The sequence below is a fragment of the Styela clava genome, chromosome 9 (genome assembly GCF_964204865.1).
Source record: "Styela clava chromosome 9, kaStyClav1.hap1.2, whole genome shotgun sequence".
Taxonomy (NCBI): Eukaryota; Metazoa; Chordata; class Ascidiacea; order Stolidobranchia; family Styelidae; genus Styela; species Styela clava.
In genome coordinates this window covers 22,733,372-22,877,550 of record NC_135258.1, presented here as the reverse complement: position 1 = coordinate 22,877,550, position 144,179 = coordinate 22,733,372, and positions in this window count along the sequence as shown.

Here is a 144,179-nt window from a genome sequence, read left to right as displayed (position 1 = left end):
TTATCGGTTTATCGGAGACATTTGACAACGCGTTCAATATGCAAGGGCTACTAAACTAAACGATTTATTATTATTAATTACAAGCAAAATGGCCCGGCTTCTTGTCTGTGTCTCAGCTCGGATGTCCCAATACAATTCAACATAGGACCGTTGAAATTTTTTGAAAATACGACAACAAGATGATACATCAAATTGAATCTGGAGAGTTATCTGCTAAAACAATAAACATAATAAGCAACATATTGGCATAAAATCATTTACAGATTGAAATCATACAATATATACAGTATATAGATACCGCATATGTTCTGAGTCTTCAGCGAAGTATATTCCAAAGTAACTTTAATTCAGTTTGTATGACTAAATTGGCAAACCTGCAGTGTTAGCCTACTATGCTAATTTGCTTATTATACAGTCTCAACCTGCAGCCAAAACTTGTTTTTCATTCGCAATTGAGAACGTTTATGTTGACCTCAAGTTAGATTTTTAATACATACTGTTATTTCTTTCTGCTAACTCACGAATACTACAATCATTGAACACAAAAACACTGATTTACAACAAATACTAAGCCAGACTGAACCAAGTCGTCTGATCAGCGCGCTTCCAATTTAGCAATTATCGAGATTGATTGCAAAACTATGGACATACCACTTTGTTCCGTCAGATACGACCACATTGGCTGCCTAACACGTCAAATATCTTCATAAATAATATATGTCAGCGATTGTTAAGCGATGTTCCGCGGAGCACTGGTGTTCCGTGATAGGCATTCAGGTGTTTCTTGGGCTTTATGCCTTTCTATTTGCCAGACCAGTAAATTTCCGTTCAGGTAGATGCAACCATGAGAGTCTCACAAGAATACTTTCCTTCTTGCGCTTCTCCAAGATTTGCTAGATACGCCCACATTGTCTGCGTGAAAACGTCAAACGTCATCGCAAATAACATATTATGTCAGTGATTATCAACCGATATTTCGCGTAACACTGATGTTCCGCGCAATGCGTTCGTATATTTCGTGGGGTTAACGCTTTCCTATTTACATGACCGTTAATTGCCGTTAAAGCATATATGTAGTCATGAGAGGCCCACCAGGGTGCTTTCGTTTTGCGCAATATATAAAAGATATCTCCGTGGTTTCCACTAAAAATTTTTTTGAATCGTCTTAGCGATTACGTACTGGCCGGCAGTGACCGTTTTGATGTAATGTACCATAACTAAAATAAGTCCGTGGGCATCACAAAGTTGCGTGCAACACGAGAGGATGCTTTCCCTGTATTTGCATTGCGGGTCCGCGTTAATATCCGTTCATTACCGGTGCTCCGTCAGCGCCTATGGCAACCGCCGGGGTTTCGGCGATGGAATTTTGACAATGAAATTTGACTTTGAAAAAATATATTTGAATGGTTAATAAAATCGACTAATCTTCCCTCTCATTTATCATCGTTTTCAATCAACTGAATTTGCTATACTATTGGTTCTGTATGGCGACATAATGAACAAAACAGAACGAATAAATTTTGTTATTTTCATTCAAGATAACAAGCAATATCCAAACTAGCGACCGCTCGTTTACCGCATCACGTCACAAGTGTGAAGTCCAATAACCTAAATTCCTACAAGGAGGAGAAGGAGGCCAGCAAGATATACACTATGCAGAGAACAAACTTACAAGAAAAGATGTGAGTTTAGCTTTTTTATTTAGACCGTAACTTCCTGTACGCTGATGAGGGAGAAATTTAATGCTTCCACACAACGATAGTAAAGTTTCGTTTGTTTTAGAATCACTCAATACTCGATCACAAGGTCATATCTGTAGGTTAGTATATATATCTTTCAAGTGCAATATCTTAGATATATTTTGTTTCAGACTATTTTGAAATCAGGAATTTTCATTCGTATTTTATTGCAAATTGTCACCATTGATTTTCATATAATTATATTATTTTACGACTTAGCGACGAACTTATGTACGAAGTTATTAATTCGTTTAAACTAGTGCATATTTGAATTATTGTGATTTATTCCAAACACATTACGGTTATATGATAGTATATACTCAATCGCGTTACTGTGCGAAAATAATTTAATCCTGCGAAGTTGTTTTTGTTCGAACCAAAGGCTACGCGGCCAGCCTACATTAAACTCTAACAAAAACAGTAGTCGAGGCTTCTATCGCAAACTTGAAAATATATTTCTCTCCCAAAACCTATCCGTTCCTCAACGTACTTCGAGTTTGTAGACAGCAAATAATGTGCCAAGCCTATAACAAAATAGAAAATAATGAATAGATTTGATAAAAAAAAAATGTTTGCCAAAAATGATAAGAAAATTCAATAAATAATATTTCAGATCACCGCTAACCCAGTAAAAGTATATTATGAACATCGTAGAACAACTTTATTAAGATAAGAATTCAATATAGCATTTTATTATATCTCATTATATCTTATTATTTTGTTAAACTTATCTTGGTAAATAAATATGATTTGGTTTTTAATTGCATCAGTTTCTATGCCTCACAGAGATTAGATTATATTCTTGAATTATCTTTTTGTGTCAATTTACGTTGTTTCAATTTTTAATTGATATCGAACTGTGAAGTTTTGCATTTCCAATAAAGTATTAAAATGTCTTTAATGCATCCTATTATCTTAAATATTCAGCAAATGTCTTCAATTGGACTTCTGTGGTAAGGATGATCGACTTGAACAACTTGTTAGATCACCTAATGGCACCTTCTTCAAATAGATACTTTTTGTTATATTCTTTATACAAACTCGCCACAAGCTGGCGAACATTGAGATTTTCGTGGTAAATTATCACTAGCTATTTGGTCTTGCTGCAGATATTTTGCGAGCGTGAAAATTTCCGATTCTACAGGCACGTATATAACGCGAGTAATCGTACCATCGATATCTCTCTGCTTAGATTATTTTTAATTCTTCATCTTCTTGTGAATATATGCTTTATGACATCATAATGAGTGAGACAAAACATAATATAACATGTGTTCTTTTTATTCCAGAATCTGGAAAACAAGCGATACACTGAAAGGACAGCTCCATCTACCCTATTTTTCGACGAATGTGGAGTCTGAACAAGATATAAAACTCTTATGATAGAGAAGATCAACAATATAAACAGAGAGGAAAAGGATAATAAAATATGTGAGTTCAGCTTTCTAATTAGTCTTCTTTGAACCTTTCGGGAAGCTGATAAAGAAAGCTTTTCATCCGTTTCATCGGTTTATCGGACACTTTTGACAACCCGCCTAATAGTCAAGGAATAATAAACTAAACGATTTATTATTAATAATCACAAACAAAATGACCCGGCTTCTTGTCTGTGCCTCAGCTTGATGTGACATAGAATTCGCCTTAGAACTGGTTCATTGGGAAGGTTATCTGCTAAAACAATAAACATAATCAGCACATAACATATTGGCATAAAAGTATATACCGGTTGAAATCATACATAATATAAGTATATCCACTTAACGACGACGGGGTCGTTTTCGGGACATTGACTTTATTGCACCCCATAGTACGAACCAGGATAGCTAGAGAGAAAGCGGCGATTGTCCCGAAATCGTCTGTACCCACTCTCTCGTTTGAGCCTATTTAGCGCCACCAAATGTTTCATATTTTGTGGTCAGCCATCTTTGTTTACATTGATGTCGGTTGAAATGTGATGTCGGTAGCAGTCGGATTTCGTCGTCTTTTTTGGGGTATAAAGCTTTACCCCAGAGAGTCGAAAAAAATCACAGTAAGAGGCCGTTATGTGTACTTTCATTTGGTAAAAAGAGTTTTGCCTAACAATTAGTTGTTTACTGCTGACGCCAGTTTTCCCAACTGTCACTAAATCGTCCCATCCGTCCATGTTTTGCAGTTTAAGTTGTCTTTCATAAACCAAGACACTTGAAATTGAAGAGCAGAAATATAATATGTTTTAAGTATGTGTAACTCTGTTATCGAAATTTATATATAGTGATGTTTAATTAGTTAAAATATGTCTTTCCCTCTAAACCTGATAATATTTTGATCAAGTTTTGCTTCTGATATTGACTGGCTAAAGCCTAAAGTAATGATAATATTTTGATCAAGATTTGCTTCTGATATTGACTGGCTAAAGTAATATGCAGGAATTTCTTCAAATTGTTTAGTGGTAGAAGTAATTTATTCAAATAATGAAAAATGGATGAGAAGGAGAATTGGAGAATCCGCTTTCCACCTAGTGGGGATGTTAGCGAAGACAGTGACTGCAGCAGTAGCGAAGATGAATATGTACCACCGAAAAAGATTAGAGACTATGCCTTGTTGTCAGAAAGTTCAGATGACGAAGCTGCTAGTCAGTATATATCCATTGACCAGGGAGGAGAAAGTGATCAGGAAGCAAGAGGGTCAGGCGAGATGTCAGTTTCTTCCGTGGTTGAAGTCGAGGTGTGTATTGGAATCAATATCCCACGTAGGAAGCCCGTATGGAGGATTGTACAGGAAAGTGACCCAGAATCAGCACGAGAGCTGCCTGCATGGAAAGGCCGTGAGTATGAATCGGAAACAGTGCGACTGTGCGAGCACCAATTGAATATTTCAAATATTTTTTTAGACTCGGATGTAATGCACCAAATAGTTGCGGAAACCAATATTTATGCGAGCCAAAGCGATCCCTCCAAACAACTAAACCTTACAATTCCAGAAATGGAGAAGTTTCTTGGTTGTGTCGTTTACATGTCTATTTTTCGTCTACCGAGAACACGTATGTTTTGGGCTGTGGAAACAAAGTTAACTGCGTTGCCGATGTAATGACCCGTGATCGATGGGAAAGAATAAAAAAGAAGCTCCATTTCAATAACAACGATTTACTTCATGGCGATTCTGATGTTCGACAAGATCGATTGTTTAAAATCAGACCCCCGTTAGAAATGCTTAAAAGCAAAATTCAAATCACTGCATCAAGAGCAAGTTTTATGTATCGACGAGCAGATGGTTCCGTTTACTGGGAGGTCAGGGCTGAAACAATATCTTCCCAAAAAGCCCCACAAATGGGGGTATAAAATCTTTATGTTGTGTGGAACAGATGGTTTGGTACACAACTTTGAAATATATACAGGAAAGATACATCCTGTTTCTGGTTACCCTGATCTCGGAGCTAGTGCTAACATAGTCATCAAACTGACCGATAATGTGGAGAATGATGTGAATCACATACTCTGTTTTGACAATTGGTTTACGTCCATACCTTTGATGTCCGTTCTCGCCAAAAGGAAGATCTATTGTATAGGGACGGCGAGACAAAATCGGTTATTGGGATGCGAGCTGGAATCTGACAAAGATTTGAAAAATAGAGGACGGGGATGTTATCAGGAAAAGACGTCATGTGTTGAGGACACTGAAATAAGAGCTGTGAAGTGGTATGATAAACGAAGTGTAACTATTGCCAGTTCTTTTGCCAGCGCCATGCCCACATCAGAAGTCCGAAGATGGGACAACGTCACGAAACAGCACATAATGGTGACTCGTTCTTTTATGGTAGATTTTTATAACCGTAGCATGGGAGGCGTAGACTTGTTAGATGCGCTTATAGCCTACTATAGAATACGCATTCGGTCAAAAAAGTACTACCTGAGGATATTCTTCCACCTGGTTGATTTGGCTATTGTAAACAGCTGGATCCTATACAGAAGAGATTGTGAGTCCCTGGGAGTTGCGAGTAACAAGCAGCGAGATCTTTTATCGTTCCGAAGTTCGGTGGCAGAATCTCTTTGCAAGCTTGGGAAAATATCGACTCTGCTTAAGCGAGGCAGGCCATTGTCTACTACCCCACCACGAATCAGAAGAATAGCTACTCCACATCCCAACAATGAGGTTAGAACCGACGCCACTGGCCATTGGCCTGTGGTAGAAGCTAAGAGACAGCGATGTCGTTTCCCTGGGTGTGATAGCAAGCCGGTAATCAGATGTACCAAATGTGGAGTATATTTATGCTTAAACAAAGCCAAAAATTGCTTTGCGTGGTACCATGGCGAATATTAATGACCAACAGTACGGTCCACTGAACATTTTCTGTTGTCCGATTTCGTTTATTTTGAATTGAATTTGTTATATTTCCATTCGTATCAGTCGCAATACGTGTGAGTATTGACACAATAAATTCATCACGTGGACGAGTGTATCGATTTCGTGACAAAATTTTTTCTCCCAAATGGGGGGTAAAATAAAAAAAATAAGTTTGAATTCGTATTCTACGGCCTTGAATTAGCAAATAACCGAAGCGGCGATTTTTTTCTCTCAGCGGATCATAATTCCGGCATTAAGTGGATAAACATACCGTATGTTCTGAATCTTCACGCAATACAGCCATGCGAAGTATACTTCAAAGTAACTTTAATTCAGCTTGTATGACTAAAGTAGCAAATCTGCAGTGTTAGCCTACTATGCTAATTTGCTTATTATACAGTCCCAACCTGCAGTCGAGAATTGTGTTTTATTCGCAATTGAGAATAAGTTATAACATTATACATACATATTGTATACTTTCCTCTCACTCAAGAATACTACAACCAATAATGAACACCAAAACACTGACTTACACCGAATACTAAGCCAGACTGAACCAAATAGTCTGATCCGCGCGCTTTCAATTTTGCAATTATCGAGATTGATTGCTAAACTATCAAAATACCACTTTGTTCCGTCAGATACGCCCACATTGGCTGCGTAATACGTCAAACGTCTTCATCGATAACATACCTCAGCCATTATCAAGCGATGTTCCGCGGAACACTGGTGTTTCGCGAGGGGCATTCAGGTGTTTCTTGGTCCTGGCACCTTTCTATTTGCAAGACCGTTAATTCCTGCCTGTTTTGAGAAACAATTGAAACGAGGTTCTGCCGCTGTCTATTTTCGCTTTTAATTAAAGTCACAGCAGAGTGCCCATGTCATTGTGCACAGAGCCATGGAGATGCAAATGACAAGATAATTTTTGATGGATTTTGCACCGATGATGGAATTGAGTTATAGAGATATATGATTGTATAGAGTTATGATTGAGTTATAAGCAGACAGCCAAAACTCGTCCAAACTTGTTTTTCTGTTAGCCTAAATTATTGCGCACTTCAACATGGTGGAAGTTGGACAGCTTGTTTACAAATACATTATGACATAACAGTGCAATTACGACGTGACAATCGCCCTTATTCAATCATATGCAAATGCAGTAATATTACCAGTCTAATACTCAAGTTTTACAGGATTGCTCGTTGTATGCATGCTTTGGTGTATAACCAATAGCTCTTTTTCTAAAATTTGAAAAAGATCCGCGGCAGAACTGATAATATCTTGCGCCACACTAGTGTGCCCCGGCATACAGTTTGAGAAACGCTGCTGTATTTGCACCGCAGGTGCGCGATAATTTCCGCTCATCACGGATGCTCAGTCAGCGCCTATGGCAATCGCCCTGGTTTCGACGATGGATGCAATAGCTGCAATTGTAGATGCATCCCCACTCTCCTTGAGGCGCAAGAGCTCGTTGAAATGTTCCAGCGACTTCCCATCATGATCCACCGTCCGAAGACAAATCGCCCAGCATTGACTAGGATTTGTCGATCGTGATCGATTGCAACCTGACACTGGACGCAAATTCCAATCTGTTCCTGAACTTCTTCAGCCATAGCTCAGACTCTTTCCTTGCGCGATTTTTCGGCATTATCGGACTCTTCGATCTCATCATGACCCCTGACCTATACGCCATTGTATGCGTACAAAATAATCGGTGAAATTTTAGAAGCATTTTTGAATATTCTCTGTTTAGGGAGACAACGGAAAATTGTTCAGCATGTTTTATACGCCTTTAACTTGCACTTCCTATAGTCTCCATAGTTTTATCTAGAGGTAGCCAACAGCATATGATCTGCACTGCTATCGTGCTTCCCCAGTCCACGGTTAGTTTCCACAGGCTTCGATCACGTAAACAATCCGCCAAATGCAAATGCAGGCTCCGATTTTCCCGTAGAAGTACTGAAATTTTGGTAAGGGTAGAATATACTATCTGCGAGTACAATTATATTCCCTCTCTCTCTGTTTTTTTTTTTTATATTTTATATATCAAACTGCAACTGCTAATATAACGGCATTGGAGTGAAATAAAATATATAATCTGTGTTTTATTCCATTCCAAATACCTAGCGATACACACGAAAGAGCCACCGTTTAGCTAGATTCTCGGATACGTATATGAAGTCGAAGAAAGCTGTACCATTTTTTAAGTATGAGGCTTGGCGGGCGCGGGCCGTAATTTGCCATGTGAGATCTAGATTTTAGATTCCAAATTTTACTAGATTGTGGACAAAATATCTAGATCTAGCTACAATACACCTCCAGCGACAGCCCCAATGTAGGGTAGTAAGCTGTGAATATTAGACTTTGAAAAAATATATTTGAATGGTTAGTAAAATCGACTAATCTTCCCTCTCATTTATTATCGTTTTCAATCACCTGAATTCGCTACACTATCGGTTCTGTATGACGACATAATGAACAAGTCGGAACGAATAAATTTTATTTTCATTCAAGATAAACAGCGATATCCAAACTAGCGACCGCTCGTCGCCGAATATCCAAGAATATATTACACTACAGAGAACAAACTTACAATAAAAGATGTGAGTTTAGCTTTTTATTTAGGCCGTAACTCCCTGTACGCTGATAAGGGAGAAATTTATTGCTTTCACACAACGATAGTAATGTTTCGTTTGTTTTAGAATCACTCAATACTTGAATACAAACTCATATCTGCAGGTTAGCATATATATCCTTCAAGTGCAATATCTTAGATATGTTTTATTTCAGACTATTTTGAAATCAGGAATTTTTATTCGTATTTATTGCAAATCTTGTCACCATTGATTTCCTTTATTATATATTATGTTACGACTTAGCGACGAACTTATGTACGGAGTTATTATTTCGTTTAAACGAGTGCATATTTGAATTATTTTGATTGATTCCAAACACATTACGGTTACATGGTAGTATCCAATCAATCGCGTTACTGTGCGAAAATAATTTAATCCTGGGAAGTTGTTTCTGTTCGAACCAAAGGCTACGAGGCCAGCCTACATTAAACGCTAACAAAAACAGTAGTCGAGGCTTCTATCGCAAACTTGAAAATATATTTCTCTCCCAAAACCTATCCGTTACTCAACGTACTTCGAGTTTGTAGACAGCAAATAATGTGCCAAGCTTATAAGAAAATAGAAAAAAAATGAACAGATTTAATAAGATTTTTTTTTCCAAAAATGATAAGAAAACATATTCTTTATTATTTCAGATCACGACTAACCCAATATAAGTATACTATGAACATCGTAGAACAATTGTATTAAGATAAGAATTCAATATAGCATTATATTATATAAAAGTTAGATACATTACAAAAAAAATATTTGACAATGGCTAAATGCTATAGCCATTCATAGAAATCCTATTTGAGCTGTGCCATTCCACTACCCAATACGAAATTCTTCTCACCAACTCACAGCAAATGTATGATAAAGTTTCATATTGGATTACGTTTCTGGATTAAAATCAAAATTATTCCAGGTCTTAGTGATAGACTATTGCACCTGGAACAACATCACACTATTAGTCCAACGTATTTTGTTTTCATTCAATTTCACTAAAATGATTAACAGTATTAGGGAACGAGTGGCGTTAGTCAGATTCATAGAATCCATGTCGAAGAAAGCAGTCAAATCATCAGAGGCAGTGACTGTTGTTGCCTAATGTAATGGCTGATCAACTCAATCGCAAATCAGTGGTTGTAGACCTTTGAAAACACGTCCACGAAATAAGTCATGTCCCAAATCAAAACGATTTATTCCCAGAATTTTGTACCACGAGTTTCTGTCCCAATAGCATTAAAATTAGAATCGGTATAATTTCTTGATAAACAGTCAACACGATGATACTTGAATAGGAATCGAGAGGGTTATCTCCTGAAACAATAAACTTAATCATTTATATATCCTTTTTCATTTATATATTTCCGTTCAATCATTTTTAAGTACACATTACGGAACTTCGGTTCTGATTTTCACAATATCTTCGATAGTCATAGGATCAAGTATAGGGCAGCCTATAATTTGAGAATTTTGTAACACAAATCATGTCATTTCGAAGTTATGGTGAGTTTCAAAAATTGGTATTCAAGTCACTTCTCGATTTACTACAAGAACTTTGTACGCTCTTCGTGTTTTGGTAAGTCCTACAGACTCAAGAACTAAAAATTAGGATATTTTCAAACACTGATCAGTTAACTCCCGCCAATTGATGTAGATTATTCATGAATTATGGGCTGTAGGCTTATAAAAGCTTTTTTAATATTCGTTATAAAGTTAGCACACAGTACACAGAAGGTCATCAAACTTATCTTGTTATTTAAATATTTAAATTATATTCTTGAATACCTTCTTGTGTCAATTTACGCTGTCTCAATTTATAATTGATATTTTGCATTTGTTATAAAGTACTAGAACGTTGTTAATACATCCCACTATAATAAATATTCAGCAAATTTCTTTGCTTAGACTTCTTTCGTACGAATTATCGACTTGAACTATTTGCTAGCTACTCTTGAAGAAAGCGAACACAAAAGTTTTTCGAGGTAAATTATCATAAGCTATTTGGTCTTGCTGCAGATATTTTGCGAGCGTGAAAATTCTGATTATGCGGTCATTTATCAAACGAGTAATCCTACTATCGCTATCTCTCTGTTTCAATTTTTTTTAAATTTTTTATCTATCTTCACCTGTTTGTGAATTTATTCTTTATGACATCATAACGAGAATATCGGTCAGAGACCGAAGAGTTATCGATCGAAAGTTAGGGGATCCCCCAAAGCAGCGCTCTTACTCCATAGTGACACCTTGTGTCCCATCACTAATTAATTCTGATTAATAACTCGCTAATTATACGACATAATTCGCCCAAAATCAATAGGCTTCTGGTCCGAGATATGATGAATGCACATGCAAAATCTGGAGCAGATTTATTCTCGCTTTCGTGAGATATCGCGTGCATCTAACAGACAGACAAATACCTATCAACATACTTACCGATTAAAATCGATAAGTAATAAGTGGAACAAACATAATATAACCTTTTTTTTATTCTAGAATCTAAAAACAAGTGATACACTGAAAGCACAGCTCACCTACCCGCATTTCCGACAAATGTGGAGTCTGAAAAAGACACCAAATCTCTTATGATGAAGAAGATCAACAAGATAAACAGAGAGAAAAAGTATAATAAAAGATGTGAGTTCAGCATTCTAATTAGTCTATTTAGTAACTTTCGGGAAGCCGATAAAGAAAGTTTTTTATCGGTTTATCGGAGACATTTGACAACGCGTTCAATATGCAAGGGCTACTAAACTAAACATTTTTTTATTATTATTTACAAGCAAAATGGCCCGGCTTCTTGTCTGTGTCTCAGTTCGGATGTCCCAATACAATTCAACATAGAACCGTTGCAATTTTTTGAAAATAGGACAACAAGATGATACACCAAATTGAATCTGGAGAGTTATCTGCTAAAACAATAAACATAATAAGCAACATATTGGCATAAAATCATATACAGATTAGAATCATACAATGTATAAAGTATATAGATACCGTATATGTTCTGAGTCTTCACGCACTACAATTAGCGAAGTATACTCCAAAGTAACTTTAATTCAGCTTGTATGACTGAATTAGCAAACCTGCAGTGTTAGCCTACTGTGCTAATTTGCTTATTATACAGTCTCAACCTGCAGCCAAAACTTGTTTTTCATTCGCAATTAAGAACGTTTATGTTGACCTCAAGTTAGATTTTTAATACATACTGTTATTTCTTTCTGCTAACTCACGAATACTACGATCATTGGACACAAAAACACTGATTTACAACAAATACTAAGCCAGACTGAACCAAGTCGCCTGATCAGCGCGCTTCCAATTTAGCAATTATCGAGATTGATTGCAAAACTATGGACATACCACTTTGTTCCGTCAGATACGACCACATTGGCTGCCTAACACGTCAAATATCTTCATAAATAATATATGTCAGCGATTGTTAAGCGATGTTCCGCGGAGCACTGGTGTTCCGTGATGGGCATTCATGTGTTTCTTGGTCTTGATGCCTTTCTATTTGCCAGACCAGTAACTTTCCGTTCAGGTAGATGCAACCATGAGAGTCTCACAAGAATACTTTCCTTCTTGCGCTTCTCCAAGATTCGCTAGATACGCCCACATTGTCTGCGTGAAAACGTCAAGCCTATAACAAAATAGAAAATAATGAATAGATTTCATAAAAAAAAAATGTTTGCCAAAAATGATAAGAAAACTCAATAAATAATATTTCAGATCACCGCTAACCCAATATAAGTATATTATGAACATCGTAGAACAACTTTATTAAGATAAGGATTCAATATAGCATTTTATTATATAAAAGTTCAAAAGATTTCTAAAAAAACATTTGACAATTCATAGAAATCCTATTTAGCTGGGCCATTCCACTACCCAATACGAAGTTATTCTCGCCAACTCACAGTAAATGTATGGTAAACTTTCGTATTGGATTGCGTTTCTACATTAAAATCAATATCATTCCAGGCAACCTTGCAAGGTCTCAGTGATAGACTATTGCACCTCGAACAACATCCCAGTATTATTAGTCAAAGGTATTTTTTTAAATTCAATTCCATTAAAAATGCGTCACTAAGCAGGGATAACAGTATTATTGAACGAGTGGCGTTAGTCAAATTCAGAGAATCCATGTCGAAGAGAGCAGTCAAATCATCAGAGTCAGTCAGTGACTGTTGCTACCTAATGTAATGGCTGATCAACTCAAACCCAAATCAGTGGTTGTAGACCTTAGAAAACAAGCCCAAGAAATAAATTATGTGCCAAACCTAAACGATTTATTCCCATAATCTCGTACCTTGAGATTCTGTCCAAATGGCATTAAAATTAGAATCCTACCTAGATCCTAGAAGTAAGTCCTACAGACTCAAGAACTAAAAATTTGGATATTTTCAAACACTGATCAGTTGACTCCCGCCAATTGATGTAGATTATTCTTGAATTATGGGCCATAGGCTTATAAAAGTTTTTTTTGAATATTTGTTATAAGGTTATCCCAATACAATTCAACATAGAACCGTTGCAATTTTTTGAAAATAGGACAACAAGATGATACACCAAATTGAATCTGGAGAGTTATCTGCTAAAACAATAAACATAATAAGCAACATATTGGCATAAAATCATATACAGATTAAAATCATGCAATATATAAAGTATATATATACCGTATATGTTCTGAGTCTTCACGCACTACAATTAGCGAAGTATACTCCAAAGTAACTTTAATTCAGCTTGTATGACTAAATTAGCAAACCTGCAGTGTTAGCCTACTATGCTAATTTGCTTATTATACAGTCTCAACCTGCAGCCAAAACTTGTTTTTCATTCGCAATTGAGAACGTTTATGTTGACCTCAAGTTATATTTTTAATACATACTGTTATTTCTTTCTGCTAACTCACGTATACTACGATCATTGGACACAAAAACACTGATTTACAACAAATACTAAGCCAGACTGAACCAAGTCGTCTGATCAGCGCGCTTCCAATTTAGCAATTATCGAGATTGATTGCAAAACTATGGACATACCACTTTGTTCCGTCAGATACGACCACATTGGCTGCCTAACACGTCAAATATCTTCATAAATAATATATGTCAGCGATTGTTAAGCGATGTTCCGCGGAGCACTGGTGTTCCGTGATGGGCATTCAGGTGTTTCTTGGTCTTGATGCCTTTCTATTTGCCAGACCAGTAAATTTACGTTCAGGTAGATGCAACCATGAGAGTCTCACAAGAATACTTTCCTTCTTGCGCTTCTCCAAGATTCGCTTGATACGCCCACATTGTCTGCGTGAAAACGTCAAGCCTATAACAAAAAAGAAAATAATGAATAGATTTGATAAAAAAAAAATGTTTGCCAAAAATGATAAGAAAACTCAATAAATAATATTTCAGATCACCGCTAACCCAATATAAGTATATTATGAACATCGTAGAACAACTTTATTAAGATAAGGATTCAATATAGCATTTTATTATATAAAAGTTCAAAAGATTTCTAAAAAAACATTTGACAATTCATAGAAATCCTATTTGAGCTGGGCCATTCCACTACCCAATACGAAGTTATTCTCGCCAACTCACAATAAATGTACGGTAAACTTTCGTATTGGATTGCGTTTCTACATTAAAATCAATATCATTCCAGGCAACCTTGCAAGGTCTCAGTGATAGACTATTGCACCTCGAACAACATCCCAGTATTATTAGTCAAAGGTATTTTTTTAAATTCAATTCCATTAAAAATGCGTCACTAAGCAGGGATAACAGTATTATTGAACGAGTGGCGTTAGTCAGATTCAGAGAATCCATGTCGAAGAGAGCAGTCAAATCATCAGAATCACTCAGTGACTGTTGCTGCCTAATGTAATGGCTGATCAACTCAAACCCTAATCAGTGGTTGTAGACCTTAGAAAACAAGCCCAAGAAATAAATTATGTGCCAAACCTAAACGATTTATTCCCATAATCTCGTACCTTGAGATTCTGTCCCAATGGCATTAAAATTAGAATCGGTGTAATTTGTTGATAAACAGTCAACAAGATGATACTTGAATAGGAATCGGGAGAGTTATCTCCTGAAACTATAAACTTAATCATTTATATATCATTTTTCATTTACATATTTCCATTCAATCATATTTAAGTACACATCACGAAACTGCGGTTCTGTTTTTTCCCAATGTCTTCAACAGTCATAGGATCAAGTATAGGGCAACCTATAATTTAATAAGTTTGTAACACAAATCATGTCATTTCGAAGTTATGGTGACTTTCAATAAGGGTATCACACAGTACACAGAAGGTTAAATTTATCTTGGTAAATAAATATGATTTGCTTTCATATTGCATCAGTTTCTATGCCTCACAGAGATTATATTATATTCTTGAATTATCTTTTTGTGTCAATTTACGTTGTCTCAATTTTTAATTGATATTGAACTGTGGAGTTTTGCATTTCCAATAAAGTATTAGAATGTCCTTAATGCATTCTATTATCTTTAATATTCAGCAAAAGTCTTCAATTAGACTTCTGTGGTAAGGATGATCGACTTGAACAACTTGTTAGATCACCCTTCTTCAAATAGATACTTTTTGTTATATTCTTTATACAAACTCGCCACAAGCTGGCGAACATTGAGATTTTCGTGGTAAATTATCACTAGCTATTTGGTCTTGCTGCAGATATTTTGCGAGCGTGAAAATTTCCGATTCTGCAGGCACATATATAACGCGAGTAATCGTACCATCGATATCTCTCTGCTTAGATTATTTTTAATTCTTCATCTTCTTGTGAATATATGCTTTATGACATCATAATGAGTGAGACAAAACATAATATAACATGTGTTCTTTTTATTCTAGAATCTAGAAAACAAGCGATACACTGAAAGGACAGCTCCATCTACCCTATTTCGACGAATGTGGAGTCTGAACAAGATATAAAACTCTTATGATAGAGAAGATCAACAAGATAAACAGAGAGGAAAAGGATAATAAAATATCTGAGTTCAGCTTTCTAATTAGTCTTTATTGAACCTTTCGGGAAGCTGATAAAGGAAGCTTTTCATCCGTTTCATCGGTTTATCGGAGACTTTTGACAACCCGCCTAATATGCAAGGAATAATAAACTAAACGATTTATTATTGTTAATCACAAACAAAAAGACCCGGCTTCTTGTCTGTGCCTCAGCTTGATGTGACATAGAATTCGCCTTAGAACTGGTTCATTGGGAAGGTTATCTGCTAAAACAATAAACATAATCAGCACATAACATATTGGCATAAAAGTATGTACAGGTTGAAATCATACATAATATAAGTATATACATACCCTATGTTCTGATTCTTCACGCAATACAGCCATGCGAAGTATACTCCAAAGTAACTTTAATTCAGCTTGTATGACTAAAGTAGCAAATCTGCAGTGTTAGCCCACTATGCTAATTTGCTTATTATACAGTCCCAACCTGCAGTCGAGAATTGTGTTTTATTCGCAATTGAGAATAAGTTATAACTTTTATACATACATATTGTATACTTTACTCTCACTCAAGAATACTACAACCAATACTGAACACCAAAACACCGACTTCCACCAAATACTAAGCCAGACTGAACCAAATAGTCTGATCCGCGCGCTTTCAATTTTGCAATTATCGAGATTGATTGCTAAACTATCAAAATACCACTTTCTTCCGTCAGATACGCCCACATTGGCTGCGTAATACGTCAAACGTCTTCATCGATAACATACCTCAGCCATTGTCAAGCGATGTTCCGCGGAACACTGGTGTTTCGTAAGGGGCATTCAGGTGTTTCTTGGTCCTGGCACTTTTCTATTTGCAAGACCGTTAATTCCTGCCTGTTTTGAGAAACAATTGAAACGAGGTTCTGCCGCTGTCTATTTTTGCTTTCAATTAAAGTCACAGCAGAGTGCCCATGTCACTGTGCACAGAGCCATGGAGATGCAAATGACAAGATAATTTTTGATGGATTTTGCACCGATGATGGAATTGAGTTATAGAGAATAGAGATATATGATTGTATGTAGTTATGATTGAGTTATAAGCAGATAGCCAAAACTCGTCCAAACTTGATTTTCTGTTAGCCTAACTTATTGCGCACGTCAACATGGTGGAAGTTGGACAGCTTGTTTACAAATACATTATGACAAAACAGTGCAATTACGACGTGACAATCGCCCTTATTCAATCGTATGCAAATGCAGTAATATTACCAGTCTAATACTCAAGTTTTACAGGATTGCCCGTTGTATGCATGCCTTGGTGTATAACCAATAGCTCTTTTTCTAAAATTTGAAAAAGATCCGCGGCAGAACTGTTAATATCTTGCGCCACACTAGTGTGCCCCGGCATACAGTTTGAGAAACGCTGCTGTATTTGCACCGCAGGTGCGCGATAATTTCCGCTCATCAAGGATGCTCAGTCAGCGCCTATGGCAATCGCCGTGGTTTCGACGATGGATGCAATAGCTGCAATTGTAGATGCATCCCCACCCTCCTTGAGGCGCACGAGCTCGTTGAAATGTTCCAGCGACTTCCCATCATGATCCACCGTCCGAAGACAAATCGCCCAGCATTGACTAGGATTTGTCGATCGTGATTAATTGCAACCTGACACTGGACGCAAATTCCAATCTGTTCCTGAACTTCTTCAGCCTTGCGCGATTTTTCAGCATTATCGGACTCTTCGATCTCATCATGGCCCCTGACCTATACGCCATTGTATGCGTACAAAATAATCGGTGAAATTTTAGAAGCATTTTTGAATATTCTCTGTTTAGGGAGACAACGGAAAATTGTTCAGCATCTTTTATACGCCTTTAACTTCCACTTCCTATAGTCTCCATAGTTTTATCTAGAGGTAGCCAACAGCAAGCATATGATCTGCACTGCTATCGTGCTTCTCCAGTCCACGGTTAGTTTCCACAGGCTTCGATCACGAAGACAATCCGCCAAATGCAAATGCAGACTCCGGTTTTTCCGTAGAAGTACTGACATTTTTGTAAGGGTAGAATATACTATCTGCGAGTACAATTATATTCCCTTTCTCTCTGTTTAGTTTTTTTAAATTTTATATATGCAACTGCTAATATATTGGCATTGGAGTGAAATAAAACATATAATCTGTGTTTTATTCCATTCCAAATACCTAGCGATACACACGAAAGAGCCACCGTTTAGCTAGATTCTCGGATACGTATATGAAGTCGAAGAAAGCTGTACCATTTTTAAGTACTTGGCTCCGTTTTAGCCTGACTATATAATCTATTCACGTATTTTCCCAATTTTTGACTTTACAAGATGAATGCTTCGTAACTCACTTTTTGTCCTGCCAATAACGCTTCTTTGGTTAGTGGTGTTGTATGACAGCTGACAGAATGTATGTCGTATGTTGCTATGGCGCGCGGGCCGTAATTTGCCATGTGAGATCTAGATTTTAGATTCCAAATTTTACTAGATTGTGAACAAAATATCTAGATCTAGCTACAGTACACCTCCAGCGACAGCCCCAATGTAGGGTAGTAAGCTGTGAATATTAGACTTTGAAAAAATATATTTGAATGGTTAGTAAAATCGACTAACTTCCCTCTCATTTATTATCGTTTTCAATCACCTGAATTCGCTACACTATCGGTTCTGTATGACGACATAATGAACAAGTCGGAACGAATAAATTTTAGTTTCATTCAAGATAAACAGCGATATCCAAACTAGCGACCGCTCGTCTACGCATTACCTCACAAGTGTGAAGTCCAAAAACATGGATTCCTACAAGGAGGAGAAGAAGTCCAAGAAGATATACACTACAGAGAACAAACTTACAATAAAAGATGTGAGTTTAGCTTTTTTATTTAGGCCGTAACTTCCTGTACGCTGATAAGGGAGAAATTTATTGCTTTCACACAACGATAAAAATGTTTCGTTTGTTTTAGAATCGCTCAATACTTGAATACAAACTCATATCTGCAGGTTAGCATATATATCCTTCAAGTGCAATATCTTAGATATGTTTTATTTCAGACTATTTTGAAATCAGGAATTTTTATTCGTATTTTATTGCAAATTGTCACCATTGATTTCCTTTATCATATAATTATATTATGTTACGACTTAGCGACGAAATTATTAATTCGTTTAAACTAGTGCATATTTGAATTATTTTGATTTATTCCAAACACCTTACGGTTATATGGTACTATCCACTCAATCGCATTACTGTGCAGAGATAATTTAATCCTGGGAAGTTGTTTTCGTTCGAACCAAAGGCTACGAGGCCAGCCTACATTGAACGCTGACAAAAACAGTAGTCGAGGCTTCTATCGCAAACTTGAAAATATATTTCTCTCCCAAAACCTATCCGTTTCTCAACGTACTTCGAGTTTGTAGACAGCAAATAATGTGCTAATCTTATAACAAAACAGAAAAAAAATGAACGGATTTTTAATAAGATTTTTTTTTCTCCAAAAATGATAAGAAAACATATTATTTATTATTTCAGATCACGACTAACCCAATATAAGTATACTATGAACATCGTAGAACAATTGTATTAAGATAAGAATTCAATATAGCATTATATTATAAAAAAGTTCGATACATTACCAAAAAAATATTTCACAATGGCTAACTGCTATAACCATTCATAGAAATCCTATTGAGCTGGGCCATTCCACTACCAATACGAAATTATTCTCACCAATTTACAGCAAATGTATGATAAAGTTTCATATTGGATTGCGTTTCTAGATTAAAATCAAAGTCATTCCAAGCAACCTTGCAAGGTCTTAGTGATAGACTATTGCACCTGGAACAACATCCCACTATTAGTCAAACGTATTTTTTTAAATTCAATTCCACTAAAAGGAATAACAGTATTATGGAACGAGTGGCGTTAGTCAGATTCAGAGAATCCATGTCGAAGAGAGCAGTTAAATCATCAGAGTCAGTGACTGTTATTGCCTAATGTAATGGCTGATCAACTCAATCGCAAATCAGTGGTTGTAGACCTTTGAAAACACGTCCACGAAATAAGTCATGTCCCAAATCAAAACGATTTATTCCCAGAATTTTGTACCATGAGTTTCTGTCCCAATAGCATTAAAATTAGAATCGGTATAATTTCTTGATAAACAGTCAACACGATGATACTTGAATAGGAATCGAGAGGGTTATCTCCTGAAACAATAAACTTAATCATTTATATATCAATTTTCATTTATATATTTCCGTTCAATCATTTTTAAGTACACATTACTGAACTTCGATTCTGATTTTCACAATGTCTTCGATAGTCATAGGATCAAGTATAGGGCAGCCTATAATTTGAGAGTTTTGTAACACAAATCATGTCATTTCGAAGTTATGGTGAGTTTCAAAAATTGGTATTCAAGTCACTTCTCGATTTACTACAAGAACTTTGTACGCTCTTCTTGTTTTGGTAAGTCCTACAGACTCAAGAACTAAAACTTAGGATATTTTCAAACACTGATCAGTTAACTCCGGTCAATTGATGTAGATTATTCATAAATTATGGGCCATAGGCTTATAAAAGCTTTTTTAATATTCGTTATAAGGTTAGCACACAATACTGAGAAGGTCATCAAACTTATCTTGTTATTTAAATATTTAAATTATATTCTTGAATACCTTATTTAAATTATATTCTTGTATCAATTTACGCTGTCTCAATTTATAATTGATATTGATATTTTGCATTTGTTATAAAGTACTAGAACGTTGTTAATACATCCCATTATAATAAATATTCAGCAAATTTCTTTGCCTAGACTTCTTTCGTACGAAATATCGACTTGAACTATTTGCTAGCTCACCTAATGACCCTCTCTTTAAATAGATACTTTCTGGATATTGTTTATACAAACTCTTTTGAAGCAAGCGAACACAAAAGTTTTTTGAGGTAAATTATCATAAGCTATTTGGTCTTGCTGCAGATATTTTGCGAGCGTGAAAATTCTGATTATACGGTCATTTATCAAACGAGTAATCCTACTATCGCTATCTCTCTGTTTCAATTTTTTTTCATTTTTTACCTATCTTCACCTGCTTGTGAATTTATTCTTTATGACATCATAACGAGAATATCGGTCAGAGACCGAAGACTTATCGATCGAAAGTTAGGGAATCCCCCAAAACAGCGCTCTTACTTCATAGTGACACCTTGTGTCCCATCACTAATTAATTCTGATTAATAACTCGCTAATTATACGACATAATTCGCCCAAAATCAATAGGCTTCTGGTCCGAGATATGATGAATGCACATGCAAAATCTGGAGCAGATTTAATCTCGCTTTCGTGAGATATCGCGTGCATCTAACAGACAGACAGACAGACAGACAGACAGACAAATACCTATCAACATACTTACCGATTAAAATCGATAAGTAATGAGTGGAACAAACATAATATAACCTTTTTTTTTATTCTAGAATCTAAAAACAAGCGATACACTGAAAGCACAGCTCACCTACCCGCATTTCCGACAAATGTGGAGTCTGAAAAAGACACCAAATTTCTTATGACGAAGAAGATCAACAAGTTAAACAGAGAGAAAAAGTATAATAAAAGATGTGAGTTCAGCATTCTAATTAGTCTATTTTGTAACTTTCGGGAAGCCGATAAAGAAAGTTTTTTATCGATTTATCGGAGACATTTGACAACGCGTTCAATATGCAAGGGCTACTAAACTAAACGATTTTTTATTATTAATTACAAGCAAAATGGCCCGGCTTCTTGTCTGTGTCTCAGCTCGGATGTCCCAATACAATTCAACATAGAACCATTGCAATTTTTTGAAAATACGACAACAAGATGATACACCAAATTGAATCTGGAGAGTTATCTGCTAAAACAATAAACATAATAAGCAACATATTGGCATATAATCATATACAGATTAAAATCATACAATGTATAAAGTATATAGATACCGTATATGTTCTGAGTCTTCACGCACTACAATTAGCGAAGTATACTCCAAAGTAACTTTAATTCAGCTTGTATGACTAAATTAGCAAACCTGCAGTGTTAGCCTACTATGCTAATTTGCTTATTATACAGTCTCAACCTGCAGCCAAAACTTGTTTTTCATTCGCAATTGAGAACGTTTATGTTGTTATTTTTAATACATACTGTTATTTCTTTCTGCTAACTCACGAATACTACGATCATTGGACACAAAAACACTGATTTACAACAAATACTAAGCCAGACTGAACCAAGTCGTCTGATCAGCGCGCTTCCAATTTAGCAATTATCGAGATTGATTGCAAAACTATGGACATACCACTTTGTTCCGTCAGATACGACCACATTGGCTGCCTAACACGTCAAATATCTTCATAAATAATATATGTCAGCGATTGTTAAGCGATGTTCCGCGGAGCACTGGTGTTCCGTGATAGGCATTCAGGTGTTTCTTGGTCTTGATGCCTATTTGCCAGACCAGTAAATTTCCGTTCAGGTAGATGCAACCATGAGAGTCTCACAGGAATACTTTCTTTCTTGCGCTTCTCCAAGATTCGCCAGATACGCCCACATTGTCTGCGTGAAAACGTCAAACGTCATCGCAAATAACATATGTCAGTGATTATCAACCGATATTTCGCGTAACACTGATGTTCCGCGCCATGCGTTCGTGTATTTCGTGGGGTTAACGCTTTCCTATTTGCATGACCGTTAATTTCCGTTAAAGCATATATATATGTAGTCATGAGAGGCCCACCAGGGTACTTTCGTTTTGCGCAATATATAAAAGATATCTCCGTGGTTTCCACTAAAAATTTGTTTGAAGCGTCTTAGCGATTACGTACTGGCCGGCAGTGACCGTTTTGATGTAATGTACCATAACTAAAATAAGTCCGTGGGCATCACAAAGTTGCGTGCAACACGAGAGGATGCTTTCCCTGTATTTGCATTGCGGGTCCGCGTTAATATCCGTTCATTACCGGTGCTCCGTCAGCGCCTATGGCAACCGCCGGGGTTTCGGCGATGGAATTTTGATAATGAAATTTGACTTTGAAAAAATATATTTGAATGGTTAATAAAATCGACTAATCTTCACTCTCATTTATCATCGTTTTCAATCAACTGAATTTGCTATACTATTGGTTCTGTATGGCGACATAATGAACAGAACGGAACGAATAAATTTTGTTATTTTCATTCAAGATAACAAGCAATATCCAAACTAGCGACCACTCGTTTACCGCATCACGTCACAAGTGTGAAGTCCAATAACCTAAATTCCTACAAGGAGGAGAAGGAGGCCAGCAGGATATACACTATGTAGAGAACAAACTTACAAGAAAAGATGTGAGTTTAGATTTTTTATTTAGACCGTAACTTCATGTACGCTGATGAGGGAAAAATTTAATGCTTCCACACAACGATAGTAAAGTTTCGTTTGTTTTAGAATCACTCAATACTTGATCACAAGGTCCTATCTGTAGGTTAGTATATATATCTTTCAAGTGCAATATCTTAGATATGTTTTGTTTCAGACTATTTTGAAATCAGGAATTTTCATTCGTATTTTATTGCAAATTGTCACCCTTGATTTTCTTTCTCATATATTTATATCATGTTACGACTTAGCGACGAACTTATGTACGAAGTTATTAATTCGTTTAAACTAGTGCATATTTGAATTATTTTGATTTATTCCAAACGGTTCCATTACATTTGAACCCACGTACATTTGAACCCATGACAATTGCACCTGTATGCTATTGCACCTATGGAATTTTTTTTGTTTCACGGATAGTTAAACCCATACTAACCCTAACCCATGGGTATTAGCACCCGCATATAGATTGAACCCGTGGATATACGCATGGGTTCAAATGTACATGGGTTCAAATGTACGGTCACCATTACAAACACATTACGGTTATATGGTAGTATCCACTCAAATGCGTTACTGTGCGAAAATAATTTAATCCTGGGAAGTTGTTTTTGTTCGAACCAAGGGCTACGAGGCCAGCCTACATTAAACTCTAACAAAAACAGTAGTCGAGGCTTCTATCGCAAACTTGAAAATATATTTCTCTACCAAAACCTATCCGTTCCTCAACGTACTTCGAGTTTGTAGACAGCAAATATTGTGCCAAGCCTATAACAGAATAGAAATAAATGAATAGATTTGATAAAAAAAAATGTTTGCCAAAAATGATAAGAAAACTCAATAAATAATATTTCAGATCACCGCTAACCCAATATAAGTATATTATGAACATCGTAGAACAACTTTATTAAGATAAGAATTCAATATAGCATTTTATTATATAAAAGTTCAAAAGATTTCTAAAAAAACATTTGACAATTCATAGAAATCCTATTTGAGCTGGGCCATTCCACTACCCAATACGAAGTTATTCTCGCCAACTCACAGTAAATGTATGGTAAACTTTCGTATTGGATTGCGTTTCTACATTAAAATCAATATCATTCCAGGCAACCTTGCAAGGTCTCAGTGATAGACTATTGCACCTCGAACAACATCCCAGTATTATTAGTCAAAGGTATTTTTTAAAATTCAATTCCATTAATCCCATAATCTCGTACTTTGAGATTCTGTCCCAATGGCATTAAAATTAGAATCGGTGTAATTTGTTGATAAACAGTTTTGATAAAAGTTTTTTTAATTATTTGTTATAAGGTTATCACACAGTACACAGAAGGTTAAACTTTTCTTGGTAAATAATTATGATTTGTTTTTTAATTGCATCAGTTTCTATCCTCACAGAGATTAGATTATATTCTTGAATTATCTTTTTGTGTCAATTTACGTTGTCTCAATTTTTAATTGATATTGAACTGTGGAGTTTTGCATTTCCAATAAAGTATTAGAATGTCCTTAATGCATTCTATTATCTTAAATATTCAGCAAATGTCTTCAATTAGACTTCTGTGGTAAGGATGATCGACTTGAACAACTTGTTAGATCACCTAATGGCCCCTTCTTCAAATAGATACTTTTTGTTATATTCTTTATACAAACTCGCCACAAGCTGGCGAACATTGAGATTTTCGTGGTAAATTATCACTAGCTATTTGGTCTTGCTGCAGATATTTTGCGAGCGTGAAAATTTCCGATTCTACAGGCACATATATAACGCGAGTAATCGTACCATCGATATCTCTCTGCTTAGATTATTTTTAATTCTTCATCTTCTTGTGAATATATGCTTTATGACATCATATTGAGTGAGACAAAACATAATATAACATAATATAACATTCCAGAATCTAGAAAACAAGCGATACACTGAAAGGACAGCTCCATCCACCCTATTTCGACGAATGTGAGGTCTGAACAAGATATAAAACTCTTATCATAGAGAAGATCAACAAGATAAACAGAGAGGTAAAGGATAATAAGATATGTGAGTTCAGCTTTCTAATTAGTCTTCTTTGAACCTTTCGGGAAGCTGATAAAGAAAGCTTTTCATCCGTTTCATCGGTTTATCGGAGACTTTTGACAACCCGCCTAATATGCAAGGAATGATAAACTAAACGATTTATTATTGTTAATCACAAACAAAATGACCCGACTTCTTGTCTGTGCCTCAGCTTGATGTGACATAGAATTCGCCTTAGAACTTGTTCATTGGGAAGGTTATCTGCTAAAACAATAAACATAATCAGCACATAACATATTGGCATAAAAGTATATACAGGTTGAAATCATACATAATATAAGTATATACATACCCTATGTTCTGATTCTTCACGCAATACAGCCATGCGAAGTATACTCCAAAGTAACTTTAATTCAGCTTGTATGACTAAAGTAGCAAATCTGCAGTGTTAGCCTACTATGCTAATTTGCTTATTATACAGTCCCAACCTGTCGAGAGTCGAGTCGAGAATTGTGTTTTATTCGCAATTTAGAATAAGTTATAATTTTTATACATACATATTGTATACTTTCCTCTCACTCAAGAATACTACAACCAATACTGAACAACAAAACACTGACTTACACCAAATACTAAGCCAGACTGAACCAAATAGTCTGATCCGCGCGCTTTCAATTTTGCAATTATCGAGATTGATTGCTAAACTATCAAAATACCACTTTGTTCCGTCAGATACGCCCACGTTGGCAGCGTAATACGTCAAACGTCTTCATCGATAACATACCTCGGCCATTGTCAAGCGATGTTCCGCGGAACACTGGTGTTTCGTGAGGGGCATTCAGGTGTTTCTTGGTCTTGGCACCTTTCTATTTGCAAGACCGTGAATTCCTGCCTGTTTTGAGAAACAATTGAAACGAGGTTCTGCCGCTGTCTATTTTTGCTTTTAATTAAAGTCACAGCAGAGTGCCCATGTCACTGTGCACAGAACCATGGAGATGCAAATGACAAGATAATTTTTGATGGATTTTGCACCGATGATGGAATTGAGTTATAGAGATATATGATTGTATAGAGTTATGATTGAGTTATAAGCAGATAGCCAAAACTCGTCCAAACTTGTTTTTCTGTTAGCCTAAATTACTGCGCACGTCAACATGGTGGAAGTTGGACAGCTTGTTTACAAATACATTATGACATAACAGTGCAATTACGACGTGACAATCGTCCTTATTCAATCATATGCAAATGCATTAATATTACCAGTCTTATACTCAAGTTTTACAGGATTGCCCGTTGTATGCATGCCTTGGTGTATAACCAATAGCTCTTTTTCTAAAATTGGGAAAAGATCCGCGGCAGAACTGATAATATCTTGCGCCACACTAGTGTGCCCCGGCATACAGTTTGAGAAACGCTGCTGTATTTGCACCGCAGGTGCGCGATAATTTCCGCTCATCACGGATGCTCAGTCAGCGCCAGGGATGGCCAATACCGAATAGTTCACTATTTCGAATACATTCGAAATTATTATTTTCGAATATGAAATTTCGAATACTTCGAAATTAAAATCCAGTAATAGAATCTAAGTGTATGAAGGAATTTTCATACAATAAACAATGGGAAAACTTCTATTTACAACCTGGCTATATAACCAGGCATTTCATGTTTGCAGATTATTGCGATATATATTTTAAATAACATGAGTTGTGTTGATTAACAGAATTAAAATAATACGACAAGGCATTTTAAATAGTGGTATCGGTGATGGATTTGAATGCTTGCGCAACACAAAATCATCCTAGTAAAACGCCCATACTTCTAAATACCAACCATTATCCAAATTATTTGTCAAAAAGCGGGATAAAGTATGAGTTCTTTTTCAGACTTGTGACAATTTTTTCGTGAGTACGAAAAAATTGTCACAAGTCGGAAAAATAATTTATACTTTGTTACACATTCAAGTCCACAAATCGCCGTTGTGTTTTTGAGTTATAATAGTTTTAATATTTTGTAAATACGAATCCGAAATTAATTATAATTGGGCAGTTTACCACACATTTCATGCCCACAAATACCCGTGGTATTTGGTATTAATACTTTCATTATCGATACTTTTGACCATCATTATCAAAATTATTTGCAAGAAAGCGGGTGAAAGTATTTTTCTAATAAATCAACTTGTTTCCAAACTTGTGACAATTTATTGGATATCGTAACAATTACGGCTATAAATACCGTATTTCCCGGCTAATAAGTCTACATGGCAAATAGGACGATGTATATTTTTAGCACTCAAAAAAAGGGGGTTTTCCATATAGGTCTCCAAGAAGACGGGTAGAAAAATTGTTCCCTGTTGTTCAGTTATGCTAATATGCGCTAATAATAATGTTTAGAACCAGATCACGTTTGTTTAGTAGAATCATACTCACAGAATTAACTATTTTTAACAATAAAGCGGTAATTTTAAGTTAAAAATCACAATCATTTTGAACAATCTATAATTTTATAGGGTCAGAACAGAACCAGATCATGTTTGTTTGGTAGAACCATACTCACGGAATTAACTATTCTCAACAACGAAGCGGTAAATTTAAATTATAAAGCGGCAATCATTTTGGACAACCTATCAACCCGAATGTTGAAATAATTTTGGAATGTGATAAGTTCCACACGGTACGTCCACGGGTTATTTCACAGCTGTGTTTCATGTCCCTGTCATTTTCTGCTGAATCGGCAAAACCAAAGGGTCATAAATCACTTACTTTATCTCGGTGGCGGTGGCCGTATTTTCTCTTTTAAGTAACGATAACCGGCCTACGATTAAATATCATGATTGGCAGACCCATAAGAACCAAATATAAGGTTAACACAAATTATGCTTGAGAAGACTAATGCGAAAAATAAGCAGGCCACATAGAAATAAAATAAACATGCTTTCTCAATAAGGCGCCCCACCCCCCAAAAAATCAAGCCAAAATTGGGTCTAGAAAAGCAAAAGCGACTTATTAGCCGGGAAATACGGTGATTGTCGATTTTTCGACTAATGGAAATGATTTTGTGAATTAAAAGACGAATGTCGGCAATGTCCACCAACGCAAACGTGCAAATGTGTCGCAACACTATGCGACGTACATTCGCGCTGAATATGAACAATCAAAATGCCGACTCTATTTCATCGTCATTACAATACGCGAGAAAGCGTAAAAAGTCGTTTGAAGATTCCGGTAAAACGAAACACCGTGTTTACGGCGAAAAGTGACTACTATTCGCAATTATTCGGAAATGAGCCGAAAAGGTATTCGAATACTTTGATATTCGAATAATTTCGAATATTCGATTCGTTTTGGACAACCCTGGTCAGCGCCTATGGAAATCGCCGTGGTTTCGACGATGGATGCAATAGCTGCAATTGTAGATGCATCCCCACTCTCCTTGAGGCGCACAAGCTCGTTGAAATGTTCCAGCGACTTCCCATCATGATCCACCGTCCGAAGACAAATCGCCCAGCATTGACTAGGATTTGTCGATCGTGATCGATTGCAACCTGACACTGGTCGCAAATTCCAATCTGTTCCTGAACTTCTTCAGCCATAGCTCAGACTCTTTCCTTGCGCGATTTTTCAGCATTATCGGACTCTTCGATCTCATCATGGCCCCTGACCTATACGCCATTGTATGCGTACAAAATAATCGGTGAAATTTTAGAAGCATTTTTGAATATTCTCTGTTTAGGGAGACAACGGAAAATTGTTCAGCATGTTTTATACGCCTTTAACTTTCACTTCCTATAGTCTCCATAGTTTTATCTAGAGGTAGCCAACAGCATATGATCTGCACTGCTATCGTGCTTCCCCAGTCCACGGTTAGTTTCCACAGGCTTCGATCACGAAGACAATCCGCCAAATGCAAATGCAGACTCCGATTTTTCCGTAGAAGTACTGACATTTTGGTAAGGGTAGAATATACTATCTGCGAGTACAAATATATTCCCTTTCTCTCTGTTTAGGTTTTTTTATTTTATATATCAAACTGCAACTGCTAATATATTGGCATTGGAGTGAAATAAAACATATAATCTGTGTTTTATTCCATTCAAAATACCTAGCGATACACACGAAAGAGCCACCGTTTAGCTAGATTCTCGGATACGTATATGAAGTCGAAGAAAGCTGTACCATTTTTCAAGTATGAGGCTTGGCTCCGTTTTAGCCTGACTATATAATCTATTCACGTATTTTCCCAATTTTTGACTTAACAAGATGAATGCTTCGTAACTCACTTTTTGTCCTGCCAATAACGCTTCCTTGGTTAGTGGTGTTATATGACAGCTGACAGAATGAATGTCGTATGCTGCTATGGCGCGCGGGCCGTAATTTGCCATGTGAGATCTAGATTTTAGATTCCAAATTTTACTAGATTGTGAACAAAATATCTAGATCTAGCTACAATACACCTCCAGCGACAGCCCCAATGTAGGGTAGTAAGCTGTGAATATTAGACTTTGAAAAAATATATTTGAATGGTTAGTAAAATCGACTAATCTTCCCTCTCATTTATTATCGTTTTCAATCACCTGAATTCGCTACACTATCGGTTCTGTATGACGACATAATGAACAAGTCGGAACGAATAAATTTTATTTTCATTCAAGATAATAAGCGATATCCAAACTAGCGACCGCTCGTCTACGCATTACCTCACAAGTGTGAAGTCCAAGAACCTGGATTCTTACAAGGAGGAGAAGAAGTCCAAGAAGATATACACTACAGAGAACAAACTTACAATAAAAGATGTGAGTTTAGCTTTTTTATTTAGGCCGTAACTTCCTGTACGCTGATAAGGGAGAAATTTATTGCTTTCACACAACGATAGTAATGTTTCGTTTGTTTTAGAATCACTCAATACTTGAATACAAACTCATATCTGCAGGTTAGCATATATATCCTTCAAGTGCAATATCTTAGATATGTTTTATTTCAGACTATTTTGAAATCAGGAATTTTTATTCGTATTTTATTGCAAATGTCACCATTGATTTCCTTTATCATATATTTATATTATGTTACGACTTAGCGACGAAGTTATTAATTCGTTTAAACTAATGCATATTTGAATTATTTTGATTTATTCCAAACACATTACGGTTATATGGTAGTATATACTCAATCGCGTTACTGTGCGAAAATAATTCGATCCTGGGAAGTTGTTTTTGTTCGAACCAAAGGCTACGAGGCCATGCAGCCTACATAACAATTTAACAAAAACAGTAGTCGAGGCTTCTATCGCAAACTTGAAAATATATTTCTCTCCCAAAACCTATCCGTTCCTCAACGTACTTCGAGTTTGTAGACAGCAAATAATGTGCCAAGCCTATAACAAAATAGAAAATAATGAATAGATTTGATAAAAAAAAAATGTTTGCCAAAAATGATAAGAAAACTCAATAAATAATATTTCAGATCACCGCTAACCCAATATAAGTATATTATGAACATCGAAGAACAACTTCATTAAGATAAAAATTCAATATAGCATTTTATTATATAAAAGTTCAAAAGATTTCTAAAAAAACATTTGACAATTCATAGAAATCCTATTTGAGCTGGGCCATTCCACTACCCAATACGAAGTTATTCTCGCCAACTCACAGTAAATGTACGGTAAACTTTCGTATTGGATTGCGTTTCTACATTAAAATCAATATCATTCCAGGCAACCTTGCAAGGTCTCAGTGATAGACTATTGCACCTCGAACAACATCCCAGTATTATTAGTCAAAGGTATTTTTTTAAATTCAATTCCATCAAAAATGCGTCACTAAGCAGGGATAACAGCATTATTGAACGAGTGGCGTTAGTCAGATTCAGAGAATCCATGTCGAAGAGAGCAGTCAAATCATCAGAGTCAGTTAGTGACTGTTGCTGCCTAATGTAATGGCTGATCAACTCAAACCCAAATCAGTGGTTGTAGACCTTAGAAAACAAGCCCAAGAAATAAATTATGTGCCAAACCTAAATGATTTATTCCCATAATCTCGTACCTTGAGATTCTGTCCCAATGGCATTAAAATTAGAATCGGTGTAATTTGTTGATAAACAGTCAACAAGATGATACTTGAATAGGAATCGGGAGAGTTATCTCCTGAAACAATAAACTTAATCCTTTATATCATTTTTCATTTACATATTTCCATTCAATCATTTTTAAGTACCCATTACGAAACTGCGGTTCTGTTTTTTCCCAATGTCTTCAACAGTCATAGGATCAAGTATAGGGCAACCTATAATTTAATAAGTTCGTAACACAAATCATGTCATTTCGAAGTTATGGGGAGTTTCAATAATTGGTATTCGAGTCACTTCTCGAGTTACTACAAGAACTCTGTACGATCTTCGTGTTTTGGTAAGTCCTACAGACTCAAGAACTAAAAATTAGGATATTTTCAAACACTGATCAGTTGACTCCCGCCAATTGATGTAGATTATTCATGAATTATGGGCCATAGGCTTATAAAAGTTTTTTTAAATATTTGTTTTAAGGTAATCACACAGTACACAGAAGGTTAAACTTATCTTGGTAAATAAATATGATTTGCTTTTTAATTGCATCAGTTTCTATGCCTCACAGAGATTAGATTATATTCTTGAATTATCTTTTTGTGTCAATTTACGTTGTCTCAATTTTCAATTGATATTGAACTGTGGAGTTTTGCATTTCCAATAAAGTATTAGAATGTCCTTAATGCATTCTATTATCTTAAATATTCAGCAAATATCTTCAATTAGACTTCTGTGGTAAGGATGATCGACTTGAACAACTTGTTAGATCACCTAATGGCCCCTTCTTCAAATAGATACTTTTTGTTATATTCTTTATACAAACTCGCCACAAGCTGGCGAACATTGAGATTTTCGTGGTAAATTATCACTAGCTATTTGGTCTTGCTGCAGATATTTTGCGAGCGTGAAAATTTCCGATTCTACAGGCACATATACAACGCGAGTAATCGTACCATCGATATCTCTCTGCTTACATTATTTTTAATTCTTCATCTTCTTGTGAATATATGCTTTATGACATCATAATGAGTGAGACCAAACATGATATAACATGTGTTCTTTTTATTCCAGAATCTAGAAAACAAGCAATACACTGAAAGGACAGCTCCATCCACCCTATTTCGACGAATGTGGAGTCTGAACAAGATATAAAACTCTTATGATAGAGAAGATCACAAGATAAACAGAGAGGAAAAGGATAATAAAATATGTGAGTTCAGCTTTCTAATTAGTCTTCTTTGAACCTTTCGGGAAGCTGATAAAGAAAGCTTTTCATCCGTTTCATCGGTTTATCGGACACTTTTGACAACCCGCCTAATAGTCAAGGAATAATAAACTAAACGATTTATTATTAATAATCACAAACAAAATGACCCGGCTTCTTGTCTGTGCCTCAGCTTGATGTGACACAGAATTCGCCTTAGAACTGGTTCATTGGGAAGGTTATCTGCTAAAAGAATAAACATAATCAGCACATAACATATTGGCATAAAAGTATATACAGATTGTAATCATACATAATATAAGTATATACATACCGTATGTTCTGAATCTTCACGCAATACAGCCATGCGAAGTATACTCCAAAGTAACTTTAATTCAGCTTGTATGACTAAAGTAGCAAATCTGCAGTGTTAGCCTACTATGCTAATTTGCTTATTATACAGTCCCAACCTGTCGAGAGTCGAGTCGAGAATTGTGTTTTATTCGCAATTTAGAATAAGTTATAACTTTTATACATACATATTGTATACTTTCCTCTCACTCAAGAATACTACAACCAATACTGAACACAAAAACACTGACTTACACCAAATACTAAGCCAGACTGAACCAAATAGTCTGATCCGCGCGCTTTCAATTTTGCAATTATCGAGATTGATTGATAAACTATCAAAATACCACTTTGTTCCGTCAGATACGCCCACATTGGCTGCGTAATACGTCAAACGTCTTCATCGATAACATACCTCAGTCATTGTCAAGCAATGTTCCGCGGAACACTGGTGTTTCGTGAGGGGCATTCAGGTGTTTCTTGGTCCTGGCACCTTTCTATTTGTAAGACCGTTAATTCCTGCCTGTTTTGAGAAACAATTGAAACGAGGTTCTGCCGCTGTCTATTTTTGCTTTTAATTAAAGTCACAGCAGAGTGCCCATGTCACTGTGCACAGAGCCATGGAGATGCAAATGACAAGATAATTTTTGATGGATTTTGCACCGATGATGGAATTGAGTTATAGAGATATATGATTGTATAGAGTTATGATTGAGTTATAAGCAGATAGCCAAAACTCGTCCAAACTTGTTTTTCTGTTAGCCTAAATTATTGCGCACGTCAACATGGTGGAAGTTGGACAGCTTGTTTACAAATACATTATGACATAACAGTGCAATTACGACGTGACAATCGCCCTTATTCAATCACATGCAAATGCAGTAATATTACCAGTGTAATGCTCAAGTTTTACAGGATTGCCCGTTGTATGCATGCCTTGGTGTATAACCAATAGCTCTTTTTCTAAAATTTGAAAAAGATCCGCGGCAGAACTGAAAATATCTTGCGCCACGCCAGTGTGCCCCGGCATACAGTTTGAGAAACGCTGCTGTATTTGCACCGCAGGTGCGCGATAATTTCCGCTCATCACGGATGCTCAGTCAGCGCCTATGGCAATCGCCGTGGTTTCGACGATGGATGCAATAGCTGCAATTGTAGATGCATCCCCACTCTCCTTGAGGCGCACAGGCTCGTTGAAATGTTCCAGCGACTTCCCATCATGATCCACCGTCCGAAGACAAATCGCCCAGCATTGACTAGGATTTGTCGATCGTGATCGATTGCAACCTGACACTGGACGCAAATTCCAATCTGTTCCTGAACTTCTTCAGCCATAGCTCAGACTCTTTCCTTGCGCGATTTTTCAGCATTATCGGACTCTTCGATCTCATCATGACCCCTGACCTATACGCCATTGTATGCGTACAAAATAATCGGTGAAATTTTAGAAGCATTTTTGAATATTCTCTGTTTAGGGAGACAACGGAAAATTGTTCAGCATGTTTTACACGCCTATAACTTCCACTTCCAATAGTCTCCATAGTTTAATCTAGAGGTAGCCAACAGCATATGATCTGCACTGCTATCGTGCTTCTCCAGTCCACGGTTAGTTTCCACAGGCTTCGATCACGAAGACAATCCGCCAAATGCAAATGCAGACTCCGATTTTTCCGTAGAAGTACTGACATTTTGGTAAGGGTAGAATATACTATCTGCAGTACAATAAACCCTTTCTCTCTGTTTAGGTTTTTTTATTTTATATATCAAACTGCAACTGCTAATATATTGGCATTGGAGTGAAATAAAACATATAATCTGTGTTTTATTCCATTCAAAATACCTAGCGATACACACGAAAGAGCCACCGTTTAGCTGGATTCTCGGATACGTATATGAAGTCGAAGAAAGCTGTACCATTTTTTAAGTATGAGGCTTGGCTCCGTTTTAGCCTGACTATATAATCTATTCACGTATTTTCCCAATTTTTGACTTTACAAGATGAATGCTTCGTAACTCACTTTTTGTCCTGCCAATAACGCTTCTTTGGTTAGTGGTGTTGTATGACAGCTGACAGAATGTATGTCGTATGTTGCTATGACGCGCGGGCCGTAATTTGCCATGTGAGATCTAGATTTTAGATTCCAAATTTTACTAGATTGTGAACAAAATATCTAGATCTAGCTATAATACACCTCCAGCGACAGCCCCAATGTAGGGTAGTAAGCTGTGAATATTAGACTTTGAAAAAATATATTTGAATGGTTAGTAAAATCGACTAATCCTCCCTCTCATATATTATCGTTTTCATTCACCTGAATTCGCTACACTATCGGTTCTGTATGACGACATAATGAACAAGTCGGAACGAATAAATTTTATTTTCATTCAAGATAAACAGCGATATCCAAACTAGCGACCGCTCGTCGCTGAATATCCAAGAAGATCTTACACTACAGAGAACAAACTTACAATAAAAGATGTGAGTTGAGCTTTTTTATTTAGGCCGTAACTTCCTGTACGCTGATAAGGGAGAAATTTATTGCTTTCACACAACGATAGTAATGTTTCGTTTGTTTTAGAATCACTCAATACTTGAATTTAAACTCATATCTGCAGGTTAGCATATATATCCTTCAAGTGCAATATCTTGGATGTGTTTTATTTCGGACTATTTTGAAATCAGGAATTTTTATTCGTATTTATTGCAAATCTTGTCACCATTGATTTCCTTTATTATATATTATGTTACGACTTAGTGACGAACTTATGTACGAAGTTATTATTCCGTTTAAACTAGTGCATATTTGAATTATTTTGATTGATTCCAAACACATTACGGTTATATGGTAGTATCCACTCAATCGCGCTACTGTGCAGAGATAATTTAATCCTGGGAAGTTGTTTTTGTTCGAACCAAAGGCTACGAGGCCAGCCTACTTAAACGCTAACAAAAACAGTAGTCGAGGCTTCTATCGCAAACTTGAAAATATATTACTCTCCCAAAACCTATGCGTTACTCAACGTACTTGCAAATATTGTGTCAAGCTTATAACAAATTAGAAAAATAAAATGAACAGATTTAATACGTTTTTTTTTCCAAAAATGATAAGAAAACATTTTATTTATTATTTCAGATCACCGCTAACCCAATATAAGTATATTATGAACATCGTATAACAACTTTATTAAGATAAGAATTCAATATAGCATTTTATTATATAAAAGTTCAAAAGATTTCATAGAAATTCTATTTGAGCTGGGCCATTCCTCTACCAATACGAAATTATTCTCACCCACTCACAGCAAATGTATGATAAAGTTTCATATTGGATTGCGTTTCTAGATTAAAATCAAAATCATCCCAAGCAACCTTGCTAGGTCTTAGTGATAGACTATTGCACCTGGAACAACATCCCACTATTAGTCAAACGTATTTTTTTTTCATTCAATTTCACTAAAAGGATTAACAGTGTTATGGAACGAGTGGCGTTAGTCAGATTCATAGAATCCATGTGGAAGATAGCAGTCAAATCATCAGAGTCAGTGACTGTTGTTGCCTAATGTAATGGCTGATCAACTCAATCGCAAATCAGTGGTTGTAGACCTTTGAAAACACGTCCACGAAATAAGTCATGTCCCAAATCAAAACGATTTATTCCCAGAATTTCGTACCACGAGTTTCTGTCCCAATAGCATTAACATTAGAATCGGTATAATTTCTTGGTAAACAGTCAACACGATGATACTTGAATAGGAATCGAGAGGGTTATCTCCTGAAACAATAAACTTAATCATTTATATATCATTTTTCATTTATATATTTCCGTTCAATCTTTTTTAAGTACACATTACGGAACTTCGGTTCTGATTTTCACAATGTCTTCGATAGTCATAGGATCAAGTATAGGGCAGCCTATAATTTGAGAATTTTGTAACACAAATCATGTCATTTCGAAGTTATGGTGAGTTTCAAAAATTGGTATTCAAGTCACTTCTCGATTTACTACAAGAACTTTGTACGCGCTTCGTGTTTTGGTAACTCCTACAGACTCAAGAACTAAAAATTAGGATATTTTCAAACACTGATCAGTTAACTCCGGTCAATTGATGTAGATTATTCTTGAATTATGGGCCATAGGCTTATAAAAGCTTTTTTAATATTCGTCATAAGGTTAGCACACAGTACACGGAAGGTCATCAAACTTATCTTGTTATTTAAATTATATTCTTGAATACCTTCTTGTGTCAATTTACGCTGTCTCAATTTATAATTGATATTGATATTTTGCATTTGTTATATAGTACTAGAACGTTGTTAATACATCCCATTATAATAAATATTCAGCAAATTTCCTTGCTTAGACTTCTTTCGTATGAATTATCGACTTGAACTATTTGCTAGCTCACCTAATGACTCTCTCTTCAAATAGATACTTTTTGTGATATTGTTTATACAAACTCTCTTGAAGCAAGCGAACACAAAAGTTTTTCGAGGTAAATTATCATAAGCTATTTGGTCTTGCTGCAGATATTTTGCAAGCGTGAAAATTCTGATTATACGGTCATTTATCAAACGAGTAATCCTACTATCGCTATCTCTCTGTTTCAATTTTTTTTATTTTTCATCTAACTTCACCTGCTTGTGAATTTATTCTGTATGACATCATAACGAGAATATCGGTCAGAGATCGAAGACTTATCGATCGAAAGTTAGAGGATCCCCAAAACAGCGCTCTTACTCCATAGTGACTCCTTGTGTCCCATCACTAATTAATTCTGATTAATAACTCGCTAATTATACGACATAATTCGCCCAAAATAAATAGGCTTCTGGTCCGAGATATGATGAATGCACATGCAAAATCTGGAGCAGATTTAATCTCGCTTTCGTGAGATATCGCGTGCATCTAACCGACAGACAGACAGACAAATACCTATCAACATACTTACCGATTAAAATCGATAAGTAATGAGTGGAACAAACATAATATAACCTTTTTTTTTATTCTAGAATCTAAAAACAAGCGATATACTGAAAGCACAGCTCACCTACACGCATTTCCGACAAATGTGGAGTCTGAAAAAGACACCAAATCTCTTATGACGAAGAAGATCAACAAGATAAACAGAGAGAAAAAGTATGATAAAAGATGTGAGTTCAGCATTCTAATTAGTCTATTTTGTAACTTTCGGGAAGCCGATAAAGAAAGTTTTTTATCGGTTTATCGGAGACATTTGACAACGCGTTCAATATGCAAGGGCTACTAAACTAAACGATTTATTATTATTAATTACAAGCAAAATGGCCCGGCTTCTTGTCTGTGTCTCAGCTCGGATGTCCCAATACAATTCAACATAGAACCGTTGCAATTTTTTGAAAATACGACAACAAGATGATACACCAAATTGAATCTGGAGAGTAATCTGCTAAAACAATAAACATAATAAGCAACATATTGGCATAAAATCATTTACAGATTAAAATCATACAATATATACAGTATATAGATACCGTATATGTTCTGAGTCTTCACGCACTACAATTAGTATACTCCAAAGTAACTTTAATTCAGCTTGTATGACTAAATTAGCAAACCTGCAGTGTTAGCCTACTATGCTAATTTGCTTATTATACAGTCTCAACCTGCAGCCAAAACTTGTTTTTCATTCTCAATTGAGAACGTTTATGTTGACCTCAAGTTATATTTTTAATACATACTGTTATTTCTTTCTGCTAACTCACGAATACTACGATCATTGGACACAAAAACACTGATTTACAACAAATACTAAGCCAGACTGAACCAAGTCGTCTGATCAGCGCGCTTCCAATTTAGCAATTATCGAGATTGATTGCAAAACTATGGACATACCACTTTGTTCCGTCAGATACGACCACATTGGCTGCCTAACACGTCAAATATCTTCATAAATAATATATGTCAGCGATTGTTAGGCGATGTTCCGCGGAGCACTGGTGTTCCGTGATAGGCATTCAGGTGTTTCTTGGTCTTGATGCCTTTCTATTTGCCAGACCAGTAAATTTCCGTTCAGGTAGATGCAACCATGAGAGTCTCACAAGAATACTTTCTTTCTTGCGCTTCTCCAAGATTCTCTAGATACGCCCACATTGTCTGCGTGAAAACGCCAAACGTCATCGCAAATAACATATGTCAGTGATTATCAACCGATATTTCGCGTAACACTGATGTTCCGCGCCATGCGTTCGTGTATTTCGTGGGGTTAACGCTTTCCTATTTGCATGACCGTTAATTGCCGTTAAAGCATATATGTAGTCATGAGAGGCCCACCAGGGTACTTTCGTTTTGCGCAATATATAAAAGATATCTCCGTTGTTTCCACTAAAAATTTGTTTGAAGCGTCTTAGCGATTACGTACTGGCCGGCAGTGACCGTTTTGATGTAATGTACCATAACTAAAATAAGTCCGTGGGCATCACAAAGTTGCGTGCAACACGAGAGGATGCTTTCCCTGTATTTGCATTGCGGGTCCGCGTTAATATCCGTTCATTACCGGTGCTCCGTCAGCGCCTATGGCAACCGCCGGGGTTTCGGCGATGGAATTTTGACAATGAAATTTGACTTTGAAAAAATATATTTGAATGGTTAGTAAAATCGACTAATCTTCACTCTCATTTATCATCGTTTTCAATCAACTGAATTTGCTATACTATTGGTTCTGTATGGCGACATAATGAACAAAACAGAACGAATAAATTTTGTTATTTTCATTCAAGATAACAAGCAATATTCAAACTAGCAACCGCTCGTTTACCGCATCACGTCACATGTGTGAAGTCCAATAACCTAAATTCCTACAAGGAGGAGAAGGAGGCCAGCAAAATATACACTATGCAAAGAACAAACTTACAAGAAAAGATGTGAGTTTAGCTTTTTTATTTAGACCGTAACTTCCTGTACGCTGATGAGGGAGAAATTTAATGCTTCCACACAACGATAGTCAAGTTTCGTTTGTTTTAGAATCACTCAATACTTGATCACAAGGTCATATCTGTAGGTTAGTATATATATCTTTCAAGTGCAATATCTTAGATATGTTTTGTTTCAGACTATTTTGAAATCAGGAATTTTCATTCGTCTTTTATTGCAAATTGTCACCATTGATTTCCTTTATCATATATTTATATTATGTTACGACTTAGCGACGAACTTATGTACGAAGTTATTAATTCGTTTAAACTAGTGCATATTTGAATTATTTTGATTTATTCCAAACACATTACGGTTATATAGTAGTATATACTCAATGGCGTTACTGTGCGAAAATAATTTAATCCTGGGAAGTTGTTTTTGTTCGAACCAAAGGCTACGAGGCCAGCCTACATTAAACTCTAACAAAAACAGTAGTCGAGGCTTCTATCGCAAACTTGAAAATATATTTCTCTCCGAAAACCTATCCGTTCCTCAACGTACTTCGAGTAAAGAATGTGCCAAGCCTATAACAAAATAGAAAATAATGAATAGATTTGATAAAAAAAAATATTTGCCAAAAATGATAAGAAAACTCAATAAATAATATTTCAGATCACCGCTAACCCAATATAAGTATATTATGAACATCGTAGAACAACTTTATTAAGATAAGAATTCAATATAGCTTTTTATTATATAAAAGTTCAAAAGATTTCTAAAAAAACATTTGACATTTCATAGAAATCCTATTTGAGCTGGGCCATTCCACTACCCAATACGAAGTTATTCTCGCCAACTCACAGTAAATGTACGGTAAACTTTCGTATTTGATTGCGTTTCTATATTAAAATCAATATCATTCCAGGCAACCTTGCAAGGTCTCAGAGATAGACTATTGCACCTCGAACAACATCCCAGTAATATTAATCAAAGGTATTTTTTAAAATTCAATTCCATTAAAAATGCGTCACTAAGCAGGGATAACAGTATTATTGAACGAGTGGCGCTAGTCAGATTCAGAGAATCCATGTCGAAGAGAGCAGTCAAATCATCAGAGTCAGTCAGTGACTGTTGCTGCCTAATGTAATGGCTGATCAACTCAAACCCAAATCAGTGGTTGTAGACCTTAGAACACAAGCCCAAGAAATAAATTATGTGCCAACCTAAATGATTTATTTCCATAATCTCGTACCTTGAGATTCTGTCCCAATGGCATTAAAATTAGAATCGGTGTAATTTGTTGATAAACAGTCAACAAGATGATACTTGAATAGGAATCGGGAGAGTTATCTCCTGAAACAATAAACTTAATCATTTATATATCATTTTTCATTTACATATTTCCATTCAATCATTTTTAAGTACACATTACGAAACTGCGGTTCTGTTTTTTCCCAATGTCTTCAACAGTCATAGGATCAAGTATAGGGCAACCTATAATTTAATAAGTTTGTAACACAAATCATGTCATTTCGAAGTTATGATGAGTTTCAATAATTGTTATTCGAGTCACTTCTCGATTTACTACAAGAACTCTGTACGATCTTCGTGTTTTGGTAAGTTCTACAGACTCAAGAACTAAAAATTAGGATATTTTCAAACACTGATCAGTTGACTCCCGCCAATTGATGTAGATTATTCATGAATTATGGGCCATAGGCTTATAAAAATTTTTTTTAAATATTTGTTTTAAGGTTATCACACAGTACACAGACGGTTAAATTTATCTTGGTAAATAAATATGATTTGCTTTTTAATTGCATCAGTTTCTATGCCTTACAGAGATTAGATTAAATTCTTGAATTATCTTTTTGTGTCAATTTACGTTGTTTCAATTTTTAATTGATATTGAACTGTTGAGTTTCGCATTCCCAATAAAGTATTAGAATGTCCTTAATGCATTCTATTATCTCAAATATTCAGCAAATGTCTTCAATTAGACTTCTGTGGTAAGGATGATCGACTTGAACAACTTGTTAGATCACCTAATGGCCCCTTCTTCAAATAGATACTTTTTGTTATATTCCTTATACCAACTTGCCACAAGCTGGCGAACATTGAGATTTTCGTGGTAAATTATCACTAGCTATTTGGTCTTGCTGCAGATATTTTGCGAGCGTGAAAATTTCCGATTCTACAGGCACATATATACCGCGAGTAATCGTACCATCGATATCTCTCTGCTTACATTATTTTTAATTCTTTATCTTCTTGTGAATATATGCTTAATGACATCATAATGAGTGAGAAAAAAACATAATATAACATGTGTTCTTTTTATTCCAGAATCTAGAAAACAAGCGATACACTGAAAGGACAGCTCTATCCACCCTATTTCGACGAATGTGAGGTCTGAACAAGATATAAAACTCTTATGATAGAGAAGATCAACAAGATAAACAGAGAGGAAAAGGCTAATAAAATATGTGAGTTCAGCTTTCTAATTAGTCTTCTTTGAACCTTTCGGGAAGCTGATAAAGAAAGCTTTTCATCCGTTTCATCGGTTTATCGGAGACTTTTGACAACCCGCCTAATATGCAAGGAATAATAAACTAAACGATTTAATATTGTTAATCACAAACAAAATGACTCGGCTTCTTGTCTGTGCCTCAGCTTGATGTGACATAGAATTCGCCTTAGAACTGGTTCATTGGGAAGGTTATCTGCTAAAACAATAAACATAATCAGCACTTAACATATTGTCATGAAAGTATATACAGGTTGAAATCATACATAATATAAGTATATACATACCGTATGTTCTGATTCTTCACGCAATACAGCCATGCGAAGTATACTCCAAAGTAACTTTAATTCAGCTTGTATGACTAAAGTAGCAAATCTGCAGTGTTAGCCTACTATGCTAATTTGCTTATTATACAGTCCCAACCCGCAGTCGAGAATTGTGTTTTATTCGCAATTTAGAATAAGTTATAACTTTTATACATACATATTGTATACTTTCCTCTCACTCAAGAATACTACAACCAATACTGAACACCAAAACACTGACTTACACCAAATACTAAGCCAGACTGAACCAAATAGTCTGATCCGCGCGCTTTCAATTTTGCAATTATCGAGATTGATTGCTAAACTATCAAAATACCACTTTGTTCCGTCAGATACGCCCACATTGGCTGCGTGAATGTCGAGGCTTCTATCGCAAACTTGAAAATATATTTTTCTCCCAAAACCTATCCGTTCCTGAACGTACTTCGAGTTTGTAGACAGCAAATAATGTGCCAAGCCTATAACAAAATAGAAAATAATGAATAGATTTGATAAAAAAAAATATTTGCCAAAAATGATAAGAAAACTCAATAAATAATATTTCAGATCACCGCTAACCCAATATAAGTATATTATGAACATCGTATAACAACTTTATTAAGATAAGAATTCAATATATCATTTTATTATATAAAGTTTAAAAGATTTCTAAAAAAACATTTGACAATTCATAGAAATCCTATTTGAGCTGGGCCATTCCACTACCCAATACGAAGGTATGCTCGCCAACTCACAGTAAATGTATGGTAAACTTTCGTATTGGATTGCGTTTCTACATTAAAATCAATATCATTCCAGGCAACCTTGCAAGGTCTCAGTGATAGACTATTGCACCTCGAACAACATCCCAGTATTATTAGTCAAAGGTATTTTTTTAAATTCAATTCCATTAAAAATGCGTCACTATGCAGGGATAACAGTATTATTGAACGAGTGGCGTTAGTCAGTTCCGTCAGATACGCCCACGTTGGCTGCGTAATACGTCAAACGTCTTCATCGATGACATACCTCAGTCATTGTCAAGCGATGTTCCGCGGAACACTGGTGTTTCGTGAGGGGCATTCAGGTGTTTCTTGGTCTTGGCACCTTTCTATTTGCAAGACCGTTAATTCCTGCCTGTTTTGAGAAACAATTGAAACGAGGTTCTGCCGCTGTCTATTTTTGCTTTTAATTAAAGTCACAGCAGAGTGCCCATGTCACTGTGCACAGAGCCATGGAGATGCAAATGACAAGATAATTTTTGATGGGTTTCCCACCGATGATGGAATTGAGTTATAGAGATATATGATTGTATAGAGTTATGATTGAGTTATAAGCAGATAGCCAAAACTCGTCCAAACTTGTTTTTCTGTTAGCCTAAATTATTGCGCACGTCAACATGGTGGAAGTTGGACAGCTTGTTTACAAATACATTATGACATAACAGTGCAATTACGACGTGACAATCGCCCTTATTCAATCATATGCAAATGCAGTAATATTACCAGTCTAATACTCAAGTTTTACAGGATTGCCCGTTGTATGCATGCCTTGGTGTATAACCAATAGCTCTTTTTCTAAAATTTGAAAAAGATCCGCGGCAGAACTGATAATATCTTGCGCCCCACTAGTGTGCCCCGGCATACAGTTTGAGAAACGCTGCTGTATTTGCACCGCAGGTGCGCGATAATTTCCGCTCATCCCGCATGCTCAGTCAGCGCCTATGGCAATCGCCGTGGTTTCGACAATGGATGCAATAGCTGCAATTGTAGATGCATCCCCACTCTCCTTGAGGCGCACGAGCTCGTTGAAATGTTCCAGCGACTTCCCATCATGATCCACCGTCCGAAGACAAATCGCCCAGCATTGACTAGGATTTGTCGATCGTGATCGATTGCAACCTGACACTGGACGCAAATTCCAATCTGTTCCTAAACTTCTTCAGCCATAGCTCAGACTCTTTCCTTGCGCGATTTTTCAGCATTATCGGACTCTTCGATCTCATCATGGCCCCTGACTTATACGCCATTGTATGCGTACAAAATAATATGTGGAATTTTAGAAGCATTTTTGAATATTCTCTGTTTAGGGAGACAACGGAAAATTGTTCAGCATGTTTTATACGCCCTTAACTTCCACTTCCTATAGTCTCCATAGTTTTATCTTGAGGTAGCCAACAGCATATGATCTGCACTGCTATCGTGCTTCTCCAGTCCACGGTTAGTTTCCACAGGCTTCGATCACGAAGACAATCCGCCAAATGCAAATGCAGACTCCGATTTTTCCGTAGAAGTACTGACATTTTGGTAAGGGTAGAATATACTATCTGCGAGTACAATTATAATCCCTTTCTCTCTGTTTAGTTTTTTTTTATTTTATATATCCAACTGCAACTGCTAATATATTGGCATTGGAGTGAAATAAAACATGTAATCTGTGTTTTATTCCATTCAAAATACCTAGCGATACAAACGAAAGTGCCACCGTTTAGCTTGATTCTCGGATACGTATATGAAGTCGAAGAAAGCTGTACCATTTTTTAAGTATAAGGCTTGGCTCCGTTTTAGCCTGACTATATAATCTATTCACATATTTTCCCAATTTTTGACTTTACAAGATGAATGCTTCGTAACTCACTTTTTGTCCTGCCAATAATGCTTCTTTGGTTAGTGGTGTTGTATGACAGCTGACAGAATGTATGTCGTATGTTGCTATGGCGCGCGGGCCGTAATTTGCCATGTGAGATCTAGATTTTAGATTCCAAATTTTACTAGATTGTGAACAAAATATCTAGATCTAGCTATAATACACCTCCAGCGACAGCCCCAATGTAGGGTAGTAAGCTGTGAATATTGGACTTTGAAAAAATATATTTGAATGGTTAGTAAAATCGACTAAACTTCCCTCTCATTTATTATCGTTTTCAATCACCTGAATTCGCTACACTATCGGTTCTGTATGACGACATAATGAACAAGTCGGAACGAATAAATTTTATTTTCATTCAAGATGAACAGCGATACCCAAACTAGCGACCGCTCGTCTACGCATTACCTCACAAGGGTGAAGTCCAAGAACCTGGATTCCTACAAGGAAGAGAAGAAGTCCAAGAAGATATACACTACAGTGAACAAACTTACAATAAAAGATGTGAGTTTTGCTTTTTTATTTAGGCCGTAACTTCCTGTACGCTGATAGGGGAGAAATTTATTGATTTCACACAACGATAGTAATGTTTCGTTTGTTTTAGAATCGCTCAATACTTGAATACAAACTCATATCTGCAGGTTAGCAAATATATCTTTTAAGTGCAATATCTTATTTATGTTTTATTTCAGACTATTTTGAAATCAGGAATTTTTATTCGTATTGTATTGCAAATTGGAGTGAAATAAAACATGTAATCTGTGTTTTATTCCATTCAAAATACCTAGCGATACAAACGAAAGTGCCACCGTTTAACTTGATTCTCGGATACGTATATGAAGTCGAAGAAAGCTGTACCATTTTTTAAGTATAAGGCTTGGCTCCGTTTTAGCCTGACTATATAATCTATTCACATATTTTCCCAATTTTTGACTTTACAAGATGAATGCTTCGTAACTCACTTTTTGTCCTGCCAATAATGCTTCTTTGGTTAGTGGTGTTGTATGACAGCTGACAGAATGTATGTCGTATGTTGCTATGGCGCGCGGGCCGTAATTTGCCATGTGAGATCTAGATTTTAGATTCCAAATTTTACTAGATTGTGAACAAAATATCTAGATCTAGCTATAATACACCTCCAGCGACAGCCCCAATGTAGGGTAGTAAGCTGTGAATATTGGACTTTGAAAAAATATATTTGAATGGTTAGTAAAATCGACTAAACTTCCCTCTCATTTATTATCGTTTTCAATCACCTGAATTCGCTACACTATCGGTTCTGTATGACGACATAATGAACAAGTCGGAACGAATAAATTTTATTTTCATTCAAGATGAACAGCGATATCCAAACTAGCGACCGCTCGTCTACGCATTACCTCACAAGGGTGAAGTCCAAGAACCTGGATTCCTACAAGGAAGAGAAGAAGTCCAAGAAGATATACACTACAGTGAACAAACTTACAATAAAAGATGTGAGTTTTGCTTTTTTATTTAGGCCGTAACTTCCTGTACGCTGATAGGGGAGAAATTTATTGATTTCACACAACGATAGTAATGTTTCGTTTGTTTTAGAATCGCTCAATACTTGAATACAAACTCATATCTGCAGGTTAGCAAATATATCTTTTAAGTGCAATATCTTATTTATGTTTTATTTCAGACTATTTTGAAATCAGGAATTTTTATTCGTATTGTATTGCAAATTGTCACCATTGATTTCCTTTATCATATATTTATATTATGTTACGACTTAGCGACGAACTTATGTACGAAGTTATTAATTCGTTTAAACTAGTGCATATTTGAATTATTTTGATTCATTCCAAACACCTTACGGTTATATGGTAGTATCCACTCAATCGCGTTACTGTGCAGAGATAATTTAATCCTGGGAAGTTGTTTTCGTTCGAACCAAAGGCTACAAGGCCAGCCTACATTGAACCCTAACAAAAACAGTAGTCGAGGCTTCCATCGCAAACTTGAAAATATATTTCTCTCCCAAAACCTATCCGTTTCTCAACGTACTTCGAGTTTGTAGAAAGCAAATAATGTGCCAAGCTTATAACAAAATAGAAAAAAAAAATGAACAGATTTTTAATAAGATTTTTTTTCCAAAAATGATAAGAAAACATATTATTTATTATTTCAGATCACGACTAACCCAATATAAGTATACTATGAACATCGTAGAACAATTGTATTAAGATAAGAATTCAATATAGCATTATAATATATAAAAGTTCGATACATTACCAAAAAAATATTTGACAATGGCTAACTGCTATAACCATTCATTGAAATCCTATTGAGCTGGGCCATTCCACTACCAATGCGAAATTATTCTCACCAACTCACAGCAAATGTATGATAAAGTTTCATATTGGATTGCGTTTCTAGATTAAAATCAAAATCATTCCAAGCAACCTTGCAAGGTTTTAGTGACAGACTATTGCACCTGGAACAACATCCCACTATTAGTCAAACGTATTTTTTTTGTTGACTGTTGTTGCCTAATGTAATGGCTGATCAACTCAATCGCAAATCAGTGGTTGTAGACCTTTGAAAACACGTCCACGAAATAAGTCATGTCCCAAATCAAAACGATTTATTCCCAGAATTTTGTACCATGAGTTTCTGTCCCAATAGCATTAAAATTAGAATCGGTATAATTTCTTGATAAACAGTCAACACGATGATACTTGAATAGGAATCGAGAGGGTTATCTCCTGAAACAATAAACTTAATCATTTATATATCATTTTTCCTTTATATATTTCCGTTCAATCATTTTAAGTACACATTACGGAACTTCGGTTCTGATTTTCACAATGTCTTCGATAGTCATAGGATCAAGTATAGGGCCTATAATTTGAGAATTTTGTAACCCAAATCATGTCATTTCGAAGTTATGCTGAGTTTCAATAATTGTTATTCAAGTCACTTCTCGATTTACTACAAGAACTTTGTACGCTCTTCCTGTTTTGGTAAGTCTTACAGACTCAAGAACTAAAAATTAGGATATTTTCAAACACTGATCAGTTAACTCCGGTCAATTGATGTAGATTATTCATGAATTATGGGCCATAAGCTTAAAAAAAGCTTTTTTTAATATTCGTCGTAAGGTTAGCACACAGTACACAGAAGGTCATCAAACTCATCTTGTTATTTAAATATTTAAATTATTTAAATTATATTCTTTAATACCTTCTTGTGTCAATTTACGCTGTCTCAATTTATTATTGATATTGATATTTTGCATTTGTTATAAAGTACTAGAACGTTGTTAATACATCCCATTATAATAAATATTCAGCAAATTTCTTTGCTTAGACTCGTACGAATTATCAACTTGAACTATTTGCTAGCTCACCTAATGACCCTCTCTTTAAATAGATACTTTTTGTGATATTGTTCATACAAACTCTCTTGAAGCAAGCCAACACAAAAGTTTTTCGAGGTAAATTATCATAAGATAAGGTCTTGCTGCAGATATTTTGCGAGCGTGAAAATTCTGATTATACGGTCATTTATCAAACGAGTAATCCTACTATCGCTATCTCTCTGTTTAATTTTTTTTTATTTTTTATCTATCTTCACCTGCTTGTGAATTTATTCTTTATGACATCATAACGAGAATATCGGTCAGAGACCGAAGACTTATCGATCGAAAGTTAGGGGATCCCCAAAACAGCGCTCTTACTCCCTAGTGACACTTTGTGTCCCATCACTAATTAACTCTGATTAATAACTCGCTAATTATACGACATATTAGACCTTAGTCATTTAAAACCCATCCTACGCGCAAAAATAAAAGTGATGTAAAAAATTTTTTTTAACATCAGATCTTATGGGAAATGTGATCACCAGAGCAGAAATTTGCCTTTCTTGGGATTTTCTAGATATGTTTCATCGTATACGTGTGTAGTTTTGAGGATAGAATATTTTTTACCTTATTTTTGATATTTTTATCATGATAAACATGGTCAAGATATTTGATAATCGTTCATTAAAATTTTAATGATCGCGGCGTTTCCGATGATGTCATTCTCACTAGACCATGAGATTCTGCCAACGCGCCGTGCTCTGTGGAAACTGCTTGTGATAACAGAATACTGGAATACCGGTACCGGGACCACAACTGGCGTTAAACGAAAGACCTATTTTGGTTTTTATTGGATGTTATATATTTCATGAATTCCATGCAACTATGTACATTTCTGGTACAGTTTTCAAAATTCAATGGCCTAATTGAGTTCATATGTTGTGTCTTGTTGACACCATGTACCTATCCCAAAATTGGTGATGACCAGGGCTGGATTTAGACCAGGGGTCACCAAACTACGGCCCGCGGGCCGGATCCGGCCCTGCGGCGTCACTTCATCCGGCCCGCAATAACACGCAAAAATTGCTAAATATTTTTCCAAGGGAGATTTTCCCGAGCATCGTCTTCCTTGTTTAATTCGTAACATTGGCCAATCAGCAAGATGCAAAAACGTGACGTAATAATAAGTCTTTTCGCTTTCGCTCAGACACTTTTTTCACCCTGATAGATTTTCAGTCGTGGTTGTAAACAATATTTCGTTTTTGCAACTTTAAATGCTATTCGTTAGTTTTTGGTTGTGTTTCGGAAATTTAAGTATGAATCAAATAAGTCAATCATCATTTGCGTCCTTAGCAGTTTTAGTTTTAATAGTAGTAAGGAAAAATTAGTCTAGGAATAGCTGTGACATAATAGGCTAAAATTCTCTACCGGTACGCAACGTTTTCTGAGAAAAATGCACTTGTACACTCGTACGTAGCGCGTGCTTTCGACGAAACTCTTTACGTTTCTTGTGCTAAAATAAACGTCGAATGTGCATTTTGCGCTAACAGTACTGTAATCCCTCGCGTACTGCTCCAATTTCACAAGTCACACTAACTCCGATATAAATAAAAACTGCGTTAGTGGATAGATCTGAGTGAAAATAGAAAACAATACCAAGTTTATAAAAAACGGTCAAGAAATAACGGAGATATCGGAAATTTAGTACCACCCCGACAGGCCAATTTTTTCCATAAGGATTGTATTACTTTTTGATAAGAATTGTAATAAATATGAAAAAAGAACACATATCAATCACTAATATTTCGACGTGCGTCACATCTATGGAATATTGAGACTATTTCAGGATTTTATTCTGGCAACAGTCATTGACACCGCCGAAACATCGTCACAAATAAACGCTGGAGTTGTGCATGATAGTTTGACAGTGGTTCATTGTGGGTAATATTTAACGATGTTCTGATTGTGCAAACTTCATAAAAATTGGTAAGTATCAAATTAGGAAAGAAATACACACGTACATATAAATTTTATTGGTGTCCATAGACAATATCATTAATTTGCACTACGTATAACTGGAGCGTAATTTTTAAAAGCGTCGAATGTTGGGGAATTTATGCGCTAATGAAAAAAATCAAATACCAGATAATAGTTGTTTATTTTATCTAAATTATGTCAAAATTTCATGGAATTCTAAGCTACAGCAAGCAGTCCGTAGTCGTTTTTATGAGCGGTTTTCTAACACTGCATAATGGTACTTAGCAGACGTGATGCGTACATTTTTTGGCGCGAAAAAGGGGATTTTGAAAATTCCTAATTCACGACAGAAACGTTTTGATAACAGCTAAACTCAAGATAGTTGTTTAGATATTGAAATCTTTCATATTTGTTTTCCTAGGATGTTCCTGATCTATATTCTGCGATATAAATAAAATTTAAATCAAGTCTTCGGAAATGTAGAAGATATATTGTTGAATTGATTTCCCAACTTTTGTGAATTTATTGTATTGCATTGACAAAAATATTCACCCGGCCCGTTTCAACACAGTTTGAGTCATACCCGGCCCGCGGTCAAAAAAGTTTGGTTATCCCTGATTTAGACCATGAGAGGCCTCTTCATATTTTTGATCTCAGACTTTCTCTCTAAACAACACTACATGTCATTGCTTAAAATTTAAAAATATGAGTGCATTAAATTTTTCATTCTCCTCATTCATGGGTGTGAATTTTTAATTGAAAGAATGATAATTTACTTGAGGCAGTTTTGCTTTCAATTTCTTTGATCAAACAACCGCTACAGCCATACTTTAACATAGAAACTTCCAGCAGAATGCGCATAATAATAATTTCCCTTATTATGATGCTGTGGTTGAAACCAGTTGTGTACAAAATTTTCCACTCTGAAAAGCTTGATAGATATATATACGTTTCGTAGGAGTTAAATATGTCAAGTTTTGCTTTCAATTTCTTTGATCAAACAACCGCTACAGCCATACTTTAACATAGAAACTTCCAGCAGAATGCGCATAATAATAATTTCCCTTATTATGATGCTGTGGTTGAAACCAGTTGTGTACAGAATTTTCCACTCTGAAAAGCTTGATAGATATATATACGTTTCGTAGGGTTTAAATATGTCAAGTTTTCAAAAGAAATACAAACTTCGAAACCGAATTTCGAGGCTCTAGGTCAGGGGTTCTCAAACTTTTGGTGTTACGGAGCCCGTGAAGATGTTGACTATTATTCAAGGAGCCCTAAAATAAATTTTAAAAGTAAGTTAAAAGTACTTTACTTGATTTAAATGCTAAACCTTTTTTAATAGGGTTAATACAAGTCATAAATAAATCTAAATTTCAAAGATAAATCATATATATTAAGGCATATATAATTTGACACGTGACAAACATATTAATAAATTAGGGGTCGATTCTTTTTCCTTTTTGAAATTTTTGGAAGACTTAAAAAGGTTGCTGCGCGATTGCATTTTGGTACAATCGCCGACTGTTTTCGTCAGCGAGAAATGTTATACCTTATTAAACATCTTTACGTCGGTGTTTATTCTCCCTAAATCAAAAATTTCCTCCGGCATATAAATGTATTGTTCCACAATGACGACGATAATTGGTTTTTTGTTCTCGTGGGGAATTATGAAATCGATGTGAAAAACATGTTAATATATTATAGTCATCGGCGACGAGATGCTAAATAAAATTATTAACGAATCGACGGTAAATCCGCAACTCAAATTTCTTGATTGAAAAGCGGCATTATGAAATATTAAAACTAAAACTTAAAACCGAAGATAACACTATAAACATTGTTTCAGCAGACACACGACAGATTCAAAACGCTTTTTTAGACATTGCAAATGACAATATATATTTGATGTTATCTTAGGTTTTCTTTGGGTATTTATCGTAGTAACTGAAATCGAAACCCATTCTGAAACTACCAACGGAGCAGCATGCGATAACATAAATTTCAATCGTTTGTATTTTGCCTAGACCTTGTGATTTTTTAAACGATGATCGGGTGATATCTTGCAAAGAATATGAGTGGGAGACTTGCGATAGGGTGGAGTCAGTGCTGCAAGAAGGGGCTCAAATTTGTCGAATTCGCTAAATCGCTATAATTCGCCACACTGCCACGCAATCAATCAGTCATGATTACGATTTGATCGGGACGGGCACAAATATCTTATCAAACTTGTGACACCGGTAATAGGTATTATGTTCTTTTGTCGGCAAAATGACTCTGTTCCTAATATCTTATGATAACAGCGTTGTTCAGGATATACAGTAGTCCACAAGAACGCATCGGTCATGGATTGCACAATTGTATATTGTACTTATTGAGTTTTAACGTCGACCTCGGGATTTTTGGAACGGCGATATCTTGCTTAAAAATAATCTCGAGTGCGAAGGAACAAATCAAGTTTGACAAATCCCAAGATCGCGAAAATACGATTCCAATTTATCTATAGTTGGCAACTTATCACGTATTTTATACTATTTTAGAATAGTAATCTTTTATTTAAGTAATCCTCGTAGTAATCTTGAATCAAACGTGGGTAACGATGAGCACAATTAAATTATTATGACAAGACATTTTAAATGTTGCATCAGTCATGGATTGAATATTTTACGCAACAGAAATCTCGTTATCCACTAAAGAAGTTTTTTACTTAATCGCGAATAATGTTGCGCGGAAATTTCCGATTCCAATTTTGATCCCCCCTCTCCCTTAAGAATTCTGGCTGCGCTCCTGCTTATAAATAATGTGAATCTCGAATTCCGCCACTTTGTCATATTTCGAGGCTGTTATTGCTTCTTTGGACAGTTACAAAATTAGCCAAGTCAGTCTTTTGAAAACTAATCAAATAGCTCGCGGAGCCCCTAGGCTTCTCTCGCGGAGCCCTGGGGCTCCGTACGGAGCACTTTGAGAACCTATGCTCTAGGTTTCAGCCTGCCTAGCCTATTGGTAAATCCAGCCCTGGTGATGGTCCCTACAGGAAATTTCTGGCCCTAATCACTCAGCAGATTGAAATAAATGGTTTTCAGCATTTATTAGCAAAGATAGATATATATTTAATTAAACATATAGTTCAACTTGAAGCTTGTATAATGATATTATAAATATATGTCCCATTATTACTGCATTGTGAAAAGGCTTTCCCACTATCAAGTCTATAAGGTTTTAGCGTCTTCCAATGTCTCAGATGGAAACTTCAGTCTTCATTTCGCAAATTCTTTTCATTAATGCCATTAGCATTTGAAGCTTGACTGATTCCAATGTACCTTTTCCATTGTTGTTTAATGTGATAGCCTAAACGTGACTTCAATTTTTTTTCTCACTTCAATCATCACATGTTTGAATACCCGAGCTGACTTCTACTGATTTGTTATTAAATTATAATTTTTTTTATAAATTAACTGTCGTACTTGCTAAGTGTCCACTAAGTGAAAATCTACAAAAAAAAGCAGTGGTTTAATAATGGACTACATGTTTAACCGAATCCAAAAATATTCCGTAACTTAGTCAACCCTTCCTCCAAAGAGTTTTTGTTAAATTATTCAAACATCTTAATTAACTGTTAATCTTGATAGCGAGCTGGGGCGAACTGACTGTGATGGTCGTATTGCTCCCCAGTCTAGACCGAATAACTGTGTGTTTTGTATATAATTTTTATTGATTCAATGCTTGTATTCTGGTTGATGAAATAAATCTCTCTATCGTATTCAGTCATGTTTTTTAACCTAGTTAGGAGACCGGTATTGTACCATTATAGGTTGGAGATATTCATCTTTTTTGTATACCGGTACCGTACAACTTATCCTGCCTATTGGGAGGCTGGCCAACATTTTTGTTCGTAGGCCTATTTCAGTATTTACTAAATAATTTAGTTTTCACCTCTTGCAACCTTGGTACGGCACCGGTAGTTTAAATAACACGCCAGCATGCATTCAGTAAATGATTGCTAGCGGTACAGGTATAAACCAGTAAACAAACATGATAGAAATGGTATGGGTTATAGATTGTCAATGTTAAACGCTTCCAGTACCGGTACCGTACCCAAAGCGACATTAGCGCCCCATTTGCAGCGCATATCCCACAGAGCACGGCGAGTTGGCAGAATCTCATGGTCTAGTGAGAATGACGTCATCGGAAACACCGCGATCATTAAAATTTTAATGAACGATTATCAAATATCTTGACCATGTTTATCATGATAAAAATATCAAAAATAATGTAAAATATAGTCTATCCTTAAAACTACACACGTATACGATGAAACATATCTAGAAAATTCCAAAAAATGCAAATTTCTGCTCTGGTGATCACATTTCCCATAAGAGCTGATGTTAAAAAAAAAATTTTACATCACTTTTATTTTTGCGCGTAGAATGGGTTTTAAATGACTAAGGTCTATTCGCCCCAAATCAATAGGCTTCTGGTCCGAGATATGATGAATGCACATGCAAAATCTGGAGCAGATTTATTCTCGCTCTCGTGAGATATCGCGTGCATCTAACAGACAGACAGACAAATACCTATTTTTAGATTAAAATAGATAAGTAACGAGTGGAACAAACATAATACAACCTTTATTTTTTTTTATTCTAGAATCTAAAAACAAGCGATACACTGAAAGCACAGCTCACCTACCCGCATTTCCGACAAATGTGGAGTCTGAAAAAGACACCAAATCTCTTATGATGAAGAAGATCAACAAGATAAACAGAGAAAAAAAGTATAATAAAAGATGTGAGTTCAGCATTCTAATTAGTCTATTTTGTAACTTTCACGAAGCCGATAAAGAAAGTTTTTTATCGGTTTATCGGAGACATTTGACAACGCGTTCAATATGCAAGGGCTACTAAACTAAACGATTTATTATTATTAATTACAAGCAAAATGGCCCGGCTTCTTGTCTGTATCTCAGCTTGGATGCCCCAATACAATTCAACATAGAACCGTTGCAATTTTTTGAAAATACGACAACAAGATGATACACCAAATTGAATCTAGAGAGTTATCGCTAAAACAATAAACATAATAAGCAACATATTGGCATAAAATCATATACAGATTAAAATCATACAATATATAAAGTATATAGATACCGTATATGTTCTGAGTCTTCACGCACTACAATTAGCGAAGTATACTCCAAAGTAATTTTAATTCAGCTTGTATGACTAAATTAGCAAACCTGCAGTGTTAGCCTAGTATGCTAATTTGCTTATTATACAGTCTCAACCTGCAGCCAAAACTTGTTTTTTATTCGCAATTGAGATCGTTTATGTTGACCTTTTAATATTTTAATATATTTTTAATACATATATACTGTTATTTCTTTCTGCTAACTCACGAATACTACAATCATTGGACACAAAAACACTGATTTACAACAAATCCCATCCTGCAGTCGAGAATTGTGTTTTATTCGCAATTGAGAATAAGTTATAACTTTTATACATACATATTGTATACTTTCCTCTCACTCAAGAATACTACAACCAATACTGAACACCAAAACACTGACTTACACCAAATACTAAGCCAGACTGAACCAAATAGTCTGATCCGCGCGCTTTCAATTTTGCAATTATCGAGATTGATTGCTGAACTATCAAAAATAGGGTGACCATATTTCTAAATCCTAAAAGGAGGACACATCGTTTAGTAGAACCATCGATACCTTAACATTAGTAGAACCTTATTTCACCTGTGCCTAAGATTATACATCTACTAAATACTCCAGCATTAAATATAGAAGTGACGAAAATGAAAAAACATCTACAGAAGAATCAATTTATTTGTCCTTAGATCATGAGTATTTGGCTTTTCCTTTAATCTTTGTCAACACTGCCGCGTAATTTTTTGCAATCTATATCGTAAAAATGGCTTGAGGCCTACGCAATTCAGATTTGGGATTGTATGAATATTTGTTTCTTTCTTCAATCGTAAATTTAACAGCATTAAGACAAGCTTTGATTTTAATAATGAAAGCCCATGAATGATCACAATCCTTTATTTGTTCATTAAACACAGCAAGAAACGACTGCAAATGTTCAACGTGCAACTATAAGCTGAGCTTGTCTTCATTCGCCAGTAGCAAGTACCGTAGCGTAGCCGCAAGTAATGCACTCCATTTCGCTATCAGTTCGACCTTTTCTAAATCATGGATACTCTTGCTTTGGTTCCTGGGTAAAAAAGGCTTTTCTGTTTTGCAAAATTTACTGAAGTTACTGATGTAATTCATTGCCGAAATCAAAATTTTACTATTGCAAAATATAAGGTGAAATGACGTAAAACATAATTGCAGAACAATCCACTTTTTACGTCATAAACGAGTATGTATAACAATTAGCGTATGCATTTAATCTAGACTCCTAGTAGAGTAACCCCGTATGATATGCTATCACAACGCAATTTATTGCTTATCGTATGTCTAATGATAATTACAAGTCTCTACTTGGTTTAAAATTTTCTTAACACATAGAAAACGGTAGATTATATCATAACAGAATTTTAAATATTTAATCCCTTGAAAAAGGAGGACATTTTGACGTTTCAGAGCGTCCTCGGAGGACATAAATTTTTTAACAAAAAAGTAGGACAAATCCTCCAAAAGGAGGACGTATGGTCACCCTATTAAAATACCACTTTGTTCCGTCAGATACGCCCATATTGGCTGTGTAATACGTCAAACGTCTTCTCGATAACATACCTCAGCCATTGTCAAGCGATGTTCCGCGGAACACTGGTGTTTCGTGAGGGGCATTCAGGTGTTTCTTGGTCTTGGCACCTTTTTATTTGCAAGACCGTTAATTCCTGCCTGTTTTGAGAAACTATTGAAACGAGGTTCTGCCGCTGTCTATTTTTGCTTTTAATTAAAGTCACAGCAGAGTGCCCATGTCACTGTGCACAGAGCCACGGAGATGCAAATGACAAGATAATTTTTGATGGATTTTGCACCGATGATGGAATTGAGTTATAGAGATATATGATTGAGTTATAAGCAGATAGCCAAAACTCGTCCAAACTTTTTTTTCTGCTAGCCTAAATTTTTGCGCACGTCAACACGGTGGAAGTTGGACAGCTTGTTTAAAAATACATTATGACATAACAGTGCAATTACGACGTGACAATCACTTATTCAACCATATGCAAATGCAGTAATATTACCAGTCTAATACTCAAGTTTTACAGGATTGCCCGTTGTATGCATGCCTTGGTGTATAACCAATAGCTCTTTTTCTAAAATTTGAAAAAGATCCGCGGCAGAACTGATAATATCTTGCGCCACACTAGTGTGCCCCGGCATACAGTTTGAGAAACGCTGCTGTATTTGCACCGCAGGTGCGCGATAATTTCCGCTCATCACGGATGCTCAGTCAGCGCCTATGGCAATCGCCGTGGTTTCGACGATGGATGCAATAGCTGCAATTGTAGATGCATCCCCACTCTCCTTGAGGCGCACGAGCTCGTTGAAATGTTCCAGCGACTTCCCATCATGATCCACCGTCCGAAGACAAATCGCCCAGCATTGACTAGGATTTGTCGATCGTGATCGATTGCAATCTGACACCGGACGCAAATTCCAATCTGTTCCTGAACTTCTTCAGCCATAGCTCAGACTCTTTCCTTGCGCGATTTTTCAGCATTATCGGACTCTTCGATCTCATCATGGCCCCTGACCTATACGCCATTGTATGCGTACAAAATATTCGGTGAAATTTTAGAAGCATTTTTGAATATTCTCTGTTTAGGGCGACAACGGAAAATTGTTCAGCATGTTCTATACGCCTTTAACTTTCACTTCCTATAGTCTCCATAGTTTTATCTAGAGGTAGCCAACAGCATATGATCTGCTTCTTCAGTCCACGGTTAGTTCCCACAGGCTTCGATCACGAAGACAATCCGCCAAATGCAAATGCAGACTCCGATTTTTCCGTAGAAGTACTGAAATTTTGGTAAGGGTAGAATATACTATCTGCGAGTACAATTATATTCCCTTTCTCTCTGTTTAGTTTTATTTTATTTTATATATCCAACTGCAACTGCTAATATATTGGCATTGGAGTGAAATAAAACATATAATCTGTGTTTTATTCCATTCCAAATACCTAGCGATACACACGAAAGAGCCACCGTTTAGCTAGATTCTCGGATACGTATATGAAGTCGAAGAAAGCTGTACCATTTTTTCAAGTATGAGGCTTGGCTCCGTTTTTGCCTGACTATATAATCTATTCACGTATTTTCCCAATTTTTGACTTTACAAGATGAATGCTTCGTAACTCACTTTTTGTCCTGCCAATAATGCTTCTTTGGTTAGTGGTGTTGTATGACAGCTGACAGAATGTATGTCGTATGTTGCTATGGCGCGCGGGCCGTAATTTGCCATGTGAGATCTAGATTTTAGATTCCAAATTTTACTAGATTGTGAACAAAATATCTAGATCTAGCTATAATACACCTCCAGCGACAGCACCAATGTAGGGTAGTAAGCTGTGAATATTAGACTTTGAAAAAATATATTTGAATGGTTAGTAAAATCGACTAAACTTCCCTCTCATTTATTATCGTTTTCAATCACCTGAATTCGCTACACTATCGGTTCTGTATGACGACATAATGAACAAGTCGGAACGAATAAATTTTATTTTCATTCAAGATAAACAGCGATATCCAAACTAGCGACCGCTCGTCTACGCATTACCTCACAAGTGTGAAGTCCAAGAACCTGGATTCCTACAAGGAGGAGAAGAAGTCCAAGAAGATATACACTACAGAGAACAAACTTACAATAAAAGATGTGAGTTTAGCTTTTTTATTTAGGCCGTAACTTCCTGTACGCTGATAAGGGAGAAATTTATTGCTTTCACACAACGATAGTAATGTTTCGTTTGTTTTAGAATCGCTCAATACTTGAATACAAACTCATATCTGCAGGTTATCATATATATCCTTCAAGTGCAATATCTTAGATATGTTTTATTTCAGACTATTTTGAAATCAGGAATTTTTATTCGTATTTTATTGCAAATTGTCACCATTGATTTCCTTTATCATATATTTATATTATGTTACGACTTAGCGACGAAGTTATGAATTCGTTTAAACTAGTGCATATTTGAATTATTTTGATTTATTCCAAACACATTACGGTTATATGGTAGTATATACTCAATCGCGTTACTGTGCGAAAATAATTTAATCCTGGGAAGTTGTTTTTGTTCGAACCAAAGGCTACGAGGCCATGCAGCCTACATTACATTTTAACAAAAACAGTAGTCGAGGCTTCTATCGCAAACTTGAAAATATATTTCTCTCCCAAAACCTATCCGTTCCTCAAGGTACTTCGAGTTTGTAGACAGCAAATAATGTGCCAAGCCTATAACAAAATAGAAAATAATGAATGGATTTGATAAAAAAAAAATGTTTGCCAAAAATGATAAGAAAACTCAATGAATAATATTTCAGATCACCGCTAACCCAATATAAGTATATTATGAACATCGAAGAACAACTTCATTAAGATAAAAATTCAATATAGCATTTTATTATATAAAAGTTCAAAAGATTTCTAAAAAAACATTTGACAATTCATAGAAATCCTATTTGAGCTGGGCCATTCCACTACCCAATACGAAGTTATTCTCGCCAACTCACAGTAAATGTATGGTAAACTTTCGTATTGGATTGCGTTTCTACATTAAAATCAATATCCTTCCAGGCAACCTTGCAAGGTCTCAGTGATAGACTATTGCACCTCGAACAACATCCCAGTATTATTAGTCAAAGGTATTTTTTTAAATTCAATTCCATCAAAAATGCGTCACTAAGCATGGATAACAGCATTATTGAACGAGTGGCGTTAGTCAGATTCAGAGAATCCATGTCGAAGAGAGCAGTCAAATCATCAGAGTCAGTCAGTGACTGTTGCTGCCTAATGTAATGGCTGATCAACTCAAACCCAAATCAGTGGTTGTAGACCTTAGAAAACAAGCCCAAGAAATAAATTATGTGCCAAACCTAAATGATTTATTCCCATAATCTCGTACCTTGAGATTCTGTCCCAATGGCATTAAAATTAGAATCGGTGTAATTTGTTGATAAACAGTCAACAAGATGATACTTGAATAGGAATCGGGAGAGTTATCTCCTGAAACAATAAACTTAATCCTTTATATCATTTTTCATTTACATATTTCCATTCAATCATTTTTAAGTACCCATTACGAAACTGCGGTTCTGTTTTTTCCCAATGTCTTCAACAGTCATAGGATCAAGTATAGGGCAACCTATAATTTAATAAGTTCGTAACACAAATCATGTCATTTCGAAGTTATGGTGAGTTTCAATAATTGGTATTCGAGTCACTTCTCGATTTACTACAAGAACTCTGTACGATCTTCGTGTTTTGGTAAGTCCTACAGACTCAAGAACTAAAAATTAGGATATTTTCAAACACTGATCAGTTGACTCCCGCCAATTGATGTAGATTATTCATGAATTATGGGCCATAGGCTTATAAAAGTTTTTTTAAATATTTGTTTTAAGGTTATCACACAGTACACAGAAGGTTAAACTTATCTTGGTAAATAAATATGATTTGCTTTTTAATTGCATCAGTTTCTATGCCTCACAGAGATTAGATTATATTCTTGAATTATCTTTTTGTGTCAATTTACGTTGTCTCAATTTTCAATTGATATTGAACTGTGTTTTGCATTTCCAATAAAGTATTAGAATGTCCTTAATGCATTCTATTATCTTAAATATTCAGCAAATATCTTCAATTAGACTTCTGTGGTAAGGATTATCGACTTGAACAACTTGTTAGATCACCTAATGGCCCCTTCTTCAAATAGATACTTTTTGTTATATTCTTTATACAAACTCGCCACAAGCTGGCGAACATTGAGATTTTCGTGGTAAATTATCACTAGCTATTTGGTCTTGCTGCAGATATTTTGCGAGCGTGAAAATTTCCGATTCTACAGGCACATATACAACGCGAGTAATCGTACCATCGATATCTCTCTGCTTACATTATTTTTAATTCTTCATCTTCTTGTGAATATATGCTTTATGACATCATAATGAGTGAGACCAAACATGATATAACATGTGTTCTTTTTATTCCAAAATCTAGAAAACAAGCGATACACTGAAAGGACAGCTCCATCCACCCTATTTCGACGAATGTGGAGTCTGAACAAGATATAAAACTCTTATGATAGAGAAGATCACAAGATAAACAGAGAGGAAAAGGATAATAAAATATGTGAGTTCAGCTTTCTAATTAGTCTTCTTTGAACCTTTCGGGAAGCTGATAAAGAAAGCTTTTCATCCGTTTCATCGGTTTATCGGACACTTTTGACAACCCGCCTAATAGTCAAGGAATAATAAACTAAACGATTTATTATTAATAATCACAAACAAAATGACCCGGCTTCTTGTCTGTGCCTCAGCTTGATGTGACATAGAATTCGCCTTAGAACTGGTTCATTGGGAAGGTTATCTGCTAAAACAATAAACATAATCAGCACATAACATATTGGCATAAAAGTATATACCGGTTGAAATCATACATAATATAAGTATATACATACCGTATGTTCTGATTCTTCACGCAATACAGCCATGCGAAGTATACTCCAAAGTAACTTTAATTCAGCTTGTATGACTAAAGTAGCAAATCTGCAGTGTTAGCCTACTATGCTAATTTGCTTATTATACAGTCCCAACCTGTAGTCGAGAATTGTGTTTTATTCGCAATTGAGAATAAGTTATAACTTTTATACATACATATTGTAAACTTTCCTCTCACTCAAGAATACTACAACCAATACTGAACACCAAAACACTGACTTACACCAAATACTAAGCCAGACTGAACCAAATAGTCTGATCCGCGCGCTTTCAATTTTGCAATTATCGAGATTGATTGCTAAACTATCAAAATACCACTTTGTTCCGTCAGATACGCCCACATTGGCTGCGTAATACGTCAAACGTCTTCATCGATAACATACCTCAGCCATTGTCAAGCGATGTTCCGCGGAACACTGGTGTTTCGTGAGGGGCATTCAGGTGTTTCTTGGTCTTGGCACCTTTCTATTTGCAAGACCGTTAATTCCTGCCTGTTTTGAGAAACAATTGAAACGAGGTTCTGCCGCTGTCTATTTTTGCTTTTAGTTAAAGTCACAGCAGAGTGCCCATGTCACTGTGCACAGAGCCATGGAGATGCAAATGACAAGATAATTTTTGATAGATTTTGCACCGATGATGGAATTGAGTTATAGAGATATATGATTGTATAGAGTTATGATTGAGTTATAAGCAGATAGCCAAAACTCGTCCAAACTTTTTTTTCTGCTAGCCTAAATTATTGCGCACGTCAACACGGTGGAAGTTGGACGGCTTGTTTACAAATACATTATGACATAACAGTGCAATTACGACGTGACAATCGCCCTTATTCAATCATATGCAAATGCAGTAATATTACCAGTCTAATACTCAAGTTTTACAGGATTGCCCGTTGTATGCATGCCTTGGTGTATAACCAATAGCTCTTTTTCTAAAATTTGAAAAAGATCCGCGGCAGAACTGATAATATCTTGCGCCACACTAGTGTGCCCCGGCATACAGTTTGAGAAACGCTGCTGTATTTGCACCGCAGGTGCGCGATAATTTCCGCTCATCACGGATGCTCAGTCAGCGCCTATGGCAATCGCCCTGGTTTCGACAATGGATGCAATAGCTGCAATTGTAGATGCATCCCCACTCTCCTTGAGGCGCACGAGCTCGTTGAAATGTTTCAGCGACTTCCCATCATGATCCACCGTCCGAAGACAAATCGCCCAGCATTGACTAGGATTTGTCGATCGTGATCGATTGCAATCTGACACTGGACGCAAATTCCAATCTGTTCCTGAACTTCTTCAGCCATAGCTCAGACTCTTTCCTTGCGCGATTTTTCGGCATTATCGGACTCTTCGATCTCATCATGGCCCCTGACCTATACGCCATTGTATGCGTACAAAATAATCGGTGAAATTTTAGAAGCATTTTTGAATATTCTCTGTTTAGGGCGACAACGGAAAATTGTTTAGCATGTTTTATACGCCTTTAACTTTCACTTCCTATAGTCTCCATAGTTTTATCTAGAGTAGGCTTGCACGTAATTGACAAAAATCAATTCCGTAATTACGGCAAAATCAATTACGTAATGACCCCGTAATTGCGATATTTTTCCACGCATTTAAACCTATCATAACAACCAATTGAATCCACTTCTTTTCCGAATGGGACATTGAAGTTGGGTTTTCATATTTTTGGCAGTACTACACGCCGGCGGCAGATGTTGAATACAAATATCAAGGAGTGAATTCAAATTAATTTTATTCTGATTTTTATCTTTTGTGTTAGCTTTGGTTTTCCTTTATCACCTTCGCAAATTAACCGTCCCATTTTTATGCGATCAATTTTATTTTATCATTACCGACACTGGTATACAGATATTTATGAAAACGATAGTTTTTTAAAACCACCTTAGTACTGAATAAAAATTACGGGTTTCTAATTTTTAACCAACGACGAGCGTATTCTCTCGTTTGATTATACTTGCGATTTCCTCGCGACGAAGACTTGTTTTTGCAGCGTCTTCTGCATTATCCGACATTACTGCCTTGTTAGCATTTCATAATAATAATTATTGATGTCGACTTATTGACGATATTCCGATTACCATGCTTCATTTTACATTTAATCATTTCGCGGACTGAATGTTTATAACATTATTTGCGATAAATTTGGATCAAATATTATTTATTTGCGTATAATTGAAATACCGAACTTATATGATATGCCTTCTCCGAAAATACAAAGTTATATCGCAAAACAGTGCATTTTGTGACATTTATTTTACACTCACGACATTTATTAACTCAAGTCGGCGATCCTATCGGCCAAGATTGACATAAATTTGGTCGAGTGCCGGTGGTATTCAAGTCGACGATAAATCAAATTAAGTTGCCGCATTTGGTAAGACAGTTAATCATATATGGCCGAAATATTGAGAGGAATTGTGAAAAACATCATGAGCAAGGCCAAGTCCGGACTGATATATAACGATAAAACCGTTAACAGAACATCAAGATTTTGTAATAGAAAATGGATCTCGCACAGAATAAACACACTGGCTCATATTTGATAGCAGTTAAATTTTTTAGCGGTCCGCGAGGAATCCATCGTTTTGTTGTTTCTCTGCCGTCTCAACAACCGCTTTACCGATGCCGAGAAGACGAAGTTGCGTTGGTTCATTACGCAATCTCTCTTTTGTCGTCATATTGCTATTTGATAAGCGCGACATTAATTATCACGGCGAGGTATTGGCGCGAGTGATCAATCGCTCTTTTCGCTTAATTGGTTCCAATTCGTCGCGAAAGCTCTTCGTTAAATTTCACAAGATCGTCGTGTTGAAAGGTTATGGATATTTTCCTGCTTATACCCCAAGTCTGAAATAAAACAGCCAAAAACAGTATGATATTCCATGTTCATATATCAAGTGTTGATATTAACAATAAAGAATGGTTAAGCATTGCTAATCCACACTTGGTGGGGAATTCCCACTATTTAAACGCGTGACTATAAAATAGAAACGGAACATATATACCATAAGTAACGGAAAACTGGAACAAGTAAATAATAAATAAAAGTAAAATGAATACAAATGTTTGATAGACCATGTTTGATAGATTGATCTCCTGCGTTCATTAGTCATTTCACCCGAAGAAGTTGAAACCGGTCGTGTTAGCGTCCATCGGTCGTAACACAATTCTTCCCCCCATCTACGGTTATTATGTACATTGGCCATGGCCATTCTAGATAAGATGCGAGAGAAGTTGAAACCAGGTGTGTTGGCGTCAATCGGTCCTAACGCAATTTTATCCCTTATCTAAGGTTAAGTTGCGGGAGAAGTTAAAACCAGGTGTGTTGGCGTCAAACGGCCCTACTCAGTTCTTCCCCCTTAACTACGTTAATAATTTACATTGGCCATGCCAGATAAGTTGATAATAGGTTAGTAAATAGCAACGCGTCATGCCTTCCTTCACCTACGTAACAAGAGAGAGAAGAGGGAGAAAAACGGATGCGAATACCGGAACTCTAACTTCTTCTATTTGTTGAGCTTTCATTTTTCGCAATCGACGAAATTGACTGCTTTGAAGAAAGCTCGTTTCAATGCAATAATTACGACTTTACGTAATTCGTAACTTCCCTTCCGTAACTCCAAATAATTACGTAATTCCGTAAATCCGTAAATTACGTGCAAGCCTAATCTAGAGGTAGCCAACAGCATATGATCTGCTTCTTCAGTCCACGGTTAGTTTCCACAGGCTTCGATCACGAAGACAATCCGCCAAATGCAAATGCAGACTCCCATTTTTCCGTAGAAGTACTGACATTTTGGTAAGGGTAGAATATACTTTCTGCGAGTACAATTATATTCCCTTTTTCCCTGTTTAGTTTTTTTAAATTTTATATATCCAACTGCAACTGCTAATATATTGGCTTTGGAAAGAAATAAAACATATAATCTGTGTTTTATTCCATTCCAAATACCTAGCGATACACACGAAAGAGCCACCGTTTAGCTAGATTCTCGGATACGTATATGAAGTCGAAGAAAGCTGAACCATTTTTTAAGTATGAGGCTTGGCTCCGTTTTTGCCTGACTATATAATCTATTCACGTATTTTCCCAATTTTTGACTTTACAAGATGAATGCTTCGAAACTCACTTTTTGTCCTGCCAATAATGCTTCTTTGGTTAGTGGTGTTGTATGACAGCTGACAGAATGTATGTCGTATGTTGCTATGGCGCGCGGGCCGTAATTTGCCATGTGAGATCTAGATTTTAGATTCCAAATTTTACTAGATTGTGAACAAAATATCTAGATCTAGCTATAATACACCTCCAGCGACAGCCCCAATGTAGGGTAGTAAGCTGTGAATATTAGACTTTGAAAAAATATATTTGAATGGTTAGTAAAAGCGACTAATCTTCCCTCTCATTTATTATCGTTTTCAATCACCTGAATTCGCTACACTATCGGTTCTGTATGACGACATAATGAACAAGTCGGAACGAATAAATTTTATTTTCATTCAGGTTAAACAGCGATATCCAACCTAGCGACCGCTCGTCGCTGAATATCCAAGAAGATATTACACTACAGAGAACAAACTTACAATAAAAGATGTGAGTTTAGCTTTTTTATTTAGGCCGTAACTTCCTGTACGCTGATAAGGGAGAAATTTATTGCTTTCACACAACGAGAGTAATGTTTCGTTTGTTTTAGAATCACTCAATACTTGAATATAAACTCATATCTGCAGGTTAGCATATATATCCTTCAAGTGCAATATCTTAGATATGTTTTGTTTCAGACTATTTGAAATCAGGAATTTTTATTCGTATTTATTGCAAATCTTGTCGCCATTGATTTCCTTTATTATATATTATGTTACGACTTAGCGACGAACTTATGTACAAAATTATTATTCCGTTTAAACTAGTTCATATGTGAATTATCTGGATTGATTCCAGACACATTACGGTTATATGGTAGTATCCACTCAATCGCGTTACTGTGCAGATATAATTTAATCCTGGGAAGTTGTTTTTGTTCGAACCAAAGACGTTACTCAACGTACTTCGAGTTTGTAGACAGCAAATAATGTGCCAAGCATATAACAAAATAGAAAAAAAATGAACAGATTTAATAAGAATTTTTTTTCCAAAAATGATAAGAAAACATTTATTTATTATTTCAGATCACGACTAACCCAATATAAGTATACTATGAACATCGTAGAACAATTGTATTAAGATAAGAATTCAATATAGCATTATATTATATAAAAGTTCGATACATTACCAAAAAAATATTTGACAATGGCTAACTGCTATAACCATTCATACAAATCCTATTGAGCTGGGCCATTCCACTACCCAATACGAAATTATTCTCACCCACTCACAGCAAATGTATGATAAAGTTTCATATTGGATTGCGTTTCTAGATTAAAATCAAAATCATTCCAAGCAACCTTGCTAGGTCTTAGTAATAGACTATTGCACCTGGAACAACATCCCACTATTAGTCAAACGTATTTTTTTATTATTCAATTTCACTAAAAGGATTAACAGTATTATGAAACGAGTGGCGTTAGTCAGATTCATAGAATCCATGTCGAAGAGAGCAGTCAAATTATCAGAGTCAGTGACTGTTGTTGCCTAATGTAATGGCTGATCAACTCAATCGCAAATCAGTGGTTGTAGACCTTTGAAAACACGTCCACGAAATAAGTCATGTCCCAAATCAAAACGATTTATTCCCAGAATTTTGTACCATGAGTTTCTGTCCCAATAGCATTAAAATTAGAATCGGTATAATTTTTTGATAAACAGTCAACACGATGATACTTGAATAGGAATCGAGAGGGTTATCTCCTGAAACAATAAACTTAATCATTTATATATCAATTTTCATTTATATATTTCCGTTCAATCATTTTTAAGTACACATTACGGAACTTCGATTCTGATTTTCACAATGTCTTCGATAGTCATAGGATCAAGTATAGGGCAGCCTATAATTTGAGAGTTTTGTAACACAAATCATGTCATTTCGAAGTTATGGTGAGTTTCAAAAATTGGTATTCAAGTCACTTCTCGATTTACTACAAGAACTTTGTACGCTCTTCGTGTTTTGGTAAGTCCTACAGACTCAAGAACTAAAAATTAGGATATTTTCAAACATTGATCAGTTAACTCCGGTCAATTGATGTAGATTATTCATGAATTATGGGCCATAGGCTTATAAAAGCTTTTTTAATATTCGTCATAAGGTTAGCACACAGTACACAGAAGGTCATCAAACTTATCTTGTTATTTAAATATTTAAATTATATTGTTGAATACCTTCTTGTGTCAATTTACGCTATCTCAATTTATAATTGATATTGATATTTTGCATTTGTTATAAAGTACTAGAACGTTGTTAATACATCCCATTATAATAAATATTCAGCAAATTTCTTTGCTTAGACTTCTTTCGTATGAATTATCGACTTGAACTATTTGCTAGCTCACCTAATGACTCTCTCTTCAAATAGATACTTTTTGTGATATTGTTTATACCAACTCTCTTGAAGCAAGCGAACACAAAAGTTTTTCGAGGTAAATTATCATAAGCTATTTGGTCTTGCTGCAGATATTTTGCGAGCGTGAAAATTCCGATTATACGGTCATTTATCAAACAAGTAATCCTACTATCGCTATCTCTCTGTTTCAATTTTTTTTATTATTTATCTATTTTCACCTGCTTGTGAATTTATTCTTTATGACATCACAACGAGAATATCGGTCAGAGATCGAAGACTTATCGATCGAAAGTTAGGGGATCCCCCAAAACAGCGCTCTCACTCCATAGTGACTCCTTGTGCCCCATCACTAATTAATTCTGATTAATAACTCGCTAATTATACGACATAATTCGCCCAAAATCAATAGGCTTCTGGTTCGAGATATGATGAATGCACATGCAAAATCTGGAGCAGATTTAATCTCGCTTTCATGAGATATCGCGTGCATCTAACAGACAGACAGACAGACAGACAGACAGACAGACAGACAGACAGACAAATACCTATCAACATACTTACCGATTAAAATCTATAAGTAATGAGTGGAACAAACATAATATAACCTTTTTTTTTTATTCTAGAATCTAAAAACAAGCGATACACTGAAAGCACAGCTCACCTACCCGCATTTCCGACAAATGTGGAGTCCGAAAAAGACACCAAATCTCTTATGACGAATAAGATCAACAAGATGAACAGAGAGAAAAAGTATAATAAAAGATGTGAGTTCAGCATTCTAATTAGTCTATTTTGTAACTTTCGGGAAGCCGATAAAGAACGCTTTCCTATTTGCATTTGCATGGCCTGGCTTCTTGTCTGTGTCTCAGCTCGGATGTCCCAATACAATTCAACATAGGACAGTTGCAATTTTTTGAAAATACGACAACAAGATGATACACAAAATTGAATCTGGAGAGTTATCTGCTAAAACAATAAACATAATAAGCAACATATTGGCATAAAATCATTTACAGATTGAAATCATACAATGTATACAGTATATAGATACCGTATATGTTCTGAGTCTTCAGCGAAGTATACTCCAAAGTAACTTTAATTCAGCTTGTATGACTAATTTAGCAAACCTGCAGTGTTAGCCTACTATGCTAATTTGCTTATTATACAGTCTCAACTTGCAGCCAAAACTTGTTTTTCATTCGCAATTGAGAACGTTTATGTTGACCTCAAGTTAGATTTTTAATACATACTGTTATTTCTTTCTGCTAACTCACGAATACTACAATCATTGAACACAAAAACACTGATTTACAACAAATACTAAGCCAGACTGAACCAAGTCGGCTGATCAGCGCGCTTCCAATTTAGCAATTATCGAGATTGATTGCAAAACTATGAACATACCACTTTGTTCCGTCAGATACGACCACATTGGCTGCCTAACACATCAAATATCTTCATAAATAATATATGTCAGCGATTGTTAAGCGATGTTCCGCGGAGCACTGGTGTTCCGTGATAGGCATTCAGGTGTTTCTTGGTCTTGATGCCTTTCTATTTGCCAGACCAGTAAATTTTCGTTCAGGTAGATGCAACCATGAGAGTCTCACAAGAATACTTTCCTTCTTGCGCTTCTCCAAGATTTGCTAGATACGCCCACATTGTCTGCGTGAAAACGTCAAACGTCATCGCAAATAACATATTATGTCAGTGATTATCAACCGATATTTCGCGTAACACTGATGTTCCGCGCCATGCGTTCGTGTATTTCGTGGGGTTAACGCTTTCCTATTTGCATGACCGTAAATTGCCGTTAAATCATATATGTAGTTATGAGAGGCCCACCAGGGTACTTTCGTTTTGCGCAATATATAAAAGATATCTCCGTTGTTTCCACTAAAAATTGTTTGAAGCGTCTTAGCGATTACGTACTGGCCGGCAGTGACCGTTTTGATGTAATGTACCATAACTAAAATAAGTCCGTGGGCATCACAAAGTTGCGTGCAACACGAGAGGATGCTTTCCCTGTATTTGCATTGCGTGTCCGCGTTAATATCCGTTCATTACCGGTGCTCCGTCAGCGCCTATGGCAACCGCCGGGGTTTCGGCGATGGAATTTTGACAATGAAATTTGACTTTGAAAAAAAATATTTGAATGGTTAGTAAAATCGACTAATCTTCCCTTTCATTTATCATCGTTTTCAATCAACTGAATTTGCTATACTATTGGTTCTGTATGGCGACATAATGAACAAAACAGAACGAATAAATTTTGTTATTTTCATTCAAGATAACAAGCAATATCCAAACTAGCGACCGCTCGTTTACCGCATCACGTCACAAGTGTGAAGTCCAATAACCTAAATTCCTACAAGGAGGAGAAAGAGGCCAGCAAGATATACACTATGCAGAGAACAAACTTACAAGAAAAGATGTGAGTTTAGCTTTTTTATTTAGACCGTAACTTCCTGTACGCTGATGAGGGAGAAATTTATTGCTTCCACACAACGGTAGTAAAGTTTCGTTTGTTTTAAAATCACTTAATACTTGATCACAAGGTCATATCTGTAGGTTAGTATATATATCTTTCAAGTGCAATATCTTAGATATGTTTTGTTTCCGACTATTTTGAAATCAGGAATTTTCATTCGTATTTTATTGCAAATTGTCACCATTGATTTCCTTTATCATATATTTATATTATGTTACGACTTAGCGACGAACTTATGTACGAAGTTATTAATTCGTTTAAACTAGTGCATATTTGAATTATTTTGATTTATTCCAAACACATTACGGTTATATAGTAGTATATACTCAATGGCGTTACTGTGCGAAAATAATTTAATCCTGGGTAGTTGTTTTTGTTCGAACCAAAGGCTACGAGGCCAGCCTACATTAAACTCTAACAAAAACAGTAGTCGAGGCTTCTATCGCAAACTTGAAAATATATTTTTCTCCCAAAACCTATCCGTTCCTCAACGTACTTCGAGTTTGTAGACAGCAAATAATGTGCCAAGCCTATAACAAAATTAGAAAATAATGAATAGATTTGATAAAAAAAAAATGTTTGCCAAAAATGATAAGAAAACTCGATAAATAATATTTCAGATCACCGCTAACCCAATATAAGTATATTATGAACATCGTAGAACAACTTTATTAAGATAAGAATTCAATATAGCATTTTATTATATCTCATTATATCTTATTATTTTGTTAAACTTATCTTGGTAAATAAATATGATTTGCTTTTTAATTGCATCAGTTTCTATGCCTCACAGAGATTAGATTATATTCTTGAATTATCTTTTTGTGTCGGTCAGTCGAGGCTTCTATCGCAAACTTGAAAATATATTTCTCTCCCAAAACCTATCCGTTCCTCAACGTACTTCGAGTTTGTAGACAGCATAAATAAAGAAAGTTTTTTATCGGTTTATCGGAGACATTTGACAACGCGTTCAATATGCAAGTGCTACTAAACTAAACGATTTATTATTATTAATTACAAGCAAAATGGCCCGGCTTCTTGTCTGTGTCTCAGCTCGGATGTCCCAATACAATTCAACAAAGAAACCGTTGCAATTTTTTGAAAATACGACAACAAGATGATCCACAAAATTGAATCTGGAGAGTTATCTGCTAAAACAATAAACATAATAAGCAACATATTGGCATAAAATCATTTACAGATTGAAATCATACAATATATACAGTTTATAGATACTGTATATGTTCTGAGTCTTCAGCGAAGTATACTCCAAAGTAACTTTAATTCAGCTTGTATGACTAAATTAGCAAACCTGCAGTGTTAGCCTACTATGCTAATTTGCTTATTATACAGTCTCAACCTGCAGCCAAAACTTGTTTTTCATTCGCAATTGAGAACGTTTATGTTGACCTCAAGTTAGATTTTTGATACATACTGTTATTTCTTTCTGCTAACTCGCGAATACTACAATCATTGGACACAAAGACACTGATTTACAACAAATACTAAGCAAGACTGAACCAAGTCGTCTAATCACACAGTACACAGAAGGTTAAATTTATCTTGGTAAATAAATATGATTTGCTTTCATATTGCATCAGTTTCTATGCCTCACAGAGATTAGATTATATTCTTGAATTATCTTTTAGTGTCAATTTACGTTGTCTCAATTTTTAATTGATATTGAACTGTGGAGTTTTGCATTTCAAATAAAGTATTAGAATGTCCTTAATGCATTCTATTATCTTAAATATTCAGCAAATGTCTTCAATTAGACTTCTGTGGTAAGGATGATCGACTTGAACAACTTGTTAGATCACCTAATGGCACCTTCTTCAAATAGATACTTTTTGTTATATTCTTTATACAAACTCGCCACAAGCTGGCGAACATTGAGATTTTCGTGGTAAATTATCACTAGCTATTTGGTCTTGCTGCAGATATTTTGCGAGCGTGAAAATTTCCGATTCTACAGGCACATATATAACGCGAGTAATCGTACCATCGATATCTCTCTGCTTAGATTATTTTTAATTCTTCATCTTCTTGTGAATATATGCTTTATGACATCATAATGAGTGAGACAAAACATAATATAACATGTGTTCTTTTTATTCCAGAATCTAGAAAACAAGCGATACACTGAAAGGACAGCTCAATCTACCCTATTTTTCGACGAATGTGGAGTCTGAACAAGATATAAAACTCTTATGATAGAGAAGATCAACAATATAAACAGAGAGGAAAAGGATAATAAAATATGTGAGTTCAGCTTTCTAATTAGTCTTCTTTGAACCTTTCGGGAAGCTGATAAAGAAAGCTTTTCATCCGTTTCATCGGAGACTTTTGACAACCCGCCTAATATGCAAGGAATAATAAACTAAACGATTTATTATTGTTAATCACAAACAAAATGACCCGGCTTCTTGTTTGTGCCTCAGCTTGATGTGACATAGAATTCGCTCTAGAACTGGTTCATTGGGAAGGTTATCTGCTAAAACAATAAACATAATCAGCACATAACATATTGACATAAAAGTATATACAGATTGTAATCATACATAATATAAGTATATACATACCGTATGTTCTGAATCTTCACGCAATACAGCCATGCGAAGTATACTTCAAAGTAACTTTAATTCAGCTTGTATGACTAAAGTAGCAAATCTGCAGTGTTAGCCTACTATGCTAATTTGCTTATTATACAGTCCCAACCTGCAGTCGAGAATTGTGTTTTATTCGCAATTGAGAATAAGTTATAACATTATACATACATATTGTATACTTTCCTCTCACTCAAGAATACTACAACCAATAATGAACACCAAAACACTGACTTACACCGAATACTAAGCCAGACTGAACCAAATAGTCTGATCCGCGCGCTTTCAATTTTGCAATTATCGAGATTGATTGCTAAACTATCAAAATACCACTTTGTTCCGTCAGATACGCCCACATTGGCTGCGTAATACGTCAAACGTCTTCATCGATAACATACCTCAGCCATTATCAAGCGATGTTCCGCGGAACACTGGTGTTTCGCGAGGGGCATTCAGGTGTTTCTTGGTCCTGGCACCTTTCTATTTGCCAGACCGTTAATTCCTGCCTGTTTTTAGAAACAATTGAAACGAGGTTTTGCCGCTGTCTATTTTCGCTATTAATTAAAGTCACAGCAGAGTGCCCATGTCACTGTGTACAGAGCCATGGAGATGCAAATGACAAGATAATTTTTGATGGATTTTGCACCGATGATGGAATTGAGTTATAGAGATATATGATTGTATAGAGTTATGATTGAGTTATAAGTAGATAGCCAAAACTCGTCCAGACTTGTTTTTCTGTTAGCCTAAATTATTGCGCACGTCAACATGGTGGAAGTTGGACAGCTTGTTTACAAATACATTATGACATAACAGTGCAATTACGACGTGACAATCGCCCTTATTCAATCATATGCAAATGCAGTAATATTACCAGTCTAATACTCAAGTTTTACAGGATTGCCCGTTGTATGCATGCTTTGGTGTATAACCAATAGCTCTTTTTCTAAAATTTGAAAAAGATCCGCGGCAGAACTGATAATATCTTGCGCCACACTAGTGTGCCCCGGCATACAGTTTGAGAAACGCTGCTGTATTTGCACCGCAGGTGCGCGATAATTCCCGCTCATCACGGATGCTCAGTCAGCGCAAATGGCAATCGCCGTGGTTTCGACGATGGATGCAATAGCTGCAATTGTAGATGCATCCCCACTCTCCTTGAGGCGCACGAGCTTGTTGAAATGTTCCAGCGACTTCCCATCATGATCCACCGTCCGAAGACAAATCGCCCAACATTGACTAGGATTTGTCGATCGTGATCGATTGCAACCTGACACTGGACGCAAATTCCAATCTGTTCCTGAACTTCTTCAGCCATAGCTCAGACTCTTTCCTTGCGCGATTTTTCGGCATTATCGGACTCTTCGATCTCATCATGACCCCTGACCTATACGCCATTGTATGCGTACAAAATAATCGGTGAAATTTTAGAAGCATTTTTGAATATTCTCTGTTTAGGGAGACAACGGAAAATTGTTCAGCATGTTTTATACGCCTTTAACTTCCACTTCCTATAGTCTCCATAGTTTTATCTAGAGGTAGCCAACAGCATATGATCTGCACTGCTATCGTGCTTCCCCAGTCCACGGTTAGTTTCCACAGGCTTCGATCACGAAAACAATCCGCCAAATGCAAATGCAGACTCCGATTTTCCCGTAGAAGTACTGGAATTTTGGTAAGGGTAGAATATACTATCTGCGAGTACAATTATATTCCCTTTCTCTCTGTTTTTTTTTTTTATATTTTATATATCAAACTGCAACTGCTAATATAACGGCATTGGAGTGAAATAAAATATATAATCTGTGTTTTATTCCATTCCAAATACCTAGCGATACACACGAAAGAGCCACCGTTTAGCTAGATTCTCGGATACGTATATGAAGTCGAAGAAAGCTGTACCATTTTTTAAGTATGAGGCTTGGCTCCGTTTTAGCCTGACTATATTTTCCCAATTTTTGACTTTACAAGATGAATGCTTCGTAACTCACTTTTTGTCCTGCCATTAATGCTTCTTTGGTTAGTGGTGTTGTATGACAGCTGACAGAATGTATGTCGTATGTTGCTATGGCGCGCGGGCCGTAATTTGCCATGTGAGATCTAGATTTTAGATTCCAAATTTTACTAGATTGTGAACAAAATATCTAGATCTAGCTACAATACACCTCCAGCGACAGCACCAATGTAGGGTAGTAAGCTGTGAATATTAGACTTTGAAAAAATATATTTGAATGGTTAGTAAAATCGACTAATCTTCCCTCTCATTTATTATCGTTTTCAATCACCTGAATTCGCTACACTATCGGTTCTGTATGACGACATAATGAACAAGTCGGAACGAATAAATTTTATTTTCATTCAAGATAAACAGCGATATCCAAACTAGCGACCGCTCGTCGCCGAATATCCAAGAAGATATTACACTACAGAGAACAAACTTACAATAAAAGATGTGAGTTTAGCTTTTTTATTCAGGCCGTAACTCCCTGTACGCTGATAAGGGAGAAATTTATTGCTTTCACACAACGATAGTAATGTTTCGTTTGTTTTAGAATCACTCAATACTTGAATACAAACTCATATCTGCAGGTTAGCATATATATCCTTCAAGTGCAATATCTTAGATATGTTTTATTTCAGACTATTTTGAAATCAGGAATTTTTATTCGTATTTATTGCAAATCTTGTCACCATTGATTTCCTTTATTATATATTATGTTACGACTTAGCGACGAACTTATGTACGGAGTTATTATTTCGTTTAAACGAGTGCATATTTGAATTATTTTGATTGATTCCAAACACATTACGGTTACATGGTAGTATCCACTCAATCGCGTTACTGTGCGAAAATAATTTAATCCTGGGAAGTTGTTTTTGTTCGAACCAAAGAGTACGAGGCCAGCCTACATTAAACGCTAACAAAAACAGTAGTCGAGGCTTCTATCGCAAACTTGAAAATATATTTCTCTCCCAAAACCTATCCGTTACTCAACGTACTTCGAGTTTGTAGACAGCAAATAATGTGCCAAGCTTATAAGAAAATAGAAAAAAAAAATGAACAGATTTAATAAGATTTTTTTTTCCAAAAATGATAAGAAAACATATTCTTTATTATTTCAGATCACGACTAACCCAATATAAGTATACTATGAACATCGTAGAACAATTGTATTAAGATAAGAATTCAATATAGCATTATATTATATAAAAGTTAGATACATTACAAAAAAAATATTTGACAATGGCTAAATGCTATAGCCATTCATAGAAATCCTATTTGAGCTGGGCCATTCCACTACCCAATACGAAATTATTCTCACCAACTCACAGCAAATGTATGATAAAGTTTCATATTGGATTACGTTTCTGGATTAAAATCAAAATTATTCCAGGTCTTAGTGATAGACTATTGCACCTGGAACAACATCACACTATTAGTCCAACGTATTTTGTTTTCATTCAATTTCACTAAAATGATTAACAGTATTAGGGAACGAGTGGCGTTAGTCAGATTCATAGAATCCATGTCGAAGAAAGCAGTCAAATCATCAGAGTCAGTGACTGTTGTTGCCTAATGTAATGGCTGATCAACTCAATCGCAAATCAGTGGTTGTAGACCTTTGAAAACACGTCCACGAAATAAGTCATGTCCCAAATCAAAACGATTTATTCCCAGAATTTCGTACCACGAGTTTCTGTCCCAATAGCATTAAAATTAGAATCGGTATAATTTCTTGATAAACAGTCAACACGATGATACTTGAATAGGAATCGAGAGGGTTATCTCCTGAAACAATAAACTTAATCATTTATATATCCTTTTTCATTTATATATTTCCGTTCAATCATTTTTAAGTACACATTACGGAACTTCGGTTCTGATTTTCACAATATCTTCGATAGTCATAGGATCAAGTATAGGGCAGCCTATAATTTGAGAATTTTGTAACACAAATCATGTCATTTCGAAGTTATGGTGAGTTTCAAAAATTGGTATTCAAGTCACTTCTCGATTTACTACAAGAACTTTGTACGCTCTTCGTGTTTTGGTAAGTCCTACAGACTCAAGAACTAAAAATTAGGATATTTTCAAACACTGATCAGTTAACTCCCGCCAATTGATGTAGATTATTCATGAATTATGAGCTATAGGCTTATAAAAGCTTTTTTAATATTCGTTATAAAGTTAGCACACAGTACACAGAAGGTCGTCAAACTTATCTTGTTATTTAAATATTTAAATTATATTCTTGAATACCTTCTTGTGTCAATTTACGCTGTCTCAATTTATAATTGATATTTTGCATTTGTTATAAAGTACTAGAACGTTGTTAATACATCCCATTATAATAAATATTCAGCAAATTTCTTTGCTTAGACTTCTTTCGTACGAATTATCGACTTGAACTATTTGCTATCTTCTCTTGAAGAAAGCGAACACAAAAGTTTTTCGAGGTAAATTATCATGAGCTATTTGGTCTTGCTGCAGATATTTTGCGAGCGTGAAAATTCTGATTATGCGGTCATTTATCAAACGAGTAATCCTACTATCGCTATCTCTCTGTTTCAATTTTTTTTTAATTTTTTATCTACCTTCACCTGTTTGTGAATTTATTCTTTATGACATCATAACGAGAATATCGGTCAGAGACCGAAGAGTTATCGATCGAAAGTTAGGGGATCCCCCAAAGCAGCGCTCTTACTCCATAGTGACACCTTGTGTCCCATCACTAATTAATTCTGATTAATAACTCGCTAATTATACGACATAATTCGCCCAAAATCAATAGGCTTCTGGTCCGAGATATGATGAATGCACATGCAAAATCTGGAGCAGATTTATTCTCGCTTTCGTGAGATATCGCGTGCATCTAACAGACAGACAAATACCTATCAACATACTTACCGATTAAAATCGATAAGTAATAAGTGGAACAAACATAATATAACCTTTTTTTTATTCTAGAATCTAAAAACAAGTGATACACTGAAAGCACAGCTCACCTACCCGCATTTCCGACAAATGTGGAGTCTGAAAAAGACACCAAATCTCTTATGATGAAGAAGATCAACAAGATAAACAGAGAGAAAAAGTATAATAAAAGATGTGAGTTCAGCATTCTAATTAGTCTATTTAGTAACTTTCGGGAAGCCGATAAAGAAAGTTTTTTATCGGTTTATCGGAGACATTTGACAACGCGTTCAATATGCAAGGGCTACTAAACTAAACATTTTTTTTATTATTAATTACAAGCAAAATGGCCCGGCTTCTTGTCTGTGTCTCAGCTCGGATGTCCCAATACAATTCAACATAGAACCGTCGCAATTTTTTGAAAATAGGACAACAAGATGATACACCAAATTGAATCTGGAGAGTTATCTGCTAAAACAATAAACATAATAAGCAACATATTGGCATAAAATCATATACAGATTAAAATCATGCAATATATAAAGTATATATATACCGTATATGTTCTGAGTCTTCACGTACTACAATTAGCGAAGTATACTCCAAAGTAACTTTAATTCAGCTTGTATGACTAAATTAGCAAACCTGCAGTGTTAGCCTACTATGCTAATTTGCTTATTATACAGTCTCAACCTGCAGCCAAAACTTGTTTTTCATTCGCAATTGAGAACGTTTATGTTGACCTCAAGTTATATTTTTAATACATACTGTTATTTCTTTCTGCTAACTCACGAATACTACGATCATTGGACACAAAAACACTGATTTACAACAAATACTATGCCAGACTGAACCAAGTCGTCTGATCAGCGCGCTTCCAATTTAGCAATTATCGAGATTGATTGCAAAACTATGGACATGCCACTTTGTTCCGTCAGATACGACCACATTGGCTGCCTAACACGTCAAATATCTTCATAAATAATATATGTCAGCGATTGTTAAGCGATGTTCCGCGGAGCACTGGTGTTCCGTGATGGGCATTCAGGTGTTTCTTGGTCTTGATGCCTTTCTATTTGCCAGACCAGTAAATTTCCGTTCAGGTAGATGCAACCATGAGAGTCTCACAAGAATACTTTCCTTCTTGCGCTTCTCCAAGATTCGCTTGATACGCCCACATTGTCTGCGTGAAAACGTCAAGCCTATAACAAAATAGAAAATAATGAATAGATTTGATAAAAAAAAATGTTTGCCAAAAATGATAAGAAAACTCAATAAATAATATTTCAGATCACCGCTAACCCAATATAAGTATATTATGAACATCGTAGAACAACTTTATTAAGATAAGGATTCAATATAGCATTTTATTATATAAAAGTTCAAAAGATTTCTAAAAAAACATTTGACAATTCATAGAAATCCTATTTGAGCTGGGCCATTCCACTACCCAATACGAAGTTATTCTCGCCAACTCACAGTAAATGTACGGTAAACTTTCGTATTGGATTGCGTTTCTACATTAAAATCAATATCATTCCAGGCAACCTTGCAAGGTCTCAGTGATAGACTATTGCACCTCGAACAACATCCCAGTATTATTAGTCAAAGGTATTTTTTTAAATTCAATTCCATTAAAAATGCGTCACTAAGCAGGGATAACAGTATTATTGAACGAGTGGCGTTAGTCAGATTCAGAGAATCCATGTCGAAGAGAGCAGTCAAATCATCAGAATCACTCAGTGACTGTTGCTGCCTAATGTAATGGCTGATCAACTCAAACCCAAATCAGTGGTTGTAGACCTTAGAAAACAAGCCCAAGAAATAAATTATGTGCCAAACCTAAACGATTTATTCCCATAATCTCGTACCTTGAGATTCTGTCCCAATGGCATTAAAATTAGAATCGGTGTAATTTGTTGATAAACAGTCAACAAGATGATACTTGAATAGGAATCGGGAGAGTTATCTCCTGAAACTATAAACTTAATCATTTATATATCATTTTTCATTTACATATTTCCATTCAATCATATTTAAGTACACATCACGAAACTGCGGTTCTGTTTTTTCCCAATGTCTTCAACAGTCATAGGATCAAGTATAGGGCAACCTATAATTTAATAAGTTTGTAACACAAATCATGTCATTTCGAAGTTATGGTGACCTTCAATAAGGGTATCACACAGTACACAGAAGGTTAAATTTATCTTGGTAAATAAATATGATTTTCTTTCATATTGCATCAGTTTCTATGCCTCACAGAGATTATATTATATTCTTGAATTATCTTTTTGTGTCAATTTACGTTGTCTCAATTTTTAATTGATATTGAACTGTGGAGTTTTGCATTTCCAATAAAGTATTAGAATGTCCTTAATGCATTCTATTATCTTAAATATTCAGCAAATGTCTTCTATTAGACTTCTGTGGTAAGGATGATCGACTTGAACAACTTGTTAAATCACCTAATGGCCCCTTCTTCAAATAGATACTTTTTGTTATATTCTTTATACAAACTCGCCACAAGCTGGCGAACATTGAGATTTTCGTGGTAAATTATCACTAGCTATTTGGTCTTGCTGCAGATATTTTGCGAGCGTGAAAATTTCCGATTCTGCAGGCACATATATAACGCGAGTAATCGTACCATCGATATCTCTCTGCTTAGATTATTTTTAATTCTTCATCTTCTTGTGAATATATGCTTTATGACATCATAATGAGTGAGACAAAACATAATATAACATGTGTTCTTTTTATTCCAGAATCTAGAAAACAAGCGATACACTGAAAGGACAGCTCCATCTACCCTATTTCGACGAATGTGGAGTCTGAACAAGATATAAAACTCTTATGATAGAGAAGATCAACAAGATAAACAGAGAGGAAAAGGATAATAAAATATCTGAGTTCAGCTTTCTAATAAGTCTTCTTTGAACCTTTCGGGAAGCTGATAAAGAAAGCTTTTCATCCGTTTCATCGGTTTATCGGAGACTTTTGACAACCCGCCTAATATGCAAGGAATAATAAACTAAACGATTTATTATTGTTAATCACAAACAAAAAGACCCGGCTTCTTGTCTGTGCCTCAGCTTGATGTGACATAGAATTCGCCTTAGAACTGGTTCATTGGGAAGGTTATCTGCTAAAACAATAAACATAATCAGCACATAACATATTGACATAAAAGTATATACAGATTGAAATCATACATAATATAAGTATATGCATACCGTATGTTCTGATTCTTCACGCAATACAGCCATGCGAAGTATACTCCAAAGTAACTTTAATTCAGCTTGTATGACTAAAGTAGCAAATCTGCAGTGTTAGCCCACTAGTATGCGGATTTGCTTATTATACAGTCCCAACCTGCAGTCGAGAATTGTGTTTTATTCGCAATTGAGAATAAGTTATAACTTTTATACATACATATTGTATACTTTACTCAAGAATACTACAACCAATAATGAACACCAAAACACCGACTTCCACCAAATACTAAGCCAGACTGAACCAAATAGTCTGATCCGCGCGCTTTCAATTTTGCAAATATCGAGATTGATTGCTAAACTATCAAAATACCACTTTGTTCCGTCAGATACGCCCACATTGGCTGCGTAATACGTCAAACGTCTTCATCGATAACATACCTCAGCCATTGTCAAGCGATGTTCCGCGGAACACTGGTGTTTCGTAAGGGGCATTCAGGTGTTTCTTGGTCCTGGCCAGTGATTTCCCTACACCCCCCCTATAGGGGGTGAACACCCCCCTTAAAATTTCGAACACCCCCCCTAATTTTGAGGTGCGATTCAACACTGAGGGGTTCTAAACCGCAGTCTGCGGGTCAATTAGGCCCGCGTGACGATTTAAAATGGCCCGCCGAACTTGAGTGAAATAGTTTAACCCTTCATGTGGTACCTTTTGAGTTATAGATACCGTTTATTGTTACATCATTATCACAGTTTGAGCACGTTTATTTCGTAACAATTGAATTATTCCGGTATCTTATGTATAGGTATGGGTATTATGATTACACACTGCAGTATTTTAGATATCAGCCATATATTAAGAAAGCTTAAAGATGTCACAAAACGAAAACTAGGACTGAAAACAGACGTTTTTTAGATGAATGACAGCATTTTTATTTCTTTATTGAAAAGAATAAAACTTCAGCGATTTGTCTCCTTACAAAATATTTCAGTTCTGAAGGAATACAACATTATGCGACATTATGATCAGTTGACGAGCGTATTTCAAAATTTAATTCATACAAAAGTCAAACAAACATGTTCAAAAAAATTAGAAATGTGTAACAAAACAAGCCATAAGTAGCCATTCATACAATGCCAGATGAGCAAGTAACTTCATTAGTCACTATCAGTTGCAAATTACTTGTTGAAACGTAGTAGTATATATTTTCGGTTGAAAGCCGTGCTTGTTATCTATTCCCCGAGAATTCTATCAGGTAAATATTATAATTATTGATTTTATTACATAACAAACTGCGATGCTAGGTGTATCTAAAATCAAGCTTAGAGCCTATTTTGGTGCCTATTTCTCAAAATTTTCTCAGGGCGCTTAAGCGCGCCCTGAACCCCAGCCGTGTCGTCCCGCACTTTTCCTAGCTCCCCTTTTCTGGCCCTACAATTTCATTCTGCTGTGGATTTTGGCTCGCCGGCAATCAACTCGGGGGGCCCCCATGTACATCGTTTCTTAAATACATACCATTTTTTTAAGAATGCAAATAGCCTAGTTTTATCTCTAATAGCAAATTATTTACCACCCCCTAAATTTTGAAACACCCCCCCTAAAGAGAAAAGCTGGGGAACATACTGGTCCTGGCACTTTTCTATTTGCAAGACCGTTAATTCCCGCCTGTTTTGAGAAACAATTGAAACGAGGTTCTGCCGCTGTCTATTTTTGCTTTTAATTAAAGTCACAGCAGAGTGCCCATGTCACTGTGCACATGGAGATGCAAATGACAAGATAATTTTTGATGGATTTTGCACCGATGATGGAATTGAGTTATAGAGAATAGAGATATATGATTGTATGTAGTTATGATTGAGTTATAAGCAGATAGCCAAAACTCGTCCAAACTTGATTTTCTGTTAGCCTAACTTATTGCGCACGTCAACATGGTGGAAGTTGGACAGCTTGTTTACAAATACATTATGACAAAACAGTGCAATTACGACGTGACAATTGCCCTTATTCAATCGTATGCAAATGCAGTAATATTACCAGTCTAATACTCAAGTTTTACAGGATTGCCCGTTGTATGCATGCCTTGGTGTATAACCAATAGCTCTTTTTCTAAAATTTGAAAAAGATCCGCGGCAGAACTGTTAATATCTTGCGCCACACTAGTGTGCCCCGGCATACAGTTTGAGAAACGCTGCTGTATTTGCACCGCAGGTGCGCGATAATTTCCGCTCATCACGGATGCTCAGTCAGCGCCTATGGCAATCGCCGTGGTTTCGACGATGGATGCAATAGCTGCAATTGTAGATGCATCCCCACCCTCCTTGAGGCGCACGAGCTCGTTGAAATGTTCCAGCGACTTCCCATCATGATCCACCGTCCGAAGACAAATCGCCCAGCATTGACTAGGATTTGTCGATCGTGATCAATTGCAACCTGACACTGGACGCAAATTCCAATCTGTTCCTGAACTTCTTCAGCCTTGCGCGATTTTTCAGCATTATCGGACTCTTCGATCTCATCATGGCCCCTGACCTATACGCCATTGTATGCGTACAAAATAATCGGTGAAATTTTAGAAGCATTTTTGAATATTCTCTGTTTAGGGAGACAACGGAAAATTGTTCAGCATCTTTTATACGCCTTTAACTTCCACTTCCTATAGTCTCCATAGTTTTATCTAGAGGTAGCCAACAGCAAGCATATGATCTGCACTGCTATCGTGCTTCTCCAGTCCACGGTTAGTTTCCACAGGCTTCGATCACGAAGACAATCCGCCAAATGCAAATGCAGACTCCGGTTTTTCCGTAGAAGTACTGACATTTTTGTAAGGGTAGAATATACTATCTGCGAGTACAATTATATTCCCTTTCTCTCTGTTTAGTTTTTTTTAATTTTATATATGCAACTGCTAATATATTGGCATTGGAGTGAAATAAAACATATAATCTGTGTTTTATTCCATTCCAAATAACTAGCGATACACACGAAAGAGCCACCGTTTAGCTAGATTCTCGGATACGTATATGAAGTCGAAGAAAGCTGTACCATTTTTAAGTATGAGGCTTGGCTCCGTTTTAGCCTGACTATATAATCTATTCACGTATTTTCCCAATTTTTGACTTTACAAGATGAATGCTTCGTAACTCACTTTTTGTCCTGCCAATAACGCTTCTTTGGTTAGTGGTGTTGTATGACAGCTGACAGAATGTATGTCGTATGTTGCTATGGCGCGCGGGCCGTAATTTGCCATGTGAGATCTAGATTTTAGATTCCAAATTTTACTAGATTGTGAACAAAATATCTAGATCTAGCTACAATACACCTCCAGCGACAGCCCCAATGTAGGGTAGTAAGTTGTGAATATTAGACTTTGAAAAAATATATTTGAATGGTTAGTAAAATCGACTAACTTCCCTCTCATTTATTATCGTTTTCAATCACCTGAATTCGCTACACTATCGGTTCTATATGACGACATAATGAAGAAGTCGGAACGAATAAATTTTAGTTTTATTCAAGATAAACAGCGATATCCAAACTAGAGATGTACCGATACCACTTTTGTCGCCGATACCGATCCGATACCAGCTAAAAACGCCGATACCGATACGCCGATACTACAGAAAGGCCGATATTATCGATATTCCAATACCGATACTATGTAATTATTACTTAATTAAGGGTGTTGTGTACGGCAGACGGGTTAAAACAATGGTCTTTGAGCGTTGTTCTCAGTACACATCATTTCAGATCGAAAAAAAGATATATCACATAATATGAAACTAATGTTTGGTGTTTGCTTTAATTGATTAAGATAAATTATACACTAACGCTAATATTCTCGGTGTTCAATTAGAAAACTCATAAGCCGGGATGTCCAATTTGAATTTAATGTTAATATCGCGACCTTCGAATATCGTTATTCGTGTTTAAAAGAATAACGAATAGCACCCACACATTCTTGCGCCGCCGTCCTACGTTCAAGCATTTTACAAATATTTTATTTCGTGGCTAATCGTAATCGTCGACGCAATAAGTCAAAGCCAACCTGAAAGAATATCAATCAGCACCGACAAAAAGAAGGCCTACTTATAACCGTCGAGGATGTTTTTTTACTTCACTATTTTATAATATTTTACAATTGCTATCATATATTTTGAGACAGTCTAGGACTAGGCGGTCATGTCTATATATCTATAAAGAAATTGTGTAGTTAAACAAAATTAAAAATAATACCTGCGTAGAGGAATTATTGTGTCGGAATTTAGTTTATCAATGTCGACAGACTAAATGACACTCGTACTCGTACGACAAACAGTCAGAATTTATACCCGTGCCAAAAGTCTATGTGCCGTTAATAAGAACCCCAATTCCACTGTATGATTTAAAAATGGGCTCCCAGTTGGCTTTGTTATATGCTGTGTTGATATATTTCTTCGTTATTACTATGTAATATTAAAAGTGTCAATATAAAAATTTGACAACGAAAATAGCCAAATTAGTTGGGCTAGTTTGGCTGATAAATAGCTAAAAACAATCCTATGCTCTCGCGGAGGTGGGGACATGTATGGCTCATAGCTCACGATCTATCCAGACAAAAAATAAATTAAAAAGTAGTATTCCAACTAATCTTTTAAAACATTCTGGGCCATATCAAAAAGATAAATATATCGGAAATATCGGCCTTAATCTAACCGATACCGATACATAGCCGATACCGAAAAAATGGCCGATATTACCGATACCCGATACCGATACATCGGTACATCTCTAATCCAAACTAGCGACCGCTCGTCTACGCATTACCTCACAAGTGTGAAGTCCAAAAACATGGATCCCTACAAGGAGGAGAAGAAGATATACACTACAGAGAACAAACTTACAATAAAAGATGTGAGTTTAGTTTTTTTATTTAGGCCGTAACTTCCTGTACGCTGATAAGGGAGAAATTTATTGCTTTCACACAACGATAGTAATGTTTCGTTTGTTTTAGAATCACTCAATACTTGAATACAAACTCATATCTGCAGGTTAGCATATATATCCTTCAAGTGCAATATCTTAGATATGTTTTATTTCAGACTATTTCGAAATCAGGAATTTTTATTCGTATTTTATTGCAAATTGTCACCATTGATTTCCTTTATCATATTATAATTATATTATGTTACGACTTAGCGACGAAATTATTAATTCGTTTAAACTAGTGCATATTTGAATTATTTTGATTTATTCCAAACACCTTCCGGTTATATGGTACTATCCACTCAATCGCATTACTGTGCAGAGATAATTTAATCCTGGGAAGTTGTTTTCGTTCGAACCAAAGGCTACGAGGCCAGCCTACATTGAACGCTAACAAAAACAGTAGTCGGGCTTCTATCGCAAACTTGAAAATATATTTCTCTCCCCAAACCTATCCGTTTCTCAACGTACTTCGAGTTTGTAGACAGCAAATAATGTGCTAAGCTTATAACAAAACAGAAAAAAATGAACGGATTTTTAATAAGATTTTTTTTTCTCCAAAAATGATAAGAAAACATATCATTTATTATTTCAGATCACGACTAACCCAATATAAGTATACTATGAACATCGTAGAACAATTGTATTAAGATAAGAATTCAATATAGCATTATATTATATAAAAGTTCGATACATTACCAAAAAAAAATTTCACAATGGCTAACTGCTATAACCATTCATAGAAATCCTATTGAGCTGGGCCATTCCACTACCCAATACGAAATTATTCTCACCAATTTACAGCAAATGTATGATAAAGTTTCATATTGGATTGCGTTTCTAGATTAAAATCAAAGTCATTCCAAGCAACCTTGCAAGGTCTCAGTGATAGACTATTGCACCTGGAACAACATCCCACTATTAGTCAAACGTATTTTTTTTTATTCAATTTCACTAAAAGGAATAACAGTATTATGGAACGAGGGGCGTTAGTCAGATTCATAGAATCCATGTCGAAGAGAGCAGTCAAATCATCAGAGTCAGTGACTGTTGTTGCCTAATGTAATGGCTGATCAACTCAATCGCAAATCAGTGGTTGTAGACCTTTGAAAACACGTCCACGAAATAAGTCATGTCCCAAATCAAAACGATTTATTCCCAGAATTTTGTACCATGAGTTTCTGTCCCAATAGCATTAAAATTAGAATCGGTATAATTTCTTGATAAACAGTCAACACGATGATACTTGAATAGGAATCGAGAGGGTTATCTCCTGAAACAATAAACTTAATCATTTATATATCAATTTTCATTTATATATTTCCGTTCAATCATTTTTAAGTACACATTACGGAACTTCGATTCTGATTTTCACAATGTCTTCGATAGTCATAGGATCAAGTATAGGGCAGCCTATAATTTGAGAGTTTTGTAACACAAATCATGTCATTTCGAAGTTATGGTGAGTTTCAAAAATTGATATTCAAGTCACTTCTCGATTTACTACAAGAACTTTGTACGCTCTTCTTGTTTTGGTAAGTCCTACAGACTCAAGAACTAAAAATTAGGATATTTTCAAACACTGATCAGTTAACTCCGGTCAATTGATGTAGATTATTCATAAATTATGGGCCATAGGCTTATAAAAGCTTTTTTAATATTCGTTATAAGGTTAGCACACAGTACAGAGAAGGTCATCAAACTTATCTTGTTATTTAAATATTTAAATTATATTCTTGAATACCTTATTTAAATTATATTCTTGTGTCAATTTACGCTGTCTCAATTTATAATTGATATTGATATTTTGCATTTGTTATAAAGTACTAGAACGTTGTTAATACATCCCATTATAATAAATATTCAGCAAATTTCTTTGCTTAGACTTCTTTCGTACGAAATATCGACTTGAACTATTTGCTAGCTCACCTAATGACCCTCTCTTTAAATAGATACTTTCTGGATATTGTTTATACAAACTCTTTTGAAGCAAGCGAACACAAAAGTTTTTCGAGGTAAATTATCATAAGCTATTTGGTCTTGCTGCAGATATTTTGCGAGCGTGAAAATTCTGATTATACGGTCATTTATCAAACGAGTAATCCTACTATCGCTATCTCTCTGTTTCAATTTTTTTCATTTTTTACCTATCTTCACCTGCTTGTGAATTTATTCTTTATGACATCATAACGAGAATATCGGTCAGAGACCGAAGACTTATCGATCGAAAGTTAGGGAATCCCCCAAAACAGCGCTCTTACTCCATAGTGACACCTTGTGTCCCATCACTAATTAATTCTGATTTATAACTCGCTAATTATACGACATAATTCGCCCGAAATCAATAGGCTTCTGGTCCGAGATATGATGAATGCACATGCAAAATCTGGAGCAGATTTAATCTCGCTTTCGTGAGATATCGCGTGCATCTAACAGACAGACAGACAGACAGACAGACAGACAGACAGACAAATACCTATCAACATACTTACCGATTAAAATCGATAAGTAATGAGTGGAACAAACATAATATAACCTTTTTTTTTTATTCTAGAATCTAAAAACAAGTGATACACTGAAAGCACAGCTCACCTACCCGCATTTCCGATAAATGTGGAGTCTGAAAAAGACACCAAATTTCTTATGACGAAGAAGATCAACAAGATAAACAGAGAGAAAAAGTATAATAAAAGATGTGAGTTCAGCATTCTAATTAGTCTATTTTGTAACTTTCGGGAAGCCGATAAAGAAAGTTTTTTATCGATTTATCGGAGACATTTGACAACGCGTTCAATATGCAAGGGCTACTAAACTGAACGATTTATTATTATTAATTACAAGCAAAATGGCCCGGCTTCTTGTCTGTGTCTCAACTTGGATGTCCCAATACAATTCAACATAGAACCATTGCAATTTTTTGAAAATACGACAACAAGATGATACACCAAATTGAATCTGGAGAGTTATCTGCTAAAACAATAAACATAATAAGCAACATATTGGCATATAATCATATACAGATTAAAATCATACAATGTATAAAGTATATAGATACCGTATATGTTCTGAGTCTTCACGCACTACAATTAGCGAAGTATACTCCAAATTAACTTTAATTCAGCTTGTATGACTAAATTAGCAAACCTGCAGTGTTAGCCTACTATGCTAATTTGCTTATTATACAGTCTCAACCTGCAGCCAAAACTTGTTTTTCATTCGCAATTGAGAACGTTCATGTTGTTATTTTTAATACATACTGTTATTTCTTTCTGCTAATTCACGAATACTACGATCATTGGACACAAAAACACTGATTTACAACAAATACTAAGCCAGACTGAACCAAGTCGTCTGATCAGCGCGCTTCCAATTTAGCAATTATCGAGATTGATTGCAAAACTATGGACATACCACTTTGTTCCGTCAGATACGACCACATTGGCTGCCTAACACGTCAAATATCTTCATAAATAATATATGTCAGCGATTGTTAAGCGATGTTCCGCAGAGCACTGGTGTTCCGTGATAGGCATTCAGGTGTTTCTTGGTCTTGATGCCTTTCTATTTGCCAGACCAGTAAATTTCCGTTCAGGTAGATGCAACCATGAGAGTCTCACAAGAATACTTTCTTTCTTGCGCTTCTCCAAGATTCGCCAGATACGCCCACATTGTCTGCGTGAAAACGTCAAACGTCATCGCAAATACCATATGTCAGTGATTATCAACCGATATTTCGCGTAACACTGATGTTCCGCGCCATGCGTTCGTGTATTTCGTGGGGTTAACGCTTTCCTATTTGCATGACCGTTAATTTCCGTTAAAGCATATATATATGTAGTCATGAGAGGCCCACCAGTGTACTTTCGTTTTGCGCAATATATAAAAGATATCTCCGTGGTTTCCACTAAAAATTTGTTTGAAGCGTCTTAGCGATTACGTACTGGCCGGCAGTGACCGTTTTGATGTAATGTACCATAACTAAAATAAGTCCGTGGGCATCACAAAGTTGCGTGCAACACGAGAGGATGCTTTCCCTGTATTTGCATTGCGGGTCCGCGTTAATATCCGTTCATTACCGGTGCTCCGTCAGTGCCTATGGCAACCGCCGGGGTTTCGGCGATGGAATTTTGATAATGAAATTTGACTTTGAAAAAATATATTTGAATGGTTAATAAATCGACTAATCTTCACTCTCATTTATCATCGTTTTCAATCAACTGAATTTGCTATACTATTGGTTCTGTATGGCGACATAATGAACAGAACGGAACGAATAAATTTTGTTATTTTCATTCAAGATAACAAGCAATATCCAAACTAGCGACCACTCGTTTACCGCATCACGTCACAAGTGTGAAGTCCAATAACCTAAATTTCTACAAGGAGGAGAAGGAGGCCAGCAAGATATACACTATGTAGAGAACAAACTTACAAGAAAAGATGTGAGTTTAGATTTTTTATTTAGACCGTAACTTCATGTACGCTGATGAGGGAAAAATTTAATGCTTCCACACAACGATAGTAAAGTTTCGTTTGTTTTAGAATCACTCTATACTTGATCACAAGGTCCTATCTGTAGGTTAGTATATATATCTTTCAAGTGCAATATCTTAAATATGTTTTGTTTCAGACTATTTTGAAATCAGGAATTTTCATTCGTATTTTATTGCAAATTGTCACCATTGATTTTCTTTCTCATATATTTATATCATGTTACGACTTAGCGACGAACTTATGTACGAAGTTATTAATTCGTTTAAACTAGTGCATATTTGAATTATTTTGATTTATTCCAAACGGTTCCATTACATTTGAACCCATGACAATTGCACCTGTATGCTATTGCACCTATGGAATTTTTTTTGTTTCACAGATAGTTAAACCCATACTAACCCTAACCCATGGTATTAGCACCCGCATATAGATTGAACCCGTGGATATACGCATGGGTTCAAATGTACATGGGTTCAAATGTACGGTCACCATTACAAACACATTACGGTTATATGGTAGTATCCACTCAAATGCGTTACTGTGCGAAAATAATTTAATCCTGGGAAGTTGTTTTTGTTCGAACCAAGGGCTACGAGGCCAGCCTACATTAAACTCTAACAAAAACAGTAGTCGAGGCTTCTATCGCAAACTTGAAAATATATTTCTCTACCAAAACCTATCCGTTCCTCAACGTACTTCGAGTTTGTAGACAGCAAATATTGAGCCAAGCCTATAACAAAATAGAAATAAATGAATAGATTTGATAAAAAAAAAATGTTTGCCAAAAATGATAAGAAAACTCAATAAATAATATTTCAGATCACCGCTAACCCAATATAAGTATATTATGAACATCGTAGAACAACTTTATTAAGATAAGAATTCAATATAGCATTTTATTATATAAAAGTTCAAAAGATTTCTAAAAAAACATTTGACAATTCATAGAAATCCTATTTGAGCTGGGCCATTCCACTACCCAATACGAAGTTATTCTCGCCAACTCACAGTAAATGTATGGTAAACTTTCGTATTGGATTGCGTTTCTACATTAAAATCAATATCATTCCAGGCAACCTTGCAAGGTCTCAGTGATAGAATATTGCACCTCGAACAACATCCCAGTATTATTAGTCAAAGGTATTTTTTTAAATTCAATTCCATTAATCCCATAATCTCGTACCTTGAGATTCTGTCCCATTGGAATAAAAATAGAATCGGTGTAATTTGTTGATAAACAGTTTTGATAAAAGTTTTTTTAATTATTTGTTATAAGGTAATCACACAGTACACAGAAGGTTAAACTTATCTTGGTAAATAAATATGATTTGTTTTTTAATTGCATCAGTTTCTATGCCTCACAGAGATTAGATTATATTCTTGAATTATCTTTTTGTGTCAATTTACGTTGTCTCAATTTTTAATTGATATTGAACTGTGGAGTTTTGCATTTCCAATAAAGTATTAGAATGTCCTTAATGCATTCTATTATCTTAAATATTCAGCAAATGTCTTCAATTAGACTTCTGTGGTAAGGATGATCGACTTGAACAACTTGTTAGATCACCTAATGGCCCCTTCTTCAAATAGATACTTTTTGTTATATTCTTTATACAAACTCGCCACAAGCTGGCGAACATTGAGATTTTCGTGGTAAATTATCACTAGCTATTTGGTCTTGCTGCAGATATTTTGCGAGCGTTAAAATTTCCGATTCTACAGGCACATATATAACGCGAGTAATCGTACCATCGATATCTCTCTGCTTAGATTATTTTTAATTCTTCATCTTCTTGTGAATATATGCTTTATGACATCATAATGAGTGAGACAAAACATAATATAACATTCCAGAATCTAGAAAACAAGCGATACACTGAAAGGACAGCTCCATCCACCCTATTTCGACGAATGCGTATATACATACCCTATGTTCTGATTCTTCACGCAATACAGCCATGCGAAGTATACTCCAAAGTAACTTTAATTCAGCTTGTATGACTAAAGTAGCAAATCTGCAGTGTTAGCCTACTATGCTAATTTGCTTATTATACAGTCCCAACCTGTCGAGAGTCGAGTCGAGAATTGTGTTTTATTCGCAATTTAGAATAAGTTAAAACTTTTATACATACATATTGTATACTTTCCTCTCACTCAAGAATACTACAACCAATACTGAACACCAAAACACTGACTTACACCAAATACTAAGCCAGACTGAACCAAATAGTCTGATCCGCGCGCTTTCAATTTTGCAATTATCGAGATTGATTGCTAAACTATCAAAATACCACTTTGTTCCGTCAGATACGCCCACGTTGGCTGCGTAATACGTCAAACGTCTTCATCGATAACATACCTCAGCCATTGTCAAGCGATGTTCCGCGGAACACTGGTGTTTCGTGAGGGGCATTCAGGTGTTTCTTGGTCTTGGCACCTTTCTATTTGCAAGACCGTTAATTCCTGCCTGTTTTGAGAAACAATTGAAACGAGGTTCTGCCGCTGTCTATTTTTGCTTTTAATTAAAGTCACAGCAGACTGCCCATGTCACTGTGCACAGAGCCATGGAGATGCAAATGACAAGATAATTTTTGATGGATTTTGCACCGATGATGGAATTGAGTTATAGAGATATATGATTGTATAGAGTTATGATTGAGTTATAAGCAGATAGCCAAAACTCGTCCAAACTTGTTTTTCTGTTAGCCTAAATTACTGCGCACGTCAACATGGTGGAAGTTGGACAGCTTGTTTACAAATACATTATGACAAAACAGTGACAATTACAACGTGACAATTGCCCTTATTCAATCGTATGCAAATGCAGTAATATTACCATTCTAATACTCAAGTTTTACAGGATTGCCCGTTGTATGCATGCCTTGGTGTATAACCAATAGCTCTTTTTCTAAAATTGGGAAAAGATCCGCGGCAGAACTGATAATATCTTGCGCCACACTAGTGTGCCCCGGCATACAGTTTGAGAAACGCTGCTGTATTTGCACCGCAGGTGCGCGATAATTTCCGCTCATCACGGATGCTCAGTCAGCGCCTATGGCAATCGCCGTGGGTTCGACGATGGATGCAATAGCTGCAATTGTAGATGCATCCCCACTCTCCTTGAGGCGCACAAGTTCGTTGAAATGTTCCAGCGACTTCCCATCATGATCCACCGTCCGAAGACAAATCGCCCAGCATTAACTAGGATTTGTCGATCGTGATCGATTGCAACCTGACACTGGTCGCAAATTCCAATCTGTTCCTGAACTTCTTCAGCCATAGCTCAGACTCTTTCCTTGCGCGATTTTTCAGCATTATCGGACTCCTCGATCTCATCATGGCCCCTGACCTATACGCCATTGTATGCGTACAAAATAATCGGTGAAATTTTAGAAGCATTTTTGAATATTCTCTGTTTAGGGAGACAACGGAAAATTGTTCAGCATGTTTTATACGCTCTTAAATTCCACTTCCAATAGTCTCCATAGTTTTATCTAGAGGTAGCCAACAGCATATGATCTGCACTGCTATCGTGCTTCCCCAGTCCACGGTATGTTTCCACAGGCTTCGATCACGAAGACAATCCGCCAAATGCAAATGCAGACTCCGATTTTTCCGTAGAAGTACTGACATTTTGGTAAGGGTAGAATATACTATCTGCGAGTACAATTATATTCCCTTTCTCTCTGTTTAGGTTTTTTTATTTTATATATCAAACTGCAACTGCTAATATATTGGCATTGGAGTGAAATAAAACATATAATCTGTGTTTTATTCCATTCAAAATACCTAGCGATACACACGAAAGAGCCACCGTTTAGCTAGATTCTCGGATACGTATATGAAGTCGAAGAAAGCTGTACCATTTTTTAAGTATGAGGCTTGGCTCCGTTTTAGCCTGACTATATAATCTATTCACGTATTTTCCCAATTTTTGACTTTACAAGATGAATGCTTCGTAACTCACTTTTTCTCCTGCCAATAACGCTTCTTTGGTTAGTGGTGTTATATGACAGCTGACAGAATGTATGTCGTATGCTGCTATGGCGCGCGGGCCGTAATTTGCCATGTGAGATCTAGATTTTAGATTCCAAATTTTACTAGATTGTGAACAAAATATCTAGATCTAGCTACAATACATCTCCAGCGACAGCCCCAATATAGGGTAGTAAGCTGTGAATATTAGACTTTGAAAAAATATATTTGAATGGTTAGTAAAATCGACTAATCTTCCCTCTCATTTATTATCGTTTTCAATCACCTGAATTCGCTACACTATCGGTTCTGTATGACGACATAATGAACAAGTCGGAACGAATAAATTTTATTTTTATTCAATATAATAAGCGATATCCAAACTAGCGACCGCTCGTCTACGCATTACCTCACAAGTGTGAAGTCCAAGAACCTGGATTCCTACAAGGAGGAGAAGAAGTCAAAGAAGATATACACTACAGAGAACAAACTTACAAGAAAAAATGTGAGTTTAGCTTTTTTATTTAGGCCGTAACTTCCTGTACGCTGATAAGGGAGAACTTTATTGCTTTCACACAACGATAGGAATGTTTCGTTTGTTTTAGAATCACTCAATACTTGAATACAAACTCATATCTGCAGGTTAGCATATATATCCTTCAAGTGCAATATCTTAGATATGTTTTATTTGAGACTATTTTGAAATCAGGAATTTTTATTCGTATTTATTGCAAATCTTGTCACCATTGATTTCCTTTATTATATATTATGTTACGACTTAGTGACGAACTTATGTACGAAGTTTTTATTCCGTTTAAACTAGTGCATATTTGAATTATTTTGATTGATTTCAATTACATTACGGTTATATGGTAGTATCCACTCAATCGCGCTACTGTGCAGAGATAATTTAATCCTGGGAAGTTGTTTTTGTTCGAACCAAAGGCTACGAGGCCAGCCTACATTAAACGCTAACAAAAACAGTAGTCGAGGCTTCTATCGCAAACTTGAAAATATATTTCTCTCCCAAAACCTATCCGTTACTCAACGTACTTCGAGTTTGTAGACAGCAAATATTGTGCCAAGCATATAACAAAATAGAAAAAAAAATGAACAGATTTAATAAGATATTTTTTTTCCAACATGATAAGAAAACATATTATTTATTATTTCAGATCACGACTAACCCAATATAAGTATACTATGAACATCGTAGAACAATGGTATTAAGATAAGAATTCAATATAGCATTATATTGTATAAAAGTTCGATACATTCCCAAAAAAATATTTGACAATGGCTAGCTGCTATAACCATTCATACAAATCCTATTTGAGCTGGGCCATTCCACTACCCAATACGAAATTATTCTCGCCAACTCACAGTAAATGTATGGTAAACTTTCGTATTGGATTGCGTTTCTACATTAAAATCAATATCATTCCAGGCAACCTTGCAAGGTCTCAGTGATAGACTATTGCACCTCGAACAACATCCCAGTATTATTAGTCAAAGGTATTTTTTTTAAATTCAATTCCATTAAAAATGCGTCACTAGAAGGGATAACAGTATTATTGAACGAGTGGCGTTAGTCAGATTCAGAGAATCCATGTCGAAGAGAGCAGTCAAATCATCAGAGTCAGTCAGTGACTGTTGCTGCCTAATGTAATGGCTGATCAACTCAAACCCAAATCAGTGGTTGTAGACCTTAGAAAACAAGCCCAAGAAATAAATTATGTGCCAAACCTAAATGATTTATTCCCATAATCTCGTACCTTGAGATTCTGTCTCAATGGCATTAAAATTAGAATCGGTGTAATTTGTTGATAAACAATCAAGAAGATGATACTTGAATAGGAATCGGGAGAGTTATCTCCTGAAACAATAAACTTAATCATTTATATATCATTTTTCATTTACATATTTCCATTCAATCATTTTTAAGTACACATTACGAAACTGCGGTTCTGTTTTTTTCCCCATGTCTTCAACAGTCATAAGATCAAGTATAGGGCAGCCTATAATTTGAGAATTTTGTAACACAAATCCTGACATTTCGAAGTTATGGTGAGTTTCAAAAATTGGTATTCAAGTCATTTCTTGATTTACTACAAGAACTTTGTACGCTCTTTGTGTTTTGGTAAGTCCTACAGACTCAAGAACTAAAAATTAGAATATTTTCAAACACTGATCAGTTAACTCCGGTCAATAGATGTAGATTATTCATGAATTATGGGCCATAGGCTTATAAAAGCTTTTTTAATATTCGTTATAAGGTTAGCACACAGTACACAGAAGGTCATCAAACTTATCTTGTTATTTAAATATTTAAATTATATTCTTGAATACCTTCTTGTGTCAATTTACGCTGTCTCAATTTGTAATTGATATTGATATTTTGCATTTGTTATAAAGTACTAGAACGTTGTTAATACATCCCATTATAATAAATATTCAGCAAATTTCTTTGCTTAGACTTCTTTCGTACGAATTATCGACTTGAACTATTTGCTAGCTCACCTAATGACTCTCTCTTCAAATAGATACTTTTTGTGATATTGTTTATACAAACTCTCTTGAAGCAAGCGAACACAAAAGTTTTTCGAGGTAAATTATCACTAGCTATTTGGTCTTGCTGCAGATATTTTGCAAGCGTGAAAATTCTGATTATACGGTCATTTATCAAACAAGTAATCCTACTATCGCTATCTCTCTGTTTCAACTTTTTTTATTTTTTATCTATCCTCACCTGCTTGTGAATTTATTCTTTATGACATCATAACGAGAATATGGGTCAGAGATCGAAGACTTATCGATCGAAAGTTAGGGGATCCCCGAAACAGCGCTCTTACTCCATAGTGACTCCTTGTGTCCCATCAATAATTAATTCTGATTAATAACTCGCTAATTATACGACACAATTCGCCCAAAATCAATAGGCTCCATGTCCGAGATATGATGAATGCACATGCAAAATCTGGAGCAGATTTAATCCCGCGTTCGTGAGATATCGCGTGCATCTAACAGACAGACAGACAGACAAATACCTATCAACATACTTACCGATGAAAATCGATAAGTAATGAGTGGAACAAACATAATATAACCTTTTTTTTTTATTCTAGAATCTAAAAACAAGCGATACACTGAAAGCACAGCTCACCTACCCGCATTTCCGACAAATGTGGAGTCTGAAAAAGACACCAAATCTCTTATGACGAAGAAGATCAACAAGATAAACAGAGAGAAAAAGTATAATAAAAGATGTGAGTTCAGCATTCTAATTAGTCTATTTTGTAAATTTCGGGAAGCCGATAAAGAAAGTTTTTTATCGGTTTATCGGAGACATTTGACAACGCGTTCAATATGCAAGGGCTACTAAACTAAACGATTTATTATTATTAATTACAAGCAAAATGGCCCGGCTTCTCGTCTGTGTCTCAGCTCGGATGTCCCAATACAATTCAACATAGGACCGTTGCAATTTTTTGAAAATACGACAACAAGATGATACATCAAATTTAATCTGGAGAGTTATCTGCTAAAACAATAAACATAATAAGCAACATATTGGCATAAAATCATTTACAGATTGAAATCATACAATATATACAGTATATAGATACCGCATATGTTCTGAGTCTTCAGCGAAGTATATTCCAAAGTAACTTTAATTCAGTTTGTATGACTAAATTGGCAAACCTGCAGTGTTAGCCTACTATGCTAATTTGCTTATTATACAGTCTCAACCTGCAGCCAAAACTTGTTTTTCATTCGCAATTGAGAACGTTTATGTTGACCTCAAGTTAGATTTTTAATACATACTGTTATTTCTTTCTGCTAACTCACGAATACTACAATCATTGAACACAAAAACACTGATTTACAACAAATACTAAGCCAGACTTAACCAAGTCGTCTGATCAGCGCGCTTCCAATTTAGCAATTATCGAGATTGATTGCAAAACTATGGACATACCACTTTGTTCCGTCAGATACGACCACATTGGCTGCCTAACACGTCAAATATCTTCATAAATAATATATGTCAGCGATTGTTAAGCGATGTTCCGCGGAGCACTGGTGTTCCGTGATAGGCATTCAGGTGTTTCTTGGGCTTTATGCCTTTCTATTTGCCAGACCAGTAAATTTCCGTTCAGGTAGATGCAACCATGAGAGTCTCACAAGAATACTTTCCTTCTTGCGCTTCTCCAAGATTTGCTAGATACGCCCACATTGTCTGCGTGAAAACGTCAAACGTCATCGCAAATAACATATTATGTCAGTGATTATCAACCGATATTTCGCGTAACACTGATGTTCCGCGCAATGCGTTCGTATATTTCGTGGGGTTAACGCTTTCCTATTTACATGACCGTTAATTGCCGTTAAAGCATATATGTAGTCATGAGAGGCCCACCAGGGTGCTTTCGTTTTGCGCAATATATAAAAGATATCTCCGTGGTTTCCACTAAAAAATTTTTTGAATCGTCTTAGCGATTACGTACTGGCCGGCAGTGACCGTTTTGTTGTAATGTACCATAACTAAAATAAGTCCGTGGGCATCACAAAGTTGCGTGCAACACGAGAGGATGCTTTCCCTGTATTTGCATTGCGGGTCCGCGTTAATATCCGTTCATTACCGGTGCTCCGTCAGCGCCTATGGCAACCGCCGGGGTTTCGGCGATGGAATTTTGACAATGAAATTTGACTTTGAAAAAATATATTTGAATGGTTAATAAAATCGACTAATCTTCCCTCTCATTTATCATCGTTTTCAATCAATTTGCTATACTATTGGTTCTGTATGGCGACATAATGAACAAAACAGAACGAATAAATTTTGTTATTTTCATTCAAGATAACAAGCAATATCCTAACTAGCGACCGCTCGTTTACCGCATCACGTCACAAGTGTGAAGTCCAATAACCTAAATTCCTACAAGGAGGAGAAGGAGGCCAGCAAGATATACACTATGCAGAGAACAAACTTACAAGAAAAGATGTGAGTTTAGCTTTTTTATTTAGACCGTAACTTCCTGTACGCTGATGAGGGAGAAATTTAATGCTTCCACACAACGATAGTAAAGTTTCGTTTGTTTTAGAATCACTCAATACTCGATCACAAGGTCATATCTGTAGGTTAGTATATATATCTTTCAAGTGCAATATCTTAGATATATTTTGTTTCAGACTATTTTGAAATCAGGAATTTTCATTCGTATTTTATCGCAAATTGTCACCATTGATTTTCTTTATCATATATTTATATTATGTTACGACTTAGCGACGAACTTATGTACGAAGTTATTAATTCGTTTAAACTAGTGCATATTTGAATTATTGTGATTTATTCCAAACACATTACGGTTATATGATAGTATATACTCAATCGCGTTACTGTGCGAAAATAATTTAATCCTGGGAAGTTGTTTTTGTTCGAACCAAAGGCTACGCGGCCAGCCTACATTAAACTCTAACAAAAACAGTAGTCGAGGCTTCTATCGCAAACTTGAAAATATATTTCTCTCCCAAAACCTATCCGTTCCTCAACGTACTTCGAGTTTGTAGACAGCAAATAATGTGCCAAGCCTATAACAAAATAGAAAATAATGAATAGATTTGATAAAAAAAAAATGTTTGCCAAAAATGATAAGAAAACTCAATAAATAATATTTCAGATCACCGCTAACCCAGTATAAGTATATTATGAACATCGTAAAACAACTTTATTAAGATAAGAATTCAATATAGCATTTTATTATATCTCATTATATCTTATTATTTTGTTAAACTTATCTTGGTAAATAAATATGATTTGGTTTTTAATTGCATCAGTTTCTATGCCTCACAGAGATTAGATTATATTCTTGAATTATCTTTTTGTGTCAATTTACGTTGTTTCAATTTTTAATTGATATCGAACTGTGAAGTTTTGCATTTCCAATAAAGTATTAAAATGTCTTTAATGCATCCTATTATCTTAAATATTCAGCAAATGTCTTCAATTAGACTTCTGTGGTAAGGATGATCGACTTGAACAACTTGTTAGATCACCTAATGGCACCTTCTTCAAATAGATACTTTTTGTTATATTCTTTATACAAACTCGCCACAAGCTGGCGAACATTGAGATTTTCGTGGTAAATTATCACTAGCTATTTGGTCTTGCTGCAGATATTTTGCGAGCGTGAAAATTTCCGATTCTACAGGCACATATATAACGCGAGTAATCGTACCATCGATATCTCTCTGCTTAGATTATTTTTAATTCTTCATCTTCTTGTGAATATATGCTTTATGACATCATAATGAGTGAGACAAAACATAATATAACATGTGTTCTTTTTATTCCAGAATCTGGAAAACAAGCGATACACTGAAAGGACAGCTCCATCTACCCTATTTTTCGACGAATGTGGAGTCTGAACAAGATATAAAACTCTTATGATAGAGAAGATCAACAATATAAACAGAGAGGAAAAGGATAATAAAATATGTGAGTTCAGCTTTCTAATTAGTCTTCTTTGAACCTTTCGGGAAGCTGATAAAGAAAGCTTTTCATCCGTTTCATCGGAGACTTTTGACAACCCGCCTAATATGCAAGGAATAATAAACTAAACGATTTATTATTGTTAATCACAAACAAAATGACCCGGCTTCTTGTTTGTGCCTCAGCTTGATGTGACATAGAATTCGCCTTAGAACTGGTTCATTGGGAAGGTTATCTGCTAACTAAAACAATAAACATAATCAGCACATAACATATTGACATAAAAGTATATACAGATTGTAATCATACATAATATAAGTATATACATACCGTATGTTCTGAATCTTCACGCAATACAGCCATGCGAAGTATACTTCAAAGTAACTTTAATTCAGCTTGTATGACTAAAGTAGCAAATCTGCAGTGTTAGCCTACTATGCTAATTTGCTTATTATACAGTCCCAACCTGCAGTCGAGAATTGTGTTTTATTCGCAATTGAGAATAAGTTATAACATTATACATACATATTGTATACTTTCCTCTCACTCAAGAATACTACAACCAATAATGAAAACCAAAACACTGACTTACACCAAATACTAAGTCAGACTGAACCAAATAGTCTGATCCGCGCGCTTTCAATTTTGCAATTATCGAGATTGATTGCTAAACTATCAAAATACCACTTTGTTCCGTCAGATACGCCCACATTGGCTGCGTAATACGTCAAACGTCTTCATCGATAACATACCTCAGCCATTATCAAGCGATGTTCCGCGGAACACTGGTGTTTCGCGAGGGGCATTCAGGTGTTTCTTGGTCCTGGCACCTTTCTATTTGCAAGACCGTTAATTCCTGCCTGTTTTGAGAAACAATTGAAACGAGGTTCTGCCGCTGTCTATTTTCGCTTTTAATTAAAGTCACAGCAGAGTGCCCATGTCACTGTGCACAGAGCCATGGAGATGCAAATGACAAGATAATTTTTGATGGATTTTGCACCGATGATGGAATTGAGTTATAGAGATATATGATTGTATAGAGTTATGATTGAGTTATAAGTAGATAGCCAAAACTCGTCCAAACTTGTTTTTCTGTTAGCCTAAATTATTGCGCACGTCAACATGGTGGAAGTTGGACAGCTTGTTTACAAATACGTTATGACATAACAGTGCAATTTCGACGTGACAATCGCCCTTATTCAATCATATGCAAATGCAGTAATATTACCAGTCTAATACTCAAGTTTTACAGGATTGCTCGTTGTATGCATGCTTTGGTGTATAACCAATAGCTCTTTTTCTAAAATTGGAAAAAGATCCGCGGCAGAACTGATAATATCTTGCGCCACACTAGTGTGCCCCGGCATACAGTTTGAGAAGCAGCTGCTGTATTTGCACCGCAGGTGCGCGATAATTTCCGCTCATCACGGATGCTTAGTCAGCGCCTATGGCAATCGCCCTGGTTTCGACAATGGATGCAATAGCTGCAATTGTAGATGCATCCCCACTCTCCTTGAGGCGCAAGAGCTCGTTGAAATGTTCCAGCGACTTCCCATCATGATCCACCGTCCGAAGACAAATCGCACAGCATTGACTAGGATTTGTCGATCGTGATCGATTGCAACCTGACACTGGACGCAAATTCCAATCTGTTCCTGAACTTCTTCAGCCATAGCTCAGACTCTTTCCTTGCGCGATTTTTCGGCATTATCGGACTCTTCGATCTCATCATGACCCCTGACCTATACGCCATTGTATGCGTACAAAATAATCGGTGAAATTTTAGAAGCATTTTTGAATATTCTCTGTTTAGGGAGACAACGGAAAATTGTTCAGCATGTTTTATACGCCTTTAACTTCCACTTCCTATAGTCTCCATAGTTTTATCTAGAGGTAGCCAACAGCATATGATCTGCACTGCTATCGTGCTTCCCCAGTCCACGGTTAGTTTCCACAGGCTTCGATCACGAAAACAATCCGCCAAATGCAAATGCAGGCTCCGATTTTCCCGTAGAAGTACTGAAATTTTGGTAAGGGTAGAATATACTATCTGCGAGTACAATTATATTCCCTTTCTCTCTGTTTAGTTTTTTTTATATTTTATATATCAAACTGCAACTGCTAATATAACGGCATTGGAGTGAAATAAAACATATAATCTGTGTTTTATTCCATTCCAAATACCTAGCGATACACACGAAAGAGCCACCGTTTAGCCAGATTCTCGGATACGTATATGAAGTCGAAGAAAGCTGTACCATTTTTTAAGTATGAGGCTTGGCTCCGTTTTAGCCTGACTATATTTTCCCAATTTTTGACTTTACAAGATGAATGCTTCGTAACTCACTTTTTGTCCTGCCATTAATGCTTCTTTGGTTAGTGGTGTTGTATGACAGCTGACAGAATGTATGTCGTATGTTGCTATGGCGCGCGGGCCGTAATTTGCCATGTGAGATCTAGATTTTAGATTCCAAATTTTACTAGATTGTGAACAAAATATCTAGATCTAGCTACAATACACCTCCAGCGACAGCACCAATGTAGGGTAGTAAGCTGTGAATTTTAGACTTTGAAAAAATATATTTGAATGGTTAGTAAAATCGACTAAACTTCCCTCTCATTTATTATCGTTTTCAATCACCTGAATTCGCTACACTATCGGTTCTGTATGACGACATAATGAACAAGTCGGAACGAATAAATTTTATTTTCATTCAAGGTAAACAGCGATATCCAAACTAGCGACCGCTCGTCGCCGAATATCCAAGAAGATATTACACTACAGAGAACAAACTTACAATAAAAGATGTGAGTTTAGCTTTTTTATTTAGGCCGTAACTCCCTGTACGCTGATAAGGGAGAAATTTATTGCTTTCACACAACGATAGTAATGTTTCGTTTGTTTTAGAATCACTCAATACTTGAATACAAACTCATATCTGCAGGTTAGCATATATATCCTTCAAGTGCAATATCTTAGATATGTTTTATTTCAGACTATTTTGAAATCAGGAATTTTTATTCGTATTTATTGCAAATCTTGTCACCATTGATTTCCTTTATTATATATTATGTTACGACTTAGCGACGAACTTATGTACGGAGTTATTATTTCGTTTAAACAAGTGCATATTTGAATTATTTTGATTGATTCCAAACACATTACGGTTACATGGTAGTATCCACTCAATCGCGTTACTGTGCGAAAATAATTTAATCCTGGGAAGTTGTTTTTGTTCGAACCAAAGGCTACGAGGCCAGCCTACATTAAACGCTAACAAAAACAGTAGTCGAGGCTTCTATCGCAAACTTGAAAATATATTTCTCTCCCAAAACCTATCCGTTACTCAACGTACTTCGAGTTTGTAGACAGCAAATAATGTGCCAAGCTTATAAGAAAATAGAAAAAAAATGAACAGATTTAATAAGATTTTTTTTTCCAAAAATGATAAGAAAACATATTCTTTATTATTTCAGATCACGACTAACCCAATATAAGTATACTATGAACATCGTAGAACAATTGTATTAAGATAAGAATTCAATATAGCATTATATTATATAAAAGTTAGATACATTACAAAAAAAATATTTGACAATGGCTAAATGCTATAGCCATTCATAGAAATCCTATTTGAGCTGGGCCATTCCACTACCCAATACGAAATTTTTCTCACCAACTCACAGCAAATGTATGATAAAGTTTCATATTGGATTACGTTTCTGGATTAAAATCAAAATTATTCCAGGTCTTAGTGATAGACTATTGCACCTGGAACAACATCACACTATTAGTCTAACGTATTTTGTTTTCATTCAATTTTACTAAAATGATTAACAGTATTAGGGAACGAGTGGTGTAGTCAGATTCATAGAATCCATGTCGAAGAAAGCAGTCAAATCAGCAGAGTCAGTGACTGTTGTTGCCTAATGTAATGGCTGATCAACTCAATCGCAAATCAGTGGTTGTAGACCTTTGAAAACACGTCCACGAAATAAGTCATGTCCCAAATCAAAACGATTTATTCCCAGAATTTCGTACCACGAGTTTCTGTCCCAATAGCATTAAAATTAGAATCGGTATAATTTCTTGATAAACAGTCAACACGATGATACTTGAATAGGAATCGAGAGGGTTATCTCCTGAAACAATAAACTTAATCATTTATATATCCTTTTTCATTTATATATTTCCGTTCAATCATTTTTAAGTACACATTACGGAACTTCGGTTCTGATTTTCACGATATCTTCGATAGTCATAGGATCAAGTATAGGGCAGCCTATAATTTGAGAATTTTGTAACACAAATCATGTCATTTCGAAGTTATGGTGAGTTTCAAAAATTGGTATTCAAGTCACTTCTCGATTTACTACAAGAACTTTGTACGCTCTTCGTGTTTTGGTAAGTCCTACAGACTCAAGAACTAAAAATTAGGATATTTTCAAACACTGATCAGTTAACTCCCGCCAATTGATGTAGATTATTCATGAATTATGGGCTATAGGCTTATAAAAGCTTTTTTAATATTCGTTATAAAGTTAACACACAGTACACAGAAGGTCATCAAACTTATCTTGTTATTTAAATATTTAAATTATATTCTTGAATACCTTCTTGTGTCAATTTACGCTGTCTCAATTTATAATTGATATTTTGCATTTGTTATAAAGTACTAGAACGTTGTTAATACATCCCATTATAATAAATATTCAGCAAATTTCTTTGCTTAGACTTCTTACGTACGAATTATCGACTTGAACTATTTGCTAGCTTCTCTTGAAGAAAGCGAACACAAAAGTTTTTCGAGGTAAATTATCATAAGCTATTTGGTCCTGCTGCAGATATTTTGCGAGCGTGAAAATTCTGATTATGCGGTCATTTATCAAACGAGTAATCCTACTATCGCTATCTCTCTGTTTCAATTTTTTTTAATTTATTATCTATCTTCACCTGTTTGTGAATTTATTCTTTATGACATCATAACGAGAATATCGGTCAGAGACCGAAGAGTTATCGATCGAAAGTTAGGGGATCCCCCAAAGCAGCGCTCTCACTCCATAGTGACACCTTGTGTCCCATCACTAATTAATTCTGATTAATAACTCGCTAATTATACGACATACGAGTAATTCGCCCAAAATCAATGGGCTTCTGGTCCGAGATATGATGAATGCACATGCAAAATCTGGAGCAGATTTATTCTCGCTTTCGTGAGATATCGCGTGCATCTAACAGACAGACAAATACCTATCAACATACTTACCGATTAAAATCGATAAGTAATAAGTGGAACAAACATAATATAACCTTTTTTTTATTCTAGAATCTAAAAACAAGTGATACACTGAAAGCACAGCTCACCTACCCGCATTTCCGACAAATGTGGAGTCTGAAAAAGACACCAAATCTCTTATGATGAAGAAGATCAACAAGATAAACAGAGAGAAAAAGTATAATAAAAGATGTGAGTTCAGCATTCTAATTAGTCTATTTAGTAACTTTCGGGAAGCCGATAAAGAAAGTTTTTTATCGGTTTATCGGAGACATTTGACAACGCGTTCAATATGCAAGGGCTACTAAACTAAACATTTTTTTATTATTAATTACAAGCAAAATGGCCCGGCTTTTTGTCTGTGTCTCAGCTCGGATGTCCCAATACAATTCAACATAGAACCGTTGCAATTTTTTGAAAATAGGACAACAAGATGATACACCAAATTGAATCTGGAGAGTTATCTGCTAAAACAATAAACATAATAAGCAACATATTGGCATAAAATCATATACAGATTAGAATCATACAATGTATAAAGTATATAGATACCGTATATGTTCTGAGTCTTCACGCACTACAATTAGCGAAGTATACTCCAAAGTAACTTTAATTCAGCTTGTATGACTGAATTAGCAAACCTGCAGTGTTAGCCTACTATGCTAATTTGCTTATTATACAGTCTCAACCTGCAGCCAAAACTTGTTTTTCATTCGCAATTAAGAACGTTTATGTTGACCTCAAGTTATATTTTTAATACATACTGTTATTTCTTTCTGCTAACTCACGAATACTACGATCATTGGACACAAAAACACTGATTTACAACAAATACTAAGCCAGACTGAACCAAGTCGTCTGATCAGCGCGCTTCCAATTTAGCAATTATCGAGATTGATTGCAAAACTATGGACATACCACTTTGTTCCGTCAGATACGACCACATTGGCTGCCTAACACGTCAAATATCTTCATAAATAATATATGTCAGCGATTGTTAAGCGATGTTCCGCGCTGGTGTTCCGTGATGGGCATTCATGTGTTTCTTGGTCTTGATGCCTTTCTATTTGCCAGACCAGTAACTTTCCGTTCAGGTAGATGCAACCATGAGAGTCTCACAAGAATACTGTCCTTCTTGCGCTTCTCCAAGATTCGCTAGATACGCCCACATTGTCTGCGTGAAAACGTCAAGCCTATAACAAAATAGAAAATAATGAATAGATTTGATAAAAAAAAAATGTTTGCCAAAAATGATAAGAAAACTCAATAAATAATATTTCAGATCACCGCTAACCCAATATAAGTATATTATGAACATCGTAGAACAACTTTATTAAGATAAGGATTCAATATAGCATTTTATTATATAAAATTTCAAAAGATTTCTAAAAAAACATTTGACAATTCATAGAAATCCTATTTAGCTGGGCCATTCCACTACCCAATACGAAGTTATTCTCGCCAATTCACAGTAAATGTACGGTAAACTTTCGTATTGGATTGCGTTTCTACATTAAAATCAATATCATTCCAGGCAACCTTGCAAGGTCTCAGTGATAGACTATTGCACCTCGAACAACATCCCAGTAATATTAGTCAAAGGTATTTTTTTAAATTCAATTCCATTAAAAATGCGTCACTAAGCAGGGATAACAGTATTATTGAACGAGTGGCGTTAGTCAGATTCAGAGAATCCATGTCGAAGAGAGCAGTCAAATCATCAGAGTCAGTCAGTGACTGTTGCTACCTAATGTAATGGCTGATCAACTCAAACCCAAATCAGTGGTTGTAGACCTTAGAAAACAAGCCCAAGAAATAAATTATGTGCCAAACCTAAACGATTTATTCCCATAATCTCGTACCTTGAGATTCTGTCCAAATGGCATTAAAATTAGAATCCTACCTAGATCCTAGAAGTAAGTCCTACAGACTCAAGAACTAAAAATTTGGATATTTTCAAACACTGATCAGTTGACTCCCGCCAATTGATGTAGATTATTCTTGAATTATGGGCCATAGGCTTATAAAAGTTTTTTTTGAATATTTGTTATAAGGTTATCCCAATACAATTCAACATAGAACCGTTGCAATTTTTTGAAAATAGGACAACAAGATGATACACCAAATTGAATCTGGAGAGTTATCTGCTAAAACAATAAACATAATAAGCAACATATTGGCATATAATCATATACAGATTAAAATCATGCAATATATAAAGTATATATATACCGTATATGTTCTGAGTCTTCACGCACTACAATTAGCGAAGTATACTCCAAAGTAACTTTAATTCAGCTTGTATGACTGAATTAGCAAACCTGCAGTGTTAGCCTACTATGCTAATTTGCTTATTATGCAGTCTCAACCTGCAGCCAAAACTTGTTTTTCATTCGCAATTGAGAACGTTTATGTTGACCTCAAGTTATATTTTTAATACATACTGTTATTTCTTTCTGCTAACTCACGAATACTACAATCATTGAACACAAAAACACTGATTTACAACAAATACTAAGCCAGACTGAACCAAGTCGTCTGATCAGCGCGCTTCCAATTTAGCAATTATCGAGATTGATTGCAAAACTATGGACATACCACTTTGTTCCGTCAGATACGACCACATTGGCTGCCTAACACGTCAAATATCTTCATAAATAATATATGTCAGCGATTGTTAAGCGATGTTCCGCGGAGCACTGGTGTTCCGTGATGGGCATTCAGGTGTTTCTTGGTCTTGATGCCTTTCTATTTGCCAGACCAGTAAATTTCCGTTCAGGTAGATGCAACCATGAGAGTCTCACAAGAATACTTTCCTTCTTGCGCTTCTCCAAGATTCGCTTGATACGCCCACATTGTCTGCGTGAAAACGTCAAGCCTATAACAAAAAAGAAAATAATGAATAGATTTGATAAAAAAAAAAATGTTTGCCAAAAATGATAAGAAAACTCAATAAATAATATTTCAGATCACCGCTAACCCAATATAAGTATATTATGAACATCGTAGAACAACTTTATTAAGATACGGATTCAATATAGCATTTTATTATATAAAAGTTCAAAAGATTTCTAAAAAAACATTTGACAATTCATAGAAATCCTATTTGAGCTGGGCCATTCCACTACCCAATACGAAGTTATTCTCGCCAACTCACAGTAAATGTACGGTAAACTTTCGTATTGGATTGCGTTTCTACATTAAAATCAATATCATTCCAGGCAACCTTGCAAGGTCTCAGTGATAGACTATTGCACCTCGAACAACATCCCAGTATTATTAGTCAAAGGTATTTTTTAAATTCAATTCCATTAAAAATGCGTCACTAAGCAGGGATAACAGTATTATTGAACGAGTGGCGTTAGTCAGATTCAGAGAATCCATGTCGAAGAGAGCAGTCAAATCATCAGAATCACTCAGTGACTGTTGCTGCCTAATGTAATGGCTGATCAACTCAAACCCTAATCAGTGGTTGTAGACCTTAGAAAACAAGCCCAAGAAATAAATTATGTGCCAAACCTAAACGATTTATTCCCATAATCTCGTACCTTGAGATTCTGTCCCAATGGCATTAAAATTAGAATCGGTGTAATTTGTTGATAAACAGTCAACAAGATGATACTTGAATAGGAATCGGGAGAGTTATCTCCTGAAACTATAAACTTAATCATTTATATATCATTTTTCATTTAAATATTTCCATTCAATCATATTTAAGTACACATCACGAAACTGCGGTTCTGTTTTTTCCCAATGTCTTCAACAGTCATAGGATCAAGTATAGGGCAACCTATAATTTAATAAGTTTGTAACACAAATCATGTCATTTCGAAGTTATGGTGACTTTCAATAAGGGTATCACACAGTACACAGAAGGTTAAATTTATCTTGGTAAATAAATATGATTTGCTTTCATATTGCATCAGTTTCTATGCCTCACAGAGATTATATTATATTCTTGAATTATCTTTTTGTGTCAATTTACGTTGTCTCAATTTTTAATTGGTATTGAACTGTGGAGTTTTGCATTTCCAATAAAGTATTAGAATGTCCTTAATGCATTCTATTATCTTAAATATTCAGCAAAAGTCTTCAATTAGACTTCTGTGGTAAGGATGATCGACTTGAACAACTTGTTAGATCACCTAATGGCCCCTTCTTCAAATAGATACTTTTTGTTATATTCTTTATACAAACTCGCCACAAGCTGGCGAACATTGAGATTTTCGTGGTAAATTATCACTAGCTATTTGGTCTTGCTGCAGATATTTTGTGAGCGTGAAAATTTCCGATTCTGCAGGCACATATATAACGCGAGTAATCGTACCATCGATATCTCTCTGCTTAGATTATTTTTAATTCTTCATCTTCTTGTGAATATATGCTTTATGACATCATAATGAGTGAGACAAAACATAATATAACATGTGTTCTTTTTATTCTAGAATCTAGAAAACAAGCGATACACTGAAAGGATAGCTCCATCTACCCTATTTCGACGAATGTGGAGTCTGAACAAGATATAAAACTCTTATGATAGAGAAGATCAACAAGATAAACAGAGAGGAAAAGGATAATAAAATATCTGAGTTCAGCTTTCTAATTCGTCTTCTTTGAACCTTTCGGGAAGCTGATAAAGGAAGCTTTTCATCCGTTTCATCGGTTTATCGGAGACTTTTGACAACCCGCCTAATATGCAAGGAATAATAAACTAAACGATTTATTATTGTTAATCACAAACAAAAAGACCCGGCTTCTTGTCTGTGCCTCAGCTTGATGTGACATAGAATTCGCCTTAGAACTGGTTCATTGGGAAGGTTATCTGCTAAAACAATAAACATAATCAGCACATAACATATTGACATAAAAGTATATACAGATTGAAATCATACATAATATAAGTATATGCATACCGTATGTTCTGATTCTTCACGCAATACAGCCATGCGAAGTATACTCCAAAGTAACTTTAATTCAGCTTGTATGACTAAAGTAGCAAATCTGCAGTGTTAGCCTACTATGCTAATTTGCTAATTATACAGTCCCAACCTGCAGTCGAGAATTGTGTTTTATTCGCAATTGAGAATAAGTTATAACTTTTATACATACATATTGTATACTTTACTCTCACTCAAGAATACTACAACTACAACCAATAATGAACACCAAAACACCGACTTCCACCAAATACTAAGCCAGACTGAACCAAATAGTCTGATCCGCGCGCTTTCAATTTTGCAATTATCGAGATTGATTGCTAAACTATCAAAATACCACTTTGTTCCGTCAGATACGCCCACATTGGCTGCGTAATACGTCAAACGTCTTCATCGATAACATACCTCAGCCATTGTCAAGCGATGTTCCGCGGTGTTTCGTAAGGGGCATTCACTGTTTCTTGGTCCTGGCACTTTTCTATTTGCAAGACCGTTAATTCCTGCCTGTTTTGAGAAACAATTGAAACGAGGTTCTGCCTCTGTCTATTTTTGCTTTTAATTAAAGTCACAGCAGAGTGCCCATGTCACTGTGCACAGAGCCATGGAGATGCAAATGACAAGATAATTTTTGATGGATTTTGCACCGATGATGGAATTGAGTTATAGAGAATAGAGATATATGATTGTATGTAGTTATGATTGAGTTATAAGCAGATAGCCAAAACTCGTCCAAACTTGATTTTCTGTTAGCCTAACTTATTGCGCACGTCAACATGGTGGAAGTTGGACAGCTTGTTTACAAATACATTATGACAAAACAGTGCAATTACGACGTGACAATCGCCTTATTCAATCGTATGCAAATGCAGTAATATTACCAGTCTAATACTCAAGTTTTACAGGATTGCCCGTTGTATGCATGCCTTGGTGTATAACCAATAGCTCTTTTTCTAAAATTTGAAAAAGATCCGCGGCAGAACTGTTAAAATCTTGCGCCACACTAGTGTGCCCCGGCATACAGTTTGAGAAACGCTGCTGTATTTGCACCGCAAGTGCGCGATAAATTCCGCTCATCACGGATGCTCAGTCAGCGCCTATGGCAATCGCCGTGGTTTCGACGATGGATGCAATAGCTGCAATTGTAGATGCATCCCCACTCTCCTTGAGGCGCACGAGCTCGTTGAAATGTTCCAGCGACTTCCCATCATGATCCACCGTCCGAAGACAAATCGCCCAGCATTGACTAGGATTTGTCGATCGTGATCAATTGCAACCTGACACTGGACGCAAATTCCAATCTGTTCCTGAACTTCTTCAGCCTTGCGCGATTTTTCAGCATTATCGGACTCTTCGATCTCATCATGGCCCCTAACCTATACGCCATTGTATGCGTACAAAATAATCGGTGAAATTTTAGAAGCATTTTTGAATATTCTCTGTTTAGGGAGACAACGGAAAATTGTTCAGCATCTTTTATACGCCTTTAACTTCCACTTCCTATAGTCTCCATAGTTTTATCTAGAGGTAGCCAACAGCAAGCATATGATCTGCACTGCTATCGTGCTTCTCCAGTCCACGGTTAGTTTCCACAGGCTTCGATCACGAAGACAATCCGCCAAATGCAAATGCAGACTCCGGTTTTTCCGTAGAAGTACTGACATTTTTGTAAGGGTAGAATATACTATCTGCGAGTACAATTATATTCCCTTTCTCTCTGTTTAGTTTTTTTAAATTTTATATATGCAACTGCTAATATATTGGCATTGGAGTGAAATAAAACATATAATCTGTGTTTTATTCCATTCCAAATACCTAGCGATACACACGAAAGAGCCACCGTTTAGCTAGATTCTCGGATACGTATATGAAGTCGAAGAAAGCTGTACCATTTTTAAGTATGAGGCTTGGCTCCGTTTTAGCCTGACTATATAATCTATTCACGTATTTTCCCAATTTTTGACTTTACAAGATGAATGCTTCGTAACTCACTTTTTGTCCTGCCAATAACGCTTCTTTGGTTAGTGGTGTTGTATGACAGCTGACAGAATGTATGTCGTATGTTGCTATGGCGCGCGGGCCGTAATTTGCCATGTGAGATCTAGATTTTAGATTCCAAATTTTACTAGATTGTGAACAAAATATCTAGATCTAGCTACAATACACCTCCAGCGACAGCCCCAATGTAGGGTAGTAAGCTGTGAATATTAGACTTTGAAAAAATATATTTGAATGGTCAGTAAAATCGACTAACTTCCCTCTCATTTATTATCGTTTTCAATCACCTGAATTCGCTACACTATCGGTTCTGTATGACGACATAATGAACAAGTCGGAACGAATAAATTTTAGTTTCATTCAAGATAAACAGCGATATCCAAACTAGCGACCGCTCGTCTACGCATTACCTCACAAGTGTGAAGTCCAAAAACATGGATTCCTACAAGGAGGAGAAGAAGTCCAAGAAGATATACACTACAGAGAACAAACTTACAATAAAAGATGTGAGTTTAGCTTTTTTATTTAGGCCGTAACTTCCTGTACGCTGATAAGGGAGAAATTTATTGCTTTCACACAACGATAGTAATGTTTCGTTTGTTTTAGAATCGCTCAATACTTGAATACAGACTCATATCTGCAGGTTAGCATATATATCCTTCAAGTGCAATATCTTAGATATGTTTTATTTCAGACTATTTTGAAATCAGGAATTTTTATTCGTATTTTATTGCAAATTGTCACCATTGATTTCCTTTATCATATATTTATATTATGTTACGACTTAGCGACGAAGTTATTAATTCGTTTAATTAAACTAATGCATATTTGAATTATTTCGATTTATTCCAAACACATTACGGTTATATGGTAGTATATACTCAATCGCGTTACTGTGCGAAAATAATTTAATCCTGGGAAGTTGTTTTCGTTCGAACCAAAGGCTACGAGGCCAGCCTACATTGAACGCTAACAAAAACAGTAGTCGAGGCTTCTATCACAAACTTGAAAATATATTTCTCTCCCAAAACCTATCCGTTACTTAACGTACTTCGAGTTTGTAGACAGCAAATAATGTGCTAATCTTATAACAAAACAGAAAAAAAATGAACGAATTTTTAATAAGATTTTTTTTTCTCCAAAAATGATAAGAAAACATATTATTTATTATTTCAGATCACGACTAACCCAATATAAGTATACTATGAACATCGTAGAACAATTGTATTAAGATAAGAATTCAATATAGCATTATATTATATAAAAGTTCGATACATTACCAAAAAAATATTTCACAATGGCTAACTGCTATAACCATTCATAGAAATCCTATTGAGCTGGGCCATTCCACTACCCAATACGAAATTCTTCTCACCAATTTGCAGCAAATGTATGATAAAGTTTCATATTGGATTGCGTTTCTAGATTAAAATCAAAGTCATTCCAAGCAACCTTGCAAGGTCTTAGTGATAGACTATTGCACCTGGAACAACATCCCACTATTAGTCAAACGTATTTTTTTTTATTCAATTTCACTAAAAGGAATAACAGTATTATGGAACGAGTGGCGTTAGTCAGATTCATAGAATCCATGTCGAAGAGAGCAGTCAAATCATCAGAGTCAGTGACTGTTGTTGCCTAATGTAATGGCTGATCAACTCAATCGCAAATCAGTGGTTGTAGACCTTTGAAAACACGTCCACGAAATAAGTCATGTCCCAAATCAAAACGATTTATTCCCAGAATTTTGTACCATGAGTTTCTGTCCCAATAGCATTAAAATTAGAATCGGTATAATTTCTTGATAAACAGTCAACACGATGATACTTGAATAGGAATCGAGAGGGTTATCTCCTGAAACAATAAACTTAATCATTTATATATCAATTTTCATTTATATATTTCCGTTCAATCATTTTTAAGTACACATTACTGAACTTCGATTCTGATTTTCACAATGTCTTCGATAGTCATAGGATCAAGTATAGGGCAGCCTATAATTTGAGAGTTTTGTAACACAAATCATGTCATTTCGAAGTTATGGTGAGTTTCAAAAATTGGTATTCAAGTCACTTCTCGATTTACTACAAGAACTTTGTACGCTCTTCTTGTTTTGGTAAGTCCTACAGACTCAAGAACTAAAAATTAGGATATTTTCAAACACTGATCAGTTAACTCCGGTCAATTGATGTAGATTATTCATAAATTATGGGCCATAGGCTTATAAAAGCTTTTTTAATATTCGTTATAAGGTTAGCACACAGTACAGAGAAGGTCATCAAACTTATCTTGTTATTTAAATATTTAAATTATATTCTTGAATACCTTATTTAAATTATATTCTTGTGTCAATTTACGCTGTCTCAATTTATAATTGATATTGATATTTTGCATTTGTTATAAAGTACTAGAACGTTGTTAATACATCCCATTATAATAAATATTCAGCAAATTTCTTTGCCCAGACTTCTTTCGTACGAAATATCGACTTGAACTATTTGCTAGCTCACCTAATGACCCTCTCTTTAAATAGATACTTTCTGGATATTGTTTATACAAACTCTTTTGAAGCAAGCGAACACAAAAGTTTTTCGAGGTAAATTATCATAAGCTATTTGGTCTTGCTGCAGATATTTTGCGAGCGTGAAAATTCTGATTATACGGTCATTTATCAAACGAGTAATCCTACTATCGCTATCTCTCTGTTTCAATTTTTTTCATTTTTTACCTATCTTCACCTGCTTGTGAATTTATTCTTTATGACATCATAACGAGAATATCGGTCAGAGACCGAAGACTTATCGATCGAAAGTTAGGGATTCCCCCAAAACAGCGCTCTTACCTCATAGTGACACCTTGTGTCCCATCACTAATTAATTCTGAATAATAACTCGCTAATTATACGACATAATTCGCCCAAAATCAATAGGCTTCTGGTCCGAGATATGGTGAATGCACATGCAAAATCTGGAGCAGATTTAATCTCGCTTTCGTGAGATATCGCGTGCATCTAACAGACAGACAGACAGACAGACAAATACCTATCAACATACTTACCGATTAAAATCGATAAGTAATGAGTGGAACAAACATAATATAACCTTTTTTTTTATTCTAGAATCTAAAAACAAGTGATACACTGAAAGCACAGCTCACCTACCCGCATTTCCGACAAATGTGGAGTCTGAAAAAGACACCAAATTTCTTATGACGAAGAAGATCAACAAGATAAACAGAGAGAAAAAGTATAATAAAAGATGTGAGTTCAGCATTCTAATTAGTCTATTTTGTAACTTTCGGGAAGCCGATAAAGAAAGTTTTTTATCGATTTATCGGAGACATTTGACAACGCGTTCAATATGCAAGGGCTACTAAACTGAACGATTTATTATTATTAATTACAAGCAAAATGGCCCGGCTTCTTGTCTGTGTCTCAGCTTGGATGTCCCAATACAATTCAACATAGAACCATTGCAATTTTTTAAAATACGACAAAAAGATGATACACCAAATTGAATCTGGAGAGTTATCTGCTAAAACAATAAACATAATAAGCAACATATTGGCATATAATCATATACAGATTAAAATCATACAATGTATAAAGTATATAGATACCGTATATGTTCTGAGTCTTCACGCACTACAATTAGCGAAGTATACTCCAAAGTAACTTTAATTCAGCTTGTATGACTAAATTAGCAAACCTGCAGTGTTAGCCTACTATGCTAATTTGCTTATTATACAGTCTCAACCTGCAGCCAAAACTTGTTTTTCATTCGCAATTGAAAACGTTCATGTTGGTATTTTTAATACATACTGTTATTTCTTTCTGCTAACTCACGAATACTACGATCATTGGACACAAAAACACTGATTTACAACAAATACTAAGCCAGACTGAACCAAGTCGTCTGATCAGCGCGCTTCCAATTTAGCAATTATCGAGATTGATTGCAAAACTATGGACATACCACTTTGTTCCGTCAGATACGACCACATTGGCTGCCTAACACGTCAAATATCTTCATAAATAATATATGTCAGCGATTGTTAAGCGATGTTCCGCGGAGCACTGGTGTTCCGTGATAGGCATTCAGGTGTTTCTTGGTCCTGATGCCTTTCTATTTGCCAGACCAGTAAATTTCCGTTCAGGTAGATGCAACCATGAGAGTCTCACAAGAATACTTTCTTTCTTGCGCTTCTCCAAGATTCGCCAGATACGCCCACATTGTCTGCGTGAAAACGTCAAACGTCATCGCAAATAACATATGTCAGTGATTATCAACCGATATTTCGCGTAACACTGATGTTCCGCGCCATGCGTTCGTGTATTTCGTGGGGTTAACGCTTTCCTATTTGCATGACCGTTAATTTCCGTTAAAGCATATATATATATGTAGTCATGAGAGGCCCACCAGGGTACTTTCGTTTTGCGCAATATATAAAAGATATCTCCGTGGTTTCCACTAAAAATTTGTTTGAAGCGTCTTAGCGATTACGTACTGGCCGGCAGTGACCGTTTTGATGTAATGTACCATAACTAAAATAAGTCCGTGGGCATCACAAAGTTGCGTGCAACACGAGAGGATGCTTTCCCTGTATTTGCATTGCGGGTCCGCGTTAATATCCGTTCATTACCGGTGCTCCGTCAGCGCCTATGGCAACCGCCGGGGTTTCGGCGATGGAATTTTGATAATGAAATTTGACTTTGAAAAAATATATTTGAATGGTTAATAAAATCGACTAATCTTCACTCTCATTTATCATCGTTTTCAATCAACTCAATTTGCTATACTATTGGTTCTGTATGGCGACATAATGAACAGAACGGAACGAATAAATTTTGTTATTTTCATTCAAGATAACAAGCAATATCCAAACTAGCGACCACTCGTTTACCGCATCACGTCACAAGTGTGAAGTCCAATAACCTAAATTCCTACAAGGAGGAGAAGGAGGCCAGCAAGATATACACTATGTAGAGAACAAACTTACAAGAAAAGATGTGAGTTTAGATTTTTTATTTAGACCGTAACTTCATGTACGCTGATGAGGGAAAAATTTAATGCTTCCACACAACGATAGTAAAGTTTCGTTTGTTTTAGAATCACTCAATACTTGATCACAAGGTCCTATCTGTAGGTTAGTATATATATCTTTCAAGTGCAATATCTTAGATATGTTTTGTTTCAGACTATTTTGAAATCAGGAATTTTCATTCGTATTTTATTGCAAATTGTCACCATTGATTTTCTTTCTCATATATTTATATCATGTTACGACTTAGCGACGAACTTATGTACGAAGTTATTAATTCGTTTAAACTAGTGCATATTTGAATTATTTTGATTTATTCCAAACACATTACGGTTATACGATAGTATATACTCAATCGCGTTACTGTGCGGAAATAATTTAATCCTGGGAAGTTGTTTTTGTTCGAACCAAGGGCTACGAGGCCAGCCTACATTAAACTCTAACAAAAACAGTAGTCGAAGCTTCTATCGCAAACTTGAAAATATATTTCTCTACCAAAACATATCCGTTCCTCAACGTACTTCGAGTTTGTAGACAGCAAATATTGTGCCAAGCCTATAACAAAATAGAAATAAATGAATAGATTTGATAAAAAAAAAATGTTTGCCAAAAATGATGAGAAAACTCAATAAAAAATATTTCAGATCACCGCTAACCCAATATAAGTATATTATGAACATCGTAGAACAACTTTATTAAGATAAGAATTCAATATAGCATTTTATTATATAAAAGTTCAAAAGATTTCTAAAAAAACATTTGACAATTCATAGAAATCCTATTTGAGCTGGGCCATTCCACTACCCAATACGAAGTTATTCTCGCCAACTCACAGTGAATGTACGGTAAACTTTCGTATTGGATTGCGTTTCTACATTAAAATCAATATCCTTCCAGGCAACCTTGCAAGGTCTCAGTGATAGACTATTCCACCTCGAACAACATCCCAGTATTATTAGTCAAAGGTATTTTTTTAAATTCAATTCCATTAATCCCATAATCTCGTACCTTGAGATTCTGTCCCAATGGCATTAAAATTAGAATCGGTGTAATTTGTTGATAAACAGTTTTGATAAAAGTTTTTTTAATTATTTGTTATAAGGTTATCACACAGTACACAGAAGGTTTAACTTTTCTTGGTAAATAAATATGATTTGTTTTTTAATTGCATCAGTTTCTATCCTCACAGAGATTAGATTATATTCTTGAATTATCTTTTTGTGTCAATTTACGTTGTCTCAATTTTTAATTGATATTGAACTGTGGAGTTTTGCATTTCCAATAAAGTATTAGAATGTCCTTAATGCATTCTATTATCTTCAGCAAATGTCTTCAATTAGACTTCTGTGGTAAGGATGATCGACTTGAACAACTTGTTAGATCACCTAATGGCCCCTTCTTCAAATAGATACTTTTTGTTATATTCTTTATACAAACTCGCCACAAGCTGGCGAACATTGAGATTTTCGTGGTAAATTATCACTAGCTATTTGGTCTTGCTGCAGATATTTTGCGAGCGTGAAAATTTCCGATTCTACAGGCACATATATAACGCGAGTAATCGTACCATCGATATCTCTCTGCTTAGATTATTTTTAATTCTTCATCTTCTTGTGAATATATGCTTTATGACATCATAATGAGTGAGACAAAACATAATATAACATAATATAACATTCCAGAATCTAGAAAACAAGCGATACACTGAAAGGACAGCTCCATCCACCCTATTTCGACGAATGTGAGGTCTGAACAAGATATAAAACTCTTATCATAGAGAAGATCAACAAGATAAACAGAGAGGAAAAGGATAATAAGATATGTGAGTTCAGCTTTCTAATTAGTCTTCTTTGAACCTTTCGGGAAGCTGATAAAGAAAGCTTTTCATCCGTTTCATCGGTTTATCGGAGACTTTTGACAACCCGCCTAATATGCAAGGAATGATAAACTAAACGATTTATTATTGTTAATCACAAACAAAATGACCCGGCTTCTTGTCTGTGCCTCAGCTTGATGTGACATAGAATTCGCCTTAGAACTTGTTCATTGGGAAGGTTATCTGCTAAAACAATAAACATAATCAGCACATAACATATTGGCATAAAAGTATATACAGGTTGAAATCATACATAATATAAGTATATACATACCCTATGTTCTGATTCTTCACGCAATACAGCCATGCGAAGTATACTCCAAAGTAACTTTAATTCAGCTTGTATGACTAAAGTAGCAAATCTGCAGTGTTAGCCTACTATGCTAATTTGCTTATTATACAGTCCCAACCTGTCGAGAGTCGAGTCGAGAATTGTGTTTTATTCGCAATTTAGAATAAGTTATAACTTTTATACATACATATTGTATACTTTCCTCTCACTCAAGAATACTACAACCAATAATGAACACCAAAACACTGACTTACACCAAATACTAAACCAGACTGAACCAAATAGTCTGATCCGCGCGCTTTCAATTTTGCAATTATCGAGATTGATTGCTAAACTATCAAAATACCACTTTGTTCCGTCAGATACGCCCACGTTGGCTGCGTAATACGTCAAACGTCTTCATCGATAACATACCTCAGCCATTGTCAAGCGATGTTCCGCGGAACACTGGTGTTTCGTGAGGGGCATTCAGGTGTTTCTTGGTCTTGGCACCTTTCTATTTGCAAGACCGTTAATTCCTGCCTGTTTTGAGAAACAATTGAAACGAGGTTCTGCCGCTGTCTATTTTTGCTTTTAATTAAAGTCACAGCAGAGTGCCCATGTCACTGTGCACAGAGCCATGGAGATGCAAATGACAAGATAATTTTTGATGGATTTTGCACCGATGATGGAATTGAGTTATAGAGATATATGATTGTATAGAGTTATGATTGAGTTATAAGCAGATAGCCAAAACTCGTCCAAACTAGTTTTTCTGTTAGCCTAAATTACTGCGCACGTCAACATGGTGGAAGTTGGACAGCTTGTTTACAAATACATTATGACAAAACAGTGCAATTACAACGTGACAATTGCCCTTATTCAATCGTATGCAAATGCAGTAATATTACCAGTCTAATACTCAAGTTTTACAGGATTGCCCGTTGTATGCATTCTTTGGTGTATAACCAATAGCTCTTTTTCTAAAATTGGGAAAAGATCCGCGGCAGAACTGATAATATCTTGCGCCACACTAGTGTGCCCCTGCATACAGTTTGAGAAACGCTGCTGTATTTGCACCGCAGGTGCGCGATAATTTCCGCTCATCACGGATGCTCAGTCAGCGCCTATGGCAATCGCCGTGGTTTCGACGATGGATGCAATAGCTGCAATTGTAGATGCATCCCCACTCTCCTTGAGGCGCACAAGCTCGTTGAAATGTTCAACGACTTCCCATCATGATCCACCGTCCGAAGACAAATCGCCCAGCATTGACTAGGATTTGTCGATCGTGATCGATTGCAACCTGACACTGGTCGCAAATTCCAATCTGTTCCTGAACTTCTTCAGCCATAGCTCAGACTCTTTCCTTGCGCGATTTTTCAGCATTATCGGACTCTTCGATCTCATCATGGCCCCTGACCTATACGCCATTGTATGCGTACAAAATAATCGGTGAAATTTTAGAAGCATTTTTGAATATTCTCTGTTTAGGGAGACAACGGAAAATTGTTCAGCATGTTTTATACGCCTTTAACTTCCACTTCCTATAGTCTCCATATTTTTATCTAGAGGTAGCCAACAGCATATGATCTGCACTGCTATCGTGCTTCCCCAGTCCACGGTTAGTTTCCACAGGCTTCGATCACGAAGACAATCCGCCAAATGCAAATGCAGACTCCGATTTTTCCGTAGAAGTACTGACATTTTGGTAAGGGTAGAATATACTATCTGCGAGTACAATTATATTCCCTTTCTCTCTGTTTAGGTTTTTTTATTTTATATATCCAACTGCAACTGCTAATATATTGGCATTGGAGTGAAATAAAACATATAATCTGTGTTTTATTCCATTCCAAATACCTAGCGATACACACGAAAGAGCCACCGTTTAGCTAGATTCTCGGATACGTATATGAAGTCGAAGAAAGCTGAACCATTTTTTAAGTATGAGGCTTGGCTCCGTTTTTGCCTGACTATATAATCTATTCACGTATTTTCCCAATTTTTGACTTTACAAGATGAATGCTTCGAAACTCACTTTTTGTCCTGCCAATAATGCTTCTTTGGTTAGTGGTGTTGTATGACAGCTGACAGAATGTATGTCGTATGTTGCTATGGCGCGCGGGCCGTAATTTGCCATGTGAGATCTAGATTTTAGATTCCAAATTTTACTAGATTGTGAACAAAATATCTAGATCTAGCTATAATACACCTCCAGCGACAGCCCCAATGTAGGGTAGTAAGCTGTGAATATTGGACTTTGAAAAAATATATTTGAATGATTAGTAAAATCGACTAAACTTCCCTCTCATTTATTATCGTTTTCAATCACCTGAATTCGCTACACTATCGGTTCTGTATGACGACATAATGAACAAGTCGGAACGAATAAATTTTATTTTCATTCAAGATAAACAGCGATATCCAAACTAGCGACCGCTCGTCGCTGAATATCCAAGAAGATATTACACTACAGAGAACAAACTTACAATAAAAGATGTGAGTTTAGCTTTTTTATTTAGGCCGTAACTTCCTGTACGCTGATAAGGGAGAAATTTATTGCTTTCACACAACGATAGTAATGTTTCGTTTGTTTTAGAATCGCTCAATACTTGAATACAAACTCATATCTGCAGGTTAGCATATATATCCTTCAAGTGCAATATCTTAGATATGTTTTATTTCAGACTATTTTGAAATCAGGAATTTTTATTCGTATTTTATTGCAAATTGTCACCATTGATTTCCTTTATCATATATTTATATTATGTTACGACTTAGCGACGAAGTTATCAATTCGTTTAAACTAGTTGCTATTTTGATTTATTCCAAACACATTACGGTTATATGGTAGTATATACCCAATCGCGTTACTGTGCGAAAATAATTTAATCCTGGGAAGTTGTTTTTGTTCGAACCAAAGGCTACGAGGCCATGCAGCCTACATTACAATTTAACAAAAACAGTAGTCGAGGCTTCTATCGCAAACTTGAAAATATATTTCTCTCCCAAAACCTATCCGTTCCTCAACGTACTTCGAGTTTGTAGACAGCAAATAATGTGCCAAGCCTATAACAAAATAGAAAATAATGAATAGATTTGTTAAAAAAAAAATGTTTGCCAAAAATGATAAGAAAACTCAATAAATAATATTTCAGATCACCGCTAACCCAATATAAGTATATTATGAACATCGTAGAACAACTTTATTAAGATAAGAATTCAATATAGCATTTTATTATATAAAAGTTCAAAAGATTTCTAAAAAAAAATTTGACATTTCATAGAAATCCTATTTGAGCTGGGCCATTCCACTACCCAATACGAAGTTATTCTCGCCAACTCACAGTAAATGTATGGTAAACTTTCGTATTGGATTGCGTTTCTACATTAAAATCAATATCATTCCAGGCAACCTTGCAAGGTCTCAGTGATAGACTATTGCACCTCGAACAACATCCCAGTAATATTAGTCAAAGGTATTTTTTAAAATTCAATTCCATTAAAAATGCGTCACTAAGCAGGGATAACAGTATTATTGTACGAGTGGCGTTAGTCAGATTCAGAGAATCCATGTCGAAGAGAGCAGTCAAATCATCAGAGTCAGTCAGTGACTGTTGCTGCCTAATGTAATGGCTGATCAACTCAAACCCAAATCAGTGGTTGTAGACCTTAGAAAACAAGCCCAAGAAATAAATTATGTGCCAAACCTAAATGATTTATTCCCATAATCTCGTACCTTGAGATTCTGTCCCAATGGCATTAAAATTGGAATCGGTGTAATTTGTTGATAAACAGTCAACAAGATGATACTTGAATAGGAATCGGGAGAGTTATCTCCTGAAACAATAAACTTAATCCTTTATATCATTTTTCATTTACATATTTCCATTCAATCATTTTTAAGTACCCATTACGAAACTGCGGTTCTGTTTTTTCCCAATGTCTTCAACAGTCATAGGATCAAGTATAGGGCAACCTATAATTTAATAAGTTCGTAACACAAATCATGTCATTTCGAAGTTATGGTGAGTTTCAATAATTGGTATTCGAGTCACTTCTCGATTTACTACAAGAACTCTGTACGATCTTCGTGTTTTGGTAAGTCCTACAGACTCAAGAACTAAAAATTAGGATATTTTCAAACACTGATCAGTTGACTCCCGCCAATTGATGTAGATTATTCATGAATTATGGGCCATAGGCTTATAAAAGTTTTTTTAAATATTTGTTTTAAGGTTATCACACAGTACACAGAAGGTTAAACTTATCTTGGTAAATAAATATGATTTGCTTTTTAATTGCATCAGTTTCTATGCCTCACAGAGATTAGATTATATTCTTGAATTATCTTTTTGTGTCAATTTACGTTGTCTCAATTTTCAATTGATATTGAACTGTGTTTTGCATTTCCAATAAAGTATTAGAATGTCCTTAATGCATTCTATTTTCTTAAATATTCAGCAAATGTCTTATGTGGTAAAAATGATCGACTTGAACAACTTGTTAGATTACCTAATGGCCCCTTCTTCAAATAGATACTTTGTGGTATATTCTTTATACAAACTCGCCACAACTGCGAACATTGAGATTTTCGTGGTAAATTATCACTAGCTATTTGGTCTTGCTGCAGATATTTTGCGAGCGTGAAAAATTCCGATTCTACAGGCACATATATAACGCGAGTAATCGTCCCATCGATATCTCTCTGCTTACATTATTTTTAATTCTTCATCTTCTTGTGAATATATGCTTTATGACATCATAATGAGTGAGACAAAACATAATATAACATGTGTTCTTTTTATTCCAGAATCTAGAAAACAAGCGATACACTGAAAGGACAGCTCCATCCACCCTATCTCGACGAATGTGGAGTCTGAACAAGATATAAAACTCTTATGATGGAGAAGATCAACAATATAAACAGAGAGGAAAAGGATAATAAGATATGAGAGTTCAGATGATAAACTAAACGATTTATTATTGTTAATCACAAACAAAATGACCCGGCTTCTTGTTTGTGCCTCAGCTTGATGTGACATAGAATTCGCCTTAGAACTGGTTCATTGGGAAGGTTATCTGCTAAAACAATAAACATAATCAGCTCATAACATATTGGCATAAAAGTATATACAGGTTGGAATCATACATAATATAAGTATATACATACCGTATGTTCTGATTCTTCACGCAATACAGTCATGCAAAGTATACTCCAAAGTAACTTTAATTCAGCTTGTATGACTAAAGTAGCAAATCTGCAGTGTTAGCCTACTATGCTAATTTGCTTATTATACAGTCCCAACCTGCAGTCGAGAATTGTGTTTTATTCGCAATTGAGAATAAGTTATAACTTTTATACATACATATTGTATACTTTCCTCTCACTCAAGAATACTACAACCAATACTGAACACCAAAACACTGACTTACACCAAATACTAAGCCAGACTGAACCAAATAGTCTGATCCGCGCGCTTTCAATTTTGCAATTATCGAGATTGATTGCTAAACTATCAAAATACCACTTTGTTCCGTCAGATACGCCCACATTGGCTGCGTAATAGTCAAACGTCTTCATCGATAACATACCTCAGTCATTGTCAAGCGATGTTCCGCGGAAAACTGGTATTTCGTGAGGGGCATTCAGATGTTTCTTGGTCTTGGCACCTTTCTATTTGCAAGACCGTTAATTCCTGCCTGTTTTGAGAAACAATTGAAACGAGGTTCTGCCGCTGTCTATTTTTGCTTTTAATTAAAGTCACAGCAGAGTGCCCATGTCACTGTGACCAGAGCCATGGAGATGCAAGATAATTTTTGATGGATTTTGCACCGATGATGGAATTGAGTTATAGAGATATATGATTGTATAGAGTTATGATTGAGTTATAAGCAGATAGCCAAAACTCGTCCAAACTTGTTTTGCTGTTAGCCTAAATTACTGCGCACGTCAACATGGTGGAAGTTGGACAGCTTGTTTACAAATACATTATGACAAAACAGTGCAATTACGACGTGACAATCGCCCTTATTCAATCGTATGCAAATGCAGTAATATTACCAGTCTAATATTCAAGTTTTACAGGATTGCCCGTTGTATGCATGCCTTGGTGTATAACCAATAGCTCTTTTTCTAAAATTTGAAAAAGATCCGCGACAGAACTGATAATATCTTGCGCCACACTAGTGTGCCCCGGCATACAGTTTGAGAAACGCTGCTGTATTTGCACCGCAGGTGCGCGATAATTTCCGCTCATCACGGATGCTCAGTCAGCGCCTATGGCAATCGCCGTGGTTTCGACGATGGATGCAATAGCTGCAATTGTAGATGCATCCCCACTCTCCTTGAGGCGCAAATGAAATGAAAAGTTGAAATGTTCCAGCGACTTCCCATCACGATCCACCGTCCGAAGACAAATCGCCCAGCATTGACTAGAATTTGTCGATCGTGATCGATTGCAACCTGACACTGGACGCAAATTCCAATCTGTTCCTGAACTTCTTCAGCCATAGCTCAGACTCTTTCCTTGCGCGATTTCTCAGCATTATCGGACTCTTCGATCTCATCATGGCCCCTGACCTATACGCCATTGTATGCGTACAAAATAATCGGTGAAATTTTAGAAGCATTTTTGAATATTCTCTGTTTAAGGAGACAACGGAAAATTGTTTAGCATGTTTTATACGCCTTTAACTCCCACCTCCTATAGTCTCCATAGTTTTATCTAGAGGTAGCCAACAGCATATGATCTGCACTGCTATCGTGCTTCCCCAGTCCACGGTTAGTTTCCACAGGCTTCGATCACGAAGACAATCCGCCAAATGCAAATGCAGACTCCGATTTTTCCGTAGAAGTACTGACATTTTGGTAAGGGTAGAATATACTATCTGCGAGTACAATTATATTCCCTTTCTCTCTGTTTAGGTTTTTTTATTTTATATATCAAACTGCAACTGCTAATATATTGGCATTGGAGTGAAATAAAACATATAATCTGTGTTTTATTCCATTCCAAATACCTAGCGATACACACGAAAGAGCCACCGTTTAGCTAGATTCTCGGATACGTATATGAAATCGAAGAAAGCTGTACCATTTTTTAAGTATGAGGCTTGGCTCCGTTTTAGCCTGACTATATAATCTATTCACGTATTTTCCCAATTTTTGACTTTACAAGATGAATGCTTCGTAACTCCCTTTTTGTCCTGCCAATAACGCTTCTTTGGTTAGTGGTGTTATATGTCAGCTTACAGAATGTATGTCGTATGCTGCTATGGCGCGCGGGCCGTAATTTGCCATGTGAGATCTAGATTTTAGATTCCAAATTTTACTAGATTGTGAACAAAATATCTAGATCTAGCTATAATACACCTCCAGCGACAGCCCCAATGTAGGGTAGTAAGCTGTGAATATTAGACTTTGAAAAAATATATTTGAATGGTTAGTAAAATCGACTAATCTTCCCTCTCATTTATTATCGTTTTCAATCACCTGAATTCGCTACACTATCGGTTCTGTATGACGACATAATGAACAAGTCGGAACGAATAAATTTTATTTTCATTCAAGATAAACAGCGATATCCAAACTAGCGACCGCTCGTCTACGCATTACCTCACAAGTGTGAAGTCCAAGAACCTGGATTCCTACAAGGAGGAGAAGAAGTCCAAGAAGATATACACTACAGAGAACAAACTTACAAGAAAAAATGTGAGTTTAGCTTTTTTATTTAGGCCGTAACTTCCTGTACGCTGATAAGGGAGAAATTTATTGCTTTCACACAACGATAGGAATGTTTCGTTTGTTTTAGAATCACTCAATACTTGAATACAAACTCATATCTGCAGGTTAGCATATATATCCTTCAAGTGCAATATCTTAGATATGTTTTATTTGAGACTATTTTGAAATCAGGAATTTTTATTCGTATTTATTGCAAATCTTGTCACCATTGATTTCCTTTATTATATATTATGTTACGACTTAGTGACGAACTTATGTACGAAGTTATTATTCCGTTTAAACTAGTGCATATTTGAATTATTTTGATTGATTCCAATTACATTACGGTTATATGGTAGTATCCACTCAATCGCGCTACTGTGCAGAGATAATTTAATCCTGGGAAGTTGTTTTTGTTCGAACCAAAGGCTACGAGGCCAGCCTACATTAAACGCTAACAAAAACAGTAGTCGAGGCTTCTATCGCAAACTTGAAAATATATTTCTCTCCCAAAACCTATCCGTTACTCAACGTACTTCGAGTTTGTAGACAGCAAATATTGTGCCAAGCATATAACAAAATAGAAAAAAAAATGAACAGATTTAAAAAAGATATTTTTTTTCCAACATGATAAGAAAACATATTATTTATTATTTCAGATCACGACTAACCCAATATAAGTATACTATGAACATCGTAGAACAATGGTATTAAGATAAGAATTCAATATAGCATTATATTATATAAAAGTTCGATACATTCCCAAAAAAATATTTGACAATGGCTAGCTGCTATAACCATTCATAGAAATCCTATTTGAGCTGGGCCATTCCACTACCCAATACGAAATTATTCTCGCCAACTCACAGTAAATGTATGGTAAACTTTCGTATTGGATTGCGTTTCTACATTAAAATCAATATCATTCCAGGCAACCTTGCAAGGTCTCAGTGATGGAATATTGCACCTCGAACAACATCACAGTATTATTAGTCAAAGTTTTTTTTTTTAAATTCAATTCCATTAAAAATGCGTCACTAAGCAGGGATAACAGTATTATTGAACGAGTGGCGTTAGTCAGATTCAGAGAATCCATGTCGAAGAGAGCAGTCAAATCATCAGAGTCAGTCAGTGACTGTTGCTGCCTAATGTAATGGCTGATCAACTCAAACCCAAATCAGTGGTTGTAGACCTTAGAAAACAAGCCCAAGAAATAAATTATGTGCCAAACCTAAATGATTTATTCCCATAATCTCGTACCTTGAGATTCTGTCTCAATGGCATTAAAATTAGAATCGGTGTAATTTGTTGATAAACAATCAACAAGATGATACTTGAATAGGAATCGGGAGAGTTATCTCCTGAAACAATAAACTTAATCATTTATATATTATTTTTCATTTACATATTTCCATTCAATCATTTTTAAGTACACATTACGAAACTGCGGTTCTGTTTTTTTCCCCATGTCTTCAACAGTCATAAGATCAAGTATAGGGCAGCCTATAATTTGAGAATTTTGTAACACAAATCCTGACATTTCGAAGTTATGGTGAGTTTCAAAAATTGGTATTCAAGTCATTTCTCGATTTACTACAACAACTTTGTACGCTCTTTGTGTTTTGGTAAGACCTACAGACTCAAGAACTAAAAATTTTCAAACACTGATCAGTTAACTCCGGTCAATTGATGTAGATTATTCATGAATTATGGGCCATAGGCTTATAAAAGCTTTTTTAATATTCGTTATAAGGTTAGCACACAGTACACAGAAGGTCATCAAACTTATCTTGTTATTTAAATATTTAAATTATATTCTTGAATACCTTCTTGTGTCAATTTACGCTGTCTCAATTTGTAATTGATATTGATATTTTGCATTTGTTATAAAGTACTAGATCGTTGTTAATACATCCCATTATAATAAATATTCAGCAAATTTCTTTGCTTAGACTTCTTTCGTACGAATTATCGACTTGAACTATTTGCTAGCTCACCTAATGACTCTCTCTTCAAATAGATACTTTTTGTGATATTGTTTATACAAACTCTCTTGAAGCAAGCGAACACAAAAGTTTTTCGAGGTAAATTATCATAAGCTATTTGGTCTTGCTGCAGATATTTTGCAAGCGTGAAAATTCTGATTATACGGTCATTTATCAAACGAGTAATCCTACTATCGCTATCTCTCTGTTTCAATTTTTTTTATTTTTCATCTATTTTCACCTGCTTGTGAATTTATTCTTTATGACATCATAACGAGAATATCGGTCAGAGATCGAAGACTTATCGATCGAAAGTTAGGGGATCCCCCGAAACAGCGCTCTTACTCCATAGTGACTCCTTGTGTCCCATCAATAATTAATTCTGATTAATAACTCGCTAATTATACGACACAATTCGCCCAAAATCAATAGGCTCCAGGTCCGAGATATGATGAATGCACATGCAAAATCTGGAGCAGATTTAATCCCGCTTTCGTGAGATATCGCGTGCATCTAACAGACAGACAAACAGACAAATTCCTATCAACATACTTACCGATGAAAATCGATAAGTAATGAGTGGAACAAACATAATATAACCTTTTTTTTTATTCTAGAATCTAAAAACAAGCGATACACTGAAAGCACAGCTCACCTACCCGCATTTCCGACAAATGTGGAGTCTGAAAAAGACACCAAATCTCTTATGACGAAGAAGATCAACAAGATAAACAGAGAGAAAAAGTATAATAAAAGATGTGAGTTCAGCATTCTAATTAGTCTATTTTGTAAATTTCGGGAAGCCGATAAAGAAAGTTTATCGGTTTATCGGAGACATTTGACAACGCGTTCAATATGCAAGGGCTACTAAACTAAACGATTTATTATTATTAATTACAAGCAAAATGGCCCGGCTTCTTGTCTGTGTCTCAGCTCGGATGTCCCAATACAATTCAACATAGGACCGTTGCAATTTTTTGAAAATACGACAACAAGATGATACACCAAATTGAATCTGGAGAGTTATCTGCTAAAACAATAAACATAATAAGCAACATATTGGCATAAAATCATTAACAGATTGAAATCATACAATATATACAGTATATAGATACCGCATATGTTCTGAGTCTTCAGCGAAGTATATTCCAAAGTAACTTTAATTCAGCTTGTATGACTAAATTGGCAAACCTGCAGTGTTAGCCTACTATGCTAATTTGCTTATTATACAGTCTAAACCTGCAGCCAAAACTTGTTTTTCATTCGCAATTGAGAACGTTTATGTTGACCTCAAGTTAGATTTTTAATACATACTGTTATTTCTTTCTGCTAACTCACGAATACTACAATCATTGAACACAAAAACACTGATTTACAACAAATACTAAGCCAGACTGAACCAAGTCGTCTGATCAGCGCGCTTCCAATTTAGCAATTATCGAGATTGATTGCAAAACTATGGACATACCACTTTGTTCCGTCAGATACGACCACATTGGCTGCCTAACACGTCAAATATCTTCATAAATAATATATGTCAGCGATTGTTAAGCGATGTTCCGCGGAGCACTGGTGTTCCGTGATAGGCATTCAGGTGTTTCTTGGTCTTGATGCCTTTCTATTTGCCAGACCAGTAAATTTCCGTTCAGGTAGATGCAACCATGAGAGTCTCACAAGAATACTTTCCTTCTTGCGCTTCTCCAAGATTTGCTAGATACGCCCACATTGTCTGCGTGAAAACGTCAAACGTCATCGCGAATAACATATTATGTCAGTGATTATCAACCGATATTTCGCGTAACACTGATGTTCCGCGCAATGCGTTCGTATATTTCGTGGGGTTAACGCTTTCCTATTTACATGACCGTTAATTGCCGTTAAAGCATATATGTAGTCATGAGAGGCCCACCAGGGTACTTTCGTTTTGCGCAATATATAAAAGATATCTCCGTGGTTTCCACTAAAAATTTTTTTGAATCGTCTTAGCGATTACGTACTGGCCGGCAGTGACCGTTTTGATGTAATGTACCATAACTAAAATAAGTCCGTGGGCATCACAAAGTTGCGTGAAACACGAGAGGATGCTTTCCCTGTATTTGCATTGCGGGTCCGCGTTAATATCCGTTCATTACCGGTGCTCCGACAGCGCCTGTGGGAACCGCCGGGGTTTCGGCGATGGAATTTTGACAATGAAATTTGACTTTGAAAAAATATATTTGAATGGTTAGTAAAATCGACTAATCTTCCCTCTCATTTATCATCGTTTTCAATCAATTTGCTATACTATTGGTTCTGTATGGCGACATAATGAACAAAACAGAACGAATAAATTTTGTTATTTTCATTCAAGATAACAAGCAATATCCAAACTAGCGACCGCTCGTTTACCGCATCACGTCACAAGTGTGAAGTCCAATAACCTAAATTCCTACAAGGAGGAGAAGGAGGCCAGCAAGATATACACTATGCAGAGAACAAACTTACAAGAAAAGATGTGAGTTTAGCTTTTTTATTTAGACCGTAACTTCCTGTACGCTGATGAGGGAGAAATTTAATGCTTCCACACAACGATAGTAAAGTTTCGTTTGTTTTAGAATCACTCAATACTCGATCACAAGGTCATATCTGTAGGTTAGTATATATATCTTTCAAGTGCAATATCTTAGATATATTTTGTTTCAGACTATTTTGAAATCAGGAATTTTCATTCGTATTTTATTGCAAATTGTCACCATTGATTTTCTTTATCATATATTTATATTATGTTACGACTTAGCGACGAACTTATGTACGAAGTTATTAATTCGTTTAAACTAGTGCATATTTGAATTATTGTGATTTATTCCAAACACATTACGGTTATATGATAGTATATATTCAATCGCGTTACTGTGCGAAAATAATTTAATCCTGGGAAGTTGTTTTTGTTCGAACCAAAGGCTACGCGGCCAGCCTACATTAAACTCTAACAAAAACAGTAGTCGAGGCTTCTATCGCAAACTTGAAAATATATTTCTCTCCCAAAACCTATCCGTTCCTCAACGTACTTCGAGTTTGTAGACAGCAAATAATGTGCCAAGCCTATAACAAAATAGAAAATAATGAATAGATTTGATAAAAAAAAAAATGTTTGCCAAAAATGATAAGAAAACTCAATAAATAATATTTCAGATCACCGCTAACCCAGTATAAGTATATTATGAACATCGTAGAACAACTTTATTAAGATAAGAATTCAATATAGCATTTTATTATATCTCATTATATCTTATTATTTTGTTAAACTTATCTTGGTAAATAAATATGATTTGGTTTTTAATTGCATCAGTTTCTATGCCTCACAGAGATTAGATTATATTCTTGAATTATCTTTTTGTGTCAATTTACGTTGTTTCAATTTTTAATTGATATCGAACTGTGGAGTTTTGCATTTCCAATAAAGTATTAAAATGTCTTTAATGCATCCTATTATCTTAAATATTCAGCAAATGTCTTCAATTAGACTTCTGTGGTAAGGATGATCGACTTGAACAACTTGTTAGATCACCTAATGGCACCTTCTTCAAATAGATACTTTTTGTTATATTCTTTATACAAACTCGCCACAAGCTGGCGAACATTGAGATTTTCGTGGTAAATTATCACTAGCTATTTGGTCTTGCTGCAGATATTTTGCGAGCGTGAAAATTTCCGATTCTACAGGCACATATATAACGCGAGTAATCGTACCATCGATATCTCTCTGCTTAGATTATTTTTAATTCTTCATCTTCTTGTGAATATATGCTTTATGACATCATAATGAGTGAGACAAAACATAATATAACATGTGTTCTTTTTATTCCAGAATCTAGAAAACAAGCGATACACTGAAAGGACAGCTCCATCTACCCTATTTTTCGACGAATGTGGAGTCTGAACAAGATATAAAACTCTTATGATAGAGAAGATCAACAATATAAACAGAGAGGAAAAGGATAATAAAATATGTGAGTTCAGCTTTCTAATTAGTCTTCTTTGAACCTTTCGGGAAGCTGATAAAGAAAGCTTTTCATCCGTTACATCGGAGACTTTTGACAACCCGCCTAATATGCAAGGAATAATAAACTAAACGATTTATTATTGTTAATCACAAACAAAATGACCCGGCTTCTTGTTTGTGCCTCAGCTTGATGTGACATAGAATTCGCCTTAGAACTGGTTCATTGGGAAGGTTATCTGCTAAAACAATAAACATAATCAGCACATAACATATTGACATAAAAGTATATACAGATTGTAATCATACATAATATAAGTATATACATACCGTATGTTCTGAATCTTCACGCAATACAGCCATGCGAAGTATACTTCAAAGTAACTTTAATTCAGCTTGTATGACTAAAGTAGCAAATCTGCAGTGTTAGCCTACTATGCTAATTTGCTTATTATACAGTCCCAACCTGCAGTCGAGAATTGTGTTTTATTCGCAATTGAGAATAAGTTAAAACATTATACATACATATTGTATACTTTCCTCTCACTCAAGAATACTACAACCAATAATGAACACCAAAACACTGACTTACACCGAATACTAAGCCAGACTGAACCAAATAGTCTGATCCGCGCGCTTTCAATTTTGCAATTATCGAGATTGATTGCTAAACTATCAAAATACCACTTTGTTCCGTCAGATACGCCCACATTGGCTGCGTAATACGTCAAACGTCTTCATCGATAACATACCTCAGCCATTATCAAGCGATGTTCCGCGGAACACTGGTGTTTCGCGAGGGGCATTCAGGTGTTTCTTGGTCCTGGCACCTTTCTATTTGCCAGACCGTTAATTCCTGCCTGTTTTGAGAAACAATTGAAACGAGGTTCTGCCGCTGTCTATTTTCGCTTTTAATTGAAGTCACAGCAGAGTGCCCATGTCACTGTGCACAGAGCCATGGAGATGCAAATGACAAGATAATTTTTGATGGATTTTGCACCGATGATGGAATTGAGTTATAGAGATATATGATTGTATAGAGTTATGATTGAGTTATAAGCAGATAGCCAAAACTCGTCCAAACTTGTTTTTCTGTTAGCCTAAATTATTGCGCACGTCAACATGGTGGAAGTCGGACAGCTTGTTTACAAATACATTATGACATAACAGTGCAATTACGACGTGACAATCGCCCTTATTCAATCATATGCAAATGCAGTAATATTACCAGTCTAATACTCAAGTTTTACAGGATTGCCCGTTGTATGCATGCTTTGGTGTATAACCAATAGCTCTTTTTCTAAAATTTGAAAAAATTCCGCGGCAGAACTGATAATATCTTGCGCCACACTAGTGTGCCCCGGCATACAGTTTGAGAAACGCTGCTGTATTTGCACCGCAGGTGCGCGATAATTTCCGCTCATCACGGATGCTCAGTCAGCGCATATGGCAATCGCCGTGGTTTCGACGATGGATGCAATAGCTGCAATTGTAAATGCATCCCAACCCTCCTTGAGGCGCACGAGCTCGTTGAAATGTTCCAGCGACTTCCCATCATGATCCACCGTCCGAAGACAAATCGCCCAGCATTGACTAGGATTTGTCGATCGTGATCGATTGCAACCTGACACTGGACGCAAATTCCAATCTGTTCCTGAACTTCTTCAGCCATAGCTCAGACTCTTTCCTTGCGCGATTTTTCGGCATTATCGGACTCTTCGATCTCATCATGACCCCTGACCTATACGCCATTGTATGCGTACAAAATAATCGGTGAAATTTTAGAAGCATTTTTGAATATTCTCTGTTTAGGGAGACAACGGAAAATTGTTCAGCATGTTTTATACGCCTTTAACTTCTACTTCCTATAGTCTCCATAGTTTTATCTAGAGGTAGCCAACAGCATATGATCTGCACTGCTATCGTGCTTCCCCAGTCCACGGTTAGTTTCCACAGGCTTCGATCACGAAAACAATCCGCCAAATGCAAATGCAGACTCCGATTTTCCCGTAGAAGTACTGAAATTTTGGTAAGGGTAGAATATACTATCTGCGAGTACAATTATATTCCTTTTCTCTCTGTTTAGTTTTTTTTATATTTTATATATCAAACTGCAACTGCTAATATAACGGCATTGGAGTGAAATAAAACATATAATCTGTGTTTTATTCCATTCCAAATACCTAGCGATACACACGAAAGAGCCACCGTTTAGCTAGATTCTCGGATACGTATATGAAGTCGAAGAAAGCTGTACCATTTTTTAAGTATGAGGCTTGGCTCCGTTTTAGCCTGACTATATTTTCCCAATTTTTGACTTTACAAGATGAATGCTTCGTAACTCACTTTTTGTCCTGCCATTAATGCTTCTTTGGTTAGTGGTGTTGTATGACAGCTGACAGAATGTATGTCGTATGTTGCTATGGCGCGCGGGCCGTAATTTGCCATGTGAGATCTAGATTTTAGATTCCAAATTTTACTAGATTGTGAACAAAATATCTAGATCTAGCTACAATACACCTCCAGCGACAGCACCAATGTAGGGTAGTAAGCTGTGAATATTAGACTTTGAAAAAATATATTTGAATGGTTAGTAAAATCGACTAATCTTCCCTCTCATTTATTATCGTTTTCAATCACCTGAATTCGCTACACTATCGGTTCTGTATGACGACATAATGAACAAGTCGGAACGAATAAATTTTATTTTCATTCAAGATAAACAGCAATATCCAAACTAGCGACCGCTCGTCGCCGAATATCCAAGAAGATATTACACTACAGAGAACAAACTTACAATAAAAGATGTGAGTTTAGCTTTTTTATTTAGGCCGTAACTAACCTGCTGATAAGGGAGAAATTTATTGCTTTCACACAACGATAGTAATGTTTCGTTTGTTTTAGAATCACTCAATACTTGAATACAAACTCATATCTGCAGGTTAGCATATATATCCTTCAAGTGCAATATCTTAGATATGTTTTATTTCAGACTATTTTGAAATCAGGAATTTTTATTCGTATTTATTGCAAATCTTGTCACCATTGATTTCCTTTATTATATATTATGTTACGACTTGACGACGAACTTATGTACGGAGTTATTATTTCGTTTAAACGAGTGCATATTTGAATTATTTTGATTGATTCCAAACACATTACGGTTACATGGTAGTATCCACTCAATCGCGTTACTGTGCGAAAATAATTTAATCCTGGGAAGTTGTTTTTGTTCGAACCAAAGGCTACGAGGCCAGCCTACATTAAACGCTAACAAAAACAGTAGTCGAGGCTTCTATCGCAAACTTGAAAATATATTTCTCTCCCAAAACCTATCCGTTACTCAACGTACTTCGAGTTTGTAGACAGCAAATAATGTGCCAAGCTTATAAGAAAATAGAAAAAAAAATGAACAGATTTAATAAGATTTTTTTTTCCAAAAATGATAAGAAAACATATTCTTTATTATTTCAGATCACGACTAACCCAATATAAGTATACTATGAACATCGTAGAACAATTGTATTAAAATAAGAATTCAATATAGCATTATATTATATAAAAGTTAGATACATTACAAAAAAAATATTTGACAATGGCTAAATGCTATAGCCATTCATAGAAATCCTATTTGAGCTGGGCCATTCCACTACCCAATACGAAATTATTCTCACCAACTCACAGCAAATGTATGATAAAGTTTCATATTGGATTACGTTTCTGGATTAAAATCAAAATTATTCCAGGTCTTAGTAATAGACTATTGCACCTGGAACAACATCACACTATTAGTCCAACGTATTTTGTTTTCATTCAATTTCACTAAAATGATTAACAGTATTAGGGAACGAGTGGCGTTAGTCAGATTCATAGAATCCATGTCGAAGAAAGCAGTCAAAGCATCAGAGTCAGTGACTGTTGTTGCCTAATGTAATGGCTGATCAACTCAATCGCAAATCAGTGGTTGTAGACCTTTGAAAACACGTCCACGAAATAAGTCATGTCCCAAATCAAAACGATTTATTCCCAGAATTTCGTACCATGAGTTTCTGTCCCAATAGCATTAAAATTAAAATCGGTATAATTTCTTGATAAACAGTCAACACGATGATACTTGAATAGGAATCGAGAGGGTTATCTCCTGAAACAATAAACTTAATCATTTATATATCCTTTTTCTTTTATATATTTCCGTTCAATCATTTTTAAGTACACATTACGGAACTTCGGTTCTGATTTTCACAATATCTTCGATAGTCATAGGATCAAGTATAGGGCAGCCTATAATTTGAGAATTTTGTAACACAAATCATGTCATTTCGAAGTTATGGTGAGTTTCAAAAATTGGTATTCAAGTCACTTCTCGATTTACTACAAGAACTTTGTACGCTCTTCGTGTTTTGGTAAGTCCTACAGACTCAAGAACTAAAAATTAGGATATTTTCAAACACTGATCAGTTAACTCCCGCCAATTGATGTAGATTATTCATGAATTATGGGCCATAGGCTTATAAAAGCTTTTTTAATATTCGTTATAAAGTTAGCACACAGTACACAGAAGGTCATCAAACTTATCTTGTTATTTAAATATTTAAATTATATTCTTGAATACCTTCTTGTGTCAATTTACGCTGTCTCAATTTATAATTGATATTTTGCATTTGTTATAAAGTACTAGAACGTTGTTAATACATCCCATTATAATAAATATTCAGCAAATTTCTTTGCTTAGACTTCTTACGTACGAATTATCGACTTGAACTATTTGCTAGCTTCTCTTGAAGAAAGCGAACACAAAAGTTTTTCGAGGTAAATTATCATAAGCTATTTGGTCTTGCTGCAGATATTTTGCGAGCGTGAAAATTCTGATTATGCGGTCATTTATCAAACGAGTAATCCTACTATCGCTATCTCTCTGTTTCAATTTTTTTTTAATTTTTTATCTATCTTCACCTGTTTGTGAATTTATTCTTTATGACATCATAACGAGAATATCGGTCAGAGACCGAAGAGTTATCGATCGAAAGTTAGGGGATCCCCCAAAGCAGCGCTCTTACTCCATAGTGACACCTTGTGTCCCATCACTAATTAATTCTGATTAATAACTCGCTAATTATACGACATAATTCGCCCAAAATCAATAGGCTTCTGGTCCGAGATATGATGAATGCACATGCAAAATCTGGAGCAGATTTATTCTCGCTTTCGTGAGATATCGCGTGCATCTAACAGACAGACAAATACCTATCAACATACTTACCGATTAAAATCGATAAGTAATGAGTGGAACAAACATAATATAACCTTTTTTTTATTCTAGAATCTAAAAACAAGTGATACACTGAAAGCACAGCTCACCTACCCGCATTTCCGACAAATGTGGAGTCTGAAAAAGACACCAAATCTCTTATGATGAAGAAGATCAACAAGATAAACAGAGAGAAAAAGTATAATAAAAGATGTGAGTTCAGCATTCTAATTAGTCTATTTTGTAACTTTCGGGAAGCCGATAAAGAAAGTTTTTTATCGGTTTATCGGAGACATTTGTCAACGCGTTCAATATGCAAGGGCTACTAAACTAAACATTTTTTTATTATTAATTACAAGCAAAATGGCCCGGCTTCTTGTCTGTGTCTCAGCTCGGATGTCCCAATACAATTCAACATAGAACCGTTGCAATTTTTTGAAAATAGGACAACAAGATGATACACCAAATTGAATCTGGAGAGTTATCTGCTAAAACAATAAACATAATAAGCAACATATTGGCATAAAATCATATACAGATTAGAATCATACAATGTATAAAGTATATAGATACCGTATATGTTCTGAGTCTTCACGCACTACAATTAGCGAAGTATACTCCAAAGTAACTTTAATTCAGCTTGTATGACTGAATTAGCAAACCTGCAGTGTTAGCCTACTATGCTAATTTGCTTGTTATACAGTCTCAACCTGCAGCCAAAACTTGTTTTTCATTCGCAATTGAGAACGTTTATGTTGACCTCAAGTTATATTTTTATTACATACTGTTATTTCTTTCTGCTAACTCACGAATACTACGATCATTGGACACAAAAACACTGATTTACAACAAATACTAAGCCAGACTGAACCAAGTCGTCTGATCAGCGCGCTTCCAATTTAGCAATTATCGAGATTGATTGCAAAACTATGGACATACCACTTTGTTCCGTCAGATACGACCACATTGGCTGCCTAACACGTCAAATATCTTCATAAATAATATATGTCAGCGATTGTTAAGCGATGTTCCGCAGAGCACTGGTGTTCCGTGATGGGCATTCAGGTGTTTCTTGGTCTTGATGCCTTTCTATTTGCCAGACCAGTAAATTTCCGTTCAGGTAGATGCAACCATGAGAGTCTCACAAGAATACTTTCCTTCTTGCGCTTCTCCAAGATTCGCTTGATACGCCCACATTGTCTGCGTGAAAACGTCAAGCCTATAACAAAATAGAAAATAATGAATAGATTTGATAAAAAAAAAAAAATGTTTGCCAAAAATGATAAGAAAACTCAATAAATAATATTTCAGATCACCGCTAACCCAATATAAGTATATTATGAACATCGTAGAACAACTTTATTAAGATAAGGATTCAATATAGCATTTTATTATATAAAAGTTCAAAAGATTTCTAAAAAAACATTTGACAATTCATAGAAATCCTATTTGAGCTGGGCCATTCCACTACCCAATACGAAGTTATTCTCGCCAACTCACAGTAAATGTATGGTAAACTTTCGTATTGGATTGCGTTTCTACATTAAAATCAATATCATTCCAGGCAACCTTGCAAGGTCTCAGTGATAGACTATTGCACCTCGAACAACATCCCAGTATTATTAGTCAAAGGTATTTTTTTAAATTCAATTCCATTAAAAATGCGTCACTAAGCAGGGATAACAGTATTATTGAACGAGTGGCCTTAGTCAGATTCAGAGAATCCATGTCGAAGAGAGCAGTCAAATCATCAGAATCACTCAGTGACTGTTGCTGCCTAATGTAATGGCTGATCAACTCAAACCCAAATCAGTGGTTGTAGACCTTAGAAAACAAGCCCAAGAAATAAATTATGTGCCAAACCTAAACGATTTATTCCCATAATCTCGTACCTTGAGATTCTGTCCCAATGGCATTAAAATTAGAATCGGTGTAATTTGTTGATAAACAGTCAACAAGATGATACTTGAATAGGAATCGGGAGAGTTATCTCCTGAAACTATAAACTTAATCATTTATATATCATTTTTCATTTACATATTTCCATTCAATCATATTTAAGTACACATCACGAAACTGCGGTTCTGTTTTTTCCCAATGTCTTCAACAGTCATAGGATCAAGTATAGGGCAACCTATAATTTAATAAGTTTGTAACACAAATCATGTCATTTCGAAGTTATGGTGACTTTCAATAAGGGTATCACACAGTACACAGAAGGTTAAATTTATCTTGGTAAATAAATATGATTTGCTTTCATATTGCATCAGTTTCTATGCCTCACAGAGATTATATTATATTCTTGAATTATCTTTTTGTGTCAATTTACGTTGTCTCAATTTTTAATTGATATTGAACTGTGGAGTTTTGCATTTCCAATAAAGTATTAGAATGTCCTTAATGCATTCTATTATCTTAAATATTCAGCAAATGTCTTCAATTAGACTTCTGTGGTAAGGATGATCGACTTGAACAACTTGTTAGATCACCTAATGGCCCCTTCTTCAAATAGATACTTTTTGTTATATTCTTTATACAAACTCGCCACAAGCTGGCGAACATTGAGATTTTCGTGGTAAATCATCACTAGCTATTTGGTCTTGCTGCAGATATTTTGCGAGCGTGAAAATTTCCGATTCTGCAGGCACATATATAACGCGAGTAATCGTACCATCGATATCTCTCTGCTTAGATTATTTTTAATTCTTCATCTTCTTGTGAATATATGCTTTATGACATCATAATGAGTGAGACAAAACATAATATAACATGTGTTCTTTTTATTCCAGAATCTAGAAAACAAGCGATACACTGAAAGGACAGCACCATCTACCCTATTTCGACGAATGTGGAGTCTGAACTAGGGTTACCATATTTGAAAAAGCAAAATTCCGGACAGTGCATGACTATGTCGCACAACCTTAGTCCTAACCGGTAAACAAAAACTACGTTCAGGTTGTGCGCCATCTTGGTGCGCATACTTCTTTCTGGAGGTCCCTATTTTCATGAGACCATATATATGCGCTACCGAAATGCTAAGGCTGCAAACGTTGTACGATACTCATGCTAACGTTGTACGATACTCATGCTAAAGCGCCAGCTACCGAAATGAAAAGTATTGTCTTCAGTCACAAGCAGAATCTCACACCAGGCAGGTAAGCACACTCTAAATATAGCTACGGGCCGTCGACTGAAAAAATCTCAACTTCAGAGTGAAAAATAAGAATGAGAATTAGATTGTGCCGAAACGAAAGAACAGCAATTAATTACATGCTTAAAACAAATTAAAGACAATCACTACAAATTTACTCTTCTGACCATGCATATTTTTCTGAAGATCTAATTCTCTTCTTGTTTGATTTCAAAAATGAAAACAATTCACTACAGTGCATATCTTTGAAATTATATTGGAGAGTCAACATGCCTTTTATAGTCGCAACTTGTTTCTCTCTTTAGTCCACTGACTTTGCATCAGTGAAAAGACTCTCTCTACATTGACATTGTGGGATGTAACAGCAAAGAAAAACAGTTCAACTCTTAAAATTTCGGAGTGACATGTGATGTTCGTAGACTGATCGAAATATTTGCACCATTTCTTATGCATTGGCAGTTTAATAAATTCTTCGTCTTGTAGGTAACTTTCCACAAACTGCTTCAAGTTACAGAATTGGTCAAAGCATTTATCATCGTCCACATCAACCTGTTTACTAATCAGATGTTCCAGGCAAGGCTTTACATCAGGGGTCGGCAACTTTTTGTCGCTCGCGGGCCAAAACCAAAGGTTGCAAGTCATTGGCGGGCCTCATATTTTTAGAATGTTGAAAACCGAACGGATAGACGATGAATCACACTTTTTCACACAGATCAGAAGTTAAATTTAGAGCAGCGCACGAAGACTGACCATTTGAATATTTTCTGCACCATTAAACCATTTGCGCTAAGCATCAACTTTTCTGCGTTTTGTTGCCATTTGTGTAATTATATTTAAATTATTAGGGTAAATTATATTAAATTAAACGCGCAATTGTGAATTATATACTTGTTAGGTTATAACAAAATTTAGCCTACGCGTGTCGCAAAATTAA